The 144,179-nt window shown below is 46.7% G+C and overlaps 3 protein-coding genes across 3 annotated transcripts; all 3 read left to right on the forward strand.

Annotated features, from left to right (window-relative positions):
• The first annotated feature begins 14,701 nt into the window (after nucleotides 1-14,701).
• Nucleotides 14,702-99,877, forward strand: SLC13A3 (solute carrier family 13 member 3). Its single transcript, XM_049869198.1, is given in 14 exon segments — nucleotides 14,702-14,826; nucleotides 46,603-46,868; nucleotides 50,567-50,730; nucleotides 62,049-62,115; nucleotides 64,252-64,437; nucleotides 69,346-69,471; nucleotides 71,254-71,349; nucleotides 72,266-72,370; nucleotides 76,037-76,134; nucleotides 83,785-83,897; nucleotides 95,369-95,530; nucleotides 98,761-98,898; nucleotides 99,702-99,843; nucleotides 99,846-99,877. Coding segments are annotated over 14 exon segments (1,806 nt in total). The 5' UTR covers nucleotides 14,702-14,715.
• Nucleotides 99,878-107,959: 8,082 nt separating this feature from the next.
• Nucleotides 107,960-115,384, forward strand: OCSTAMP (osteoclast stimulatory transmembrane protein). The gene is given in 5 exon segments (XM_049869564.1): nucleotides 107,960-108,003; nucleotides 110,061-111,063; nucleotides 114,752-115,124; nucleotides 115,175-115,295; nucleotides 115,297-115,384. Coding segments are annotated over 5 exon segments (1,629 nt in total).
• Nucleotides 115,385-136,049: 20,665 nt separating this feature from the next.
• LOC126067830 (thyrotropin-releasing hormone receptor-like) lies at nucleotides 136,050-141,744 on the forward strand. The gene is given in 3 exon segments (XM_049870087.1): nucleotides 136,050-136,482; nucleotides 136,485-136,744; nucleotides 141,460-141,744. Coding segments are annotated over 3 exon segments (978 nt in total).
• Nucleotides 141,745-144,179: the final 2,435 nt, after the last annotated feature.

Genomic DNA, 144,179 nt, shown 5'->3' on the forward strand with positions numbered 1-144,179 from the left:
CTGAGAAACTTCATCCGTGTTCCCAGGAAGAGTATTGTCCACCTGTGTACTCAGCCCTTGGCCTGTCATTGGAAATACGGGATTAACAAATATCACTAGGCAAGTAGTGGACCACTTCCCCGCTTGAAGAGGGCTAATAAGCTTTTTCAGTTGGATAGCCATCCATGTCCCGGTGGGGAAGAGTAAGTGGTTTGCAGTGATAAGCCAACAGCGTAGGCAACTTCACGTGGATCTCCACCTCAGCGACCCCCCCAGACAGGGATTGATTGCGTATTCTACAGATGAGGAAATAGTCTCAGCAATGTGAAATATCATGTCCTAAGTGGAGAGCTGGGGCTCAAACCTAAGTTTCTAGCAACAACAGGTAACTTTATGGAGCAGTAACTAAGTACTTTGTATCCATTAACCCATTTTACAGAAGAGGCAGCTGAGGCAGAGGGATACTAAGTATCTTGTCCAAAGTCACACCGCAGAGCCAAGGCATTGTGATGTGACACTGAGATGTGTCCAACACTAAAAAGGACACAGGCCCACATTTCCTGGAACGCTTTAAGGTTCACTGATGACCAGTCCATGGAGCCAAGAGTCAGGTCATTCAGAATGCGGTTACGCATGAAGCCTGGCTTGAGGAGCTCGCCGGACGAGACGCTGTGCTTGTTAGGTAGGGTGAGCTGACTGTGCTCACCCACGTGCTGGCTGAGGGGGTTTGGGAGCAGCAGCACCTACATTCCTGAGCCAGTTTTTGTGGAGTCAGTTCTGACTCACGGCGACCACATTCATGTCCCGGTAGAACTGTGCTCCATAGGATATTCAATGCCTGGTTTTTCTGATGTAGATCTCCAGACCTTTCTTCTGAGGTACTTCTGTGTGGAATCAAACCTCCAACATTTCAGTTAGCGGGGGCTGCGCTAATTGTTTGCACTACTCGTGGCTGACTGGACAGTCAACATCAACATCAACATTTGCGAAGGCATTTATTTAGCCATGGTTTGCCAATTTGACTTTTTTCAAAATAGTGCATTAAAATCTTTGCCTTGGCTACTGAGTTTTTTTGGCGCCGCCTTAAATGTTGCGCTCCCCTCAGATGCCTCCCTTGCCTTACCTTAGCCCTACCCCTGCTGTTACCCGCTGCTAGAGCCCCTGTGGGAGGGGCCCATGTTCTTACAGGTACCTGCCCCCAACCCTCCTTTTGGGAACTGGGAGTCTCCTGTTGTGTCCTTAATTTACTTGTGGTACTGCAACGCTGAAGGACTGAATCCCCTTTCCAGAGCTTGGAGAAGGGGCTCTCTCTTGCCACCAGAGGTGGCAAGTTACCGCCATTGTCTGTGTCAAGAAATACTTAGCTTCCTCCCCCTTCCAATTGCTCTTTACTTCCTTCCCTTCTCCACGCCCCTCTGTTGTTTCCCTCTCTTCTCTCTAGTTCCTTTCCAACCTCCAGTCTCTTCCTCACCTCTTCCTCCTCTGCCTCCCCCATCTTCTTCCTCCCTCCTTTTCTCTTCAGCACCTAGCTGAGCGTTGGTATATGGAGGAGACCTCACTAACCACCCAAGAGGTATTGAGCAAGACAGACCTGGGACTATGGAGTTCCTTCCTGTCTTAACTTTTTCACCCCTTCTCCCGCTTCTTATACTCGTTCATTCACTGGGTATTTATTGAGCACCTTGGCTGTGTCAAGCTCTGTGCTGGATCGTGAAGAAGCTACAGGGCTGAGGAAGTCCAGCTGCCACACTGGAGGCCCCTCACCCCTCACCCCTCACGGTGCTAGAATGGCTCCCCTCTTTCACCCCACACCCCCCTCAACCTATCAACAAATCCTGTCAGCTTTACTTTCAAAATATCATCAGGAAGTTAGGACAGTGGCTACCCTTGAGGGATGGGTAGTGACTTGGGGGCTCTGACAGAGCTTCTGGGGTGATGGCCAAGTTCTGCTTTTGAGCTGGGTGCTGGTTACATGGGTGAATTTGGTTTGTAAAAATGCATCCAACTGCGTGTATGTTTACATGTACTTTTCTGTGTGTAAGACGTCAATAGAAAGTTTATGAACATATGATTGGAACTTCCCACCGCGCACCACCTCACAGCCACCTTCATGGCGAGGTCTGTGATCTTTTGCCTGAACCTGATCTTTTGCCTGAACCGTTGCACCAGCTTCCCCACTGGTCTCCCTGCTTCTGCCTCACCTCCTGGCAGCCTGTTTTCCACACACCACCCTGAGGCATCCATTTAAATTTCAATTCAGGTTAAGCCATTCCTCTGCCCAAAACACTTCAGCAGCTCCTACCTCACTCAGGGTGCCCCCACCCCAACACCCTTCTGTCTGATCCCCTCTTCTATTACCTCCTCCCCCCACTCTGGTCCAGCAACACCGGCTTCTCACTGTACTTCCAACATGCCTCCCCACCTCAGGGCCTCTGTATTTGCTGTTCCCTTTGCCTGGAACACTGTTCCCCACGGATCTTCCTTGGCAGCCACTTCCATGTCCTTTACATCTCACCCAAATACCACTTTATCTGAAAGGCCCTTCATGAACACCTTATTTAAAAGGGTAAGTGCCCCCCTTATTTGCCTTCCCAGCTTCATCCATCTCCCTGGCTTTCGCAGCCACAGGACCTCTTTGTATTCATTCACTCATGTCCTCACTGCCTGTCTCCCCCTCTGGACTGTAGGCTTACTGGGCCTAGTTTCTGTACTAAACAGTGCCTGGAATATATATATCTGGAATATAATAGGTGCTCATATAAACGTTTATTGAATTGGATTGAATTCCCTCTTAGAAGTCCGACCTGCTTATTGGGAAAAAAGTTGAGGATCCCCATGAGCTTCCTCCTACTACCCTACAGACACATACACACACGTACACACAAACAAAACAGTGAGATTGCTGGAGGGTTGGTGCTGATCAAAGGCCTCTTGGTGTTTGTAAACCTTCCCTTCTGCCCAGGATACAGGAAGGTAGGGGACAGCTCAGATCCCAGTTCAGCGGGGTCCAGGCCTGCCTCCTTCCCATAATGGGGAAAGGCCCCTCAAGGCTAAGCGGCTTGTCCCTCCCCCATAGGGGAAATGAAAGGGTGACTAATCCCAAACCCAGCCTGAGGGTTCCTGCTGGGACTTGCTTCAAATCCAGTATTGCTCTTGGGGCTGCAGAGGTTCTAACAAAATGCCATGCTGGAAGATGCTGACAAAGGTGCGGGGCTGGGACTTGGGAGTGTGTTGGAGGAGAGGGGACAGGAAGCCTTCAGTGGAAGGAAAGAGAAAAACTGATGCAAATACTCCCCTCGTCCTGTCTCCCGGCTTGATTTTCCTTTGTGGCACTAAGCACCACGTGACATGCTGCATTTTACAAATTTATACTCATTGCCGTCGAGTTGATTCTGACTCACAGAGACCCTATAGGATAGAATAGAACTGTCCCATAGGGTTTCCAAGGCTGTAATCCTTGTAGGAGCAGACTGCCACATCTTTCTCCTGCAGAGCAGCTGGTGGGTTCCAACCACTGACCTTTTGTTTTGCAGCTGAGCACTTAACCACTGCATCACCAGGGCTACCCTTACCATGTTATACCAAACCAAACTTGTAGACTCTACCTCTCAATGAGAGGGATGGCACAGAATTTGTGACCCTGTCTTATAAACACCGCAGGCATTTGAACTGTTTATTCCACTAGATTGTGACCTACATGAAGGTAGGGACACTGCCTGCCACAGTCCATGTTGGATCTTCAGTGCCCAGGACAGGGCCTGGTGCTGAGTGTTGAATTCAATGAATATTTGTTAAACGAAGGAAAAGATGATTCCAAAAATCCATGCTCCTTCTGTGGACATGGGCTCAGCAGAACTTGGCTATTAATGACCACTGCTTTTGGCTGAGCCACTGGAACCCTGGTAGCCTGCTCTCTGGTGTGAGGTGCTGAATGTTGGGATTTGCACATCAGTTCAATTTAACCTTCTACCCACTCTGGGCTAGGCAGTGGAGAACCAGCAGTGTATGAGCAGACGTGACCCCTGCCCATAGGGAGCTCAAAGCCATGCTTTCCTACTTCACCTGAGCCGGCTTGAGGCCTTATGGAATGATTCCTGGCCTGGGAACTGGCTGTAATTCGGACCCGGACTCTCTGAGTGGTATTGGGCCATACACTCTGTGAACCTCAGCGTGTTCATCTGTTCAGTGGGGGAGGTTATGAGATTAGGCAATTGTAAAAAGGCTCTTCCATTAACAGCAGACCTAGAGATATGCTGCTCTGATCCCCTTCTAGAAAGGATTCACTGCCCAGCTGTGGAGAGTGTGCTTAGCTGACAGCCTCCAGCGTTAGCTCCTTCAGAGACTGCCTTCATTTTTGAGTCAAGGTCTTGCTCTTCTTAGGGTTGCCCCAGCCCAGAGGCTGACTGAGCAAGTTGGTGGTTCAGTAGCCATCCTTCCAGCCCACACTCCTCTAGCAGGGATCTCTGCTGTGCTGGTACAGACGTTATTAGGTCTGCATCGCAGCCCAGTGGCCCTTTCTGCCCAGTCCTGCATCTCCCTGTTCCTTCCCACAGATGTTATTCCCCATAAGGAGCCCTGGTGGCGCGGTGTTAAGAGCTATGGCTGTTAACTAAAAAAGGTCAGCAGTTAAAATCCACCAACCACTCCTTGGAAACACTATGGGGCAGTTCTACTCTGCTATAGGTCGCTGTGAGTCAGAATCGATTCAACGGCAACGCGTTTAGTTTTTGGTTTTATTTCCCATATATTCTTGCACTCCTAACTCCCTCTATTTCCTGGAAAACCCACACTGTGAAACAGTTTTTTGCTTATGAACTCTGTTTTATTTACTTTTTTTTTTTTCAGATGGTACATAAAGTGCAAAATTCAAAAGATTAAAAAAGGCTATGTTGCATGTTGGGTTCCCTGGATTTTGGAGATTGTTTTAGTTATTCTTAGCTACTGTTAAGTTGGGCCCCAGCTCGTGGTGAACCCACGCACAACAGAACAAAATGCTGCCTGGTCCTGTGCCATCCTCATGATCGATCGAGGATTGGACTGTTGTGATCCATAAGGTTTTCATTGGCTGATTTTCCAAAGCAAATCACCAGGCCTTTCTTCCTAGTCTCTCTGAGTCTGGACGATCCACTGAAACCTGTCCAGCATCATAGAAACATGGAAGCCTCCACTGACAGATGGGTGGTGGTGGCTTGTGCGGGAAGTTTGTTAGAGAGTGCTCTTGGGACCCACACCTGTGGAAGGGAAGGAAGGAGACAAGATTGGGCAGAAGTTGGGCTGAGATGTAGTCTCAACAAAGGCCTTGTTTGATCACATGGGGCACTCTGGAGGAAGATGGCCCTTCAAAGTTGGTCCTAAGTTGGGACGAAGGGGGTAGGTACTTATATCCCTGTTTCAATCAGTTACTGGATGCAGGCCACAGGGGAAGAACATGGCCTTGGCTGAGATGGCTTTCTTAGATGAGGTAATCCCCAAAGGGGGCTGATGGCCTAGGGCTGACTGCTGGTAGCACTCCCAATGGTGGGGCCTTTTATTCCTGAAGGGGGCGCTGGGCATGTATCGCAACATCCATCCCCAGACATAATATGCAAGGAAGTCTCCAGCTTGCTCATGCCTCTAATATATCGACTTCAGTTGCAGATAATGGAAGCAGTAAACATATAAGGCTTTCACACATAAGGGCTTCTACTGTCCTGTAAAGGAATTACTGAGGTAGTTCTGTGCACTCATCCAAGACCTAACTCCCATCTTTCTGCTCTGCCATCTGTAGCGTGCACTTTTATTCTCAAGGTCACCTTGTATTTTGGTTGTCAATTATAAATCGTCACAAAACTTGAACCCACCTCAATTTTGTTATTTCTCATAACTCTGTGGTTGACTGGACTCAGTTGGGTGGTTCTTTCCTGCCACATGGTGTGGTTGAAGTCATGTAGGTGGCTGCATTCAGCTGGGAGCTTAACTGAGGTTGGAACATCCGAGATGGCTTCTTATCTTCCAGGGCGCTGTCTATGGGGCATTTCATCATTCAGTCGGGGTAGTCCAAGCTTCTTTACAGCATGATGCTGGCTGCGGGGCAGACGGAGCATTTGAAGAAGACAAGACCTAATGTGCAAGTGCTTATTGGCCTTTGCTTGTATCACATTTGGTGGTGTTTCTTTGGCCAAAGCAAGTCACTTTGTCAAGCCCAGAGTCACTGTCGGAGGGGTGATTCATTCATAATAGTTTGAGTACCAGGAGGCGTGGTTCATTGCAGGCCACCAATATAACAAGTTTTTCACACTCATGATCCAAGATGGCTGCTGGAGCTCAAGCCTTTATACCCGTATTCCAAGAGGCAGCAAGAAGGAAGGGTGAGGAAGAACAAAGGGTATGCTCTTTTAAAGAAACCGTCCTAAACATCCCACTCGACAACTTCTATTAACTTCTCATTGGCCAGATCTTAATCCCATAGACACACATACCTGCAAGGGAGGCTGAGAATTTTTTTTTTTCAAGTGGGTCATGTAGTCCCCGGGAATGTTATTAAGGACCAAGAGAAGCTTGGATATGGGTAGTTCCTGCTACACCCAGCCTCCCAATGCCTCTGCTAGGAGGAAAACAATGTAACCAGTTTCTTATTTATCCTTCCAAAGATATTTTCTGCATTTTAAAGTAAGTATGGATGCAATTTTTTTCTTCCTTTTTTATATACACTAGCCAGTATGAAGTGTATGAAGTTCTTAGCACAGTGCTTAGAACACTATTGTATTAATGGTAGACATCTCAGTGCCGTCGAGTCAATTCCGACTCATAGTCCCTCAATAAATGGTAGTTGTTATTCCTACTAATATTAATACAATAAACTATAAAACCAAACCAAACCCACTGCCATCGAGTTGATTCCCACTCACAGCAACCCCATAGGACAGAGTAGAACTGCCCCATCGAGTTTCCAAGGAGCGCCTGGTGGATTTGAACTGCCGACCTCTTGGTTAGCAACCGTAGCACTTAACCACTATGCCACCAGGGTTTCCCAGTAAACTATAAAAAAAAAAAAAATTTTTTTTTGCTGCCCCCAAATCATGGCCCCTAGTTTGCCTTGGGTGCCACTGTTCAGACTGGACCAGCTGATATGGCCTCTTGTCTCTCTACTTGCTGTCTCTGCCACACCTGACGCACAGTCAACTCCCGTCCACCGGGGGTTTTCTAACTTTGTCTGAAGGTGGGCATAGTGGCAGGTTTAGGAGATAGTCTAGTTGAGGATTAAGAGCATAGGTTTTGTAGTCAGAGAAGACACCTCTGAGCTTCAGTTTCCTCCTTTGTAATGGGGATAACCATGCCCACCTGAAAGGGCGGTTGTACAAATGAACAGAGACAACGTTGGGAACCCTGAGCATGGGATTGGAGCATAGTCAGTGTTCAGTTGATGGTCACCAGATGTCTTAGCTATCTAGTGCTGCTATAACAGAAAGACCACGAGTGGATGGCTTCAGCAATCAGAAGCTTATTCTCTCACATTCTAGTAGGTTTGAAGTCCAAATTCAGTGCATCAGGTCCAGGGGAAGGCTTTCTCCCTCTGTTGGCTCTGGAGCAAGGCCCTCGCCATCAGTCTTTCCCTGGACTAAGAGCTTCTCAGCACAGCATCCCCAGGTCCAAAGGACAGTCTCTGCTCCCAGTGCTACATTCTTGGTGGTATGAGGTCCCCATATGGCTCTGCTCACTTCTCTCTTTTATATCGCAAAAGAGATTGGCTTAAAACACAACCTAATCTTGTAGATTCAGTCCTGCCCCTAATTAACATAAAAAAAATAGCGACCTCTAATTCCACCTCATTAATATCGTAGAGGTAGGATTTACAACACATAGGATAATCATATCAGATGACAAAGTGGTGGACAATCGCACAACACTGGGAGTCATGGCCTAGCCAAGTTGACACATTTTTTTGAGGGACACAATTCAATCCATGACACCAGGGTTCTGGACACCTTGATGAAAGGGCTGTGGCCTGCCTCTCTGAGCATCTTTAAAAGGAAGATGAACACTTGTTTGATGGGATATTTTAAGGAATTTTCTACCTGGCAACAAAAGGAGGGAATGAAAGATTTCTTCTGTAGCCAAAGGACATCTCTGGATTTCAGGTCATATGTTGGATTCCATCATTCATCAAATATATAACAAGTCCTTGTTCTTCTGGTGAGTCCAACAAGGAAGGTAGCTCAGTATTCAGGCAGGAGTGGACGAAGGTATCACTGGAATCCCGTCTCTATCATGCATTGACTGTGTGACCTTGGACAAAAGTCTCAATCTCTGTGAGCCCCAGTTTCCTCCTCTGTCCGATGGACACACCTAGTAGGGAATGAGAATAAATTTAATCAAACCATCCACCAAATATGAAAGATCTTTAAAAATTCCCTCCCACAGCCTACTTCCTTTTCAGTGTTAAGGGGGAAGAAACCAAGAAAGGGATTTAGCAGGTCCAGCCTTGGAGCCACCTTTCCTTCTGCTGGCTTCTAAGGTCCAAGTCATCCAGTTAGAGACGTCATGTCTTACAGACTGTCCTTTCTATAAGAAGCTGTTCTCCAGATAATAAAAGTAATTATGCTAATAGTAATTGCAGTAGTAATAGTTATCTATTGCTGTATAACACATTACTCCAAACCTTCATGGAGGAAAACAATATTTTATTATGCTTACAGATTACGAGGGTCAGAGCACCACGGGAATGGCTTGTCTCTGTTTTACCATGTCTCAGGTTTCGGCTGGAGGACTCAAAGGCTAGGGGCTGGAATCATCTGAAGGTTCATTCACACATATGCCAGTTGGCTGTTGGCTGGCAGCCTCAGTTTCTCCACATGGGCCTCACCATGAGGTTTTTGTGTCAGGTCTAATTTGAACTTCAAATATGGCAACTGGGTTTCAAGTAGGAGAGTTCCAAGAATAAGAGAACCAGGCAGAAGCTGTGCCCTTTTTATGACTTAGTCTTGGAAGTCACATAGCATCACTTCTGCCATGTCCTATTGGTCAGAGCATCACAGGCCCCACCCACATTCAAGAGGCAGTAACATAGATCCCCACTTGTCAGTGGGAAGGGCGTCAGTCACCTAGCAAGAAGAGCCTGTGGGATGTATATTGGTGCCGTCATTGGAAAATACCAGTCTACCTCAAGCAGAAATAATTGTTGTTAGTTTCTGAGCACTTACTCTGTAACTGTGCTACACTGTGACCAGCTGACATCACAGGAACTTGGGTTCATTCTCTAAATACTGACTGGAGGCCACTGGGGACAAGGACGTACCACAGCCAGAGTCCCTGGGCTGGCTACTCTGCTCCAGAACCAGCTGAGAGGTACAATATTTGATATTAGAGCCAAGATTTCAATCTGGTGGCTCGAATGTAATAATATTATTAATAATAGCAAGTACATATATCATACTGATTATGTTCCAGGAAGGAGCCCTGGTGGCGCAGTGGTTAAGTGCTCAGCTGCTAATTGGAAGGTGTAGCAATTACTATGCTACACCTTTGTCTGTTCTCACAACATCCATGTGATTGACATACAATCATTTTTCCCATTTCAGATGAGGAAACTCAGGAGCACTGAAGTTAAACCTCTTGGCCAGCGTTGCACAATGAACAAATGGCTCAACCAGAATTCGAATATAGCTATGTCTAATGCAGGGGTGACAGATTCAAAAAGGCAATGCAGATGGGTTATTGTAACGATTACGTGAGTTAATACATCTAGGGTCCTTAAAACAGTGTGTGGTACATAGACCAAAAAAAAAAAAAAAGAGTCATTTGCAACTCATGGCAACCTCATGTATTACAGAGTCAAACCACTCCATAGGTTTTCTTGGCTGAAATCTTTACAAAGGCAGATCACCAGGCCTTTCTTCCGTGGTGCTACTGGGTGAGTCTGAACTGCCAACCTTTAGGTTAGTAGTTGAGCACAAACCACTTGCACCACCCAGGGACCTTCTGCCACATAGTAATTGTAATATAAAAGCAAACCTGTTGCCTTTGAGTCGATTCTAACTCACAGTGACCCTGTAGGACAGAGTAGAACTGCCCCATAGGGTTTCCAAGGAGTAGCTGGTGAATTCAAACTGCCAACCTTTTGGTTAGCAGCCAAGCTCTTAACCACTGCACATATATTAGTGTAATATATATACTTGCTCTTATTAACAATGATATTATTACATTTGAGCCACCAGATTGAAACCTCTGCTCTAATATCAAATATTGTACTCTTAACCTTTCAGCCGGTTCTGGAGCAGAGGGCCCAGCCCAGGGAGTCTGGGCGCGATATACCCCGGCTCCCACTGCATCATTTTGGGCCTTGGGAAATGGACCAGAGTTCCTGTGATGTTAGCTGGTAAGAATCCCCAGGAAAGCTTTTTTGGTCTGAGTACCTCATCCTCCCACACCCAAACCCCAAACGTCCCAGGTGCTTCCTGGCAAACTTGCTCCTCCATCCCAGGTTGTCAGACTCTAGCCTGGCTGAAGCCTTTGGTGAAGCCCGTCCATAATTTGGCAATGGAATCCTGGTGGTGCAGTGGGTAAGCCCTGAGCTGCTAACTGAAAGGTCGGCGGTTGGAACCCACCAGCTGCTCTGCGGGAAAAAGATGTGGCAGTCTGCTTCTGCAAAGACTGCAGCCTTGGAAACCCTACGGAGCACTTTTACTCTGTTCTGTACGGTCCCTGTGAGTTGGAATCAGCTCGACAGCAACGAGTTTTGTTACTGGGCAGGCTCAGTGTCTGGTCTCCAACCTGAAATGTCATGGGAGAAAGTTTCATCACAGCCTGGAATGGGTCCATTGAGGAATGACTTGCTCTTGGGTTTTGCAGGAATGATGGAAGCATGGCCCAGGTGAGAAGTGAGCCCTGACTGCACCCTTCCTGGTTACTCCTCTTTCCATCCCACTGCTTTGCAAATTTCAGATCTTTGCATCAAATTTTTGCATTTTTGCCGTAGACACGCATTCTCTGCACTATTTGCTACTTAATACATTTTTCTAAAAGCTGCTTCACTTCATATAGTTAAATGGATTTAATTGAAAAAGAGGGTTTTGAAGAAGTCACCAGCATTAATAAAAAGCAAAAATCCCTTGCCCTAAGTCAAAAGTAACTGTAAGAATAATTAAAAACAAAGCAATGCTGTCCAATTCCTGCAAGATTGTATTGCCTGCCAGAGGCTCTGACTCTAAAGCCTTCCCTGACTATTACCAAAGGAGATTGTCAGGTGATGAGACTTTCTCCCAAGTGTAATTAAGGGTTAAAATCGACGTAAGGAATAACTTTCACTCTATCTGATTAAATGTTATTATTTAAATGCCATGTAGTACAACATAAAATTATCTTGTGTTTCCTCGCTGGAATGGCTCTCACAGTTTAAGAAACATTCTACCATCCGATTTGATCCCAGCAACAACTGCTCTTTCTCAAACTCTCATCAGAATGTCATCAAGATCTGTCAGCTCAACTGTTGAAATATATCCGGAATCAAATCATTTCTCTCCACTGCCATCATTACTACTTTGGTCCAAGCCACCGTCATCTCAGCCACGGGGATCCTTTTAAGTGAAAAGCACACCCACTTAAATGGCTATCATAAAGAAGATAATATCAAGTCTTGGCGAAGATATGGAGAAACTGGAACCCTCATACACTCCTGGCAGAGTTGTAAAATGGTGCAACCACTTTGGAAAACAGCCTGACATTTCCTCAGAATGTTAAACATAGAGTTACCAGAAAAAAAAAAAAAAAAAAAAAAACAACCATATAACCCACCAATTCCACTTCTAGGTATGTACCCAATGAAATGAAAATGTGTTCATGCAAAAACTTGTATATGAATGTTCATAGCTGCATTGTTCATAATAGCCAAAAGATGGAAAAACTCAAATGTCCATCAACTGATGCGTGGATAAATAAAATTTGCTGTATCCATATAGTGGAATATTATTTGGCCATAAGAAGGAAGGAAGTATTGATATATGCTACAACATGGATGAATCTTGCCAAGGAAAAAAAGCCAGTCACAAAGTACCACATATTGTATGATTTTATTTATATGAAATGTCCAGAATAAACAAATTCATACAGACAGAAAGTAGAGTAGTGGTTGTCTAGGGCTGTGGGGTTTGGGGAGAAGTAGGGAGTGACTATTAATGGGGAAAGATTTTGGGGGAGTGTTATAGATTGAATTGTGTCCCCCAAAATATGTATTGTAAATCCTAACCCCATACCTGTGTTGATAACAAACGTGATTATAATCCTATCTGGGAATGGATTTTCTCTGTTATGTTAATGAGGCAGTATTAGTATAGGGTGTGTCTTAAATCAATCTCTTTTGAAATATAAAAGAGCAGACTGAGCAAGCAGCCAACCAAGCAGAGACGGGTGAAGATAGATGCCAAGCCACATGAAGATCACCAAGGAGCCAAGGATCAAAAGCTGAAAAGAGACATGGAGCTTCCCCCAGAGCCAACAGAGAGAGAAAGAATTTCCCTAGAGCTGGTGCCCTGAATTTAGACGTCTAGCCTCCTAAACTGTGAGAAAATAAGTTTCTGTTTGTTAAAGCCACCCACTTGTGGTGTTTCTGTTACAGCAGCGCTACAGAACTAAGTCAGAGTGTGATAAAAATGTTCTAAAATTGATTGTAGTGGTGGTTGCACAACTCTATGAATATACTAAGAAACACTGAACTGTGCACCTTAAATGGGTGAATTGTATTGTATGTGAATTATATCTCGATACAACTATTCAAAAAAAAAATTTAAAGTAGAATTGCCACTTTGCTTAAATCCCCACAGTCTCCCCTCCCCCCACCAACTCCGTGATACTCAACGTAAAGTCTAGAGTCCTTCTCTGGGCCTTCTCTGGTCCTGTGGTCTAGTCACTGGCTATGCTTCTCATCCTATATCTGCTCTCAGGTCCCTTGCTGATTCTAGAACATGCCAAGTTCACTCCTGCCTTGGAGCCATTGCATTTGGGTTTTCCTTCTATAGGGTCGCTATGAGTCAGAATCAACTCCACGGCACGGGGTTACTGGGTTTCTTCCTGGAATGCTCCCCTCACACACCTACAGGACTCATTAGCTCACTTCCCTTTGGTCTCCGCTTAACCTACTGTCTCTCAGTAAATTAAGCAGAGACCAAAGGGAAGTGAGCTAGTGAGTTAGTAAATTAAACACATAGATAAACCAAGAGAGAGTTGTTGGAACAGAACAAGGGAACACTGCGTGGTTTAAGGTCAGAAAATACGTGGTCAGATTTGTATCCTTCCACCATACTTATTCAATCTGTATGCTGAGCAAATAATCCAACAAGCTAGAGTACCTGAAGAAGAATGCAGGATCAGAATTGGAGGAAGACTCATTAAAAACCTGCCTTATGCAGATGACACTACCTAGGTTGCTGAAAGTAAAGAGAACCTGAAGCACTTACTTACTGAAGATTAAAGGCTACAGCCTTCAATATGGATTACACCTCAGCGTAAAGGAAAAAAAAATCCTCACAACTCAACCAATAAGCAACATCGTGATAAATGGAGAAAAGATTGACTGTCAAAGATTTCATTTTGCTTGGATCCACAATCCAGCATTCAAGAAGTCAAACGATATATTGCATTGGGCAAATCTGCCGCAAAAGACCTCCTTTAAGTGTTAAAAGCAAAGCTGTCACTTTGAGGACTAAGGTGCACCTGACGCAAGCCATGGCATTTTCAATCACCTCACATGCACGCGAAAGTTGGACAGTGAATAAGGAAGACCGAAGAAGAATTGATGCCTCTGGATTACAGCGCTGGCGGAGAATAGACCATGAACCGCCAGAAGAACAAACAAGTCTGCCTTGGAAGAAGTACAGCCAGAGTGCTCCTTGGAAGCGAGAATGGCAGAACTTCATCTCACAGACTTTGGACGCGTTATCCGGAGGGACCAGTCCCTGCAGAAGGACATCATGCTTGGTAAGGTAGAGAGTCAGCAAAAAGGAGGAAGACCCTCAGTGAGATGGGTTGATACATAGTGGCTGCAACAATGGGCTCAAACATAGGAATGATTGTGAGGATGACCCAGGACAGGCAGTGTTTTGTTCTCTCGTACATAGGCTTGCTATGAGTTGGAACAGACTCAACGGCACCTAACAACAATGATAATAATTACCTGTTAATGGGTTGCCAACAAGTCCATTCTAACTCATAGCGACCCTATAGGACAGAGCAGGACCCCATAAGGTTTCCAAGGCTGTAATCTTTAGGAAGCCAACTGTCACGTCTTTCTCCCCTTAGGGACTGGTGGGTTGGAACTTGCAACCTTTCAGGTAGCAGCTGAGGGCTTAACCATTTCGCCACCAGGGCGCCTTTATAATAATAATAAACCAAACCCCTTGCCAATGAGTCGACTCAGACCCTATAAATACTTTAATCCTCACATTGTCATTATCACCCATTTTACAGGCTACGAGAAAGGTTAAGCCAGTTGCCCGAGGCCGCACAGCTGGGCAGCCGCGATGCTTAAACCCCGGGTCACGCCGCCTTCGGGCGTGCAGTCCCGGTTCCTCAGTTCCTGTTCCTAACTTTTTCCCAACTTTGCCGGGAACTCGTCCACCTAGTCCCGGGGGCTCAGGCACCACCCTTTTCCCCCGGGAGGAGTAGAGAGAGGGCGGGTCCCCAAGCGCAGTTCCCTCCCCACACCCTCCCCTGGGCTTTAAGCCGGCGTCCGAGCCAGGCGCCGGGCAGTCCCGGGCGCTCAGGCTGATGGCGGTGCTGACGGCAGTGGCCAAGAAGGTATGGAGCGTGCGGCGGCTGCTGGTGCTGCTGCTCACGCCGCTCGTGCTGCTGCCGGTGGTCTTCGCCCTCCCGCCCAAGGTAATGCCTCCATTGCCTCCGCGCCCCCGTCCCACCCCTTCGGCGGCCCGCCACCTGCAGGACCCTGTCCTCCCCAGCCTCTGGAGCGAGAGACCACTGAGGCCCCAGTCTATCAGTTTTATCAGACCTCCTCTACCCTCTCCCCCTCATCTCAGCTGCGCCTTGGAGCCTGAGTCCCACTCGGCCTTCTGGATCTTCTCACTTCTACTGGAAATATTTCTCTTTATTGACTTCTGTGTGCTTGGCACTGTGCTGTGCATTTTGCTAGACAGTCACAGTGAAGGCTAAAGAGTGCCAAGCTGTGTGACCTGGGGCAGGTTACTTAACCTCTCTGAACTTAAGTTTACTCATATGTAAAAGTGGGAGAAATGACAGCGTCACACCCTAGAGTTGTGGGTACTTAAATGAGGCAATATATGTAAATCTCTTAGAACTGTGCCTGGTACACCTTAAGTACTTGATACACATTGGCTGGTTTTATTCTGCATCAGGCCCTTAATATGATGGGGACCTCAAGATTTAATGAGCGGTTTACTAGGGGAAGGTGCAGGGCTAAACTTTGTCTTACACACATCCATTTACTTAATCTGTTCAATGACCCTCAGGGAGAGGGCTATGTACCCCATTATCCTGAGAGAAAACTGAGGCTCAGAGAGGTACCATGACTTGCTCAGAGTCATATAGCAAGTGGCTTAGTGGAGGTTTGATCCCTGATCTGTCAGAATCCAGAACCCAAGCTGTTTCCAGACTCCCAAGGAAAGTAATCCCTCAAAGAATCCAACGTGGTAAGTCGAGGTCAGGAATGTCATTACAAAAATAACACAGATGGGGCTGGAAGCAGGTGGTGCTTCAGGTCCCTGTGGCACCCCTCTGCCCAGACCTTACTGGATACCAGGGTAGGGCGGTAGGCACCTGCAGGAAGAGACAGCCGAACCACTTTAACAAAAGGAAAGAAGATGTGATTTAGTGATACATTACCCAGCACCCCCCAGCTGAGACAGGGAAAATGCGAGAGGTGTTAAGAGAGGGCTGTCTGGAGGAAGAGACCCTCCTTGAGCACAGGGAATGGGGAGGATGTGGAGACACAGCGCCAATACACAAACAAGTTCTTTAGTGTGGAATTTATTTAAGCTATTCGCCTTCCTTGACATGGAAGAAAATAAACAATAAATGCTGGAATACGGATTGTTGTTAGCTGCCGTCAAGTCGGATCCAAACTCATGGTGACCCTATGCACAACGGAATGAAATGCTGCTTAGTTCTGTGCCATCGCCATGTTTGGGTTGTGAATTCAGTCACTCAAAAACCAGCCCATCCTAGAAACCCTGAGAGTATGGCCCCCAGACACCCTTTCAGCTCAGTAATGAAGTCACTCCTGAGGTTCACCCTTCAGCCAGACTGGACAGGCCCATAAAACAAAACGAGACTAAAGGGGCACAGCAGCCTAGGGTCAAGGATTAGAAGGCAGGAGGGAACAGGAAAACTGGTAATAGGGAACCCAAGGTTGAGAGAGAGAGAGAGAGTGTCGTCATGTCGTGGGATTGTTAACCAAGGTCATAAAATAATATGTGTACCAACTGTTTGAGATACTAGTTTTCTCTGTAAACCTTCATCTAAAGTACAATACAAAATAAAATAAAATGAAAAAAAATTACCCCCAATCAAAAAACAAACACAAAGAAAAACCAGCCCATCGTGGGCCATTAGCTGATCCCAGGGCCTTGGGCCAGTCTCCTTTGGGTTTCACTTTCTTTCCTTGTCTGTATAATGGGGCTGTCACCGGTGCTAGATTCTTGGGATTGATGTGAAGGGCTGAGGCAAGGAAGACCCTAGCTTCGTGAAGCGTCAGTGGTGGAAGAGTGGGTAGATGAGCCTTGACTGATGACTGATGTCTATAAGGCCCCGGATGGAGCTCTGGGGAAGAAGAGATGAAACACACAGGGGCTCTGTCCTCACAGGGAGGGACGTCTGACAGCTTCTCTCTGCTCTGCCTTGTAGGAAGTTCTGTGAACCCCAGGGCAGATCCAAGTATTATGGTGCCTGAAGTATACACTATTTAGGGGACTATCTTTAAGAAAAAGAATACAGATTTACAAATACAAAATTCAGTACAGGACTTGGGAGGGACTCGGGAGTTTAAGCGTCATTAGCTTCACAGTGAATTGTGTATGAACCCCAGGAGTGATGTCTGTAACCCCCTGTGATTGCAGTAAGCCCGATTTTAAAAAAGGAAGAAAGAAACCAGTTGCCCTGGGGTAGATTCTGACTCATAGCGACCCCATGTGTTTCAGAGTAGAACTGTGCTCCGTAAGGTTTTCTTGGCTGTGACCAGGCAATCACCAGGCCTTTCTTTCCAAGTGACTCTGAACCGCCAACCTTTCAGTTAGTATCTGAGTGCTCAACTGTTTGTACCATACAGGGACTCCAAGCCTGATAAGTATGGTGTTTTATTGAATGTTTCCTATGCGCCAGGCACCGTACTAAGACCTTCTTGGGCATTGTCTTATAACCTAAAACCTGTGAATGCCAGAACCTGTGGAAGGCAGAAACCTGTCAGAGAAGGAAAATGCAAATATTTTCCACTAAAACGAGTGACAGAAAAGTGGTAAGACTGCACCCTGTCAAAGGCGGAAAACTGAGAAGACCCAGAAAAACAAGGCAGTCTTGTCGAGTTCCGGCTCTCACAAGTTTCACTGTATCACCTCCACAAGAACTGAAGAGGCAGCTGCCACTAGCATCCCTCTTTGACAGGTGAGGAAATGGAAGCTCAGAGAAGTTAGGTGACTTGCCCAAGGTCACACAGCTGGTATGAACGCAGAATGCAGAGTCTACGCTTTTAACCACTGTGCTTACAATCCGTCCATAGTTATAATTCAGTAAGAGCCACTTCTTGTTCCCTCTTGTTCTCTGGTGGGGGCCCTTAGAGAGGCCCTAGATGTCACTGGCTCTTTAAGTGGTTGATAAACCAGGGCTTCTCAGGAGGTAGGCTCTGCTGCTTAAAAACCTGTTGCCATTGAGTCAGTTCTGACTCTTGGTGACCCCAAGTGTTTCAGAGTAGAACTGTGCTCCATAGAAGTTTTCAATGACTGATCGTTACAGAAGCAGGTTGTTAGTCCAGTCTTCCTTAGCAATGCTAAGTAGAAAATCTGGGGCCACCAGTACAGCTGGTTCTGTACATAGGGGTTCCCAAAAGCTTTTGCAAATTTTCCGGATATCAGCTCAGGAAGGATGTTTAAGATGCTTGGGCACTCGCCATTGGCCATGTGGCCTGGAGTGAGGGATTCCCCTTTTTGGGTCCCGGTTTCCTGGCTTGATGGTGTCTGAACAAGAGCGCTGTGGCTCTGCTGTTCCTGGAGTCTGTGTGGCTGAGAGGATTGGCTCTCGGTCACCTGTCCCCTGTGGCTGGTGAGCTGACCCCAGGGGCGGATGATCCAATACGCAGGGCAAGCACGGTGCTTACCAGATCATCTGAAGTGGACAATTTCACGTTTTTCACCTCATCAAAGATTCTGCTCTAGGTATGGCTGGCATAGGTCTCTCTCCCAAACCCACAGCACCTTCCTACAGAATCAAAGCTTCTTTTGAAACGTACAGCCCCTGATGGGGGCAGATGTCCCAGGAAGCAAGGTAAACACAGGTTTACACGTGCTTATTTACTAATCCGTAATGAACAATTTCACATGTGTTTCTAAGAGACATGGTGAAACCCATCTGAAATTGTTCACTACAGATTAGTAAGTAAACACAAGTAAGCTCGTGCTGTACTTTGCTTACTGGGTAATCTGGCCCCAGGGAGGCTGGGGGCAATCTGCGGGGGTGAGAGGGGAGGGAATTTTTACATTATGTCCTCCTGGCTCAGGAATGCTGCCAGCAGGGATGGTAAGGAATGGGATGTAGTTCTGGAATGCAGCAATTGCAATTTCCAGTGTCACTGGGGATCCCAGCTCTTTCTACAGAGTGCCAGAGGCTGGGGAAGTCAGGATGCTGCCAGAGGGACTGTCCCCAAGTTTTCCAAATAGCCATCCTGGGAGATGGAGGCTTGGGAGCGGCCTTGGGTAGCTAATGGGGACAGGACGGACCTGTTAAAGCAGGGCTGCAAACAAGCACCAGCCCCATGCATTTACAGAGAAGTCTGGCCCACTTTCCTGCCTTGGGCTCACTGAGAGCAGCTTCAGCTAAATTGGCCCTCTGGCCAAGACGACTTCTTAGAGCGGCACTCACAGGATGTGTTGACAAGGAGTTTGGAGGCGCCCTGAGCAGAGCTGCTGCAGAGTGTTGTGCAGGCTGTTGACTGCACAAGAGACCTTGAGGAGCCAGGCGAGACTGAAGCAACCTGCAGTTTACATGCCAATCTGTGCCCCCCTTCCCCTCCCCCAGCAGGGCTGGATCCACCAGAAGGAAGGGCCTCTCTTTCTAATTAGCACTGAGGTGTTACATAGGCTAGCCGCAGACCTAGTCCTGGTTTGGCAGATCTTCTGAGAGATGCTCAGAGTCCCACTTTCTTGCATGTGTCTAATCGTTGAGGTGAGAGGTTAGAGGGGACATTTAAATGGATGACCAGGAAAATGTCCATTCCATTCTCCGTGTTGAGGCTTTGGAATCAGAACCGGATTCTCATTCCACCAACTTGCTCTATGACCTTGGACAAGTCACTTCTCTGGACCTCAGTTTCTTTATTTAAAAAATGGCAACAATAATATCCTCCTCCCTGGGTGGTTCTTTGGGCTCAGTGAAATCATAGATCGTGCCTGCACCATAAATTCCTGCTTTTTCATTCAACGCTCAAGGGACATATTAGCTTTCCCATTTTGCAGATGAGGAAACTGAAGCTCAGAGAAGTTAAATGGTGGAAAGAACACGGGCCTTAGAGTTAGTCAGATCTGGGTTTGGGTCTTGGATCTGACATGGTGGGCAGAGCAGCCTGGGCTGGAGACTTAGCATCTCTGAGCCTCGGTTATGGATGGTTTATTCGAAGGTATGGGAATTGCCCAGGGTGGTGTCCCGCATATAATGGGGGTGTATGATAATAAAAGCACATTTACCATGTGCTGTTTTAAGTACCTTCCACATTTTAGCTTATTTACTCTTCACATCTTCAGCCTTATGAAGTAGGAACTATGGTTAGCTCCATTTTTACAGATGGAGGAAAGTAAGACACACAGAAGTTAAGTGAAGTTCCTAAAGTCACACAGCTACTAAATATTTCGTTCACTTCTTTTCCCTTCTTGATTCTGGATTTGAGGAGACAGGGTGGCCAGGATTCGGAGAGGCCCCTTGAGTCTTTCCCTAATATGGGCTTCCCAGAAGAAAAAAATATATGTGATTCCATCTATGTGGATCCAGCACCTTCTCTGGCCAGATACTGCCTAGTGCTTTTAATTTGCATTATCTCATTGAACCCCAGAGAGCTTGGACAGGGAATTTGTTCACCCAACCCATTGCTGTGGAGTTGATTCTGACTCATAGTGACCCTATAGGACAGGGTAGAACTGCCCCACAGGGTTTCTAAGGCTGTAATTTTTTACAGAAGCAGACTGCCATATCTTTCTCCCACAGAGCCGCTGCTGGATTTGAACCACTGACCTTTTGGTTAGCAGCTGAGTGCTTAATCACTGCACCATCAGGCCCCCCAGAATGGGGTAGGGTCTGATCTTGTTTTCATCATCCTAAAACCATTCATGTCATTTTTTGTCAGATCTCTGTGCCACTCAGTACTATTTACTTAATTACATACCTTTTCCTTACTCATTTTTTAAATATTAATGCTTTAACTCCCCCCCCCCCCCCGCCCCGCCTTTTTTAACTTAAACACGTTGACTTAAAAACGAAATTTTATGCTGGTGCCATGTATGGAAAATGAGGGTCACGAATGATTAATAGAGGAAAAGTATAGCGATCAACAAAATATCCAACGTTGCTTAATTCTGGCTATATACTGCTTACCGCCTGCTTGAAGCCGAGGGCCTGAAACTGCCCTCTGTTACGAAGGGAGGGAAATGGTCAAGGAAGGCGCTGAAGACAAGCTAGTACCAAACTGAGGCTTTCTTTTGGAAGCAATCAATAGGAGGGAAGACTCAGAAAGGGAGAAACCTCAGTGTTCTTTATTGTCCTTCTGTGTATGACCCAGAGTCTTCTGAAAGTGGCCTCTTCTACCTCAAGAAATGTTGGACTTGTAGCCTGGATATGCACCTTGGCTAGGGATGTACTAGGTTGGCTGCTAGTCCTGGCTCCTCCTTACAGGCTGAGATGTCGGGCAGGTCCTTCCCACGCAGAGCCTCGGTTTACCCATCTGTAAAGTGAGGGGACTACGTAGATGACCTTCCTCCAGCCATAACACTTGGGCTATTAAATAAAAGAAGTCTCCTGGTATTTGATAGGCTGATGTCCTAATGTCCCCCAAAGATGTTGACACTCCAATCCCTGGGACCTATGAGTGTTACCTTGTATGGCAAAGGGACATTGCAGATATGATTAAGTTAAGGACTTGAAATGAGGTGGTTATCCTGCATTGTCTCCGTGGGCCTGATGTAATCACAAGGATCCTTATAAAAGAGGGATGCGGGAGGAGGCAGAGTCAGAAGGCAATGTGATGACAGAAGCAGCTGGAAAGAAGCAATGTGATGTGGGGCCACGAGCCAAAGAATGCAGGTGGCCTGTAGAAGCTGCGAAAGGAGTGGAACAGCTTCTCCCTGAGAGCCTCCAGGAGTAGCCAGCCTTGACTTTAGCACAGTGAAAATGACTTTGTACTTGTGACCTCCAGAATGGTAAGACAACAAGTGTTTTTTTTTTAATAGTACTTTATTGTGTTGAAGGTGACGTTTACACAGTAAATGAGGTTCCCATTTAACAATTTCTACACAAATTAGTCAGTGATATTGTTTACATTTTTCACAATGTGTCATTCTCATTCATCCCATTCTGGTTGTACCATTTCTAGTACTCTAGTTTCCCTGCCCCCTTACCTTCTCTTCTTTGCTTTATTTTATTTAAAAAATCACATTCATGAGACCAGATGGTCAAAAATTACCATTTTTGACCATTTGGTCTCATATAGATGATTTTTAAAAGGAGCTCATTACTCATAGGTAATATTCTTTATTTTACGGGCCAAACTGTTATTTAGCTAAAATGTGGCCTCAAGGGATAATCTCAGTTTAAGGCTTAAGGGGTATCTCAGGGTGATAGTCTCAGGGCATCCTCTAATCTCAACTGCTCTAACAAGTCTGGACTTTTTAAGAATTTGAGTTCTGTTCCACATTTTTCTCCCATTCTCTCAGGATCCATCTATTGTGGCCCTGATCAGAACAGTCATCAGTGGTAGCCGGGTACCATCTAGTTCTTCTGGTCTCAGGATAGATGAAGCCATGGTTCATGTAGACTGTTAGTCCCGTAGACTGTTTTCTTCTTTGAGTCTTTGGTTTCCTTCTTTCACTTTTATTCCGGACTAGTACAGATCAATAGCTGTATCTTAGATGGCTGCTTGCAAGCCCAAGTGAAGAAATTTTGTTGTTTTAAGCCACTAAATTGGAGGTGGTTTGTTACAGCAGTGATAGGAAATGAATAGACAGCAGTACTGCCACACTGGGTCAGGTCTCCCAGGAAGGGCTTGGGAGGCTTAGCCGCATATCTGCCTCTGAATTCTGACACAGTAATTGTCCACGATTCACAGATGTGCCCTGTCACATGGGCCTCTAGTTCCTGAGATACAAAGCCTCCTGAGTGTGGCCCTGTCCTGGCTTGAAGATGTTGACCCAGTTCACTCTGGAAACCATCAGAGGCTAATTCAAAAGCTGAGGTGGGGCCTGTGGGGAAGGTCCAGGGACAGGGACAGGAGGAAATGGTAGGAGCAAAAGCCCAGAGGTAGGAATAGTCTTGAACAGAAGGAGGAAAGAGTCTGTCTTCTCAACTCTTTAGACGCAGACTTCTTGTGCACACTGACTCAGGAGGGCAGAAATCAGTGAAAGCAGCCACTGATGGGGCACCTGCTAAGTGCCGTCTGTGGTGCTGGGTGCTTTACATATATTTGTAGCCAATCCTTACAAAATCCCTAGATAGCAGCCCAAGAGGGAGCAACCAACGGTCAGAGCAGTGGAGTGACCTACGCAGTCAAGGTCACCCTGCTGGTAAGTGGAATGTAACATGAAATCCATACTCCTGGCTGTGGCCGGTCCACCAGTCCCACTTTATCTCTCACATAGTTCTCTCTCACTGTGCGCCAGCCTCATTGGCTTCTCTTGGTTCTTCAAACCTCCCAGGCTTGTTTCTGCCTCAGGGCCTTTGCACTTGCTATTCACATTTCCTGGAATGCTCTTGCCTCTGATCTTCCACAGCTGGATCCTTTTGGTCATTCAGGTCTTAATGTCAATGCCACCTCCTCTGAGAAGTCCTCCTTGATTATTCTTTCTTAAGTACACTTGTCCTTCTCACCCTGCAAGTTGCTCTCTAAAACAGCTTCCTGTTTTATTTCCTCCAAGACATTTATCCCAATCAGAAAGGATCATTTATTTGTTCAGTGTTGGTCTCCCTGGCTAGGCTGTGAGCTCTGTAAGGGCAGGGCCCATGTCTATCTTGCTCTCTGCAGCAACCCCAGTGCCTACAGCAATGGCTGGCACAGAGTAGGTACTCAGTAAACAAACGTGGAATGCCTGGATTTGAATTTGAACCCAGGTCTCTCTGACTTTAGGGCTTGTGCACTAAGACCCCAGACTGCTTTCCAATCGTGGAATGTTTGAGCTGGAATCAGGATGCCCACGCTTTTGCTTTTCAGGGAGAAAGACCTAGGCCCAGAGGGGGTATGGAGGGACTTCCCAGCCTCTCCCAGCTAGCTGGTCACAGAACCCTTATCTGTCCCATGTGAGTGCTCTCTCTGCACACCAGATTTGCCCATTGCCCCATCCAGCAGTGGGCACCCAGACCTCTGGGCCTCAAAGCCTTTCCTCTGAGGCCCAGCCAACTTTCCGCTTTCCCGGTGCTCCTGCCAGGTGTGTAAACAGGCCTTGTGATTCTTGGGGATGCGGCGGGGAGCAAGATCACATTTCCTGACCCAGCCGAACAGGACAGTGCCCTCTGGACTGAGAGCAGCTGGAGAGCTGCTTTTCTGGCATCCCCCATCCCCCCGACCTTGAAGACACAAAGTCGACACCTCTCTAGGGCCTGGAACAAGTCACAAGCATATGCCCGAATCATTCTCTCTTCAGCAGAGATACATCAGGGGACGTGGGAAGACACACGCATAAGGCCACACCATTTCCTAGCAAGTCATTTCCCTCCCCTGAGCCTCGAGTTCCTCACCTGCAAAATGGGCATAATGAGACCCGCCTGCTGGGAAGATGAGCCGATTAGAAAGAAGTAGGTGCTCAATGAAGGGCTGTTGCTATTGCCTGCAAGATAGGGATACCAGGCTCTCTGCTCTACTTGTCTCTGGAGATCACATGGAGAGGGGCAGCCAATGGGAATGAGCCTATAGGTGGGGGTCACCAATACACAGAGCATAAGAAGGAACCCCAGCTGGTAAAGACACTGGAAAAGGGGTAGGGAGGCCAGCACGCCAGCCCTGGTGTGTTTCCTTTCCTAGTTCCCTTTGCTCTGCTGTCCTGCGGGGACCTTGTCAGCAGTCTGAACTGAGAGAGGAATTTGATTTCAACAGTGTTAAGCTCCCCTACAGGAAAGTGCTGGCCTCTAGGAGGCTGCAGGGAGAGAATTCAAGTTTGTCGAGATCTTGGGCCACCTGCCTCTTTTCTGCCCTTTCCTTCAGTCTCCAAAAGTCTTTGTGAAAGCCATGGCCAACCTCTCTGTAGCACCTACTAAGTGCCAGGCAAAGTCTTAACGTACTTTACGTGTACAGCACTTGTTAGCTTATTTACTGCTCATCACGGCAGGTGCTGTTACTCTCCCCACTCACAGATGAGGAAACTGAAGCACAGAGTGGTTCAGTCATTTGACCAGGTCACACAGCTCTGAAGTGGTAGAGCGGTGATTCGAACCCTGGTACTCTGGCTCCAGGGCCTGTGCTTATATCCGTGCTGCGTGACGCAGGGGTGATGGACCCATTTTTTGGAGGAGGGGGCCGAGACTCAGAGGGTTGAAACCACTTGCCCAGCATCTCACAGCTAGTGAGTTAGTAGGGGTCCTGGGATTTGAGCCTTGGTCTGTTTGTTGAAAGCCTAGGTTCTTCACAGTTGGTGAAGGCAAAGGAGAGACAGAGAGGTTGTGCTGGATGGGATAGAAGGAAATCAAGGAAAGCTTCCTAGAGGGGATACATGTCACTCAGACACTTTAAATAGACATTTGGAAGTCTGGCGGAGCTCTCCGGAGGCTGAGCATGGTGGGTAGGAGCTGGGGCTTGGCAGCTTGGGTTCAAATCCTGGCTTTTTAACAAGCCGTGTGATTTTGGACTAGTTATTTAACTTCTCTGTGCCTCAGTGTTTTCTTCACCAGGAAAGGGGTATGATGATAATAGTGCCTCACACTGTTGGTAAGATGATGCTCATAAAGTACTCAAAACATGTTGGCTACCTTCATGGGCAAAGCACCTACTGTATTTCAGGTCCTGGAGGAAATGCTTCAGATCAGTGGTTCTCAAGCAAGCCTGTCCTCAGAGGACACTGGGCAATGTCTGGAGGCGTTTTGGGGTGTCATGACTGGGAGGGATGCTATTGGCACCTAGTGGTAAGGCCATGGATGCTGTTAAACACTCTACAACACACAGGGTAGCCTCCACAAGAGAATTTTCTGGAGCCACATGTCAGTAGTATCAAGGTTGAGAGCCTGCCCTAAATGCATTCATTCCTTTGATCTTCCCAGTAAGCCTGTGAGGCAGCACTATGAGGAATCCCATTTTGCCAGTAAGGACAGCAAAGCCCAGAGAGGTGAATGACTTGTCTGTGGGCACACAGCTTGGCCACAGAGGGCCTTGCAGGACTGAGAGGACTTGAAAATGGAGTGTTCCAGGCAACACAAAGGTGGTTACCTTTGGTCCCTCAGCCCTGCTCATAGCCCAACTCTAGGCTCTGCTGGACTGAGCTGACTGGGCCCCTCTGCCCTCTTGGCTCCCAGTGGGCTGAGAGTGGCTGCCTCCCTTTTGTTGGGAGAAATAACAAGAGAAGCCTTTGTTGGCCGCCACCCACAGCCCCACTTGTTCCCTGTGGCCTTTTGACATGCTGCGTGCACCAATTTCTCCTGATAAGCCGCTTTCCTGCAGGCTCTGGAGGCCTGGGGTGAGGGGCCCTCAAGGAAAATTCTGATGTCTCTAAGGTATGGCAGATATGGCAGGTGTCCGGGTACCACTTGAAGGAAGGGCGCCACCAAGCAGTTAAAACTAATACTTTCATATTTGCGTGCCCCCATGGGTCAAGGCAAACTGTGCGATCTTGCTCTGCTGAGAAGAAAAAGAAGAAACTGAAAAGAAAAAAAAAATGACTGAGCACATCACAGACCAATGTTCATCACTGAAAGCAAGGAAGGTGTACCTGTCATTTTCATGTAGTGCCATAATAGGTTAAGGAAAAGATTAATGAGCTTGACCTGGATTTTTGAGCGATATTATGGTACAGTTATCTAAAAGATGGTGTCAGATGTTTGGATAGGGGTGCAGAGGCATAGTGGCAGGCAGGCAGAAGGGGGCACTTGCCCCAGGGCACAAGTCCAAGGGAGCACCAGAAGAGGCGTGGAATGACATTTCGAGGCTCCACAAATGTAAGAGGCACCTGACTAAGGCAGCCGTCCAGGAGAGGGGAAGGCATTTCTGCTGAGTGTTGCCACTTTTAGCGTCTGTTCATCTTCAAATTAGAGGGAGGGGCGCAATTTAAAGATTGCCCCTGCATGCTATTTACCCTCTGTGGCTCCCCAGGGCACAATTTCAGTGCTTGCCAATAGACACTGTTTTCCATAGGTATGCCTCTGCCAGATTTCCCTGGAACGGGCTGGAATCCAGTCAGCAAAACCTCTGATAGCTCCCCAAACAGGGCCTTTTACAGGCACAGAGTCCAAGAACAGACGTGTAGATGATTTATCGAGATGTATGGCCTGAGGACGGTGGGGTGGGTTCTGCAGATGTCTGGGACTAGAACCCTGGAGTGTCCAGGACTGAGGGAGCCTGGCAGAGGCCTGATGTGGTACCTTGCCATGGCCCGGCTCTTGCCTCTGCCTGGGAGGGGTGCAGGAGACTAAGGCCCATTCTAAGAGGGCCTTCTCACCCCCACAAATGGGCGGTCAACCTGGGAGACCTGCTGGCTCTGTTTCCTGCACCTGCTGTTTTTCTTGTTCTGGGAACCCCTTCAGGCCTTGGCTTTCCTCCTCTCAAAAAAGGGCTGCCTCCCCTGGCCTGGTGCGTCCCCCAGAGTTACTTTCTCGGGGGCAGTATTGTGAGGGTATGGATTCTAGCACCAAATTCCGGGACTTCATTCTTGCTCTCCCACTTCTTGGCTGTGTGACTTCAGGCAAGTTACTTAGCCTCTCTGGGCCTCAGTTTCCTCCTCTGTAAAATGGGGATAATGATAGTACCTATCTCATGGCGGGGGGGGAGGGTCGTGAAGATTGATTCATATACCTGCTTTAGGTATATGAATCAATCTTCACGACCCTCCCCCCCCGCCATGAGATAGGTACTATCGTTATACCCATTTAAGGTACTCTTCCAGCTTCTACCCATTACTTAATTCCAAAACCACTTCCACATTGGCATCTGTTAGAGCAACACCCCAAACTCTCAGTACCAAACTATACCTTAGTTACCTAGTGCTGCGATAACAGAAATACCGCAAGTGGGTGGCTTTAACCAACCGAAGTTTATTCTCTCACAGTTCCAGCAGGTTCGAAGTCTGAATTCAGGGCGTCAGCTCCAGGGGAAGACATTCTCTCTCTGTGGGCTCTAGGGGAAGGTCCTCGTCGTTAATCTTCCCTTGGGCCTAGGAGTTTCTCAGTGCAGGGAGCCTGGATCCAAAGGATGAGCTCTTCTCCTGGCTGTTCTTGCTTGGTGGTACGAGGTCCCTCTCTCTCTGCTCGCTTCTCTCTCCTTTTATCTCTTGTAAGATAAAAGGTGATAAATGGAATAAACGTATGAAGGGAGCCCCGGTGGTGCAGTCATTAAGAGGTATATGAATATCTGACATGCAGTAGGTACAGTAAGTACAAGGTAAATGTTTGCTATCATTATTATTTGTATTTTCTGCATTCTGCTCAAGAAGTTCTTTGTAAGGGGTGGGGCTTGCTCCTGAATCCTCCTCACCTCCTCCGTTCCTCACTCTGGGGGTTCTCTGAGCCTCTTTTTCCTCACCTATAAAGTGGGATAGAGTTCATCTCCTAGAAGCTGCTGGAGATTAAATGAGATAGTGCTTGCTCAGAGAAAAGCCCAGTGAAATTTCCTTTGTTATTCTTATTCTTGGACCAGAGCCTAAAGCCCAGGGGCCTGAGAAATGAGGGATTGTGGGCAGTGGAGCTCTTGTCAAAAGGTGCCACAGTCAGGCCCCAGCTGCACGGGCCAGCTTACCCATCACTCACCGAGTTTCCCAACCATGCACCTCCAGGATGCCTGAGGCAGGGTCAGCTGGACCAAAGGAAGGATGAGATGATAGTAAACCATAGAGAACTGCAAATCTCAGTGCCCAAGAGGGGTTTGGCAAAGCAGTGGGAGCACAGGATGTGGGCTAGATGATCTGGGATGGGTCCCAGCTGACCAAGAACTTGCTCTGCAAGTTGCAACAAGGTACATCCCTCTCCAGCCTTGGTTTCTTCATCTGTCACATGGGTCTGCCTGCCACACAGGGCTGTGGACAGGAACCAGGGAAACCAAACACTTTGTAAACCAAAAAAAAAAAAAAACCAAGCATTATACAAACAATAAAGTGCAAATAGAGACCCTGCCCATCTTGGTTCCCAGTGTACCACCTATGCCTGGCACATAGTAGGTGCTTAAAAAGTCTGTCTTAAATGAGCATGGGATCAAAATGCATACTTCTTCGGTGTCCCCTGTGTGTCAGTCACTGCATACAGTGATTGACACATTCATTTAACAAATGTTGGACAGCTACTATGTGCTAGCTACTGTTCTAACCAAACTGTCATAAGCCCTTGCACTTGTGGAACTGGCACCACTGGGTAAGTTTGAAGCACCAACCTTTAGGTTAGTAGTTTAGAGCAAACCATTTGCACTACCCGGGGGCCTTTTTTGGGGGGGAGGGGCCTTTTCCAGATGGGGAGATATTCAAAAGCAAACACACAAGTACACCAGATGGCGATGCATGCTGGAGAGAAAAATAAAGCTGAGAAGGGGACGGGGAGTCAGGGACAGGGGGTAGTGGAATTGTAACGAGTCAGGATGGCTGCATTGAGAAGGGAATATTTGAACAAATAGCTGAAGGAGGTGAAGGAGTGAGCATTGAGCATAAAGGGAGGAAGAACATTCCAGCCAGAGGGAACAGCAAGTGCAAATGTCCTAGGGTGGGAGAGCATCATGGGTGTTCGAAAAACAGCAAGTGAGCTTCTTGGGTCCTCCTGACAGCCCTTCACAGGAGCCGTTATTATTCCCATTAGTCAGAGGAGGAAACTGAGGCCCAGAGCCAGGAGACTAAGCTGTGGTCCTTGGGTCACAAAATGACAGCTGAAGAGCCAACAGGGGATCCCTTCAGCCGGGATTGTACTTCAACCAGGGAAGGGCTCCCAATGATCCAGGAGGGGCTGCGGGGGGAGGGGGTGGATAAGCCTTGAGGGGGAGCTTTAGGTGTGCCATCCCTACCTCGATGTTGGGAGCTGAAGGACCCATTGGACACATGGCGAGACTGAGATCCAGAGAGGGGAAGGACATGCCAAGGTCACACAGTGAGTCAGCCCCTTTTCTGGGGCAATGTGTTCTGTTCTCCTAGAGTCAGGCCACTGGGGGCTCCTGGTTCAGCCACAGCCCCTGCCCCACCCCCACTGACCTGCTGGGTTCGTGAATGATTAGTGAGGCCAGGCAGCCTGGGGTGTGAGCGGACCCAGGAACACTTTTAATGAGTGCCTCCAAGGACTTCAAAAAGTCATAACACCTTCTAATGAGTCCAGGGGCTAATACCCCCCCGGAGGCTGAGGGGAGAGGTGAAGGCTGAGGGGGGAGGTAAAGGCTGAGGGGGGAGGTAAAGGCTGAGGGGGGAGGCGGCCTGACCTAGAGGTCTCCAGGAGCAAGCCACCCCCTCCACCCTCTCCTCTTTCCCCCACGTGTCTTGCAGATGGCCCCTAGCTGCTTCTCTGTGTATTTTGAGGGGGTGGGAGGAGGGAGCCCTGAGTTAAAAATCAGAGGCCAGACTCTGGGCTGCCTCAACTACTTCCCCCGGGCTCGTCCTGGGCTTGTCTCTAGCTTAACCCTCCACGCCTCAGTCTCCCCTTCTGGAAAGTGGGCACACTCAAATCAGCTGTGCTTATCCTCGGGGATGAACAGACCCCAAGATGCTGTAAAACTGCCTGCAAAAGCATTGATGAGGGTTTGTCCTTTCATTCCTCACCTGTCCTTTCATTTTCTCATCCAAGGTACTCCTATTATTATTATCCCAGACACGGACACACAGGTATGGGCCCCAAAAGGAAAGGAGTCCTCTTGTGGGCCCATCTTTCCAAGTGGAGACCTCATGTCATGCCAGGGTGACTCTTGGCTTTTGCATTGAGGATGTCTCTTGGGTTCTCTCTCGTCTTGCCAGGCTGGGTCCTTTCCCTAGACCTGCATGCGCCAAACCCCTTCCCTTTGGGGTTTTCTTCTGCGTGCCATTTAGAATCATCCCCAAACGGAACATCTGAAGTGTCTTACAGATCATGGGGGTGAAACTTCTGACTTAAAGATGGCAAGAAATGTACTCGAAGTAACAGCAAGTCAGTAGTAGATAACATTTTACACACACACACACACACACACACACACACACTGCCTGCTTTGTGCCATGCGTTTCTCCCAGCATTTTACCTGTATTAACTTATTTAATCCTTGCAACTCTAACTCTATGAGGTTGGAATTCTTGTCATCATTATTATCATCACTCCCATCTTACAGATGAGGAAACTGAGGTGGAAATTTAAGTCACTTGTTCTAGGAAGTGACAGAGGCAGGATTCAAACCCAGGCACTCTGGAGCTAGATGCCAAGCTTGTTGTAACCTGTAGGCTACTCTGCTTCTTACTCATGGGTCCGGATTGCAACCCTACCTCCTAGCTCCCTGTCCTTCGTCTCAGGAGCTAGCCATTTCCAGGCACCGTACCACTGTGGTAATTCTGGTGGGGCAGTCATTCCGTGTAGGCAGCGTGTTGCCCGAGATGCTGAGCCGTGATGCTTCAAACCTGCCTTGGTCTTGGCTGCTGCCTGGGCCTGCCTGGCCTCCTGTATGCCCAGCCCTGGCTGGGGGTGGGGTGGGTTGCCTAGGGTTTTAAGCATGACTTCTGCCTTGCTCGAATTCAATGTTCAGGGCTTCACACAGCCTTAGCTCTGGACATTCCTGGGGAGAGGGCACCACAGATGGCTGGCCCCAGACTTGCTCCCCGAAGGGTTGGCCAGCATCTCTCCTCCTGGCGTGGAGCCCCTAGTGCCCGCTGAGAGCCTGCTCACAGCTCAGTGCCCTGACAAAAATGCCTGCTGCGACACAGCAGGGAGACCAGCTTGGCGGGAAAGGATGGTGGTGGTGAATACAGTTTCCAGAAAGTTCCTCTCCCTAGGCTCGGGAGAACAGACCATTTCTCCTTCTTTCCTTTCCTGGGTGAAAAGGGGCAGGTTTGGGTGCAATGGGAAAAAAAAGTTTCCTTGTGTCTGCCTGGAAATCATTCCCCAGCTCAAAAATTAACCACCTGACAAGGCATTTTCTTTTTCTCTCTCTCACCACTGCATGGTTTGCCTGCAGACTTTAATCCCTGTGATAATTATTGGCTAAACCTTGAGAAAGTAGGATTTCTTCTGCTGGGGATTACAAGGCTTCCTGTGAGAAATCCAGCCCCTGCGCTGGATTTCAGTTGGGTTTGACTGGGTTGAGCTGGCACAAGTGAGACTGGGTTGGGGCTATGGCCAAGCATCTCCACCCCCTACCCTTGCTCTCAACCATGGCCACGGCTAGGGTGAGGCAAGTGAAACACCTAAGGAGCACAATTTAAGGAGGCGCTCATTGTCAGGGTCCTGCACTTGTTTGACTACTAGCCAGAAGGTTGGCAGTTAGAACCCACCCAGCAGTGCCTCGGAAGACAGGCCTGGTGATCTACTTCTGAAAGATCACAGCCTTGAAAATGTTATCGAGCAGTTCTACCCTGCAGACATGGAGTCTCCATGAGTCAAAATCAAATTGACTGCAACTGACAACAACAACAACAGACCCCGCCCTGCTCCCAACTCCTCTGTCTGATGAAACTCAGGGTGCTGCTGTCTTTCAGTGAAATATGACAAAACAGGACCTTAGCTTATACAGTCTACCCCTGGTTTGCTGTGTGACTTCAGGCAAGCCATTTTCCTTCTCTGTGCAACCATGTCCTCCATTGTACTAGGCGTTAGATCAGACCAGTGTTTCTTAACCTCAACGCTATTTACATTTGGGAACCCAGTCATGCTTTGTAGTAGGGGACTGTCCTGTGCAACTTAGGATGTTTGGCAGCATCCCTGGTCTCTGTCCACAAGAAGCCAGTAGCACCCTCCTCCCCCAGTCTTGACAACCAAAAATGTCTCCAACCAAATATCCCTGGGGGTGGGGTGGAGGAGGAGGGTGCAAAGTCACACCCTGTGGAGAACCATTGGATAAATGATCTCAGGTTTGTGAATACAACCAAACACTTCGAGGGACAGAGTAGAAGGGGCAGGGGTCTGGGGACCATGGTTTCAGGGGACATCTAGGTCATTTGGCATAACAAAGTTTATTAAGAAAATGTTCTGCATCCCACTTTGGTGAGTGGCATCTGGGGTCTTAAAAGCTAGCAAGTGGCCATCTAAGAAGCATCAATTGGTCCCAATCCACCTGGAGCAAAGGAGAATGAAGAACACCAAAGACACAAGGAAAATATTAGCCCAAGAGACAGAAAGGGCCACATAAACCAGAGACTCCATCAGCCTGAGACCAGAAGAACTAGCTGGTGCCCAGCTACCACCAATGACTGCCCTGACAGGGAACACATCAGAGAGTCCCTGATGGAAGAGGAGAAAAGTGGGGTGCAGAACTCAAATTCTAGTAAAAAGACCAGACTTAATGGTCTGACTGAGACTGGAGGGACCCTGGAAGACATGGCCCCTGGACTCTCTGTTAGCCCAAAACTAAAACCATTCCTGAAGCTAACTCTTCAGACAAAGATTAGACTGGACTATAAGACATAAAATGATACTCATGAAGAGTATGCTTCTTAGCTCAAATAGATACATTCGACTAAACAGGCAGCTCCTGTCTGGAGTTGAGATGAGAAGGGAGAAAGGGACAGGAGCTGGTTGAATGGACACAGGAAATCCAGGGTGGAAAGGAGGAGTATGCTGTCACAGTATAGGGAGAGCAGCTAGGGTCACGTAACAATGTGTGTATAAATTTTTGTATGAGAAACTAACTAGAATTGTAAACTTTCACTTAAAGCACAATTAAAAAAAAAGATCTCAGGTTTATTCTCACTGTCATATTTTAAGATTTTAGAACAGTATTTTTGAAGCCTGGCTTTAAGAAATTAAGCTTGTGTTATTAATAATAAAATAATATTAATACATGATTATTAACAATTAACACAACAGAACAGTAGCTCATATTTATTGAGTACTCAACATGCATCAATCACTGGGCCAATGGTTATCTTGTATTAAATAAATTATTCTCCAAGGTAGGTGCTATTATTATGCCTCCACAGTGGATAAGGAGCCCTGGTGGTACAGTGGTTAAGAGCTTGGCTGCTCACCAAAAGGTCGGCAGTTAGAATCCACTGGTCCCTCCTTGGGAACCCTATGGAGCAATTCTACTCTATCCTGTAAGGTCACTATGAGTCAGAATCGACTCAACCGTGATGGGTGTAGCAGATAAGGAAATTGAGGGTAAGGGAAGTTAAGTAACTGGCCTCAACTAGAATGTGGAAGAATTAGGTTTCAAACTCAGGCCTGCCTGATTCCAAAGTCCACACTGTTTCTACAGTGCATGTTTATTGTAGGAAAATATAGATAGGCAAAAGGGAATATAGCACTTTCTGATGATGAAATCACTAGGTAGAAGGCACTTCTAATTAAAGTTAGCAGAATAAAGACTTTTCCACTAAACTGAAACAGTCTGAAAACAACAACAGAAAGCAAAAAAGGGAGGGTAAAGTGCCATCACTGATGAAAGTAAAAAGTACCAGAATCCCTTCCTGCTTGTATGAAGAAGAGCTGACAATGATGGGAAATTTTGGACAAATTGCAGAAAAAAACCAAGAGTGGCCTATATTTCTGCAGCTCTTGGAAGTACACAGAGTTTTCCAGAAGTGTTTTGCAACCCAAAGAGCCCTTCCTACCACTGTCAAAATCTGGACCATGCATGTGAAGGAGGGAGGGAAGGCCCCTGAACCACGTGTGACAGTGCAAGAGTCCAGATGACCTGAACAAGGAGGCTCAAAGATACCATGTCTTGGCAAGAAGCAGGATGGTGGAGTGGCAAGTGGAAGATAAGTGATGGACAGTGATCAGGTATACCATATGTGGTTATAATGGAGTTAAAGACACATAAATGCTAAAAGAAACACAAAAGAACTATGACATTCTTGGAGCTTCACACTGAGTAAGCCTCTGGGCTGCTTAGAGTAGAGACGTATTTCAGGGCAATGTTAGTTAGATGATCAACAGTGCTGATGCTCAGAGATACCTGCTGCCCCAGCTTGCTCCCTAACCCCTCTCTCCACACTTTCTTTGAACAAAGAGCTGATCCTGAAAGAATGGCCTCAATTCTGTGATGAGTAGCCAACATGGAGCCTGCAAGAAGATACTGTGAGAAATAAGAAGAAAGGGAACATGAAATAAAAAGTAAACAAAGAATAGATATTGGAAGGGTTGTGTTATGAATTAGGAAACACTATGAACAGGTATTTCTCCATGAAATAAAAAAAAAGAAATGAGGACCTTCCTAAAACAAATCTCAAAAAAAGAAATAAGAGGGTCAAAGATGTAGAAGAAGATGAAAAAGCAACATTCAGGAAGGAAGTGAAAGAGGAAAATAAAGCCATTCTAAGAACAAAAGCCAGATTACAGCATCAAAACAGAGAAATACTAAAACCATAATCAGGGACATAATAGGCTCAAGAAGGTTGAACAAAATGAAGTGGAAAAGAAGGAGTGAGAAAACACGATAAATCTGGAAGTCAGAGGAAATCCAACATCTGTATAATTGATGTTGCTGAAGAAGAAAATAAAATGGAAAAAAAATTAGAATTTTTAATAGAAGAAAACGTCTTAGAAATTAAGTAAGGGCAGAACATGCAGATTGGAAGAGCATACTGTCTCCCAGCAAAAACCTACAGAGACTCATCAACACTGAGATATTCCCTGGTAACCTTAACAGGTTTGAAGTTTAAGAAAGAAGAAAGAAAGAAAAAAAACTATGGATTTTAGTGAGTTATAAAAAAAAAAAACAAAACCAAACCCAGTGCCATCGAGTCGATTCCGACTCATAGCGACCCTATAGGACAGCATAGAACTGCACCATAGAGTTTCCAAGGAGCGCCTGGCAGATTCGAACTGCCGACTCTTTGGTTAGCAGCCATAGCACTTAACCACTACGCTACCAGGGTTTCCCTATGGGAGTAGAAAGCACGCTGGCCTCAAATTTCTGCAATACAGGAATTAAATATCTACTAACTCTCTGAGTTGGCAAAGAATATTGACTATACCATGGACTGTCAGAAGAGTGAACAAATCAGTCTTAGAAGAAATGCAACCGGAATGCTCCTTAGAAGTGAGGATGGTGAGATTTCAGCTCCCTTGCTTTGGACATGTCATCAGAAAAGACCAATCACTTGAAGAGGACTACATGCTTGGTAGAGTAGAGGGTCCTCAAAAAATGGAGAAATCCTCAGTGAGATGGTTGACACAATAACCAAAACAATGGACTCAAACATACCAATGATCGTGAAGATGGTGCACTAATGGTTCATTTTTATACATAAGGTTGCCATGAGTCGGACCCAACTTGACAGCAACTAACAAAAACAATTCTCCAAGAAAGAAAATGTAATCCAAGACTTTTATACATACATTACTTTTGTATTCAGAGAATCTCTCTTTTAAAAAAAAATACATATTTGCTATTCAAATTTTGCAAAATAGAAGCATATAAAAATTTGTTCATAATCTTACCCCTAAAAGACTGCTCCCATCACATACACATTTCAAAATGCTTTCACATACATTTATCCTAATGGATTTCTCTGTGATGTAGACATCCCAGTATTATTATTCCTAATTTATAGGAACAAACTGAGGCTCAGGGTGTTCTGTGGCTTGTCACACGAATTCAGTAGCAAAATCACTACACTTGGGCTTCCTAGTCGCCAGACCTGAACTTTCTAGAGCAGCTCTGTCCAATAGAACTTTCTGTGATGATGGAAATGTTCTATATCTGCGTTGTCCGAAATAGTAGACGCTAACCACATGTGGCTACTGAATACTTGAAATGTGGCTTAAGTGACTGAGAAACTGAATTTTTAATCTTACTTAATTTAAACTTAAACAGTCACATGTGGTTGACTAAAAAAACGTGTTGCTGTTGAGTTGATTCTGACTCATAGCGACCCTGTAAGACAGAGTAGAACTGCCCCATAGAGTTTCCAAGGAGCACCTGGTGGACTCGAACTGCCAACATTTTGGTTAGCAGCTGTAGCTCTTAACCACTGTGCCACCAGGGTTACCTGTGGTTGGCTAGAGGGTGTCATACTGGACAGCTCCTCTAGAGATCTCCTTGGCATTCTTTCCCCTTTCTAATGCAGCTGACCACTTTCCATCCCAGCCATCCTCCAGCACCATCCACATCAAGTTCTTCCGGTCTCTCCCGGCCTCTGGGGTTGGCCTTGATAACCCTTCTCTGGCTCCTATCTTCTTGGGCTGGAGTCTCCTTTAGACCTTGTTCTCAGCTCATCCACCCTTGGAGGTTTTGTTTGAGTCATGCCAGTTTCTGATGGCAGAGGGATTAGCCTGTGGAATTGATAGACATTTTACCTGGGGTCACTACTCCATCTCAGCAAGATCCCCCTTCCTTGGCTGAGCCTCTGGTCAGAACAAAGTAGCAAAGAGGCAAACTGCTGACCCTGAGATTACCCAGAAAATGAGTCTGCAAAATCGGACTCTTCCTCCAACCTCTGAACTCCAGATATTAAAAACCAAAGTGCAGTGCCTTGGAATCACATGACTCTACTTTCTACCTTAATCCACCCTTGGAGACTTCTGCCCCTGAAGGATCAAGGAAAGCTGCCATTTTACAAACACACAGTTTCTTCTTCAGCGTAGCCGGGTTGCTGCTCCGAGTTCACCAGACAGGAGGCCCCGAAGCAGCTAGAGAACCCATCTGCTGTGGGGTGGTGTTTAACCGCGGCTTCCACCTGAAGTCTTGCTTCTGCTATTTAAACGGTAATCAGGACCGGGAGCGGAGAGATCTGTCTATGGTGCTCTGTGTGGTCTTGGAGAAATAACGCTTCTCTCTAGGGCTCAGTTTTCATGCCTGTGTTAGTGTCGTTCGTAGCTGTTGAATCGGCTCAGACTCATGCAACCGCTGTAGAATGGGGATTTTAAAACGGAGCAGGGATTTTTAACGCAGGGCTCTGCAATCCCTTACAACCTGTGACCAACTTGAAATGACATTCAGAAATGTGACCATGTGAGTACTTTTTCTCCGATTTTCATTAATTTCCAAAGGCGTCCGTGACTCCCCAGTTACAGCCATTTCGAAGCGAGGTCATATACTGTGACCATGGGTTTGACACAGCCTGCAGATGTGTTTTATTTCACCCACACTTTTAATCAGCAAAATTTTATTCAAAACGGCGAGATGTCACATAAAAGTGCTATTTCAAGCTTCCCTCCAAAAATCAGGAGAGATGGCACCCCGAGGCCATGTTCCCTCATGGCAACAATCAGAGGAGCTGAGCAGCATTGCTGTCTTCAGAGGGGCCTGTGCTCCCCAGTTCACCACAGTCCCCACCACTCCCTATTGACCCACAGCCCCTAAAGCCAGTGCCAGTTGTCATTTATCATCAAGCCTGAGCCTTTTTTTTTTCTTTGCTAGAATAATGGTCTTCTGTACCCTCAGTGCTCTCAAAAGTGAAATTGAACCTTGAGAAAACAATGAGATTTTTCTTACACCAGCCTAACCAAAAAAAAAAAAACCCTTGCCGTCGAGTCGATTTTGACTCATAGCAACCCTATAGGGCAGAGTAGAACTGCCCCATAGGGTTTCCAAGGAGCACCTGGTGGATTTGAACTGCCAGCCTTTTGGTTAGCAGCCATAGCTCTTAACCACTATGCCACCAGGGTTTCCTACACCAGCCTGCTTCGCTGCATTTGGGTTTACAATGGCTGAATTAGGTAACTTATTCATTCGTTTAACCAATATGTATTGAGATATTGAGGATAGAGTTGAACAAAGACAGATAGGATCCTTGTTTACATGGAGCTTATAGTCTGGTGGCAGGAGAGAAAAATAATAATAAGTAAACAAAGAGAAATAACTTCAGCTAGTGATAAGTGGATGACAAGGACAAATTTGGACAATGTGGGGCAGACCTCAATTGACAGTGTGATCAGAGAAGGACTCCCTGAAGAGGGAACAATTGGAGTGGAAGCTGAACAACCAACAGTCAGTCAGACACAGATCCAGGGGTAGAGAGGGCTAGGCAGAGGGAACACAGTGCAAGTGCCTGGAGGTGGGAATGGGCTTGGTCCGTTTGGTCTCCAAGAGCCTACCAGTTAGTATGTCTAGTCCCTGCCTCCAAGCCTCCTGGGAGATTTGTGCCCTCTGGAAGTCAGTTCTGTGTTCAATGCCTGGCAGGGTGTGGAGATGGTGAACACAGGACAGCAGCACTTCTGAATTCCCTACCACGTGCCTGACATCCATCCAGCAATTCTGAATCCATGTGCCCTCCAGGAAGCTCAGCCAGGGTGGGGAAGCTATTTGGGGTCACCTTGTCTCTGCTTCAATCCCTAACCAGCAAGGTAATGAAACACACTCTTGACCCACTTACTGCCAAAGCCCATGTGGACCAAGGATCAACTTCTCAACCACTGCCCTTGCCCTGAGTCACCACCCCAGCTGCCACGTGCTGGATCTGGAGTGGGTCCTCCAGGAAGGCCTGATGCTTAGCATCCTGGCCAGAGCATGCTGACAGAGAGGGAAGGGAGGGGGCAAAGGGGACAGAGATCTCAAGAGAGGAAGAGAGAGAGCAAGTGAGGGAGAGAGAAAACACAAAAAGGCCTGGGCTCAGACCCTTTGAAAGGCAACACTTGCAGCCAGAATTTAACAATACATCTTTGCCCACCTTCATATAATGTGTAAGGAGCCCTGATGATGCAATGGTTAAGTGCTCAGCTGCTAACTGAAAGGTAGTGAGTTTGAACCTACCATCGGCTCCTCGGGAGAAAGACCTGGCAATCTGCTGGCCTAGGAAATCTTATGGGACAGTTCTACTCTGTCCTATGGGGTCACTATGAGTAGGAATTGACTAGAAGGCAACAGGATTGGTTTGGGTTTTAGTCTGTGAGCTGCAACCCTACCCTAGGAATAAATGACCTGGCTCACAGCATTATAAGCATGACATATAGGGACGTCTTTTTATTATCCTTTCTGTAGAGGGGAGGGTAATAATAGTACCTCCCCTAAAATTGTTGGTGTGGGGATTAAATGTCTTAATCCATGTAAAATGCCTGGAACTTTTTTGATGGTTGTGGTTATCATTATTATTGCAATTACCCTTCTGCCTAGTGATATAAGCAACATCAGCAACATCATGAAAAATAAAGAAAATATTGAAGTTGTCAAGGATTTCATTTTACTTGGATCCACAATCAAAGCCTATGGAAGCAGCAGTCAAGAAATCAAACGACATATCACATTGGGCTGCAAAAGACCTCTTTAAAGTATTAAAAATCAAAGATGCCACTTTGAGAACTAAGGTGCACCTGACCCAAGTCATGGTATTTTCAATTACCTCATCCCCAACCCACCCCTCATATATCCATGCAAAAGCTGGACAGCGAATAAGGAAGACCAAAGAAGAATTGATACCTGTGAATTATGGTGTTGGCAAAGACTATTGAATATACCATGGCCGGCTAGAGGAACAAATAAGTCTGTCTTGGAAGAAGTACAGCAAGAGTGCTCCTTGGAAGCCAGGATGGTGAGATTTGGTCTCACATACTTTGGACATGTTATCAGGAGGGACCAGTCTCTGGAGAAGGATTTCATGCTTAGTAAGGTAGAGGGTCAATGAAAGAGAGGAAGACCCTTGATGAGACGGATTGACGTAGTGGTTGCAACAATGGGCTGAAACATAACAACGATTGGTGAATCCTGAATTCGGACTTCTAGCCTCCTAGACTTGTGAGAGAATAAATTTTTGTTTGTTAGAGCCATCCACTTGTGGTATTTCTGTTATAGCAGCACTAGATAACTAAAACAATAGGTAAATACCCAAATGCATGCTAGACAATGGTAGGGTCTGCCCTTAGGACTCCAGAAACCTTCATTCTCTAATATTTGCTTAATGGCTCCCCCCTGAGGGAAGTCTTCCCTGCTATCCTACCTCATCCCCTAAATTGAATCAATTACTTTCTCCTATGTGCCCCTGGAGCCCTGGTGGTGTAGCGGTTAAAGAGCTCGGCTGCTAAACAAAAGGTCAGCAGTTCAAATTTACCAGCCACTCCTTGGAAACCCTATGGGGCAGTTCTACCCTGTCTTATAGGGTCGCTGTGATTCGAAATGGGCGCAACGGGTGAGTTCAGCTGTTAACCAAAAGGTTGGCAGTTTGAATCCACCAACTGCTCCTTGGAAACCCTATGGGGCAGTTCTACTCTGTCCTATACGGTCACGATGAGTCGGAATCAACTCGACGTCAATAGGTTTTTTAAGTGCCCCTGGTTTACTTAGAACCAAATCTATTCTTGGACATGTTGCTCTGTTGCTGCAGTTATTTATTCTGCATCTGTTCACTCCGTCCCCCAACTTTGAGTTCCTAGAAGGCAGATGTTCACTTACTCATCTCTATATCCCAAACCTCCAACCAGAGGTCTAGCAGAGAATAAGGGCCACAATCTTGTCATTGATTCATTCTACACGTACCGATACCAACTCCTTCCTTCCTTCTTCATTTTTCCACTTGACATACCATAGCATCCTATGAAAGGCAGTGGGACATAATTGATAAGAGCACATTGTCTTGAGCCACACTGCCTAAATTTGAACCACAGATCCACCACTTACCAGCTGTGTGGCTTAACCTCCCCTAAATCCAGCTGGAGGACAGGACCCTTCTTTTGACTCAAACACCAAAGCTTCCAGCATAGGCAAGAAAGCAGCCCCTCTTCTTCTCTGTGCCTCTCAAGTTCTAGCTCAGAGAGATGTCACCATCTTTGAGAAGACTCTTAGGTTGGTTCTCCAGAAGGAGACCCTGAGACAAGGATTTGACTGTTAGGAATTTATTTGGAGAGTGGTGCATGGAGCTAATGCTGGACTGTTAATGAAGAGGTTACTGCTGGGGGAAACTGGAACTGATCTCACTGGGCACCTTTGAGAGATGATGTTCAACACAAACACATTCTTTTCAGAGAGACAGCTGTTAAAATTTACTAGCACTCTTCTGCTTAAGGGATGTGATATTTGATAGGTGGAGTTCAGTAAGATCACTTGAGTTTAAGAAACACTGGCATTAGAGAACCATTTTTTGATTGACATAGTCAGATTTGCTTGTTAAAATTCAAAGATTGCTCTTGGTCATTTTCCTAATCTCAGCCCAGGGCTTAGCTTGTGGTCAGGAATAATGTTTGCTGAGTGGCTAGATGAATGGATAAGAGTTGCAGTGTGATGGATCGCTTTTATATGGCCTTTCTTATCATGGTCTTGCAACTCCCGCCCAAGTGATGGTGTGGGACTATACAGATAAGATAATTGTGGCCACCAAGGGGATTGGATAGCTTGCTAACAATGCAAATAAAGATCATGGCACTGTGTGGGGGTGGGACCACACAAATAAGGTCTGTGGAAACTTAGGGAGGCTGGTCAGTTTTACCATCTTGCTAGGGTTAAAATGAGCCATCCTAGAGGTGGGAAGAGAGGATCTCACTATCATCAAGGAAGAAGAGCCAGGAGTGGAGTGCATCCTTTGGAGCTGGAACCATCCTAGATCCAGGAGACCGAGAGCTGTAACGCTGAAGATGGCAAGATGGTGAGCTGCAGTGGCAGAGAAATGGCAGCAATAGAGGCAGCAGAACCAGGAGACTGGCCGGAGACCAGCAGGAGATGGTGCGGTGGGCTTCCCAGTGCACAGAGCTAGAAAGCTGAGCGCTCTTGGGCAGGAGTCTTGCTGGCGCGGTAGGGTACCTCTGGGCAGTTGGTGGAGCTAAGTTTGCCAGCCCACGGAGCTAGAGCTGAGCGCATTGAGGCCGAGGCTTACTGGCAAAGTGGGTACCTATATAGATAAAAATATATATATATATATAGATAGATAGATAGGCAGAGCTAAAAGCTTTGTAACACTTGCTCAAACAGAGCAGAGGCTGAGGGGCCAGGGGAGGCATGCCTTTGGGCACAGCTGAGAAGAGGCTGTCCTGATGGAAAAACTGTTATCCTGAGCATTTCTGAACCTGAGTTGTAACCTGTTATTTCCCTAATAAACTCCATAATTGTCAGTATGATCTGTGAATTCTGTGTGGCCATTGCAACAAATTATCAAACCCAGTAGGGAAGTAGGGGGTGCCATGGGAGGGACTGTTGGTGTCAGAGCTGGTAAAGATGGCGAAGAGAGGAGGCATATCTGACCTCTGCCTCATAGGAATCAGCCTTGGGCTGTTGATCTTGACTCTCCTTCCCCCTTGGAGAATTAAAGGAGGTCAGATGCTGCCCCCACGCCATTTTTTACAATAGTTTTTAGCCCTTTCTGTGAGTTGTGTAAGCATATATTAGTCATTCAAGCATTCAACAAATATTTGTTGAGGGCCTACTATGTGCCAGGCACTGTTCTTGGCTCTGGGGAACCAATCCCTGCCCTCCCAGAGCTTGTATTCTGGTGGAGGAGAATATCAATAAAGATATAAAATCCATATTTAAGTGGTGATCAATGTTATGAAGGGTAAGGGGATGTAGGCAGGGGGTGTCACATTTGTGCTGCACTGGGAGCCAAGATTCTGACTTCTTTTGCTTAAAATCTGGTTCCATCAGTTGAGGGCTGTGTGTCTTCAGGCAAGTCACTTCACCTTTCTGAGCTGTGGAAATGGACTGTCTCAGCTGATATTCCAACCCCTCTGCAGACTCACAGTTTTCCAGTCCTGAGAAGGCAGAGTTGACCTTGGCCAAATTCACTTTTCCTGGCCCAAAGCATTGGATGCCCTGGCTCCCTGGGTGGTCCCCTGAGCTCTGCTGGCAGAATGTCAGGATCCCAGAAGCTTCTGCAAACAAGGTGCTGTCGAATGTGCCGCCTCTTTCCTACATCTTTGTTCTCTGTACTGGGAGTATTTGGGATGGGCCTGCCCTCTCTTTGCCTCTGTGGAACCCAGGGATGATGCCCTTGGCTCTAACCACCTGTTAAGGCTAAGAAGGCCTTTTCCACAAAGGCCCAGTGCTGCCTGAGGGGCCCGAGCTTGGGGTTCTAGAAATAGCTTGCTCTCAGTGTAGGCGGAAGGGAGGGAGAGAACAGAGGGGTCCTGTGTACAGCTCCTAGCCCACTTCCGCCAGAAAAGCTCCTTTCAACCTGATTTTTACATGCAGTTTCTGCCTGTTTGATACGTTGTGATTCAATATCCAATTTTGCGTGAATAAAGGGCCAGGAATTATAAATATTTATAGACTGTGAGTTCGTAATTATCTACATATCTCATGCCTGATATGAGGGGGATCTTCCTGTTTTAGGAAACTGGAAGGATGTTGAGAAATCAAAATTCAGGGAATTTTTAGCTGTGAGGTTTGATTACATATTGTAAATTTTGCTTCCCGTCTTTGAAGTGTTTGCCAAATCACCTGGGTTCTTGGATTGAATTTAAGGTGTATTCATTTGGCTGACAATTATTCTTCCCTGACTCAAGAAATAATTTTTAAATATTCTGAGGGATAATGGATTGTATTACCTCTGGGGCCTTTTTGTTTGTTTCCACCCAAAGAACCTATCTGAAGTTAATAGGAAAATAGGCTCTGTTCTACAGCGATTCCCTATGCAAGAGACTGTACATCGGTAATTTCCTGAGTGAATGCAAGCACTGATGCAAAAGCTGAGTGGGACTTCCATTGTTGTTAGGTGCTGTCGAGTCAATATAGCCACCCCATTGACAGAGTAGAACTGCCGCATAGGGTTTTCTAGGTTGTAATCTTTATGGGAGCAGATTGCCAGGTCTTTCTTCCACAGAGTCACTGAGTGGGTTTGAACCACCATCGTTTCGGTTGGTTAGCACCCGAGCACTTAATGATTGCATCACCAGGGCTCCTCAGTGGGACTTCGGTGTATGGAAATTTTCTGACAAAGAGTCTCAGGGTGTATTTTTTTAAGATATGGAAATGGATGTGGGTGTGTCTCCCAATCTTCCCCAACTCAGTAAATGGCCACTTGATTCTTCCATCTCTGAGCGAACAACTTTGGAATCACCCTTGACTCTCCTCTTTGCCTTCCATACCACAAGGGGATCCATCAGCAAAACTGTCAAGCTCTACCTTGGAAAGAGATTCAGAATCCAAACGCTTCTTGCTACCTCCACCACTCCCACCTGCACCCATGATGCCAGCATCTCTTGCTTGGATTATTGGCACAGTCTCGCTGGTCTGTCTGATCCTCCATTATATGTATTAACCAACCAGTCAGTATCTGCAGCATAACTTAAAGTCTGTCCCATTTAGCTAATATGTTCTATTAGGACAGTGCTTGTTAGGATGACATTGAACGGAGCAGGTCCCATGGGCAATGAATAATGTAACAAAACCTACCACTGGTAAGAATAAGAAGTATCAAATGGCACCAGCCAGCACCAAATCCAAACAAGAGTTTGTGTTCACTAGAACATGAGAGATCATTGCCTTTGAAGAACACGAGAAAGGGAAGTCAGGACGGCAACTAGTTCTATTCAAACAGGGACCACGTGAATAAAAAGATGCCATTTATTACGGACCCTGTGGGACACTGATGTATCAGAAGTAAGGCATTGCCATGATTGCTTTCTTGTTTGGTAAGCAGGTATATACTTGGATGAGCTTTGACAAATGTACACACCCAGTAATCATTCTCCAGTCTAGACCTAGAAGGTTTCCATCACCCCAAAAGTTTCTCTGGTGCTCCTTTGCATTCCCCACCCATACCCCACACACAGACCTCTCACCCTAACCCCAAGAAACCACCGGTCAGTTTTATTTTGAATCTTTTAAATTACTTTGTCTGCCTGTCATTGGTTCTAATATTCAGCTTATAACAGCTCAGGATAGTGTGGTTAAAAATACTGGCTCTGGAGGCAGACTGCCTTGGTCTGCTTGGCCACTGCCTTGCTAGTGACATCCTTGTACCTCTGTTTCCAATTCCATAAAATGGAAATAACAATAGTACCTATTTTGCTGGGATTTTGTGAGGAATACACAGTGGCTGACACTTGGTAACAGTTTAAATATTAGTTATTATTACTGTATAGAGAGTCTTGAGTATGTGTTGGGCATTATACTAAGTGTCATATATGGATATGGCAGTTGCTACCAATGCTCCCTCCACATCTCCATTGACCTTCATCATCCCCATACATGCCAATAGCTTCTTGAGATGCTGTGCTTGAGGACCTTCCCTAGCTGCAGGAGCACACTCAGATTGCATATAAGGCAGGCTGGAAGTGCTGGACAGTTAATGCTATCGGGAGCAGCCCTCACCAATGATGGACAGGATTTGGCAGATAAATACCTCAGCTTCTTTGCCACCCATGTGCAGCAACTCTGAGGCATGTTCTACACTGTATCCCAGAGTTCCCCAGTTGCCCACAGTGGTAACCTTCTCATTCATATGCAGGTAGTCCCTGACTTATAACATATTCAAGTTATGACAAATCACACTTAGGACTGTTCTTTTTTTTTTTTTGTACCTATTATAGTTAGTAATATGTACTACATACATTGTTGCAGCATGCAATTTGCTGATGTTATCATTCTCAGATATAAGGTTTCCAACCCTGAAAGACAAATAAAGATCAGATTTATAAAGCTACTGATAATAAAAGGCAATAATAATGAAAACTAAAAAAAAAATTGAGGTAGTCGACTTACTTCAGAACTGACTTACGACGCAGTAGTTGTCAGAATGGAACCCTGTCATAATTTGGGGACTACCTGTACTTCGTTTTGGCTTCCTTCTCTTCTCTGTCTCATTTCCCCACTCCCCTTCTAGTTCTAAGGCAATGGATTATTTCATTTAATCTTCAAACAATCCTACAAGGTGGGTAGTGATAGTTTCTCCATTTTGCAGTTTAGCAAAATGGAGCTCAGAAATGTGATGCTGCCTGCTCAAGATCAAAACCTTGGGCACTTACCCACTCTACTGCCTCCCTGAGGAACGTGCCTTGATGCCCCTTCCCCCAGGATCTCTTTCCCCTCTGCCACTCCAAGCTCCACTGACTATTCTGAGTTCCTCTCCCCCACTGCAGGAAGGCCGCTGCCTGTTTGTTATCTTGCTCATGGCGGTGTACTGGTGCATGGAGGCCCTGCCCCTCGCAGTGACAGCCCTGCTGCCTGTCATCTTCTTCCCCTTCATGGGCATCCTGCCGTCCAACAAGGTCTGCTCCCAGTACTTCCTGGAAACCAACTTCCTCTTCCTCAGCGGTCTGATCATGGCCAGCGCCATCGAGGAGTGGAATCTGCACCGGAGAATTGCTCTCAAGGTCCTGATGTTTGTTGGGATCCAGCCAGCCAGGTAAGGCCTGGTAACGGGCCCAGTCCTATAGTGGGGAGCCAGAGAGATCTCACCTCTCAGAGCCCAGATCCTTTCTTCTTGGCTAAGTCATCCAGGCCAACAAATGCATCATTTCCCACCATTCATTCACTTACTCGTTTAAGAGCTCAGCTGCTAACCCAAACGCTGGCAGTTTGAATCCCCCAGCCGCTCCCTGGAAACCATATCGGGAGTTCTACTCTGTCCTGTAGGGTTGCTATGAATCGACTCAATGGCAACAGGTTCTACACCTCAGATATTTATTGAGCACCCCCTATGTGCCAGACACAGAGCTAGGCCTTTGGGTAGTTGTTCTCAAAGGTGTATAAGAATCACCTGGAAGCCAGTTGAAAATGCTTGTTGCCAGGACCCACTTCCAAAGATTCGAGCTCAGTAGTTTTAGAGGGTCATAAACCCATTGCCGTCCAGTCGATTCTGACTTACGACAACCCCACATGTTCCAGAGTAGAACTGCTCCATAGGATTTTCTGGGCTGTAACATTTATGGAAGCAGATCACCAGGCCTTTCTTCCATGGCACTGCTGGGTTGGTTAAAACCACCAACCGTTAGGTTAGTAGTTGAGTACAAACCATTTGCAACACCTAGGGCAGAATCTGCAGTTTTTAAAAATGGTGTGGCTCAGATAGCTTGGAGCTGAATCTCAGCCTGCCTGCTCTGGAAAATCACTTCGCCCCTCTCCTTGTTTCCTTACCTGCAAAATGGCAATATAAGAGTGTCTGCTTCATAGAGTTGTGAGGATTAAATGAATGAATACAGGTAAACCCCTTAGAATCTGTTGGCCATTATCAGCCTTGGTTGCTCTTTAGTGGCCCAGGTGATGGGAGTGGGGAGAGAGTAGAAAGATGTCCTTGGAGAAAGAGGCAGCGTCCAATCCTACAGGAACTTGGGGCCCCTGGCTAAGATTTGGACTTGTAGTCTGAGAGGGTTGGGTGGCCTTTAAAGCAGGATTGTTGTTCCACGAGCCCCTTTGACAATTTGGTGAATCTTAAAGATCTTCTCAGAATAATGTTTTCAGATGCATGAAGTAAAACACAGAGGATTTAAAACAACAACATTGACAGTAAAATGCATTGTCCAATTTTTTTCCAGTAATTTATCTTATTTTTATTGTTGTTGTTGTTGTGAATATATGCAGTAGAATGTATACCAATTCAATCGTTTCTTCTTGTACAATTCAGTGACTTTGATTACCTTCTTCAAGTTGTGCAGCCATTCTCAGGCTCCTTTTCCAAATTGTTCTTCCCCCATCAACATAAACTTACTGTCCCCTAAGTTTCCTATCTAATCTTTCGAGTTACTGTTGTCAGTTTGGTCCCAAATAGAAAGTTCTTAAAAGAGCACAAAGCTCAAGGCAGACATTTTTTACTAGTTAAGATAAACCATTGTTTGATTTTTGTCTCAGAAGTACAGCCAGAATGCTCCTTAGAAGCAAAGATGGCAAGACTATGTCTCACATACTTTGGACATGTTGTTAGGAGGGATCAGTCCCTGGAGAAGGATATCATGCCTGATAAAGTAGAGGGTCATCAAAAAAGAGGAAGACCCTCAAGGAGATGGATTGACACAGTGGCTGCAACAATGGGTTCAAGTACAGCAACCATTGTGAGGATGGTGCAGGACCAGGCAGTGTTTCATTCTGTTGTGCTTAGGGTCACTATGAGTTGGAACTGACTCGATGGCACCTAACAACAACATTACTTGATTTAGAGAAGACTTCAGGGAATATTTTTGGTTTAAGGTTTAAAGATTATCTCAGAACAACAGTTTCAGGGGTTTATCCAACCTCAATGGCTTCAGAAAGTCTGAATTTCCTAAGAATTTGAAATTCTGTTCTGCCTTTTCCCCCTTTTGATAAGAATATCAAGATACTTTAAAATTCCCCTACAAATTTGTGGCATAGGACCATATGTGTTCCTTTATTAACACAGTAACAGTGTGACCTAGCAATGAACCTAATAACAATTGTCATTTTGAGGCCGTGATAAGTGTCAATGACATTTTAAGATGTCTACAACTACTATGATGTGATACGAGAATATCTATGATTTTTAATGGTAATGAAGTCTCTTGCAGACACTAATACTACTGAACTTTGTTGCCTATGTTTATCACTGAGAAATACTAAATTCCAGTTAGGTGTTGGTAAAATAGAGATGTAATTTTTTCCCCATTCCTGTCATGAATTCTATCCATGGACCCCTGGTCCAGAGTCTCTGTTATAAAGGGCATTAAGCTGGGGAGTGACATGAACAGATGTGCATTTTTAAAAGACTCCTCTTGGCCTGCCATGTGGAGAAGAGATGAGGGCGTGAAATGCTGGATGTGGCTGTGCTAATTGGGAGGCTGGACTGGGTGTCCAAACAAGTCATGGTGGGAGCCTGGACTAGGGTAGTGGCAGTGGAGGTGGCCAGAATGGATAAATTTGATGAAATCAATAGATTGGATGAGGGGTGGGATGTGGTGAGGGAGAAGTTGTTTCTGGACATCTCCTAGGGTTATAGCATCAACTCTGTGCCAAGCACTCTACTAGGCTCGGTAGAGGTGGTTCCTTGGGAGGCACACTCAGTCCCGTGAGGGAGACTCCTTCCAGAGGACTGATTCCAGTGCAAAGCAGAGTTTGATATCCAAGGGGCACAACACTGTGGGGGTCCACCTGAGAGATAGGGGAAGACTTCTTCAGGGAGGACATAACATTTGAGCTGGACCTAGAAGAATGGGTGGGGCTGTTTCAAACACATTATACAGTTACAACAATTAAAACAGTATGGAACTAGTACAGAAACAGATTTTTAAAAGAGTAAATCATCTAAAAGAACTGCCCCATAGGGCTTCCAAGGCTGTAATTTTTATGAAAGCAGACTGCCACATCTTTCTCTCGTGGAGCAGCTGGTGGGTTCAAACCGCTAACTTTTTGGTTAGCAGCCGAGCTCTTAACCACTGCACCAGCAGGGATCCTGAAGAAATCCAAATCAGTGGGGAAAGAAAGAGTGTGTATATATGCAGTGGGCATTGGGAAAATTAGTTTATTCTTCGGGAAAAAAAAAATCTATTTAGATCTCACTTCATACAATAGATCTAAATAAATGCCAGGTGGAGGAAAGAGTTCAATGTAAAGAAGAAATTGCAAAACTTAGATTCTTGTTGGAGGGAACAGATGAAGCAAGGAGACAGGAGAGTGCAGGACATGCTTGGGGCTAGTGAGAAGCTCAGCACTGTCTGCAGGGGTGCCTGGGTGGCAGTGGAAGGCAGAGATGGGAAAGGAAACTGGGAAGGCTATTTGGGGCAAGATGGTGAAGAGTCTTGGTACCAAGTTAAGGTAGCTTTATTCTGAAATGGGATCCATTAAGGATTGGGGGGCAAAAGAGGGGAAATGTCAGGCTTGGGGTGTCGTTGGAACTGTATTACCTTGGGTGCCTGTGGTCAGCTCATTCAAAAACACTGAGCCATGGTTCCCTTGCCTTTAAAATAAGCCTGGTAAGTGGATTTGGCCCCAGCTCTGCCATTGACTTCCCCTCTCTGGGCCTCAAAACAAAGATTATAAAACAGCAAAACATTATTTTGAAAAAAAAAATTATAAAACAAGTGGGCTGGATTCCTTAGGGAGGACAAAACGGATCCTGAGGTTCTGGATCTATCTCTAACTCGCTGTGCTGCCCAGGCTCATCCTAGGGATGATGGTGACCACATCCTTCCTGTCCATGTGGTTGAGCAACACCGCCTCTACCGCCATGATGCTGCCCATCGCCAATGCCATCCTCAAGAGTCTTTTTGGCCAGAAGGAGGCTCAGAAAGACCTCAACAGGGAGAGTGAAGAGAACGCAGGTGAGTCTGTGTAAAGGGACAGGGCCAACTCCACCAATGTGGAGGAGTGAGAGTGGAGATGTCCGGAGGCTACCAGGGAAGGGGAAGAAATGCACATGGACTGAGCACTACTACTATGTGCCAGGTGTTTTTATTTTTGGTGAAAATATACACATCAAAACATGCTTCCATTCAACAATTTCTACGCATATTTTGGGTCACTGTCTTAGTTACCTAGTGCTACTGTAACAGAAATACCACAAGTGGATGACTTTACAAAAAGAAATTTATTCTCTCACTGTCTAGTAGGCTGGAAGTCTAAATTCAGGGTGCCAGCTCCAGGGAAAGGCTTTCTGTCTGTATTAGCTCTGGGGGAAGGTCCTTGTCATCAATCTTCTCTGATAGAGGAGCTTCTCAGCCCAGGGATCCTGGGTCCAAAGAACACGCTATTCTCCTGACTGTTGTTTCTTGGTGGTATGAGGTCCCTGTGTCTCTCTGCTTGCTTCCCTCTTTTATATCTCTAAAGAGATTGGCTTAAGACACAACCTAATCTTGTAGATTGAGTCATGCCTCATTAACCTAACTGCCTCTAATCCTGCCTCATTAACATCATAGAGGTAGGATCCACAACACGTAGGAAAATCACATCAGATGACAAAATGGCAGATAATCACATAAAACTGGGAATCATGGCCTAGCCAAGTTGACACATATTTTTGGGGGGGACACAATCAATCCATGACAGTGACGTTGGTTACATTCTTCACATTGTGGTCAATATTCTCCTTATTTTTCTCTAGCTGTTTCACCCCCATTAATTTAGACTCACTGCCCCCTAAACTTCTCATCTATGCTTTAGACCTATTGTCCCTTTGGTCTCATCTAGATAATTTTTTTTTAAAGCCCAATACATAAAGATGACATTCTTTACTATTTTTCATTTGTTTGCTTGTTTAAAGATGACTTCAGGTGATAGTTTCATATTAAGGTTTGAAGAGTATCCTAGGGCAATAGCCTTGGAGGTTCCTCCAGCCCTAATGAGTGCAGTAAGTCTGGATTCTTTAGGAATCTGAAGTTCTGTTCTATGTTTCTTTCCTTTTTATCAGGATCCATCTATTGTGTTCCCAAGCAAAACGTTCCATCATGGTACCTGGGACCATCCAGTTCTTCTAGCCGCATATTAGTGGGAGCAGTGATTCATGGAGTCTGTTAGCCAGGTGTTTTAATAATAATAACTGAGAATCAGATAAGTCAAACATACATAATATCTTGCTTTTTTAAATTCATATTTATTGAGCACTTACTATGTACTAAGAGAGGAGTTAAGCACTTTAAATGTTATCTCCCTCAACTCTCAAAATAGCTCTGTGAAGTAGGTACTATAATTAAACTTCGTTTTAAAGCATTGAAGAGATGCTCAAAATCGCTAACACCCAGAGAAATGCAAATTGAGACAGCAATGATATTTATATCAATAAACAAAAAAACAAAACAAACCCAGTGCTGCCAAGTCTATTCCGACTCATAGCGACCCTATAGAACAGAGTAGAAATGCCTCATAGGGCTTCCAAGGAGCGCCTGGCGGATTCGAACTGCCAACTCTTTGGTTAGCAGCCATAGCATTTAACCACTATAAGACTGGCAAAAGTAAAAAAGCCAGATAATACCCCCTTTTGGTGGAAAAGGGGCCATGGGTCCTCATGTAGACTGCTAGAAGGAGTCTGGGCTGTGTCAGCCTTCATATAAAGAAGTATTTAATCGAATTAAATGTGCATACAGTCTGTAGCCCAGCAGTTTTGCTCCTGGACTCAAATCCCAAAAGCAGTCTGACTCAGGTTTATAAGGGGATGCCTGTGACGATGTTCGGTGCACATTGTCTGTGGTGGAATAAAGAGGTAGATAAAATGTGATCAGTACCCCCCATTGAGTGCGCTACTGCTGTTAGGAGGAAAGGATTAGAGGGACATATAGTTATATAGACTGATCTTGTAAAACATAGTTGTGATTGGAAGAAAAAAAAACAGAATGAGATAGAGAACACACACCATTGTGTAAATTAAAAAAAAATACACACAAATGACAAAACATTGTGCAAAAACACAAAGGGATGGAAAGCTACACATTAAGCATGTCAGAATGGTTGCTCTGGGAAAGACGGGTGTGGGAAATAGGGAGAAACAAGACTCCAATAATAAATCAGTAAAACAAAAGAGGGGCCTTTGTGCTACTAAAACCAAAACTAAAAATAAAAACCAAACCCATTGCTGCCAAGTCTATTCGGACTTATAGCGACCTGAGTCGAACAGAGCAGAACTGCCCCATAGAGTTTCCAAGGAGCGCCTGGTAGATTTGAACTGCCGACCCTTTGATTAGCAGTCATAGCACTTAACCACTACGCCACCAGGATTTTGGATCTGTTAAAAACTCAAATGCTGATCCACGTACCAGGTGAGTTCATTTCACTGACTGCCAGTGGTATGAGTATTTCTCCATCGTGCACTCACTGGCCCTGGTTGTTTTTTTTCCGCAGCCGCCCTGAAAGCTAGAAATGATTGTAAGCACTGTACAGACGCAGTTCAGAGAGGTGAAGGCGCATGTCCAGTAGCAGAGCCAGGAGCTATGCAGGGGCAAGGTCTTCCACGTGGAAGAGGAGAGGTGGTCTGTAGCAGGGGCTGGGAAACTTTTCGTGACCAGATAGTGAATATTTCAGGCTTTGTGGGCCAGGTGGTCTCTTTCACAAGGACCGTATTCTGCTCTGGTGGCGCAGTGGTTAAGCGCTCGGCTGCTAACCCAAAGTTCGGCAGTTGAAACCCACCCAGCGCCTCCACGGGAGAAAGATTTGGCAGTCTGCATCCATAAAGATTACAGCCTAGGAAACCCTATAGAGCATTCCACTCTGTCCTATAGGATGTCTATGAGTTGGAATTGACTCAACATAACAGGCTTGGTACTCTGCTCTTGCAGAGGGAAAGCAGCCCTAGACAACACATAAATGAGTAGGCGTGGCTATGTTCCAATAAAACTTTATTGTGAGCACGGAAATGAATATTTCATTTAATTTTTGTATCAAAACCCTTTGCTGTAGAGTCAATTCCAACTACAGCGACCCTATAGGACAGGGTAGAACTGCTCCATAGGGTTTCTAAGGCTATAATCTTTATGCGAGCAGACTACCACATCTTTCTCCTGTGGAGCAGCTGATCGGTTTGAACCACTGACTTTTCGGTTAGCAGCCAAGCACTTAGCCACTGCACCTCCAGGGCTCCTTAATATTCATATCACAAAATAGTATTCTTCCATTGAACTTTTTCAACTATTTAAAAGTGTAAAAAACATTCTTAGCTGGCAGGCGGTACAAAAGCAAGTTGGGGGTGGGGGCTGGATTGGACCTTCAGGCTGTAGTTTGCAAAACCCTGCTCTAAGCTCAGCCTCACTGGTTTTCAAACTGTTTCCCCAGCATAGGGTTCCAAGAAAATGCCTCACAGTCATCCCAGGGTGACATGGCAGCAAGCAGCTGGCTGGGACTCTACCCCACCCCTCCATTTCAACCCCAAGGGCTCCATTTTTATACACCTGACTTCTGAGTAATAATAATGGAAAATGCTAATTGAACACTTATTTCATGCAAAGACTCTTCTAAGAGCCTGCCCTCTGAATGTGTGGAGCTAGCACCGGCCTCATTTAGAGGAATGGAAACTGAAGAAGAAAAAGAAAAAAGAGCGTAGAGTAGCCCCAAGGTCATACAGTTTCAAAACAGGGCCTCTAGGAATTTTCTTTTTTTTGGTGGCAAAATATTCATAACAAAACGTTTGCCAGTCCAACACTTTTTACATGTATAATTCAGCGACATTGATTACGTACATCACGCTCTGGGGTTTTGAAATCCAGGCTGGCTGACTTCAGAGTCTAGTCTCTTAACCTACCTTATTCTGCCTCCCACACAAGATTTTTTCCAAACAGTAGCCTAGTAGCTAAAAAAAAAAAAAAAGTTTTCAAAAATGAAAAGCACTGAGGACCAGAAAGGGGGAGGGTCGTTCTTGCCTGAGGTCACGCACTGTCAGTTGGGATGCCAAATCCTGTCTTTCCCTCCAAGGCTGCAGGGAGTCAGGGGGGCCCCTGGGGGACGGGGCAGGCACCTACTTTTGCAGGCGGTGGGATCAGAGAGCAGGAATTGGTTAATGATCAGCCCCTCAGACCTAAGACAAGGCTAATTCCAGGCAAAGAGAGGTGTTCCCTTTCAGCCAGCTTGTGTGCTCCGTTCAGGTAATTGGAGGTGAGAGCGGGGTGTTAGTGGGACCAGGCCAGGGGCAAGGAGGCTCCCGGGGGCTTTAAGTCCCTGAGGGACACCTATAGCAGCAGCAACAACAATGAGAATACTAGCTGTCATTTTCTGGGACCCAACATATGCCAGGCACTGTGCTAAGTCTTTCATATGCATTAGTTTACTTAATCCTCATGATCCCCAGTTTACAGATGGGGAGGCTGAGGTTCAGAAAGGCAAAATGATTTGCCAAAAGTAATATGGTATATTAGTTGCTGAGCTTGGCCTGTATCCAGCCTCAGTGCTAAGAAGCACTATGCCATGGTGCCTGGTATGGAGAGGGGTAGACTGGGGCAGGGTGGAAGCCTCTGGACAGCTCCCAGGTGTCCTCAGCCTCAGAGGGTGGCCCTGCTCCCTCTCTCTAGTTCCTTTACCCAGTTCTGCTCCTTCCACTGCCTGAGGGACCTGGAGGTCACCTGCATGGTGGCTTCTCCAGACCTTTTACTTCCCTGGTTCCATTGGATCCTCCACTACAGCCCTGCAGGAGAGGTGCTATTATCATCCCCATTTTACAGAGGAGGAAACTGAGGCTCAAAGCAGTGAAGTAACTAGGCCAATGTCCCTCAATCAGTAAGTGGCCCAGCTGTCTTTTAAATCTAAACTCTCAGACTCTTTCCCTTCCTTTCCTCTGCCCAGAGAAGGCTTGCTCACCATGCATATCTTCCCTTTAGGAATGCCCAAGAGGCCATCATTAAAATGCAGTCTTTTAGGTTGAGTTAAGCATTGCCCTCCTCCTTCCCTCTTCATTTATGATGCTAATCCACCTTCTGAGATTCTTTTCCCATCTGTAAAATGAGGATAAAACCTCACATTTCATGTATATTATTGTGAAGTGTACATGAGAAATGAGCTCCTGGAACATAGTAGGTGGTTAATATGTGGCGTGTGGATAAGAGCTAGTGTTATAAGATTTAAGAAGCAGGGGGACAGGCAATGAGACCCTACACCCCGATATAGGCTTCAATTTCCTAGCTCTTCTAGTTGGGGGGATTTGTTTACTTATTATCCGTCGCCTCACACAAAACCCAAGCTCCAGTAGGGGTTATGTCTGTCTTTTTCACTTTGGTGACACTCTTCACTGGTGTAATCTTGTCCATCTGGGTCACTGGCACATAGAAGTGTTCAATAAATGTGTGCAATTAATGAATAAATGAATGAGTGGGCCAGTTTCTTACCTAGGCCTCAGTTTCCTCCTCCATAAAATAGGCATAGTAAGCTTTACCTTCTAGATTTTTATAAGTGTTAAATGAACTAGATGTAAACCGGCCTGGTTTGGGGGCTTGTGGTTTTCTCTGGGGCCTGCTGTGTGCTACACTGCAAGGACATTTCAGTCATAGGGGCAGTCTAAATAGAGTTAGGGAGCCCTGGTGGCGCAGTGGTTAAGAGCTCGGTTGCTAACCAAAAGGTCAGCAGTTCAAATCCACCAGCCACTTCTTGGACACCCTATGGGGCAGTTCTACTCTATCCTATAGGGCAGGTATTAGTCAGAATCAATTCGACGGCAACGGGTTTGGTTTGGGTTTAGATACCGTTAAGGAGCCCCCAGTGGTTAAGCATTCAGCTGCTAACTGAAAGGTTGGCAGTTCGAACCCACCGGCAGCTCCTTGGGAGAAAGACCTGGTGACCTGCTCCTGAAAGATTATAGCTAAGGCAACCCTATGGGGCAGTTCTACTCTGTCACAGAGTAGAATCGGCTAGATGGTGCCCAGCAACAACAGAGTTGTCAGTTTCCAGTTAGCCCTGTGGGTGCAGGTGGGTGCTGTACCTACCAGGTACCTCTGGGGATGGGGCAGGATTTAAGAGGTGGGGAATCCATAGTCCTGGGTACAAGCCTGACTTTCCCACTAACCCATTGGGTCATCCTGAACCTAGTTCTAACCCTCCTTTCTGGGTCTCCGTTTCCCCAGGTGTCACAAGGTTTCAAAACAGGGGCCCTGGGCACAATGGTTAAGGCACTGGTGGTTTGAACCCACTAGTGACTTCATGGGAGAAAAGGCCTGGCGATCTGCTCCTGTAAAGATTTCAGCCTAGAAAACCTTATGAGGCACTTCTACCCTGTCCTAAAGGGTTGCTATGAGTCGGAATTGACTCGATGGCATGAAACAACAACAGCTCTCCAGGGCTATTCCAAGCCTGCTGTAAATTTGCAAATGTGAAAGCTCTCAGTCTCTCTGCCTGATTCGAACTCAGGAATTGTTATGACTTGAATAAGCTCTTACGTAGCCCTGAGATCCTCACCAGCCAGTGATTTCTGGTCTCAGAGAAGTCAGAGCCTTTGGAGACTTTGCCCCGCTGGCCTGTATCCATGTGGTCTCTTGGGTCACTGTGGCCATAGGAGGCATGATGTGGACCTTGGGCAAATGGTTAAAAGCACTCAGCATCTTGGTTTTCCTGTTTTTTCCACTTTGTCTTCATTAGCTTTCTCATCATTATCATCCTTAGAAAAATAATGCTTGGTATAAAATATATACACTTTACTAATTTGCGTAAAGCCTGTGGGTGGTGCAAATGGGATAACATGCTTGACTACTAACTGAAAGGTTAGGGGTTTGAGTCCACCCAGAGGCACCTTGGAAGAAAGGACTGGCAAGCTGCTGCTGAAAAGTCAGCCATTGAAAACCCCATGGAGCACAGTTCTACTCTGACACACGTGGGGTCACCACGAGTTGGCAACTGGATTTTTAATCTGCATAAAGAAAAAAGGAAACTCCTCCCTCCCTCCCTAATCCCATACGTGAAGGGAAATTGCCATTTATAGTTCTCTGTGTTAATGCCTTCTGCGGGTCTCTTTATAGCATGCCAAGTATATACGGGGTTCTCAGGCTCAGAGGCTGGCAGTGTCCAGGCTCCATGAGTGAGTGAGAGGGGTGGGTGGGGACTGTGGCAAACTGGTGAGCACAGGCCCCCTCTGCAGGCATGGGCTGCCTCAGTTTCCTCATCTGTAACCTCAGACCCTGGCTGCATGTAAGAAATCACCTGCGGAGCTTTTCAAAAATACTGAGGCCCAGGCACCACTCCAGGGCCACTAAACTAGGATTTCTGGAGGTGGAGCTGGGCACCCCTGGCATCCTAACATGCAGCCAGGGCCGAGGTTGGCATGGGCTGTGCCTGAGGTGCTGCTGAGATCTGTGGATGCCTGGGGCTGTGTTACAGCCAGTCCCCCCTCCCCACAATGGGAAGGGTGCAGAGTGATGGGTGGGGCTGGGGTGTCACTGGGTCAGAGCTCTTCCTGTCTGGGCATCCCCTGGGGAGCGACTTTGTCCCCTTCCCCACCCATGTGCTGTTAACAGCCCTTCATTTCCTGCTTCAGTACCCTGGGCTCCAGTCTCATGCGTTGCCTGTGGACATGTGTCCCTAGCACGAGAGCCCTGAGGTTCTCCTCACCATGGCCCAGGGCCAGCTGACCTGACCCTTAGCCCTTAGACCCCTGCTGGCGATCAGCAGGGCCCGCCTCAGGCACAGTACAAATGACGCATTCGTGGAACCCTGTTCCCTCAGAGTACAGTAGGGAAAAGGCAGCCCAAAGTGGGGTCTTCCCCAAGACCACTAGCTGAGGCACAAAGAGCTGAGACTAGGATCCAGACCCTTCTTCCTAGTCCTAGTCCGGTGGCTGAGTTGTGGCCGTGGACTTGATTCTGACTCATAGGCCCCTATATGACAGAGTAGAACTGCCCTGTGGGCAGCCTGGTTTCCATGTGAAGGAAAATCCCATGTCAACAAATGATGTTTTTCCCTACTGGAGTTCCCTTCAGAGTATCACTACCCAGGATGTCAATTCCAACTCATAGTGACCCTGTAGGACAGGGTAGAACTGCCCCCTAGGGCTTCCAAGGAGCGCCTGGTGGATTCGAACTGCCGACCTTTTGGTTAGCTGCTGAACTCTTAACCACTGTACCACCAGGCCTCCAGAGTATCACTACCCTCCAGCAAAGGCTCCTAGGAACACACCTGTAGTTAAGTGAAGACAGTTGGGTTTATTACTAGTTGTGGCAAGGGAGAACCCATATCACAGGGAACCAAGGGGTGTTACATATGAGGGTGTTAGAAAGAACCTATTATAGACTGTGCCTGGGTGACTTAGGGAGCCCTGGTGGCACAGTGGCTAAAAGATTGGCTGTTAACCAAAAGGTTGGCAGTTTGAATCCACCAGCTGCTCCTCGGAAGCCCTAGGGGGCAGTTCTACTCTGTCCTATAGGGTTGCTATGAGCTGGAACTGACTCAACAGTAACGGGTTTTTTCGGTCTGGGTGATTTGGGGAAGGTCTGTGGAAGCGGTGGTTTGCTCTAGATGGGGTGTTGTCTGAAGGCAGAGGCAGTTCTGGGATTGGGAGAAGAAGTGGCAGTCACTCAGCTAGCAAGATGGGGGAGGCTTGGGATTCCCTGGGTAGCACAGTGACCTTGCTTTTGGCTGTGCTTAGACAAGATTATGAGTAGTCTTGCTTTGTCGTGTTTCATCATGGTCTCGGGGTGATTTTGTCTGAGGGTGGTATTCTGTAAGGTTGCTTAAATCCAACCCATATCCGTTGCTGCTGAGTCGATTCTGACTCATAGCGACCCTATAGGACAGAGAAGAACTGCCCCATAGAGTTTCCAAGGAGCACCTGGTGGATTCGAACTGCCGACCTCTTGGTTGGCAGCCGTAATACTTAACCACTACGCCACCAGGGTTTCCAACAGGAGAACAAAAATGGCCCAGCTATGGTGTCAGTCAGATTCTGAAGTCAGGGGCTGCTTCCCCTCCCCACTCCCCTCAAGAATAACCCACTTTTATTAAACCCCTGCTGGTATTCCCTGTTAAATGCTTTAAATCAAACTGTGGACCGTGAGCCAAATCACCTGGTGTTTGTGTCTGTGTCCCACGAACTAAGAATGGTTTTTATATTTTTAAATGGTTGAAAAAAGATGAGAAGAAGTCTATTTCACAACCTGCGACAATTATATGAAATAGAATTTCAGCATCCATAAAGTTGTACTGAACACAGCCGCGCCTGCTGCTCTCCACGTTGCCTGAGGCTGCTTCGGAGCTAGAGAGCAGAGCTGAGTAGATGCAACGGAGACTGTATGGCCTGCAAAGCTGAAAATATTTACTGTCTGGCACTTTACAGAACAAGTTTGTTGATCCCTGTTTTAAGTGGATTAATTCCTGAGTCCGCCTTAACCACCCTGGGAGAATTGTTATTTGCCTCTTAGAAATTAACGAATTGAGGTACAGAGAGATTAAAGAAGTTACCTAAACCAAAGTTTCTCAGCCTCAGCACTGTTGGGCTTTTGTACCAGATGATTTTTTGTTGGTGGGGAGGGGTGCTGTCCTGCACATTATAGGCTATTTGGCAGCACCCCTGGCTTCTACCCACTGGATGCCAGTAGTACCTCCTCCCCAGCTGGGACAACTAAAAATGTCTCCAGACATTGCCCAATGCCTCCTGGATGCAGAATCAGGGTGGGCTGGGAACCACTGATCTAAGGTCACATAGTAAGTGATGGAGCTATGATTGTAGCCCAGAACCCACGTGCTTAACTACCAGCCACATGTCCAGCCTTCAGGGGAGGGTTGCCATGCCTTCGGTGGTGATTCCACCTGCAGGAACTTTTCATTCCTTCCCTTGTTCTTGTCTCCAAAGCACTGTTGGACCTGCCTGGGGAGAATGTCAAGCGAAGGGGTAATTTTTAAACACAAGTCAAATCCTGTCCTATCCCTCCTCAGACACCCCGCTAGCTCCCATCTGACTCAGGAGGAACCAAAGTCCTCTCTGCTCACTGTTTTCTCGCACACTGCCCTTCTCTAGATTTCTCGAATGTGCTGAGCTTCTCCTTACCTCAGAGCCTTTGCACGTGCTGTTGCTGCTGCCTGGAACCGTCTTCCTGTGGCTACTCATGTAACTGGCTGCTTTTTGTTCTGAGGTCTTGGATCAGATGCCATTGGCTCATAGTGTCTTTACTGACGACCTGGTCACATGTAGCTCTCCCTGTTTTCCCTCCCCACTCTGCCAGTCACTCCCTATCATATTGCCCAGTTTTATTCCCCCGTAACATTCTTCGGTAACCCTGGTGACATAGTGGTTAAGCGCTATGGCTGCTAACCAAAAGGTTGGCAGTTTGAATCCACCAGGCGCTCCTTGGAAACTCTATGGGGCAGTTCTACTCTGTCCTATAGGGTCTCTATGAGTCGGAATCGACTTGACGGCCATGGGTTTTTATTTTTATAACTTTCTTCACTACCTGAACTTTCGTTTATTGTCTGTCTCTCCTTCTAGAATATAATCTCCTTGGGAACAGGGACCTCGTTCTTTATTGTTCACTGTGTACTCGGAGCTCATATCCGATAACACATTGTAGGTTCTCAATAAATACTTTTTGAATGACTGACTGAATGAACGATAGGCAATTGGTGTCACCATGCACATTGCTTTTCATGACCACTCATATAGTCCTTTACAAGCATCTCTCTGGCATCCCTTGGTAAAACTAGGCTTGAGTTGTAGGTTGTAAACCAGCCTTGCAGCTCACTTCTTGCCCACAGGCCTGGGGCCATCTCCGTGTATGAATGGGCCAGGAGGATAAGATTTTTTTTTTTTTTTGATTCAATGGCAAGGAGGGAGCCTGAAGAAGCTTCCCCCTGCCCCCCGACCCCCACAAATAATATTGTATTGTGTTTTTGGTAAAGGTTTATGCAGCAACTTAGGTTCCCATTCAACAACTTATACACAAGTTGTTCAGTGACATTGGTTACATTTTTCACAATGGGTGAGCACCCTCATTGCTTATTCCGTTTCCATTGATCTAGTTTCCCTGTCCCCTATGTTCGCATCTTTCTTTTAAAGTAATTGTTGACCATTTGGTCTCATATAGGTGATTTTTTAAGGAGTGCAGTACTTTCCGGTGAGATTCATTATCTTGTGAGCCAATCTGTTACTTAGCTACAAGGTGTGAAGAAGTTTTTTGATTGACCAGACAAGAACGGGAACACTCTCATCCCATTTGCTACGTCACACTAAAGACTGCATGCTCTTTCCTCCTAGCCACTGCGCAGAGCAACGGCCTCCCCACCATGCCCACGGAGATGCAATTTTTGGCCAGCACAGAAGAGTAAGTCCTTGATGACATTCATAGAGGAGCCAGTGCTTGATCCAAGAGATAGTGACCAAGAATTCAATGGCTGCAAGCAACGCCCCTCCCATCCCCCAGTTTTTCTCCAAATGACCCAATGCTCAAGGTCTACCATGCCTAGTCCTCTGCAGCTTCCTTAAAAAACATGAAGATGTGGAATGGGCTTATTAAGTCCCTAAAGGCCTGGTGGGGTGGAGAATCTCAGATGCTTTTCCCTTGAAGGAAGGGACCCAAGAAAGCAGAAAAGAACAAACTACATGGCCAAAGAGTCAAGGAGGAGAGGGCTGCAGATAGGGTCCAGTGCTCTAAAGATAAAAAACATTCCCATGAGACAACCATAATTCCTTATATCTGCACGACTTGGATGGAGTCCCTGGGTGGTGCAGTTAATGTGCTTGACTGCTAAACAAAAGGTTGGGGGTTTGAGTTCACCCATAGATGCCTCAGGAGAAAGGCCTGGCAATCTACATTCCAAAAAATCAGCCACTGAAAACCCTATGGAGCACAGTTCTACTCTGACACACATGGTGGCCGTCATGAGTTAGAACCAACTCGATGGCAACTTTTATTTTTCATATGACTTGGAACACCTCTTCACATTGATGTCACATGTCCTTTGCATTATTGCAGAGTTGTTAAGACCATGGGTTTGGAGTCATGCAGACCTGACTTTGCATCCTGGACAAGTCACTTAATCTCACTGAGCTTCATTAGTCTTCATCTCTCTACTGGGCATCATATTGGCACCCACCTTACAGGGTTGTTTTGAGACTTAATGAGATAATGTCGATAAAGCAGGTTGCCCGGGTCATACAAGTGGAGATGGCAACACTTGTCATTAATGGCACTGCCATCTCAATTTAACACTGACGAAATAGCAGAAAGTAATGTGAATTGCCCATGGCAGTGATGGGCATCGTTCAGGTCTGTTTCATTCATTCAAAAAATACTTATCCTGAGCTTACAACCAGCCAGGCACTGGTCTATGTGTGGGGGTACAGCGCTGAGCAGACAAGAATCCCGACCCTGGTGGAGCTTCCATTCCAGTGACAAGAAACAAGTAAATGTGTAAAATTCATAGTATATCAGACAGTTGGCAGGTTCCATGGAGGAGAATGAAGCAGGAAAGAGGGATAGGGAGCCAGGCTGTTGGGCAGGTAAAGGTAGTTTTAAAATAAAAATACTTGACGGCAGCTAACAACAACAACGAACAAAAAGAAAAATATATTTTCCTTTTTCACTCCCAGAGACAGCCGTTAAGACAGTTAAGTGGATACATTCTGACTGTCTTGCCCTCTCTCCATATACAAAAATGCATTTTTTAAATTAAAAATCGGTAAGGCTTTACTCGACAGCACTGGGTTTGGGTCTAATGTTATATACGCTGTTTTGTAGACCATTTTTTCACTTACTGGAGTGTAGTGGACATCTTTTCACCTCAATAAATATATGTTAACATCTTATCTTCATTCCATAATAAACACTTCTTAATTTCATTCATTTTTGGGATTCTTTAACTTTACAGAGAAAACACCCCAGAAAATGCAAATAAGAAAAAAAAAAAGCTACAATTCCACCCCCCAAAAGGGTGCCAGAACAGTTTTGTGCATACCATCTAGACTTTTCCTAAGTCACATATTCCCAAAATATGTGGATCATTTTTAAATAAAAAACTAAGTAGTAGTATCACCTGCTTTTCCCTTTATTTTATGTAGTAGACACCTATTATCTTAATAAACACCCATCTAATTTACATCATCATTTTTACACTGGCGTTCCCTGCTGAAAAAGGGCCACCTTAACTTAGCCAATCCCTTTTGGATGGATATTTGGGTTTTTGCTTCCATTTTAAATTGTATTTAATGGCATGGTGAACTCCCTGGCGCCATACCTAAAACACCTGTCTAAGTATTTCTTTAGGATAAATTCTTAGAGTAGAATAGATGAGCTGAAGGGGCTGTGTGTTTTTAAAGGTTTTAAATGCCTGGCCAAACTGTCTTCTAAGAAGGCCAGTTAGTCTGTTCCTCCAGCCCCCAGCAGTGTGTGACCTGTCTCCCCAGGAGGCCAGAAATTCCGAGTATGTTCTGAATGGCTGCTGTTTGGGTTTGTTTAAAGCAAAGACTGCCCTGATGAAGTGGAGGCTGCCCTGGATCTGCAGGCTGACCCCAAGGAGGAGGAGGAATATCGCAGGAACGTCTGGAAGGGCTTCCTCATCTCCATCCCCTACTCAGCCAGCATCGGGGGCACCGCCACGCTCACGGGCACTCCCCCCAACCTCATCCTGCTGGGCCAGCTCAACAGGTAAAAGCAAGTGCCCCCACCCAGCACTGGGGATTCTGCTCTTTCTCCTCCTCTTCTCTTGCACTCAACATTCTGGAATGTGTATTGAGTGCCTTCTATTTGCCAGGCTCTGGGGCACAGCAATGTGCAAAGCCCAGCAAAGCCTCTGCCCTTGGGGAGCTTCCGTTCTAGTGGGGACACAGGCAATAAACAAAAAAGCAAACAAATATATACTGTGTCAGGTGTAGTAAATTATGAACTAAAGCAGGAGAAGGGGGAAGAAGTGACAGGTGTGTGGTGCTATTTTGTATAGGTTGGTCAGGGATGTCTTCTCATGTGAGACAGTGTTTGAGCAAATACCTAGAAATGAGGGGGTGAGTCATGTGAATACAGGCAGGAAAACATTCCAGACAGAGGGAATAATCAGTACAAAGGCCAGGAGGTGGGAACCACCCTGGGAGGTTCAGGGACCGCAAGAAGACCAGGCTGGCTGAGCCCAGAGGGTAGAGGGGAGGGTGGAAGGAGATAAGGTCACAGGAGATCGCCAGGACTCCAGCTTTTTCTGCAAGTGAGATGGTAGTCATTGGAGATTTGAGAACAGAAGAAGGACACGGTGTGACCTACACTTTCAAAATGAACCTCCAACTGGCGGTGGTGATCTATGGCTGTAAGGTCCTGTGGGAAGCTATGACCATGAGCACCGCCCAGGGATGGAATGGGCTCTGCCAGTAGGTAAACTCTCCCCATCACTGAGAGCCTCAGGCAGTGACTGGCAGGGAGTGGGAGTAAGAGGAGAAGATTCCCAGACTGCATGGCTTGTCAATGCCTCTTGAGTGCTAAGACTTGAAATATGCCAGCATTTCAAGATTCTAAGATTTTAAGATTTTCCCAGCATTCCAAGGCTGTGTTTCTGAGATTCCTTTGTAGTGGAGATGTATCATATGTTCATTTATTTACATGAATGCAAATGGAGCATTTGGCTCACCGACTGTCAAATAAAAACCAAATTCAGACGGTTATAAGGGTGGGGAGGAAGGGAGAGGGGAATTCACTAACTAGATAGTAGATAAGAATCATCTTACGTGAACAAAAGGACAGCACACAATACAGGGGAAGTCAGCACAACTGGACTAAACCAAAAGCTAAGAAGTTTCCTGAATACAATAAAACACTTTGATGGACAGAGTATCTGGGGCTGGAGTCTGGGGACCATGGTTTCAGGGGACATCTAGGTCAACTGGCATAACAAAGTTTATGAAGAAAACGTTCTGCGTCCCACTTTGGTGAGTGGCGTCTGGGGTCATAAAAGCTTGCAGGTGGCCATCCAAGATGCATCAATTGGTCCCAACCTACTTGGAGCAAAGGAGAATGAAGAACACCAAAGACACAAGGAAAATATCAGCCCAAGAGACATGAGAGCCACATAAACCAGAGACTCCATCAGCCTGAGACCAGAAGAACTAGATGGTGCCCGGCTACTGTCAATGACCACCCTGACCGGGAACACAACAGAGTTCCTGATGGAGCGAGAGAAACGTGTGGAGCAGAACGCAAATTCACGTAAAAGACGAGACTTAATGGTTTGACTAAGACTGGGGGAACCCCCAAAGCCATGGCCCCCCCGGACGCTCTGTTAACCCAGAACTAAAACCATTCCCAAAGCCCACTCTTCAGACAAAGACGAACTAGACGGGAATAAAAAACATAAAATAATACTCCTGAAGAGTGTGCTTCTTAGCTCAAGCAGATACATGAGACCAAATAGTGGTTCCCGTCCAGAGGCAGGATAAGAAGGCAGGAAGGGACAGGAACTGGTTGAATGGACACAGACACCTGGGGTGAAAAGGGGGAGTGTACTGTCACATTATAGGGGTTGCAACTAATGTCACTTAACAACATATGTATAAATTTTTGTATGAGAAATTAACTTGAGCTATAAACTTTCACCTAAAGCACAATATAAGAAAAAGATGAGGGAAAAAAAAAATCCAGACTTTGGCAGGGAGAAGCTTTTTTCAGAAAGAAAAGGGGAACCTGACTCCTATAATAGTGGGGGAGGGAGACGACAATAGGAAGAACCCAGCACGTAAACTCTGTAATTGTGTCAAAAAAGTAGGGAAAAAGTGCATTTATGCAGACTGTGAGAAAACAGGCCTAGAAAAAACCCAGGTGTGGGGAAGGGAGGTAGGGCGAGCGGGTGACATCATTGGATAGCAAATTAGAGTGCTTTAAGCTGAAGGCCCTCAAAGAAGGGTAACGTGTTTGCTCAGGATGACGGTGGGCAAAATTCAAGGACGAAGAAGACGAGAAACTTAACAAGTTTGATCAGCGAGCAGTTTGTTTCTGATTGATCAATGGGGACAAGAAATTCGGTTACTTATTTGTGAATCAACAAATGGGAATTTGGACAGTCTGTGTTTGGCTTTGCCCTGGGTAAACGAGGGGACATCTGAGAGCCTTATCTAAGTTGTATCGAAAGGGTGTTATTTGTGGTAAGCTGTTTTCCGTTGGTTACGGCACTTCGAATCCACCAGGCACTCCTTGGAAACTCTGTGGGGCAGTTCTACTCTGTCCTATAAGGTTGCTATGAGTCAGAATTGACTAGATGGCACTGGGTTTGGGTTTTTTTGGTTGGTTTTCCTGAACACAAAGGGTAGGAGGATTACTGTAACCATCGCTATTTTCTGTTATCATAGGGTTCAGGCAAAATTCAACATTATGACAACAAAAAGTATTTGATATTCAACATGGCCCCAAATGTTGGTCAACTCCTTAACCTGATGCTCAACTAAAGAATCAAAAACCTATTAGGACAATGGAGGGAAAACTGGCTGTGTTGGGCTGCTGGGGGAAAGCTAGGAGCTTGATAAGAGGGCTTATTGGAGGACATCCCAGGGGCTGGCCAGGAAGGCATGGACTCTGGGGGCCTGGGTGGAAACCATGGGCAGGTCCTGAGTTAGGGATGGGTGAATGGGGATGGGGTGAATGAATGGGGGTAGGGGCTGCTGTCAAAGGGTTTTCAGGCTGCCTGGCACCCTGATGTGAGCAAGACTTTGTTCCAACCTGAAAAGGAACTAAGGAGAAAATGCTGGAGCTGGAAATAGAAATATCGAACATAGACTTTTGAGTAAATTAAATGCAAATTACATGCAAATCACATGCAACATTTAATGACTTAAACTTGGACTCTCTGGTCTGGAAAGAGAGGATTTAAAAGGGAACATCAAGTAATATAGAGTTTTGGCCCTCCAGCTGAGCAGCCTGCGGAGACAGGGAAATGGCTAGCTTTTGTTCCCAAAATGCACTTTATTACTTTATTCAGGTTATAAATGATATAGGCACATTATAGAACACTCCAAAAATATAGAGGAAAATTTTGAAATACTTTCAATCTCACTCTTATTATTTTAGCATATTTTCTTCTAGTCTTTTCTATGTACATATATTAAATATATGTATATAGTCAACATTATCGTCATCATACCATTTACACATTTCATCATTAAGTTTTTTAGAAAACATAATTGTTAATGGCTATAAATGATCCCATTTTGGGTGTCATGGTTTAATAATGGGTATTTTGATTGTTTTCATTTCTTCTTATTATTATTTTGCTATTGTGAAAAATGTGACTGGCACTTGCTAATATTTTTTTTTAATTTTTTATTTTTTGTCTTATTACAAAAGGCATACTTATTCATGGTAGAAAATGTAGAAAATACACAAAAGAAAGAAAAATCTCCCAGAGTCCCACTAGATAGAGTTTAACCATGAATATTTTTGTTTGTTCATTTGTTTATTTTGCAACACTTGTCAGTATTTTGGCTTGTTTACTGTGTGATGCCTGTGAGCAGGTTTGTGTCCCTATGTGTTTGATGAAAGAATACCTAACATATTGTTTTGTAACCTGATTTTCTGCCTTCTCAATCCAGCACATACATCCTTGATCCCATTTCTACTTTTTTAAATTTTTTGTTTTTTGAGATATTTTTAGTAGTAAACTATCTGGGTAAAAGGGCATACATAGGTTTAAGGCTCTTAGTGCATTTTGCCAAATTCCCCTCCAGAAAAAGATTGTTCCCTCGGACCAGCATTGGGGGTTCGCCTGTGCGCGTGCCTGTTTTTGCACACCTTCACCGACACTGAATGTTATTGCCCTCAACCGTTTCAGGCTTGACAATGTCTAAAACAAAGCTGAGGTTGGACTCTTTGGCAGAGAAAGAACCCATAGACGTTAACATTGTTTGGGCAGGACGTGCATGGCCAGTGAGGGCTTAAAAGAGTAGGGCAGAGGTCGCAGTCCCCAGAGGTTTGTCTTTAAAGAACACTTTAATGAATTGCCAACAATTAAACATCACGTGATTTCAAGTAAAAACCCAGAGCTGAGCTCATTGGGCCTGCACTTCCGCAGCACGACAGTAGGGGGAGCTGAGTGGCTCCAGCCCTTTTGAACAGAGTGTGTGCTCCTCAATACACTAGTGTCCAACCTGGCCTGTTTCACTCACTTGGGTCACCTGTCTGGCCCCCAAAAACCACTGAGTTTTTGACCACTGGGGTAGTGCATCTACAGCTCCACTAGATCAGAAATTCAGCATCCCCTCTCCAAAGAAGAGAAAAAGGTGTCTTAAGTGAGGCCTGGTGGCACAGTGGTTAAGAACTCGGCTGCTAACCAAAAGGCCAGAAGTCTGAATCTACCTGCTGCTCCTTGGAAACCCTATGGGGCCTTTCTACTCTGTCCTGGAGGGTCGCCATGAGTCAGAATCAACGCCACGGCAACGTTGTTGGTTTTTTGTTTTTTTTCCTATTAGAAGGGATGGAAGACTGTCCCCGTGACTCCCAGGCTACCCCGTCATTCCTCTCTTGACCCATCACTGCAAGTACTCCCCACCCCCTCTCGCAGATGGGTTCTCATCCACCCCTGTTCTCCAGTTTCTTCCCACAGTGTGACTTGGTGAATTTCGGCTCCTGGTTCATTTTCGCCTTTCCGCTCATGGTGGTGTTCCTGTTGCTGGGCTGGCTCTGGATCTGCTTCCTCTACGGGGGAATAACCCTGAGGTATCACTGATTTTTCTCTTGGGAGGTAGTGTGGGGAAGGAGGAAAAAAAGGAGCTTTGGAGCCAGACTGAACTGTCATTTAGAGGAGAGGTCTGCTTAAGCCTGTGTCTAAAAAGTTATCATTAGAGTTATATTCTCATGGGGCCATTAGAGCAGTCCCAACCTCCCAGGGGTACCAGGAGGGTAGGTAGTGTATGTGACCCAGGCCTTGGGTTAATGTTGTTGTTGTTGCTAGTTGCAGTGAAGTGGACTCCACACGTGGCTGCCTTACATATAACAATACAAAAGGTTGCCCAGTCATGTGCCATCTTCATGATCGTTGGCATGTTTGAGTCTATCATTGTGGCTATTGTAGTAATCCAATTCACTGAGAGTTTCCCTCATTCACTGATGCTTTGCTTTACCAGACATGATTCCTGCCATCATTAATAATTATTAAATAGCATTGTTCTTTAAGGTAAACACTCATGACCAGAAGAGAGACGGAGTGCAGTGCTTTATTCAAAAATACAATAGGCAGTACATACACTTGGTTCAGAAATCAAGACAATACAACAAAGTACGTGTGAGTCTTGTTCCCAGCTGTGCCCACATGTATCCCTTCACCCAACACATCACCTAAACAAGTATCCATTGGTATTGGGTTCTTGGGTATCCTTCCAGAGTTTTTTTCTTAAATAAAAAAAAGCCAATACAGATATATTTTTTTGGTACAGCTGTCATTTTATATACTTGTAAGCTTTTTTGTGTGTGTGTGTGAAACAGATTTCCAGAAATGAGATTTCTGGGTCAGTGCATCAACACATTTTTAAGTAGATATTGTCAAACTGTTCTCCATCAGAATTGTACTAGTTCTCTGTGTAGTTAACGACTTAGGAGAATGCTTGTTTCCGGGCAGGAAAGTAGGGTTTTTGCCCATCTGAAAAGAGAAAAATCATTTGCATTTATGTTGTTAAGTGTGATTTCGAGCAACTTTTCATGTTTGGGGGCCACTGGTATTTTCTTTCCTGTGAATTGTTGGACTGTGTGTTCACATTCTTCATACATTTCCAACTGGGTGATGGGTCTTGATCTTACTGATTTCCAGTGTTCTTTATATATTAGAAAGATAAGTCCTTACCCTGCAATATGAGCTGCAAATTTTTTCCCTCCTGGTTTGTTTTCTGACTTTGAAAATGGTGTTTTTTTCAATGTAGAGTAAAAACAATTTTTAGGTGAATTTATCAATCTTTTCTCACATGGCTTCTGAATTTTCAATTCTTGTTAGAAAGGTCTTCCCATTATAGGATTATAAAAGAATAATCCCATTTTTTTTCTAGTACTTTTGTTTTTTACATGTAAGTCTTCAATCTATTTGGTATAGTATACAGCACGAGGTTTGGATCCAACTTCCTTTTGTTCCAGACGGCCACCCATCTGTCCCAACTTAATAGTCCACTTACCAAATAGCCCAACTTTTCCGTACCAGCTTTATCATAGACTAAGTGCCCCTATCTGTTTGGGTCTATTTCTGGACAGTCTACTTTGTCCCATTGATTTCTCTGTTTATTCAGGTGCCCGTTTGACCTACTAACTGACTTTAAGCCCGGGAGCCATATGATCAGATTTGCATTTTAAAAGCATTACCCAGACTTTTGTGCGTAGTTGCACTGAAGGTAGTGGAGGTGTTCAGGCCGTCTCAGTGTCCAAGGGGACAGTGACAATGTGGCTCGGCCAGGTGATGGGGGAAAGGGAAGTCAGGCCTGCAGTGGCCACTCCTAACCTCCCCACTCTCTGTTCCAGGGGCTGGAGGAAGAAGAAATCTGAGCTCAGGGCTAGCGCCGAAGACAGGGCTCGAGCTGTGATTCGGGAAGAATTCCAGAACCTGGGGCCTATCAGGTGCGTGGGGTCCTTGGGGAAAGCTACCTCCTGACCTGGTCCCTGGGCCTGTGGGAGCTGAGAACCTGGGAGCCTGGAGCTTGAGGGTTAGGAGGTGACCTTCACAGTGTCTTAACCTGGGGCTGGACTAGATACCCTGTGACCTTCAGGGTGGGGTATCTGAGGACAGTAGAGTCGCTCAGGTTACACTTGGGGTGGGGACCTGCCAGCCTCCCATCTAATGCACTGTCTCCCTTCTGGTGTATAGGACACCCTGACACTGTCTCGGGTGACTTCAGCCTTGTTTAATGCATGCTTTCCAGGTGGTGAAAATCACAAGAGCAGATGGCCTGCATTCAAGGGTTGGCTCTGCCATTAATTTCCTGTGTGACCTTGGGCAAGGCTCTGCTCCCTAATCTGTGAAGTGGGCATACTGGGTAGATACGCCATAATATTTGGAGAGTCTCTCTCTCGGTGTCTGCCTCTTGCAGTGTGTCTGTCTCTACCCCGCTGTGTGTGTGTTTGTCTGTCTCCCTCCATCTGTATGACCGCTCTTCTCTTTGCCTGCCTGCCTTTCTGTCTCTGTCTGGGGGCTCTTGCCATTTCTCTCTTCTTCTCTGTCTCTCTCTGTTTCGTTTTCTCTCTTGTCTCCCCTTAGGGCTTTGGGACATTCCTGGTGGGAATGATATAGTTTGGGGAAGGGGGTGCTTGATGCTCCAGAAGGAACCTGGGGGAGTGTGGAAGCTCAGGGACAAGATCCACTGACACTGTCCCCCACCCCCACCCCACCCTGACACACCGGGGATGTCCTGGGAGGGAGAGAATTATTTTCTCAGCTTTCTCAGAGTTGGGGCCTGGGCCCAGTTAGGCCCAGGCAGGTGGGCACCAGGCGGCGTCAGTCCAAAGCCTACGGTCACCATCCATGTATCTGCCACAGGTTTGCAGAACAAGCTGTTTTCGTCCTTTTCTGCATGTTCGCCATCCTCCTCTTCTCCCGGGACCCCAAGTTCATCCCTGGCTGGGCCAGCTTCTTCACTCCTGGGTGAGGTTCTGGGGCCCCACAGAATGGAGTCCCGCAGGGAGGGGGCCAAGAGAAGTGGCTTTGACTATTGTAGCCATTCTTGTATTTTTCCAAAATGTAGCTACCATTGTTATTTTTTCAGATGAAAAAGGGATGTTGTAAACATTTTAATAATACAGAGAAAGTGAAAATCACCTAGAACCTCAGACTCCAGTTCCCACATACATCTCTTCTGACTTAAGAAACTGCCTGTCTGGAACTGTTCTGCATCCTGATCCCATTCGTGGCCACAGGAGTGTACACATTTGTCAGAATGCATTGACCTGCTGCCTTCAGATGTGCGCACCTCGCTGCGTGTAAATTATACCCCAATAAAACTGTCTCTAAAAACTCATGCAGACTAGCTAAAAACAAACCTACCAAAACACAAGATTTTTTTAACAAAAATGTGATCACATCATATGTCTTATTTATGACATGTTTTTTCTTTTACTTTTTAATTACAAAAATTATGCATGTTCTATATCTAAAATTCAAACAATACTGAATTATAAAAATAAAAGCTAGTTGCTGTTCAAGTGAGGAACCTGTGAAACATTTCATAACATGGAGGAATCTGGAAGGCATTATGCTGAGTGAAATTAGTCAGTTGCAAAAGGACAAATATTGTATAAGACCACTATTATAAGAACTCGACAAATAGTTTAAACAGAGAAGAAAATATTCTTTGATGGCTACGAGATGGGGGAGGGAGGGAGGGAGGGAGGGGGCATTCACTAATTAGATAGTAGACAAGAACTATTTTAGGTGAAGGGAAAGACAACACACAATACAGGAGAGGTCAGTACAACCGGACTAAACCAAAAGCAGAGAAGTTTCCTGAATAAACTGAATGCTTCAAAGGCCAGCATAGCAGGGGTGGGGATTTGGGGACCATGGTTTCAGGGGACATCTAAGTCAATTGGCATAATAAAATCTATTAAGAAAACATTCTGCATCCCACTTTGGAGAGTGGTGTCTGGGGTCTTAAATGCTAGCAAGCGGCCATCTAAGATGCATCAATTGGCCTCAACCCACCTGGAGCAAAGGAGAATGAAAAGCACCAAAGACACAAGGTAATTATGAGCCCAAGAGACAGAAAAGGCCATATAAACCAGAGACTACATCAGCCTGAGATCAGAAGAACTAGATGGTGCCCGGCTACAACCGATGACTGCTCTGATAGGGAACACAACAGAGAACCCCTGAGGGAGCAGGAGAGCAGTGGGATGCAGAGCCCAGATTCTCATAAAAAGACCAGACTGAATGGTCTGAGTGAGACTAGAAGGTCTCTGGTGGTCATGGCCCCCAGACCTTCTGTTAGTTAGCCCAAGACAGGAACCATTCCCAAAGCCAACTCTTCAGATAGGAACTGGACTGGACAATGGGATAGAAAAAGATGCTGGTGAAGAATGAGCTTCTTAGATGAAGTAGACACTTGAGACTATGTTGGCATCTCCTATCTGGAGGGGAGATAAGAGGGCAGAGGGAGTCAGAAGCTGGAAGAACGGATATGAAAAGAGAGAGAGGAGGGAAGGAGTGTGCTGTCTCATTGGGGGAGAGCAATTAGGAGTATATAGCAAGGTGTATATAAATTTTTGTATGAGAGACTGAAATTTGTAAACTTTACTTAAAGCACAATAAAAAAAAAAAAAAAGTTAGTTGCTGTTCACCTGCCTTCTATCCCACTCCCAGAGATGATCGCTATTGACATTTTGGTATGTAGCTTTCGTAACTATCGATCTATCCATCTATCTGTCAGTCTGTCTATCTGTCCATACACACACACAACAGCAAATACACACACATACTCACACTCATATATTCGTACATACATACTATGTATATGTGTATATATATATATGTAAAATTTGGAAAATATAATAATATGATCATAGACGGCTTGCTATTTGCCAACTCCTCCACTCTCTTTAAACACTGCATAGTATTGTGTAGAATGGAAGCATCTTAATTTATGTAACCAATTCATTTTTGGATTGTGTCTAGTACTGCAAATAAAAGCTTGCCTTTTTTTTTTTCTTTTTTCCATTTACAAGGTATCTTGGTTGTATTTCTATGTCAGTGTATAAAGATTGACATTATCTTTTATCTCTTTTAGGAAAACAGATGCTGAGTATTTCATTATATGGCTAGGACACATTTAAGCATGTCCCTATTTAAAATTTCTGTTTTTTTTTTTTTCTCATATAAATAATGAACATCCCTACACAAAATCTGTGATAAAGAGTCTGATTATTTCCTGAAGGTAAATTCCTAGAAGTAGAATAACTGGATCAAGAGATATTCACATTTAAAATTTCAAAACATGTTGCCAACTGCCTGCCAGAGGGTCAAACCATTTTATTCTCCCATGTCTTAGTCATCTAGTGCTGCTATAACAGAAATACCACAAGTAGATGGCTTTAACAAAGAGAAATTTGCTGTCTCACAGTCTAGGAGGCTAGAAGTCTGAACTCAGGTACCAGCTCCAGGGGAAGGTTTCCTGTCTCTGTCTGTTCTGGTGGAAGGTCCTTGTCATCAATCTTCCCCTGGTCTAGGAGCTTCTCAGTGCAGGGACCCTGGGTCCAAAGGACATGCTCACCTCCTATTCTTCATTCTTGGTGGCAGGAGGTCCCTCTCCTCTCTGTTTGATTCTCTCTTTTATTTCTCAAAAGAGATTGAATCAAGATACAACCTAATCCTGTAGATTGAGTCCTGCCTTCTTAACATCATAGAGGTTAGGATTTATAACACATAGGATAGTCACATCAGATCTTGAGATGGTGGACAACCACACAATACTGGAATCATGGCCTAGCCAAGTTGACACACATTTTGGGGGGACATAATACAATCCATAACACCCCACTACCAGTATATTTGTCCCAACACTCTCACTGGGCATTATCACCCTTTTCAAGTTTTGTCTGTTAGCACATGAATAATATTCCGTTAGTGTTTCAATTTCTCTCTCTCTCACTATAGTGATAATGACCATCTTTTCAAACTTCTTGGCTATCTGAATATTCTTCCTCCCAAATGTTCGGGTTGAAGAGCTTTTGTTAGCAATTGGCTCTGCGGTTCATTGAAGCGAGAAAATTCTGGGTTCAAGGCTCGTGTCCTCCGTGGACCATCGTCTGGCCTTGAGCAAGTTGCGGCTGCTCTTGAGCTTCAGATTTCTCTTCTGAAATGGAAGCTGCCTGCCTCGGACAGTTGTTTTTGAGGCTTCTGTGAGCCTAATGTCTACGAAGGACACGTCGTAGATGCTTGGAAGGTGGCAGTTAGGTTGTGAGGGGCGATGAGGTTGAGTCAGTCTGGGCTCTACGAATGGGGATGGGCAGGAGGAATTCATGCAGGAACTGCACAAGTACAGATAAGGCTCTCACAAGAGTCTAGGTTGGGGCGATTTGTGGGGGTTCCGTGAACTCCAATATTCTATGGGTCTCAGAGTCTTCCTTCTTTGATCAAGTCCTTGCATTGGGAGGGTAAGCATTTGCTTGGCTTTAGCAGCATCAAACCATGTCCCAAGAAGCTGTCCAATAAAAGAGTTTTGCATCCATGGACAGCTGCACTCATGCAGAGTTCCGTGCAGGACCGGATCCAAGGATGCCCTTCACAGTCATGTGCTTTGGGGCCTTGTCATTGTAGGTTTCTTTCCGATGCTGTCACTGGCGTGACCATTGTCACCATCTTGTTCTTCTTCCCATCCCAAAGGCCATCTCTCAAGTGGTGGTTTGACTTCAAAGGTAAGGGGGTCCAGGCTGGGGTCTTGGTGGGCTTGGTGAGGACTGTAGCAAGGCGCATGTAATCGGAAGCCTGAAGGTGGGGGCCATCCCTGGGAAGTGCTCCTTGATGGCTCCATCGTATAACCAAGTGGTCCCCGATGCTCCCCTTTAGCTGCCTAAGTGCTGACCTTACCTGGGGACTCAGGCCACCCAAGCTGATGGTCTAGGGCAGGGGTTGGCAACCACATTCCATGGGCCAAATGGTGTTTACATTTTCAAATGGTTGGAAAAATCAAAAGAAAAATATTTCATGACACATGAACATTACGTGAACCTCAAATTTCAGTATCCATATAAGAAACTGTGAATTCCTCAGTACAACATTTATGGAAATATATTTCTCCCCGTTACTAAGTACCTGCACAAAGGCCTTAATTTTACCTCTTGGCCCGCAAAGCCAAAAATATTTACTTTCTGGCTCTCTTCAGGAAAACTTCGGAGACCCCTGGTCTAAGGGAGACATTTGTTCATGCCTGCCTAAGGGACCAGGTATGAAAAATTCAAGCTGGGTTTAAAACTTACAGGCAGTGGCAGGGCCTGAGGCAAACCCGCCTGAAGGCACTCAGTGCAGTGTAAAAAACAGAAAAAAAAAAAAAAAAAAAAATCAAACCAAGTGTCTGTGGGATGACTTCCAGATTGCCAATTCAGTTTCTAGCAGATGTCTGCCAGAAGAAGGTGTGGCCACCACCATCTGTCCACAGAGGCTGAGACTGGCCAGTTGTCTACCTGGGGCAGAGGAATGAGCTCTCCACCAGGAGTCAGGACTGAGGGGTTTTCTATTATTGAGAAGAACCGAGTATGAGGAAGCATAGCTCCAGTCATGGAGGGCGGGGTTTGGTTGAGTGGAAGAGGGTGATTGAGCGTAAGGGTCAGAGAGGAGACAGGGATTTCTCAAGGATCCAGAAACAGTCATTGTAGCACAGCTGGGCCTTGAGGGGGCTAGAACTGGATCCAGGGAAGCCTGAGGTGGTTGGCTTCTGGACTGTGCAATTAAATGGATTCAGTTATTTTCATGTTCTCTGCTTCTCCGCCTTACTTCCAACTGGCTTTCCTCATCATCCACTCAGTAAGTCATTTCTTGACTTCTTCACACTTTCTACTGCTTCTTAGTTTTGCATCTTTATAGCTTCTGCTTCAGTATAGTTTCTGCTTTTTAGAAAAAAAATGGTTATAAAAAAAATAAATAACACTTATAGTACCTTCTCCTTCATGTGCCTACCTCCTCAGAGAGTCTACTTCCCAGAGCTTCTGCCACTTCTACTTCCTCATGGTTTCTGCTTCCTATAGTGTCTGCCCTGGGGAGCTTGGTTGTTTGCTGGTAGGATTCTTGCCTTCCATGTGGAGAACGAGGTTCAATTCCAGCCAAGGTACCTCAAGCGCAGTCACCACCCGTCTGTCAGTGGAGACTTGCGTGTTGCTACGATGCTGAACAGGTTTCAGCGGAGCTTCCAGACTAAGATGAACTAGGAAGAAAGGCCTGAAGATCTGCTTTTGAAAAATCACCAACGGAAACCCTATGGAGCGCAATGGTCTGATCATGTTGTGCGTGGGGTCACCATGAGTCAGGGACCGACTCGAAGGCAGCTAACAACAACATAGTGTCTGTCCTACCATAGTTTCTGTTCCCTCAAGGCATCTCCTCCCTCACACTTTCTGCTTCTTCACAGCTTCCGTTCTCTTACAGTGCTTATTCCTTCACAGTGTTTCTTTACTGGTAGCCTCTGTTTCCTCAGAGCATCCACCTCCTCACAGCTTCCACTTCTTCAAAGCTACAGCTTCCTCATAGCTCTTGCTTCCTCACAGAATTCATCCCCTTCATGCCCCTCCTATATCACATGACATCTCTCTCTGTTTACTCTTTCACCTTTAGCTGTCACTTCTCTTTGCCCAATTATCTATTTCCCATTCATACTTCTGAGGGTAAGAATCTAATTGACCTGGCTTGTTTTCTTTGGGCAGATCTTCTCCCACCAGGCCACCCCATAGGCTCCTGACAGCCTATGGATTGGCCACCTTTGGTCAGGTGCCCATCGATGGTCATTCCCCTGTGGGTGGGCTCATAAGGCCCAGAGCTGCCTCTCAGCTGGGACTGTGGGGCAGGCACTGGGACAGAAAGGCTTGGTGTCCCAGCTGTGTTACTAACTTACTGGGGGACCTCGAGTAAGTCCTTCTGCTGTCTGGGCCATGCTGTTTCATTTATAAAATGAAGGCGTCCCTTAGGTGCCTCCTCGCTCTGGCATTTAGTGGTTCTGTAGATCAGGGGTTGCAAACTTACATGCCTCCAAGGAGGTAGCGGTTGCGTATGCAGCAGGAAGTTATGTACGTGCTGGGAAATGTTTTTCATGAAACACATGGCCCTCCCTGTCCACCTTTCCTTCCACTCTTTTGAGACAGAGAACAGTTTCTATATTGAAAGGAAGACAGCAGCAGAGGGTGAGGAGAAATGGAAGAGCACTGGGGCACAGCGGGATCTGTGGAAAACCAAGGGGCCAATGGCCAAATAAAGGGGGCAGCCGCCACTCAGTTTCCACCAACTGTCGCCATGCAGGAAAACAGGACTAGTTTTGCCAGATTTGCAGAAAGAAGTAGAATCTGAATTTTTATATGAAAACTCCCTAATTTTTAAATGTTGGCAACTAATTAAAACTGAAATACGAATACCGTGTGGGCCAACAGCATCAGGTTAGAACACATTGGTGTGTTGTCTCTGTCCCATGGAGTGTCAATGCCCATGTGGCTGTGGGTTCTTTGAGTTGGGGTTCCCAGCATTGCCTGATGGTTGGACAGGGAGAGGTCAAAGAGCACCACTCATCATTGAGCCATCCATGGGCCCATGTGGACTTGGCTGAAATGGAACTTTCTAGCATTCAGCACTCAGGGATTATGTGGAGACTTAGAGAGTGGTCAAGCTGTCAGTTTCCAGATGAGGAAATAGAAGCATGTGGAAATAGAAGTGACTTGGTGAAGATCATACAGCCAGTTAAGAAGAGACAGAATTTAGAGCCCCGGTGTCTGGGCCAATCTTGATTTTCTCATTCTACCCACCGGCCTCCATTGTTCTAAGGGTCCGAGCCGCTCTTGCATTTCTCTGCCTTTATGGTGATTCAGTAAGTATTGACTGAGTACCTACACTGTGCCAGGCACTATGCTTATGGTTCAACATGATGAAGATGATGAAGATGGTAATGATGATGACGATAGCTTCCATTTCCTCTCCGCCCAGTAAGCTCTTCCTCCAGTTATGTGCGTGGCTCACCCCATCACTTCATTCGGGGCCCTGTCCAAATGTCACCTCCCCTTACCACACCATCTAAAAAAGCACCCCTCCTTTCTCTCTCTCTATCCTCTTACCTTATTTCATTTTTCTACATAACACCCACAGTTTCCTGGAATTATATTTACTTGTTTATCATTTGCCTCCCCTAAAAATCATTTGCCTCCCCTACTGGAATGTAAATTCTCCATGGCGAGGGATTTTCTCTAATCTGGCTACTTCTGGGTCCTCAGTGCCTAGGCCACTGCTTGGCACATAGTAGGCGCTCAATGTACATTTGTTAAATAAATGACCCAAGGCCTTCCTCCAAGCCTAGTCCTGTGCTGCACATTCTGCACACACAGGCCCATGGCATCTGCCTGGTAAGTCTCTGAGGGAGGTACCATTACTCTGCTTTGCAGATGAGATGATTGAGACTCAGAGAGGTAGAGCCACTGGCCCATGTCACACAGCAGATCCAGGATTCAAATCTAGTTCAACCTCAAAGCCTGTACTTTTAGTCACTGCTCTAGACAGCCAACAGACATTAAGTTGAACTAGAAATGGGAAATTCACATAGTTAGAAGTCTTGTAAGAAATAGTGGCAAGAGCATGGCTAGATGGGAAAATAGTATCAATAATAATAATAACAACCCAATTGCCGTCACATTCACTCTGACTCACAGAGACGCCGTGTGTGTCAGAATAGAACTGTGCTCCACTGGGTTTTCCATGGCTGGTTTTCCATGGAAGTAGAATTCTAGGCCTGTCTTCTGAGGTGCCTCTGGGTGGACTTGAACCTCCAACCTTTCGGTTAGCAGCTGAGGGCCTTAACCATTTGCGCCACTCAATAACTAACATTAATTGAGGGCTTCCCGTATGGCAGGCAGTCTATGAGCACTTGTCATTTGTTAGCTCATTTAATCTGCATTATATGAAACTCATGTTCAGGGCCTCCTCCATTCCTCCTTCTTACCTTTACTTGTCACATGGGCCAAGTCACTTTACTCTTCCAGACCTTAGCTGCCTCGTTAATGAAATAATATTCACCACCTGAAGACGGAGGGCAAGGTCACCTGACATCTCCATTACCTCTTTCAATTCTGGGCTTAATGGTATGTCACACTTGGCTCAAAAATTGCCTGGCAGTGCACAACTCCTGAACTCTCTGTACACACCTTAGGCTGCATGCATAGGTAATGCAGGGATTTTATTAAATAGCTTCTTTTTGTCTTTATTTCCTGATTATAAGATTTTGTTTTCGGCAACCACTGTGTAATATTTGGGAAAAGCCAACGAGGAGGAACAAAATGTCAATGATTGCACGACCAGACCTCTCTAGGCATCTAACTACCAGGTGCCCTGATGGTGCAATGTTTACGTGCTTGGCTGCTAACTGAAAAGTTGGTGGTTCAAACCCACACAGTGGTCCCACGGGAGAAAGACCTGGCAATCTGCTTCTGTAAAGATCACAGTCAAGAAAGCTAATAACACCAGATGCCAGGGAACCACCACGAATGAGCCAGACCTGTCCTCCCTGCCTCTCTGGTCCCAGCCTGCAATGCAAAGTTCCATTTGAGGAGTGTTCACTCTGCAACAGGCATTGGGCTAAGTGTCTTATATTTACATTATTAGACAAGTATTTATGGAGTCGGAATCGACTCAATGGCATCGGGTTTGGTTTTTAACTGGTTATGTATGAAGGGGAGCCCTGGTGGCACAGTGGTTAAGAGCTACAGCTACTAACCAAAAAGTCAGCAGTTCAAATCCACCAGCCACTCCTTGGAAACCCTAAGGGGCAGTTCTTTTCTGTCCTATAGGGTCACTATGAGTCGGAATTGACTTGATGGCAACAGGTTTGTTTTTGTGTGTGTGTGTGTGTGTGTGTGTGTGAAGCAACTACCAGGTGCCCAGTGGTGCAACAGTTAAGTGCCTGGCTTCTAACTGAAAGGCTAGTGGTTGAACCCACCTAGCAGCTCCGCAGGAGAAAGACCTGGCCATCTGCTCCTGTAAAGATCGCAGCCTAGGAAGCCCTATGGGGCAGTTCTAATCTATCACATAGTGTAGCCATGCGTCAGAACTGACTCAACGGCACCCAACAACACCAGGTGCCAGGCCCGGTTCTAGACATGGGGGAACCAGTTGTGAACTAGACAGGAATGTCCCTTTCCACATACAGCTCCATCGTTGCCTCGGTCAGTGCTCCCAGAGCCCTCCAAGTCCTGTTACTGTGCCTTGTGTCAGCTGAGGAGATGGGGGCTCAGGAAAGGGAGGTCCCTTGTTTAAGTCCACCCATTGAACATGTGCCAAGACCCAGGACTCTAAGACTATACCCTACCCAGGCATGGCAAACTGCAGCTCACAGCCCACCACATCAAACAGCTTTGTTTCCCTGTTGTTTATAGCTGCTTTCATGCTACAATGACAGAGCAGTTGCAAAAAAGAGACCTTTGGCCTGCAAAGCCTGCATGGTTCAGTCCCTAACCCTTCACAGAAAAAGGATGCTGACTCTTGTCCTAACCATTGCACTACACAGACACTTTTGAGAAAATAAAAACTATCCCATAAACGCATGGGCCAGAGATGGCCTTAGTTTCCATTTTCCTAAATTGCCTTCTTCTTTTTTATTTATTTTTTCCTCTCTGCATACGTTCATTTAAAAAGAAAGCCTTTTGCAAGGTCATGGAAGCTCCAGAGACACATCTGAACCCCCTGAGGGACTGATTTACTAGGCCGAGAGCTGTGGGGACCATGGTCTCTGGGAACATGTAGCTCAATTGGCATAACATAGTTTATAAAGAAAATGTTCTACATTCTACTGTGGTGAGTAGCATCTGGGGTCTTTAAAAGCCTGTGAGCGGCAATCTAAGATACCCCACTGGTCTCACCCCTTCAGGAGCAAGGGAGAATGAAGAAAACTAAAGACACAAAGGAAAGATTAGTCCAAAGGACTAATAGACCACAGCTACCATGGCCTCCACCAGACTGAGTCCAGTACAACTAGATGGTGCCCGGCTACCACCACTGACTGCTCTGACAGGGATCACAGTAGAGATTTCTGGACAGAGCTGGAGAAACATGTAGAACAAAATTTTAACTCCAAAAGAAAGACCAGACTTGCTGGCCTGACAGAGACTGAGGAAACCCTGAGAGTATGGCCCCCGGACACCCTTTTAGCTCACTAATGAAGTCACTCCCAAGGTTCATCCTTCAGCCAAAGATTAGACAGACCTGTAAAACAGAACGAGACTAAAGGGGCACACCACCCCAGGGGCAAGGACTAGAAGGCAGGAGGGGACAGGAAAGCTGGTAATAGGGAACCCAGGGTCAAGAAGGGAGAATGTTGACGTGTCGTGGGGTTGTTAACCAACGTCATAAAATAATATGTGTACTAATTTTTAATAAGAAGCTAGTTCTGTGAACTTCATCTAATGTACAATAAAAGATAAGGAAAGAAAATAAAAAGAAGCCTTTTCTCTTGTAATTGGGGATAAAAATAGCAGTACCCTGTGAGATGTAAATGACGCCTGCCTGTGCAACGCCAGGTCCCAGGAAACGCCCACCACCACGCACAGCCAGACACTGTTCTCATTCTGAGTACAGCAGCTGTCCCATCACAATGCTTGTGGGGTTTCCTAAAGCTCCAGAATCAGACTCTGGAGACAGACTGTGGCTTCCTGGAGACCCTGAGTGTCCCCACAAAGATGGGGCTGCCAGGCTTGGGGGGCCCTTTCTTCAGGCTCAGTGTTCCTCCCCGAGAGTGTGTTGGATCCTTCTCCGCCAGCAGGGTTTGGGGCCGCTGAATCAGGGAAGGGTTACCCAATAAGCGAGGTGCACACGGGTTTATTCGTGCTTACTTACCAATCTGTAGTGCACAATTGCACCTGTTTTTCATATCTTTGATGTGGTGAAACCCATGTGAAATTGTGCACTTTAGTAAGTAAACATAATTTAGCGTGCTTCTACCTTGCTTTCTGGAAGCCCAGTGCGAGCCTTGCTTACTGGTTAATCCTCCCCTTGGCCCCTTCCTCAGGCTGAGTGTCCCCAAGATTGTGTTGAGGTCCCCCTCCTGCCCAGTGAGGGTGGGAGCCCCTTCCTCAGGCTGAGTGTCCCTGAGATTGTGTTGGGGTACCCCTCTTGCCCAGTGGGAGTCAGGGGCCCCTTCCTCAGGCTGAGTGTCCTCTCTGAGACTGTGTTGGGGTACCCCTCTTGCCCAGTGGGGGTGGCGGCCCCTTCCTCAGGCTGAGTGTCCTCTCTGAGATTGTGTTGGGGTACCACTCTTGCCCAGCGGCGGCCGGGAGCCCCTTCCTCGGGCTGAGTGTCTCCCTGAGAGTGTGTTGGGTCCCTCTCTTTACCAGCTCCCAACACGGAAACAGAGCCCTTGCTGACGTGGAAGAAGGCCCAGAAGACGGTGCCCTGGGACATCATCCTTCTTCTGGGCGGGGGCTTCGCGATGGCCAAAGGCTGTGAGGTAAGACCTGGGCAGGGGCCACAAGTGCACTGCAGGTCTGGGTGGGGGGCACGTGGGCAAGGACAGGCCGCAGCTGCAGGTTCTGGAACCAGGGCCAGTGGACCACATGGCCCTGCAGGCCCTGCCTAACGGGATAATAATAGTACCTGCCTCCCAGCCCATACTCAGTGCCTGGTGCTTCAGGGAACAAGAGATTAGGATATGACCTGGACCTTCATGGAGTTCAGGATGAGAATAATGATAGTAATATCATGGCTAGAGGGCTCTGTGAACACAGAGAAATAACAACACAGTGTGCTTGCCACATGCCAAGCACTGTTCAGCGTGCTTTCCTTATGTTAACTCATGTGAGCCTCATGACAAGCCTAGGATGTAGATGCCACTATTATCCCCATCTTACAGATACGGAAAGTGAGGCACAGGGGGGTAGAGTAACTTCCCTAAGGTCACTCAGCTATGGACTCAGGAATAGAACCCAGGCAGTTTGGCTCTAGTCTATGCTCTTAAGCCCGGTGATATAAACGTTAGGTATTACGAATATCAATTAATGTTATCGTTAATGCTAGCCCTGGTGGTGCAGTGGTTAAGAGCTCGGCCATGCTCACCATCTCATGCCGTCTCTGGTCTTACAGAGCTCTCTCTGTCCCCTGGGTCTAGGAGGTTCTCAGCGCAGAACCATGAGTCCCAAGGATGTGCTCTGCTCCTGGCTCTTCTTCTTGATGGTAGTGAGGTCCATCTCAGCCTCTGGGATTGTCTCATTTTAAGCCTCCAGGGATGGGAAAACTGACCAATCCCCTTGTTAGGTTCTATACACCTTATTTGCACAGTCCAAGTCCTGCAAGCGTTCCATGTACGTTATTTGCATTATTAGCAGGCTATCTAACCCTATTGGTGGGCCACAAACACCATATTTGCATAGTCCTACCCAGTCATTTTGTAGGATTCAAAAGATCATGGCTAGAAGGGCCATATGAAGTAAGTCACTGCACTGCCCTGGAGAAAACACATGCTATCCTCATCCTGAAGAGGTGGTGCACTGCAAGGTCAGCAGCATGGGCTACGGAGCCAGACCGGCGTCACAGATCCTCCCCTTCTTAGCTGTGTGATCTTTGGCAAGTTACTAAACCTCTCTGTGCCTCAGTTTCCTCATCTGTAAAATAGCAATAATGATGATACTCAGCTTACAGAGTTGTCATGATCATTAAATGAGTCAATACCTGTGCAGCACTTAGAACAAAGCTGGGCCTGGTTGAGTGTTATTGATTGGATGTTGGGGGAGAAAAGGCAGAATCAAGGATGGCTTGGAAGTTGTTGGTCCAAGCAACTCAGTGGAAATGGTGCCATTTATGGAGATGATCTGAACCCAGCCTGGCCCAGAGGTGGGGGCTGGCTGAGATGGCCCTGCACCCCAGAGGCTTCTCTGAGCCCCAGGAGTAGTAGAAGCCCCGTCTCGCAGCGGGGGCTGGGCTGCTGCACTGCTCAGCCTGGGAGGCCAGGCTGGCCCCTGGCCCAGTCCTGGGCAACCAGCCAGGGTTTCTGTTCAACAGGGTCTTTGTGTGGCAGCCACCCCTCCCCCTAGCTCCTGCTGGTACCATCCCCTCCCCAGACTGCCCCAGGCCACCACAGGTCACTGCAGCCTGGTGCAGGAGGGACCGGAATGTTTATGGTACATCCAGCCTCCTGGCCCGGCCCAGCGCATTCCTCAGGCCTAGGCTGGGTCCAGTGTGAGCCTGGGTGTGTGGGTCATAAGTGGTGGTTCCGAAGGGCTGGAAGCAGGTCCCAGCGCTCACCTGGAGCTTGGGAAACTTGCTTAAACCACTTACTGTCAGGTGAAAATGCAAAGCAGACTTTTAAATTCTTGTGGACTGTAGACTTTCCGGAGCCATGGAGGGTAGACGAACCCCTGAAACTATTGCCCTGAGATAACCTTTAACCAAAAATATCCATCCCCTGAAGTCATCTTAAAACCCAAACGATAGTTTAGCTTACCTAGTAAAAGAGGTCTGCCTTGAGCATTATGTTCTTTTAAGAACTATCTATAGGGGATCAGGAAACCCTGGTGGCATAGTGGTTAAGAGCTACAGCTGCAAACCAGACGGTTGGCAGTTCAAATCCACCAGGTGCTCCTTGGAAACTCTATGGGGCAGTTCTACTCTGTCCTATAGGGTCACTATGAGTTGGAATCGGCTCAACGGCAACTGGTTTTATAGAGGATCAAAGAAAGATGTAGCAGTCTGCTTCCGTAGAGATTTACAGCCTCGGAAACCCTCTGGGGTCGCTATGAGTTGGAATCAACTGGATGGCAGTGGGTTTGGTTCTTGACTTTTATATAGGATCAGATGGACAACAGCAACTCAAAAGATTAGTTAGGAACCTTAGGGGGCCGTGAGTTTATGTGAATGAGGGAGGAACAACTCAGAAAAAGGAGGGTGAGAATGGTTGCACAACTTGAAGAATGTAAGCAGTGTCACTAGATTGCACATGTAGAAACTGTTGAATTGGTGTGTGTTTTGCTGTGTATGTTCTCAACAACAAAATAAATAAAATTTAGGGAGAAAAAAAAACAACTTAGCGTCCTCAGTGCAGTCTCCTCCTGCTGCAGAACAGCTCAGGACCCCACATAGGCTGAGATTCAAGTGAAGGTTTCCCTCGGTCCACCCACAAGGCCCTGCGTAGCTGGCCCCTGCCCACCTCCCCAGTGTCAGCTCCTACCTCTCTCTCTCCCTTGTTTATGCCCCTTTAGTCCCACTGGCTCCTTACAGTTCCTCAGCTGCACCAGGCTCGTTTGCACCCCAGGGCCTTTGCATGTGCTTTTGCCTCTATCGAATGTTCTTCCTTGACATCTGAGTCCTCACCCTTCAGGTCTCAGCTCTAAGGCCACCTCCTCAGAGAGACCCTCCCTGGCCACTGCAGCTAAAGTAGCCTCCCACCCCCACTCATTCTCTCTCATTTATACCATATCTACCTCCTAAATTAAGGAGCCCTTGAGTGGTTATCACTCGGCTGCTAACCAAAAGGTTGGAGTTCGAGACTACCCAGAGATGTCTCAGAAGAAAGGCCTGGCAATCTACTTCTGAGAAATCAGCCACTAAAAACCCTATGGAGCACAGTTCTGCTCTGACACACATGGGGTCGCCACATGTGTGTCAGAGCAGAACTGTGCTCCATAGGCAACTGGTTTTACCTTCTAAATTATCTTATTCATTTGTTGGTTATTGTTTGTCTCTGCTATTAGAATGGAAGCTCCATGCGGGCAGGGACCTTATCCCTCTTACTCTCCCCACTGTTTCAAGCATCTAGAAGAGTCCTGGTGCATAATGGTGTGTACATAGTGGATATGACCTACAAGATGGGCTGTTTCAAGGACTGATGATATAATGTATGGAAAGTGCCTGGCAGAGAACTGGTACATACCAGGTGCCGAAACCAGGAGCCCCTCTCGTCTTCACTACTATTATTGTTATTATTTTTTTTACTAACTCATGGATGAGAGATTGGTCTTATTCCGATAAACCCATTACCGTCAAGTTGATTCCGACTCATACAGACCCCATAGAGTTTCCAAGGAGCGCCTGGTGGATTCGAACTGCCAACCATCAGGTTAGCAGCTGTAGCGCTTAGCCATTACACCACCAGGGTTTCCCTTATTCTGATAGCTTCGTATGGATCTCACTTAATCTCTACCACAACAAAACACTGAGGTTATAGATGCTTAACAGTAAATCAGAGTGGAGCATACTCTGTAGGCAGGTAGGAAATTGTGTGTTCTTCCCTGCCCCTCATTGTCTACCAGAGGGCTGAGGGTCATCTTTATGATTATCATTTGATTGGAGAGGCAGCCTAGGCAGATGATTAAAAGCTGGGCTCTGGGTTTCCATCCCAAACCTAGGGCAAGTCGCTTCGCTTATTTCAACAAACCACTTAACCTCTTTGAGCCTCAGTGTCTTCACCTCTAAAATGGGGACAATTGTAGTACCTACCTCATGGGGTTGTGAGAAGCTTAAATAAAATAATATGAGCAAAGTACTTAGAAGAGTGGCCAGTACTATATTAAATGTTTGTTAAATAAATAATAGTAAATCACATGCAGTACTTAATATGTACGGGGACTGTTTTATTAAATTACTTAATCCTTACCATAACCCCTTGAAGAAATGAAGACACAGAGACACTCACTCATTTACCCAAAGCCACGCAGCTTATAAGTGGCAGGAGAGTTGAAAAGTCCACACACGTGCAGAAAGCCTTCTCGTTTTTCCTTCTTTTAATCAGGTTCTCTGGCTCTCTCTAGCTAAGAATTATTATACAGAATTGTATACACACAGTCAAGCCCACTGTGACTTTGAGCCTTTTAGGAGCTTTTCTAGGGTGTTCTTCACTGTAGATTTCTTCTGTAAGCCTGGAACTTAACACCCTCCTTACAAGATGTGACACTACTGGTTAAAATACCAAACCCATTGCCACCAAGCCAATTCCAACTCATAGCAACTCTATAGGACAGAGTAGAACTGTCCCACAGGGTTTCCAAGGTTGTAAATCTTTACAGAAGAGACCATATGGCTCTCCCTCGAAGCAGCTGATAGGTTTGAACCACTGAACTTTTGGTCAGCAGCTGAGCACTTAACCACTGTGCCACCAGAGCTCCTCAGATGTGACCCTGCTATATATAAAAGAAATCAAGAAGGGAGGATCAGGCTGATGTGGGAAGGAAAGACGAGGGGAACACCATCCTGCCCACTCACACTTCCCCCACCCCAACTCCCCAAGGTGGCCTCAGGCACTTCTTGGCATCTTTGGGAGCCCTAAGGAACACAGTTTGATAGCCGCTGCACTGGGTGGTTTCTGAGTGTTCTGCCATCTCTAGCATCTGGTGACTTGCTGCTACTAGTCACAGCTGACATGCAGGGGTGGATTATCCAATAGGCAAGGTGAGCACACTGCTTACCTTGCTTACCAGATCATCTGTAGTAAACAATTTCACAATTTTTCACCACATCGAAGATTCTGCTTCTAGGTATGGCTGTCATCTGTCTCTCTCCCAACCCCACAGCACCTTCCTACAGAATCAAAGCCCCTTTTCAAATTTACAGTCCCTGACAGGGGAAGATGACTCAGTAAGCAAGGTAAGCACAGGTTTCCTTACGGGTTACTAATCTGTAGCAACCAATTCCACATGGGTTTTACTACATCTGTAGTGAAATTGGTCACTACTGATTAGTAAATAAACACAAATAAACCCAGGCTTACTTGCTTACGGGGTCATCCAACGCTGTTGACATGTACTAGGCCCATACCATGAGCCCAGACCCTTTTCTAAGTGCTTTGGAGACTAGCTTCTTTCCTCCTGACAGCATCTCTCTGAGACAGGTACTGTTATTATCCCTGGCTCACAGTAAGGAAACTAAGGCATGGGGAGAGGTTAAGTTACTTGCCCGAGATGACACAACTAGAAAGTGATGAAGCTGAAGCCAGCACCTTTTCTCCTCACCTTCAGGCCACCTCTGACCTTGCCTGCTGTTGGTCCCTGGAGCCCCTGGGAATTCTTTGGGGCAGTGTGTTTCCAAGGAAATGGAGCTTCTAATTCCTAAGGGAATGGGAAAGGGTGGTGCAGCTCCTTTGGAGTTCCCAAGAGAACCCCAGGCAACTGGAGTTCTCCTCTCTCAGGAAGCTGCCAGACCTCCCTCCAGCTGCGGAAGCCGAGCCAAGGACCTGAGGGGCGTCTGGGACATTGGCTGGAAGCCTGTGACTCCGAGGCCCAGCTATGGGGAAGCCCTTGGCTTCTCACTTGCCAAGGTCATTAATATTCCCCCTCACCAGCCTCTCTCCCTTTAATTGCTCATACTGCTGTCGGTCTCTGCCAGAGTGGTAGTCTACAGGGAGAACCAGGGGCCCCATTTTGTCCTTGCAGCGCTCCCTAGGCCAGGGGAGGGGCTGGGGCCTCAGCTCTGGTAGATACCCTGTTTGTCAGCCTATCAGACAAAGAGCGCAGGTATAAAAGAAGCACCTTTATTCTACAAGGGCTATTTTGGGGAGGGGGGGGACTGTGTTTAAGCGTGTACTACTTGTGTATTGAAGGTGACTTCTAATTCAAATTGTAGGGGAAAATGTATTATTTTGTTTATATAAAAACATAACCTGTGTTCTAGAATCCATTAGGAAATTTTAAATCCTGGATAAGCAGTAATTTTTCTGTTAAAACTTAAAAAAAAAAAAAAAGTGTAAAGTTCCTTTGGTAAAACAAAGTGTATTGGTACCAGAAGATATTGCGTTAAAAAAAACAGCTACGGTAGAAATATATTTGATTCCAAATGTTAGAGATTGGGGAACTAACCCAACTCTACCCTTGATCAGCTTCTAAACCCATGGCTTGTTATCTTTGTTTAGAAAACCACCTATAGGATGTGCCAGTCGATTTGTTGCGTTATTACTGCATAACACCACTAGGCGGTAGCATAGAGCACTATTTTACATCTTACAGGTTTGCGGCTTGGGATCGCAAGAAAAGTGTGTTGGACTCAGGGTTATTTAAAGTAACGTTGACGACGGGGCGGCATAGGTGAGGGAATATATACTATAAGCTTACAAATAGAATAACTCCTGGAGAAGTCAGTGGAGAGAGTAGCATTGATGGAAGAGTGGAGTCTGGAGTCAGGGTCAACCTGGCTGGCACCTTTGTCCTGGAGGATTGTGGTCAGCTCTAGGCACTTGCTCTTCAGTGAAGAGGGCAGTAACAGATTAGCGCGTCCAGAGGAAGGTGCCTGGGTGGCAGGGAGCTTTGGAAGAGCATGTTAGCTTATGCAGGTAGGTGGTCCTACGTGTGAAACATGGTTCAATCGCTACTTTTGGGGACCTTGGGCAAGTCACAAAAACCTTCCTAGCCTAGGTTCCCCCTCTGTAAAATAAAACCAGTTGCCGTTGAGTTGACTCCAACTCATAGCGACCCCATGTGTGTCAGAGTGGAACTGTGACCCACAGGGTTTTCAATGGCTGATTTCTCAGGCCTTTCATCTGAGGCACTTCTGGGTGGATCTGAACCTCCAACCTTTCAGTTAGTGTAACCATTTGCACTACCCAGGGATTCCCCTCTATAAAATAACAAAACAAAACAAACCCAGTGCCGTTGAGTCAATTCCGACTCATAGCAGCCCTATAGGACAGAGTAGAACTGCCCCATAGAGTTACCAAGGAGCGCCTGGCGGATTTGCACTGCTGACCCTTTGGTTAGCAGCCATAGCGCTTAACCACTACGCCACCAGGGTTTCACTCTATAAAATAGGAAGGATAATATCTACCTCATGGGATCGATGGAAGAAGTCAGGAGTAAGACCATGCATCACTGGGGCTTTATAGGGCACCTGACACCCTAAAAAGCCTCAATGATGGTGGATAATAATACAATATTAATGATGTCAGTACTTGTATCATTATTCATTTTAATCATTATCCTTATTAATCATAAATATCTTTATTGTTGACAATCCTATTGTATTATATTTGATATATAGCTGATACATGTGTTTATATTATATACGTATTTTATATTGTATATGATACTTAAAAAAATATATATTATATGTTGTTGTTGTTAGGTGCTGTTGAGTCGGTTCCAACTCATAGAGACCCTATGCACAACAGACCGAAACACTGCCTGGTCCTGTGCCATCCTTACAATTGTTATGCTTGAGCTCATTATTGCAGCCACTGTGTCAATCCACCTCGTTGAGGGTCTTCCTCTTTTCTGCTGACCTTGTACTCTGCCAAGCATGATGTCCTTCTCCAGGGACTGATCCCTCCTGACAACATGTCCAAAGTATGTAAGATGCAGTCTCGCCGTCCTTGCTTCTAAGGAGCATTCTGGTTGTACTTCTTCTAAGACAGATTTGTTCGTTCTTTGTATATTCAATATTCTTCCCCAGCACCACAATTCAAAGGCGTCAACTCTTCTTTGGTCTTCCTTATTCATTGTCCAGCTTTCAGACGCATATGATGCGATTGAAAATACCCTGGCTTGGGTCAGGCGCACCTTAGTCTTCAGGGTGACATCTTTGCTCTTCAACACTTTGAAGAGGTCCTTTGCTGCACACTTGCCCAATGCAATGCGTCTTTTGATTTCTTGACTGCTGCTTCCATGGCTGTTGATTGTGGATCCAAGTAAAATGAAATCCTTGACAACTTCAATCTTTTCTCCGTTTATCATGATGTTGCTTACTGGTCCAGTTGGGAGGATTTTTGTTTTCTTTATGTTGAGGTGTAATCCGTACTGAAGGCTGTGGTCTTTGATCTTCATTAGTAAGTGCTTCACGTCATCTTCACTTTCAGCAAGCAAGGTTGTGTCATCTGCATAACACAGGTTGTTAATGAGTTTCCCTCCAATCCTGATGCCCCATTCTTCTTCATATAGTCCAGCTTCTCGTATTTGTTCAGCATACAGATTAAATAGGTATGGTGAAAGGATACAACCCTGTCGCACACCTTTCCTGACTTTAAACCAATCAGTATCCCCTTGTTCTATCCAAACAACTGCCTCTTGATCTATGTAAGGGTTCCTCATGAGCACAGTGAAGTGTTCTGGAATTCCCATTCTTCGCAACGTTTCCATAGTTTGTTATCATCCACACAGTCAAATGCCTTTGCATAATCAATAAAACACAGGTAAACATCCTTCTGGTATCCTCTGCTTTCAGCCAGGATCCATCTGACATCTGCAATGATATCCCTGGTTCCACGTCCTGTTCTGAAAAAAAAAAAAAAGAAACCAGCCTGAATTTCTGGCAGTTCCCTGTTGATATACTGCTGTAGCCATTTTTGAATGATCTTCAGCAGAATTTTGCTTGCGTGTGATATTAATGATATGGTTCTATAATTTCCATATTCGGTTGGATCACCTTTCTTGGGAATAGCCATAAATATGGATCTCTTCCCATCAGTTGGCCAGGAAGCTGTCTTCCATATTTCTTGGCATAGATGAGTGGGCACCTCCAGCGCTGCATCTGTTTGTTGAAACATCTCAATTGATATTCCATCAATTCCTGGAGCCTCATTTTTCGCCAGTGCCTTCAGAGCAGCTTGGACTTCTTCCTTCAGTACCATGGGTTCCTGATCATATGCCACCTCTTGAAATAGTTGAATATGGACTAATTCTTTTTGGTATAATGCCTCTGTGTATCCCTTCCATCTTCTTTTGATGCTTCCTGCATCATTTAATATTTTCCCCATGGAATCCTTCACTATTGCAACTCAAGGCTTGAATTTTTTCTTCAGTTCTTTCAGCTTGAGAAACGCCGAGCGTGTTCTTCCTTTTTGGTTTTCCATCTCCAGCTCTTTGTACATGTCATTATAATACTTTACTTTGTCTTCTCGAGAGGCCCTTTGAAATCTTCTGTTCAGTTCTTTTACTTCATCAGTTCTTCCTTTTCCTTTAGCTGCTTGATGCTCAAGAGCAAGTTTCAGAGTCTCCTCTGACATCCACCTTGGTCTTTTCTTTCTTTCCTGTCTTTTCAGTGACGTCTTGCTTTCTTCATGGATGATGTCCTTGATGTCATTCCACAACTCGTCTGGTCTTTGGTCACTAGTGTTCAGTGCATCAAATCTATTCTTGAGATGGTCTCTAAATTCAGGTGGGATATACTCAAGGTCATATTTTGGCTTGTGGACTTTGATTTTCTTCAGTTTCAGCTTGAACTTGCATATGAGCAATTGATGGTGTGTTCCACAGTCGGCCCCTGGCCTTTTTCTGATTGATGATATTGAGCTTTTCCATCGTCTCTTTCCACAAGTGTAGCCCATTTGATTTCTGTGTGTTCCATCTGGCGAGGTCCATGTGTATAGTCACCGTTTATGTTGGTGAAAGAAGGTATTTGCAATGAAGAAGTCATTGGTCTTGCAAAATTCTATCATTCGATCTCTGGCATTGTTTCTATCACCAAGGCTCTATTTTCCAACTACTGATCCTTGTTCTTTGTTTCCAACTTTCGCATTCCAATCACCGGTAGTTATCAATGCATTTTGATTGTATGTTCGATCAATTTCAGACTGCAGCAGCTGATAAAAATCTTCTATTTCTTCATCTTTGGCCCTAGTGGTTGGTGCGTAAATTTGAATAATAGTCGTATTAACTGGTCTTCCTTGTAGGCGTATGGATATTATCCTATCACTGACAGCGTTGTACTTCAGAGTAGATCTTGAAAAGTTCGTTTTGATGATGAATGCAACACCATTCCTCTTCAAGTTGTCATTCCCAGCATAGTAGACTGTATGATTGTCCAATTCAAAATGGCCAATACCAGTCCATTTCAGCTCACTAATGCCTAGGATATCGATGTTTATGTGTTCCATTTCATTTTTGATGATTTCCAATTTTCCTAGATTCATAGTTCCTACATTCCAGGTTCCAATTATGAATGGATGTTTGCAGCTGTTTCTTCTCACTTTGAGTTGTGTCATATCAGCAAATGAAGGTCCCGAAAGCTTTACTCCATCCATGTCCTTAAGGTCGACTCTACTTTATATATCTTATACATATTAATATATTATTATATATAAAGTCATAGCATTAATAGTGAATATTATACATAAATACCAAGCCATGGTATTTTCAATCACCTCATATACAATTAAAAGCTGGACAATAAAGAAGGAAGACTGAAGAAGAACTGATGCCTTTGAATTATGGTGTCAGCGAAGAATCTTGAATATACCAGGGACTGCCAGAAGAATGAACAAATCTGTCTTGGAAGAAATACAGCCAGAATGCTCCTTAGAAGCAAGGATGGCAAGACTTCATCTCCTGTACTTTGGACATGTTATCAGGAGGGACGAATCCCTGGAGAAGGACATCATGCTTGGTAAAGTAGAGGGTCAATGAAAAAGAGAAGACCCTCAACAAGATGCATTGATGCAGTGGCTGCAGCAGTGGGCTCAAACATGGCAATGATTGGGAGGATGGTGCAGGACCAGGCAGTGTTTGGTTCTGTTGTGCATGAGTTCGCTCTAAGTCATAACTGACTCGATGGCACATAACAACAATAACAACATATATAAATAATGGTGTTAATATTTTTATAATCAAGCATAGTTAGAGGGATGAGAAGATTCACCTGGAGGATCTGATTTCCCCTCTCCCACTCAATTTAGAGTTTATGGGTCATGGAGCCAAACTGGGACTATTTGGGGATCCAGGGGTATATAAGTGTCTCTGTGCCTTGATTTCTTCAAGGGGTTGTGGTTAAGATTAAGCCTTATACAGTATGGCAACCCAAGAAGCAGGGAAGCTGAATTCAAGCCTGGCTTTTCTGATGTTTGACTTTGGGCAGGTCACTCACCCTCTCTGAACCTCCATCTCCATCTGTGAAGGGGTATAGTTGTCATCCTCACAATGGCTCCAAGCCATCTCTCCTGGGCCCGCCCAGGGGTCCCAGTGCAGGGCTGGTGGGGTGAGTGAGGAAACCTCCCCTGTCCCTCCCCTCCCGCAGGAGTCGGGGCTGTCTTCGTGGATTGGAGGGCAGCTGCACCTCCTGGAGAAAGTGCCGCCCATGCTGGCTGTGCTGCTCATCACTGTGGTCATCGCCTTCTTCACCGAGTTTGCCAGCAACACGGCCGCTACCATCATCTTCCTGCCTGTCCTGGCAGAGCTGGTGAGGGTCCCTGGGAGATGGGGGGAGGGGACTGGCAGGCCAGCAAGAGGAGGAACAATCCTGCCCCAACACACATTCAGAAATCTCTCCCCTCCCACCAGGAAGTACACCAGGGGCCACAATTTTCATTTCTCCCTTCCAAAATGCATGGAAGGTCAGAACGACTGTGGGATTTTTAAGAAATACTGTTTAGTTCTTCAAGAAATGCTTACATAGTAAGACAGTACACAATACTGGGGAAGCCAGCACAACCTGTACAAGGCAAGGTCATGGATGCTCGTAGACACATACAAACTCCCTGAGGGACCAAATTGCTGGGTGTAGGGCTGTGGGGACCATGGTCTCAGGGGACACCTAGCTCAATTGGCATAACACAGTTTATAAAGAAAATGTTCTACATTCTACTTTGGTGAGTAGCATCTGGGGTCTTAAAAACCCGTGAGTGGCCATCTAAGATACTCCACTGGTCTCACCCCTTTGGGAGCAAGGGAGAATGAAGAAAACTAAAGATACAAGGGAAAGATTAGTCCAAAGGACTAATGGACCTCAACTACCATGGCCTCCACAAGGTTGAGTCCAGTACAACTAGGTGGTACCTGGCTACCACCAGTGACTGCTTTCACAGGGATCACAATAAAGGGTCCCAGACAGAGCTGGAGAAAAATGTAGAACAAATCGTAACTCACAAAAAAAGACCAGACTTACTGGCCCGGCAGAGACTGGAGAAACCCTGAGAGTATGGCCCCCAGACACCCTTTTAGCTCAGTAATGAAGTCACTCCCGAGGTTCACCCTGCAGCCAAAGATTAGACAGGCCCATAAAACATAACAAGACTAAAGGGGCATATCAGCCCAGGGGCAAGGACTAGAAGGCAGCAGGGAGCAGGAAAGCTGGTAATAGGGAACCCAAGGTTGAGAAGGGAGAGTGCTGACATGTCGTGGGGTTGTTAGCCAATGTCATAAAACAATATGTATACTGTTTAATGAGAAGCTAGTTTGTTCTGTAAACTTTCATCTAAAGTACAATAAAAAAAAAAGTCTAAAAAAATATATGCTTAAATAGAGTAAATACTTTCTAAGTGCATGAAATCAATTTGCTGTGAAAAGAGACCCATGGTGACAGGGAGGGCTTTCTAGGAAAATCTACATGACCAATTTGGATTAAGAGGAAGGAGAAAATCTAAACATACAACCACAGAAAAAATTCTAGCAGTAGGCAAAGCTCTGAAACTAAAAACCAAACCTGTTGCCCTTGAGCTGATTCCAACTCATGGTGGCCCTATAGGACAGAGTAGAACTGCCCCCTAGGGTTTCCAAGGAGCAGCTGGTGGATTCGAACTGCTGACCTTTTGGTTAGCAGCCAAGCTCTTAACCACTGTACCACCAGGGCCCCAAGAATGTCTCCAGATATTACCGTCTGGGGCAGGGTGGGGGCGTGGGGAAGAATTGCCCCAGGGTGAGAACCACTGCTGTAAGACATCAGCCCTAGAGGGTTTTGTGCAAAATCTAGCAAACCGTCAAAGGACAGATAGTTCCCAATTTGCCAAAACTTTTCCAGAGCACAGAAGGTTAGAGACAGTCATTCAGTCCACCTGATAAAGTTAGCAAAACCCTGACACCAAGCCCAGATAAGGAGAGCAAAGGAAAAGAAAGCAACCATACAGTTCTATATTTAAACAGATTAAAGACCAAACCATAGCTTGTCTTAACAGAATCCCAAATGGCTAAAATCGAATCAAGGGTATAAGTGTGTGCTTTTTATGCAAATGGTCCACCAAGCAGACTCATCTGCACTTTGGTGTTTTTATTTGTTTGCTTATTTGTGCATTAATTTATAATGGGGATGGCACCGTATGAGCACATAGAGATACACTTGATTCCTTTGCAGTGACAGAATAGTCCGCTATGGAAAGGATAGCTGCCCAGTTTATCTAAGCAGTCTCGGCTGATGGACATATAGGTTGTTTCCAGCCTTTGCTATCATCCAACAGTGCTACCCGAATCTTCCTTGTCTGAGCATTTTTTATCACACCCAGATAAGTTCCTGGAACTGAGATCGCTGAATTAAAGAACACGTACACTTGAGTTTTTGTTAGATATGGCCACTTAGCCCTCCAGAGCGGGGGTGCCATTTTACACTCCCACCAGCAATATGGGGCAGGGAGACTGTTCCCCCACACCCTGGCTAAATGTGATGGGATTTAATCAAACCATTGCCCAGGATCGGAGGGACCTGGTGATACAAGGCCAAAATTCTCTAGAGGGGCCCAAAATGTTGTACCTTAAATAAAATGCTGGAGAAGTGACCAACATGAATTGCAGGTGAATATAGGGTCGCAATTTTTTTTTATGAGTTGGAATCGACTTGATGGCAATGGGTTTGGTTTTTGGGTTTTTGGTTCTCATCCAAAAGCTGGTGGCAGCAGCGATTAAGCGTTCAGCTGCTAACTGAAAGGTTAGTGGTTCGAACCCACAAGCCACTCCATAGGAGAAAGATGTGGCTGTCTGCTTCCATAAAGATTAAGCCTCGGAAACCCTATCGGGTAGTTCTATTCTGCCCTGTAGGGTCATTATGGGTCAGAATCAACTCAACGGCAATAGGTTTGGGTTTTTTTTTGGCCAGTTCTAATCCTGTGGTCCCTGACCCAGCAACATCCCCTGCGACCTGTTAGAATGCAGATACTCTGGTCCCAGCCCCAAACTCGGAAATGCTGGGTGGGGCCCTGAAATTAGCACACTAACAAGCCTCCTAGGTGATTCTAATGCAAAAGAGCTTGAAAACTCACCCCAGACTACTGAATCGGAAACTGTGGGTGGCTGGGACCCAGCAGGGAGTATTTTAACAAGCCCTCCAGGTGACTCTGGTTCTTCGCAAGTTTTAGAAGAGTATCCTAGATAAATATCACCCCAGTCTACCCTCCCCGATGAACCCACAGCATGGTCCCAGAATGTCACTAACCTTGGGACTGTTCTCTCCACCTTTCCCTTGGTCTGGTGCTCTTCTGGTCTATTTCTGGCTGCATTTCTCTGTCTAAATTGGTCTTTCTCATTTGTCTCTATTGCTCTCTATCACTCTTCCAATCTCTATACATCATCTCTCTTTCCTGTCTCTACCCACCTCTTTCTATCTCTTTGACTCTGTGTCACTTTCTTTCCAACTCTGTCTCTCTCTTGTGGTTTCTCTATATTTTATGTGTATATCTCCATCCCTCTGGCTCCCTCCTGGCCCAGGCCATCCGCCTGCGAGTGAACCCCCTGTATATGATGATTCCTGGCACGGTTGGCTCCTCCTATGCCTTCATGCTCCCAGTCTCAACGGCCCCCAACTCAATTGCCTTCTCCTCTGGACACTTACTGGTCAAAGACATGGTGAGTCTGGGTGTTTTCTGACTGAGGCCTGGAGAGGTGGGTGGCTCCTGGTGGTGACGGTGGACACTTACTGAGAGATGTTGAGGAGCAGAAAGATGTAGAAGGGGACAGAGAGACAGAAGTTCCAGAGCCACCTACATAGCTGGTCCAGAGCAGGGCATGGTTACCTGCATATTTTACTCCCTGGGGGTAACAAGGTAGGTGCTAATTAGAGTGACTAATTAATTTGGAGCCCCGGAAACCCTGGTGGCATAGTTAGAGCTACAGCTGCTAACCAAAAAGTTGGCGGTTTGAATTCACCAAGTGTTCCTTGGAAACCCTATGGGGCAGTCCTACTCTGTCCCTGTAGGGTTGCTGTGAGTTGGAATTGACCCCAGAGCAACGGGTTGAACTCCGTGGAAGCAGACTGCCACATCTTTCTTGCAGGGAGCGAATAATGGTTTTGAACCACTGACCTTTCAGTAAGCAATCAATCACTGTAATCACTGTGCCATCAGGGCTCCAACTGGCAGCCCACAATATATGCAGTATTCTTTGCCAACACCACAATTTGAATGCATCAGTTCTTCTATCTTCCTTTTTCATTGTCCAGCTTTCACATGCATGTGAGGTGATTGAAAAGACCGTGGCAGTGTAAAGATTGAAGTGTCTTGAGCATCAGCTGACCTGGGTTTGTGTCCTGGCTCTATCACTTTCCAGCTGTGAGATCTTGGGTGAATGACTTCCTGTCTCTGAGCCTGGGTTTTCTCCATCTGCACAGTGGGCATAATGTGTCTACTCTCTCAGTCTGGGCTCCCTTTCAGGTGCGGACGGGACTCCTGATGAACTTGATGGGCGTCTTACTGCTCAACTTGGCCATAAATACCTGGGCACAGACCATCTTCCAGCTGGGCACCTTCCCAGCCTGGGCTGACATCCACTTAGCCAACATTACGGCACTGCCACCACCTTGACCAACGACATACTCCGGACCCTCTGAGTCACCACAGGGGATTCCCTTTGGGTTGGGCCCTCCCAGAGGGCTGTCACTAATACCCGCTGCTAAGGACCCCATCGGACCATCAAGCAATTCTTTTCTGTGATCCAGTACACAGCAAGCGAGGGTAACCTCCAATGGTCCACTTAGGCCCACAGGCTCATTTTGTAAGACACTTTCTCCTTCTCCCTCATACATTTCAGGGCCACAGGTGGACTTTACCTCCCCACCCCCACCCCAAACGATTAGCACGTTCAGTTAGCAAAGACCACATTTTTCAGGGGCAAGAGGAAAGTCAAAGGTAAATCAAGGCCGTATCAAAGGTCTCAGGCAGGCAAAATGTTACAGTCCTCTTCTACAGTTGAGAAAACTGAGTGCTGGAGGATTCGGACCCTCGTTTTAAGCACAGGCATCTTGCCATCCCCAAGGAATAGCACAGTATTAGGCCCAGAAGAAGGAGCCCTGGTGGCAGTGGTTAAGCGCCCAACTGCTAAACGAAAGGTCTGTGGTTCGAAACCACCAGCCGCTCCATGGGAGAAAAGACCTAGCAGTCTGCTCTCGTGAAAAATACAGCCTAGGAAACCCTGTGGGGCAGTTCTGCCCTGTCCTATAAGGTTGCTATGAGTCAGAATCGACTCGAAGGCACACGACAACGACAGGTCCAGTAGACGCTTGGCAAGTGTCTACTGAATGAACAGGTCAGTATTAGCTCAGCCTCAAAAAAGGCAACAGCCAAGGCACCCCGACCCCTCACACCCTCTTCCTATGCCCCCGAGGTATGGGGTTCCTCCAGCAGCACCTGTGGGAAGGCAGTACCCGGGGACTAAAGTCATTCTGGGCAAAGCGCAGGGGATCCTGGATGTTTCTTGAGAGCAGGAAGAGGAGAGAAGAGAGGCCCCTGAGCCAGGGTGAGCTAGGCCTCCTTCCCAGTTGATCACTTCCATATTTAATCACAGTTACAGCCTGTGGAGGCAGGGTGGGGGTGGACTCTGTGGGACAGCAGAGGGGAAGTTCCTTCCCAGAGAAAACCCCGGGGCCTGTAACCAGATGAATGGTGATTTCAAATACTTCTGATTGAAAAAGCTATAAAATAAAGAATGTGAATCACACGGGGCCTGGAGATTATTTGCCTTCTAGACATAAGAGAAGGAGCCCTGGTGGCGCAGTGGTTAAGTGCTCAGCTGCTAACTGAAAGATCATCAGTTTGAGCTCACCAGCAGCTCTGAAGGAGAAAAGACCTGGAGGTCTGGTCCCATAAACTTCAAGCCTTGACTGGGGAGGAGAAAGGGAGAATGTTGACACATTGCTCGGTTGGCAACCGATGTCACAAAACAATATGTGTGTTAATTGTTTAATCAGAAATTAATTTGCTCTGTAAACTTTCACCTAAAACACAATTTAAAAAAAAAGTGATTGAAGAGAACAAACCTGTGATATTGAGAGGAAATAAAAAGTTTGAGGCTGATGCGCTCCACACACACACACACACACACAAAATAGATTAAGCCTAGAAAACCCTATGGGGCAGTTCTACCCTGTCATATAGGGTTGCTTTGAGTAGGAATTGGCTCAACCACACAACAGTTGCAAGAGAGCTCCAAAGTCCAAAATTCCTGGGCTGGGGGTTTACAGAATTGACCCCTGACCTCATCTCTTCCCACCCTACCCCATACCACTCCAGCCCCACACCCAAGCTCTCTGTCTCCTCTGCCTAGAACACTCTGCCCCTCTGCGTGGCTCCCTCCCTCACTGCATTTAGATCTCTGCCGAAATGTCACCTCCCCAGAGAGGGTTCCTGTCTAAAAGACCTCACTCATTATTCTTCATTCCCTAACTCGGCTGTATTTTTCTTCTCAGTGCTTAGCCCTTCCTAGTACTTAGCACTGTCTTGTTTTTCTTTTCTTGTTCATTGTCTTTCTCTTGCTCCAGAACATAAGCTGATGAGAATATAAACTTTATTATATTCACTGACGTAACTCCAATACCTAGAGCAGTTTCTCGCACATAATAGGTGCTTAGTAAATGTTCTATAAATGAATCTACACCAGAATTTATGAGAAAGCAATCTCACCCTTTGACTTGGGGCCTGTTTGATTTCTTTCTTCCTTCACTCATTCTTTCATTTATTCATTCAAAAAACATTTATTTAGAACCTGTTATGTGCCGGTTCAGAAACCCTGGTGGCGTAGTGGTTAAGTGCTACTGCTGCGAACCAAAGGGTCAGTCTGAATCCGCCAGACGCTCCTTGGAAACTCTATGGGGCAGTTCTACTCTGTCCTATAGGGTCGCTATGAGTCGGAATGGGCTCAATGGCACTGGGTTTGGTTTTTTGGTTTATGTGCTGGTTCAGAGTCCTTGGGTGGCGCAAATGGCTAAGAACTTGGCTACTAACCAGAGGTGCCTTGGAAGAAAAGCCTGGCCATCTACTTCCAGCAGATCACAGCCACTGAAAACACTGTGGAACACAGTTCTCTGATACACATGGGGTTGCCATGAGTTGGAATTGACTTGATGGCAGCTGTCTATTATTATTATTTTTTGATATGCTGGTTTACTGTCCCTGCCCTCGTGGAGCTTACATTCTAGCAAAGGAAACAGACAGCAGGAAGGTAAACAAATACATAAAATGACCACAGGCTATGAAGAAACGGAGACTGGCCAATGTGATAAGCTGACTCAGGGGCCACTTTAGCCAGGGTGTTCAGGGAGGGCCTCTCTGAGGAGGAGGAATTGGATTAGGACCTGAAGGAGCTGGCAGCATGGGGTCTATGGGAAGAATGTTCCAGGCCAGGGGGCTGCAAGTGCAGAGGTCTGGAGGCCCAAAGGGGAGAGGGGACCTCTGTTGGCAGAGGGCTGGGCCTGGTGACCAGGACTTTGTGGGGGTTTGAAAGTCTGCCACCTCTGGCTGGTTACAAGCCCCCTCTGCCTTGCACATCTCCCTCCACAGGAAGTATCGCACCCCTACCCATCCTCCAAGGGACTCCCTGCCTGGATGTTACTCAGCCCCGATGCCCAAAGGCTTTGCCTTTCTTGGAGAGAGAGGAGACTGTGGGCAGAGCCAGGGGTACCTTTACAGATGTGCTCATGGCCGCGTGGGAGGAAGGGAGATGGCTAAGGTGGTGGAGAGTCTTTGGAAATATATGAGGGACTCATGTAGGATGAACAAGGAGCACCAAGTAATGAGAAAGGACTAACAAAAAAAAAACTTGTTTTTGTTATTTGTGGCTGCACAGTCAACCACCCCTAAAGCCACGACAATTCGTTTGCTCACACTTCTGAATTTGGGCAGAGCTCTGTAGGGCTGGCTTTGTCTGTGCCCTATGTGGGGTGGCCAGGTCACTCAGCTGGGAGTTTAGCTGGGGCTGGAGAGCCCATGGTGGCTCTGACCCTCCAGAGGCTCCCTTCACATGGCCTCTGCAGGAGCCTAGACTGGTTGTCTTACAGGGCAGTCCACTTCTAAGAAGGTGAAAACAGAAGCAACAAGGCTCCTTCCTTAAGGCCTGGACTTGGAAGTCCAAGAAATGTCAATTCTGTCACATTACATTGGTCAAAGCAAGTCACAGGTTAGCCTGATCCCCCCAAATCCATTGTCGTGGGGTCAATTCCAACTCATAGCAACCCTGTAGCACAGAGTAGAACTGTCCCACAGGGCTTCCAAGGGCTGGTGGATTTGAACTGCCCACCTTTCGGTTAGCAGCCGAACGCTTAACCACTGGTTCCACCAGGGCGCCCTGATTCAAGGGGAGGTTCAGCATACGTGTACAGGAAGGGGAGTAATGGTCAGCCACCATCCTTGGAAGGCATCTACCATAAACCCCAACAGGAAAATGACAAAAGAGATGAATATGCCACTCTGAAAAGGGACATCTAAATGGCCAACAGACTTATAAAGAAATGCTCAAACCCACACGTAATCAGGAAAATACAAATTGAAGCAATATTCAACAATACCCCGATCAGACTGGTAAACACTAGGGAAGTGGGTTATAAGTGATGGTGCGAGGTGAGGAAACAGAAACCCTCCGTTCTGCTGCTGAGACTGTGAACTGTGATAGGCAGCCTGGAGCACAGTTTGGCATAATTAGGGGAATTCATTATCTGTTTTCCATATGACCCAGTTATCCTACTCCTGGGTCTAGATCCCAGCACTGTTATCCCACAGGTCCCTATGGACTCACTGTAGAAAGATATTCGTGCCACTGTAGCTTGAGGTGCTAAGGAGTTGGAGGCCACCTGAGTGAGCATCATTGGGGGAATATAAAATAACATATGGTGCCAAGTACACTAGAGGGAATACAGTGACATGTCAAGGTGATGGACCACAGGTACACAGAGTGGTGGGACAGACACACATATTCCAGTACGTACATCACACAGATTAGAGCCAAGCGGGATAGGGACGGGCGCAGTAATGATAGATGGAATGACAACGACAACAAAAAAGATGAAATAAAAGTAATTGAAAGAGTTCAGTAAGCCACACTGGACTCCTGACTCCGTGCCAACGCACGTGTATGACCTTGAGCAGGTCTCTATACTGTTTTGGACTTTGATTTCCCCATCTGAGAGATTAGAGTACATAGTAGGGGTCTCAACAGGAAACAGGAAGCACACAAACTAGGTAATTGGAGACAGGAGGAGAGTTGAATAAAGGGACTAGCTGCAAAGGTATGGCCAGAGGGCAAGGAAATCATGGGGTGAAAGCTCAGAACTCTGGCAGATTTAAGATGAGTTGCGAATCTTAAAATTCAGAAGATTTCACACACACAAAATCTGAATTTCTGGATTCTCTTGAAAAAGAAAATATCGGAAGACCCGGAAATATGGGGCCCTCATTCTCACCTGGCAACAACTGTTTGGAGCTGAGTAATGGTGGGGGTAGGGACTTAAGTTGGAGCCTTACATTTCTTGTTTGCCCAAGTCCCCACCACTCCTTAGTGTCTTACACTGGCTCTCTTCATTTGATTCTGTCACATTTCTGGGCTCTGAAAGCATTTGAATCTATGACTCCAAGAGCGGCATGATCTGAAAGGTCCATTTCAGCATGAGTGGTCACTAGTTCTAATGGCCTAGAACAGTGCTGCCCAATAGAACCTTCTGTGATGATGAACATGGTCTGTATCTGCACTGTCCAGTATAGTAGCCGCTTGCTTGCTATGTGTGACTATTGAACACCTGAAATGTGGCTGGCCTGAATTGAGATGTGCTGTAAGCTATAGGGTCACTACGAGTCTGAACTGACTCGACGGCAATGAGTTTTTTTGGTTTGGTAAGCGTAAAATGTACACCAGATTTTAAAGACTTAGTACACAAAATTGAATGCAAAATATCCCATTAATAATTTTTATATTGATTGCATGTTCAAAGAATGATATTTGCACATATTGGGTTGAATAAAATGTATTGTTAAAACTGATTTCACTTTTTTATGTGACTGCTAGGAACTTTTAAATTACATCTGTAGCCGGCATTGGTGGCTTACATTCCATTTCTATTGCATAGCACTGGTCTAGATGGTAAGATTTTAGCTGCCTCTCTGCATTCTCAAACCAAGTGGCCAATGGCAACATTATACACCCATACAAAACCAAACCCATTGCCATCAAGTCAGTTCCAACTCATAGTGGCCCTATAGGGCACAGTGGAACTGCCCCATAGGGTTTCCAAGGAGTTTCCGGTGGATTTGAACTGCCGACCTTTTGGTTAGCAGTGAAGCTCTTAACCACTGCGCCACCAGGGCTCCTTATACGCCCATAGGCTGTAAAATTCAATGGCTCTAATGTCCATGGAAACCCTGGTGGTGTAGTGGTTAAGTGCTATGTCTGCTAACCAAAAGGTCAGCAGTTCAAATCCACCAGGCACCCTCCTTGGAAACTCTATGGGGCAGTTCTACTCTGTCCTATAGGGTCGTTATGAGTTGGAATTGACTGGATGGTGATGGGTTTTGTTTTTTGTAATATCCATGGACCTCTGACTCGGATTCCAGATCAGCCTCCTTGGGCAGCTCTGATGGTTTACCACTTCCTCTTCCTGTCTGTCTTATGGCTCTGAATGTGTCACCCAGAAATCCCCCTCAGCAAAACCGATTCTGTTTTTGATGATTCAGAAGCCCCTGCTAGATGCTGTGGGCCTTGGGATTAGGCCAGCCTTATACGGGCAGAGGCGACCGCCTACAAGTGCTGAAAAAAGTCAGAAATAGCTTCTGCCCTTTGCTCCAGAGTCCCATGTTCCCATGCTCCCAAATCTCACACACCCCCCAGAGGCTCTCTGGAAATAACTAACATGGCCCTTAACCAGTCAGTTCCCCGGATCAGAGCAGAAACTGGGCAGACTCTGGGGCATCTTCTAGGACTGCTGCCCTCTAACCAGCACAGTGCCCTAAGGTTTCCTGTGTGATGGGACCCAGACAAGAGTCATGGCCCAGTGGGCATCGCAGAGGCCTGGACAGTCAGGGCTGAGCAGCCAGGTGGAGGGAGGGCCATGAGCATTCATCTATTGCTTCTGGGCACTCAACACACATTGGAGTCCCTCGATGGTACAAATGGTCAAAGCACTTGGCTGCTAACCAAAAGGTTGGCGGTTCGAGTCCACCTAGCGGTGCCTTGAAAGAAAGTCCTGGCAATCTACCTCCAAAAGATCACTCCTTCTCACTTATGAACAATTATTTGGAGCTGAGTACTGGGGGTGTTAGGGACTTAAGTTGGAGCCTGACATCTCCTGTTTGCCACTGAAAACCCTACGAAGCACAATTCTACTCTGACAACACACATGAAGGCCTGGTGATCCGCTTCCAGAAAAAAATCAGCCATTGAAAACTCTGTGGAGCCCAATTCTATTCTGATACACGTGGGTCATCCTGAGTTGAATCAACTCAACGGCAACTGGCTTATTTGCAGTGCCAGATGGTTTACAAGGTCATCAACAACGCTGTGAGATGTGGGAACTATTCCCTCCAGACCAGTGGAGCCCAGAGGCTAATCGTGTAGACGCTGGAGCAGGACCACTGGGTGCAAATCATGGCTCCCCCTTACTAGCCAAGCGGCTTGGCTAAGTGCTTTAACTCTCTCAGTCTCAGTTTTCCAAGCTGAAGAGTGGGGATAATAACAGTCTTTCCCACAGAAGATTGTTGAAAGTAAGGATTCAGTGTGTTCAAGTGCAAAGTGTTGAGAAGCATGCCCAGTACGTAGTAAGCACTCAATAAATGTTAACTGTTATTATCATTCTCCTCGTTTAAATGGTGGAAGCTAAGACTCAGAGAAGTAAGGTCACCTGCCCGAGGTCATACAGCTAGGGAGGGACAGAGCTGGGATTTGAAGCCAGGTCTGCTTCCCCCAAAGACAAGAAAGGAGCTGGAGAGGGAGACCAGAGCTGCTGTTGGCTGGATAAGCACCTTAGCAGGGGCCCAGTTGTCTCGCCTGGGTCCTCAACCCTAAAAGCCAGGGATCAGACTCCTCTTGGGGCACATAACCATGGAGGGGGAGGGAAACGGAAGCAAAATAGAATTCTAGTCCTGGCACTGCCACTAAAGAGCTGTATGGCTTCTCTGGGCCTCAGTTTTCCTCCTCTGTAAAATGGGGCTAATTCTACCTCCCTGTTAAACCAAAACCACCAGACTCATTGCAGTGGAGTCGATTCCAACTTACAGCGACCTGGCAGGACAGAGTAGAACTGCTCCATAGGGTTTCCAAGGCTGCAAATCTTTATGGAAGCAGACTGCCACAACCTTTTCCTGTGGAGTGGCAGGTGGGTTCGAACTGCTGCCCTTTTAGTTAGCAGCCAAGCATTTTAACCACTGCACCACCAGGGCTCCTTTCAGTATCAGATTAGAGAAGCTACTGGGAAAGGGTTTCCCTCACTCCTCCCACACCTTCCGCTGTGGGGAGAGGGTGAGGCCACTTGCCCAACCCCCTGGGATGTGGGCCCAGGCAGGGCGGGACAAGGCGGCCAGGAGGGCTTCATTAAAAGGTAGAAAAGCAGAAGCAACAGGCTTTCCCAAGTCCCAGTGGACACGGCTTCCCCCACTTTCTTGCCACCTACCACTGCTGCCAGAGACGGCTGCCTGGACCACTGCTGTTTTCAGGGAACATGAGGACCCTCCGGGGGACAGCAGAACACCTTGTCAGGACCGGGTAGGTCTGGGGACTTTGGACATTGGGGGCCACAGGCGAGAAAACAGTCAGCAATCAGGGGTGAGAGGTATGCACCCCAGGGCTCAAGCTCTGCATTCCCTGGCCGTGGGACCTTGGGTAAATCCTCATTTCTCGGAGCTTCAATTTGTCCATCTGTGAAATGGGTGTGATAATACCGTCTGCAAAGCTATTATAAGAATGGCATGAGAAAATGCATGCATAGGGCTTGGCTCAGTGCTTGGCTCAGAGTAAACACTTAATAACCCGCACAGCTAGTCTCCTGGTTATTTACAACACTCAGAAAGTGTCGACTGGCAACTAGCCTTCATTTCTTAAAACCATTTATGTTATTAGCTATTTTCTCAGCAGCTGCCGTGTTCCAAGTACTAATTGTCCAGGTCTGGGGGGAGTTTAGTCTCAAATTCAAATGCCTTTAGGGCCAAGGCAGCTGAGTGAGGCCACCTGGGGGTACTGTGTGCTCTTTACATCTATTAAGATAAAAGACTCTATGAGGCACATACTTTTTTTGTATGCGTACCCCTTGCCCTCAATGTCAAGTCGATTCTGACTCATAGCGACCCTACAGGACAGAGTAGAACCACCCACAGGGTCTCCAAAGGGCGGCCGGAAAGGGCTTCCACAAGTCCATTCCGACTCAGGGTTTCCAAGGAGTGGCTAAATAGGCATCTCAAATCTTGGAGTTCCAAGCTGAATTCCTCTTCCCTCCACCCCATTTAAACCAGCTCCATCCACGGATTTCCCATCTCAGGTAATGGCCTCCGGAGACTTCCAGTTGCTCAGGCACAAAACCTCATTGGCTTCCTCCCTTTCTGACATCCCACAGCCAATCTGTCTGCAAATCTTGTTGACTTTACCTACAGAATGTACCCAGAATCCAACCTGTTCTTACGATCTCCTCTACTATTACTCTTTAGTGTAAGCTCTCTGAGGGCAGGGATTTTTGTCTGTTTTATTCACTCCTGTTTCCCCAGTGCCTATCACATAGCAGTTGTGTTACCGAAAAACACGGATTTGAGCTGCCTACCGCAAAGCCAATACTGAGACAGCGGTGAGGTAAGCAGCAAGAGGGGCTTATTGTATACCAGTATACAAGAGACAGAGGGGAATGGGCTCCTCCATAGTCTGTCTGTCTGCTGGAGACCGACCGGAGGGTTTTATAGGATTAGGGTTTAGGCTTAAAGAATCTGGAGAATGGTAGTTCCCCTTTGGGGGCGGGGGCATGTTGACCTTCTGTGGGTATTCTTTAGAGGTCCTCTGATGCCATCCTGGTTTCAGTCACAAGATGGGCCCCCCTTGTCTGGTTGTATCATTCAAATCTTATTGATCTTTGTTCTGCTTGTTCAAGAGGAACATAGGTTAATTTTAAACTTTACACAATCGTGGAGAATGGGAGAGGGAAGGGAGGAAACAAACCACAAATCGTGAAATCACCAGGGTATTCAAAAGCTAACTGTGCAAGCCACGCAGAAGCAAAGCTACAATACCCAGGACGTTAGGCCCCTACAATCTTCCTCATGCTGCCCCTTTCAATTGCTTAATGATATTTGTTGAATGAATAAATATAAGGAGTGTAGCTAGGACCCTCTGTTAGTCAGAGTAGGAGAGGCTCCCAGGAGCCAACTGGTCTACTCCCCACCCCATTGCCAATTACAGAGGAAAAACAGGCCCACCAGTAAGGGACCGTCCAGGGTCACACAGCAAGCCAAGCAAGAGATGCATTCAAGTGTAATAGTCGCTTGCTTGCTCTCTCTGTCTTGCTCTCTCTCCCTCTCTCTCTCGCATCTGTGCTTTTCCCAGTGCTTCCATTCTCTTGTTCCCTGACAGCTCCAATGAGAATAATCCTGAAAAGCTCTGATTGGTTCAGTTTGTGCCATGTAGCCTATGGGGTGGGTTACTCTGATTGGCACGCCTGGAAGCTGCCTGCCTCTGAGGCTAAAGAGATGGAGCTTGTTAGCTGGCCAATGTTTTGTGGGGCAAGGGCAGTGGGCACACTCCCATCCTCCTGACAGAGGTTCCCCCAATTTCCTTGTGTGCAGGTGGAGGTTCTGGCACTTGGCACTCTACAAGGCCCTTGCTCTGCTGCAGGGCGCCTGGAATGACTTCTCCCGGCCTGTTCCAGCCAGCTGTGGCCAACTGCTGACGCTACTCCTCCTGTGTGGTTCCCTGGCCACTGCTGCCGCAGGTCTGACCCACCACTGGCTGGTGTCCTCACTGCATTATCCTCCGGGACCCTCTGCCGCAATGGCTGCTGTCTGTGGCCTCCTGGTCTGCCTGGGCCTGGGCCTGGTGCCCCCGGCCCGCTGCCTGTTTGCACTCAGCGTGCCCACCTTGGGCACAAAGCAGGGTCGCCACTTGCTCCTGTCCTGCAGTGCTGCCACACTGGCCAGCATCGTGGTGCCCAATGTCTTGTCCAACGTAAGAGCAGTTGGGCGCGTGCTGAGGTGTGTCACCGAGGGCTCCCTGGAGAGTTTGCTCAACACCACCCACCAGCTGCACATGGCGTCCAGGGCTCTGGGCCCTGCAGTCCAGGCAGGTAGCAGGGGCCTGACGTTTGGCGCCGAAGGCAACGGCTCTGCCTTCCGGCTACACATGCTCAGGGTCACTGAGCAGGTCCTGGAAGACTTCTCTGACCTGGAGACCCTGGCTGGGGCAGCAGCACTGGGGGCCCAGAGGGTGGTCACCGGGGTCTTTGTACTGGGCCTTCTGTTGGAGTCTGCCTGGTACCTCCATCGCTATCTGACTGACCTACAGTTTGACAATATCTACGCCACACGGCAGCTGGTCGGGCAGCTGGCAGAGGCCCAGGCCACACACCTGGTAGCCTCCCCACCAGCCTGGCTGCTCCAGGCGGCCCAGCCGAGGCTGACCCAGGAGGAGCTGCTGAGTTGCCTCCTAAGGCTGGGAATGCTGACCCTACTTCTGGTGGCCACAGCTGTGACAGCAGCCACAGACCATGTGGCCTTCCTCCTGGCCCAGGCAGTTGTGGACTGGGCTCAGAAGCTGCCCAGTGTGCCCGTCACACTCCTCCTCAAGTACGATGTAAGTGCTGTGATGGAAAGCTGGTGGAGTCCTTTCACCCTTGACTCACAATCGAGCTTTACTCCCCTTCCGGTCATGGTCCTGGATCAGCTGGGGACCCTTGGGCATCCAATGGTGAACTCATTTAATCCTCACAACAGCCTGTGAGGGGGGTTCTGCTTTCACCTCACATTGCCGGTGTGCATACTGCTGCCCAAGTATCAGTTAAAATAACTTGACCTCCACAGCACTCTTTTCACAAGTGGCAGAATGTCCTAGCCTCCTTGTCCTCTTTTGTACAAATTGGACGAATCCTTCTTATCCTACAAGACCATTGTGAGTCTTCAATGTGATAATAATGTCTCCAAAGGTACCTGGTAAGCTTCATGACACATAGGAGGGGTTTACTAATGGTTGTTGCTGCTGTGGGTGCCAAGTCGATTCTGACTCATAGCAACCCCATGTGACAGAGTAGAACTGCCCCATAGGCTTTCCTACATTGCAGTCTGTACGGGAGCAGAGTTCCAGGTCTTTCCCTCAAGAAGCTGTTGGGTGGGTTCAAACTGCTGACCTTTAGATTAGCAACTGAGCACATTGCACCATCAACCAAAACCAAACCAAACCAAATCCATTGCCATCAAGTCGATTCTGACTCATAGCGACCCTATAGGACAGAGCAGAACTGTCCCCATAGGGTTTCCAAGGCCATATCTTTACAGAAGCAGACTGCCACACCTTTCTCCCTCAGATCAGTTGGTGGATTTGAACTGCCTACTTTTTGGTTAGCAGATGAATACTTAACCACTGCACCACCAGGGCTCCTTTAATGAATGGTAACAATTGTTAACTCACATCTCTGCATATTAGACCAGAGGGAGCTTAGGAATGGCCTAGATCAGGAGTCAGCAAACCATGGCCCGTGGGCCAAATATAGCTGGCTGCCCAGTTTTATAGATAAGGCTTCACTGGAGTACAACCATGCCCATTCATTTAGGTATTGTCTATGCTGCTCTACAAAGGCAAAGTTGAGGTCATGTCATGTCAGGGATCATGTCAGATGGATCTTGGTTGAAAGCAGAGAACACCAGAAAGATGTGTTTTATTGACTATGCAAGGCATTCAGCTGCATGGGTCATAACACATTATGGATAATACTACGAAGAATGGAAATTTCAGAATGCTCAATTGTGCTCATGTGGAACCTGTATGCAGACCAAGAGGTCTAAGTACAGACCTAAAATAGAACACAGGGGTACTGCATGGCTTAAAATCAGGAAAGGTGTGTATCAAGGTTGTATCCTTTCACCGTACTTATTCAATGTGTATGCTGAGCAAATAATCTGAGAAGCTGGACTATATTAAGAAGAATGCAGCATCAAGACTGGAGGAAGACTTATTAACAACCTGTGCTATGCAGATGACACAGCCTTGCTTGCTGAAAGGGAAGAGGACTTGAAGTACTCACTGATGAAGATCAAAGACTACAGCCTTCAGTATGGATCATGCCTCAACATAAAGAAAACAAAAATCCTCACAACTGTATCAATAAGCAACGTTCTGGTAAACAGAGAAAAGACTGAAGTTGTCAGTGATTTCATTTTACTTGGATCCACGATCAACACCCATGGAAGCAGCAGTCAAGACAGCAAATGAGGTACTGAATTGGGCAAACCCACTGCAAAAGACCTCTTTAAAACGTCGAAAAGCAAAGATGTCACTTTGAGGGCTAAAGTGTTCCTGTCCCAAACCAGGTTACTTTCAATCGCCTCACACCCATGCGAAAGCTGGACAATGAGTAAGGAAGACTGAAGAAGAATTGACACCTTTGAATTACGGGGTTGACAAAGAATATTGAACATACCATGGACTGCCAGAAGAACAAGTAAGTCTGTCCTGGAAAGAGTACAGCCAGAATGCTCCTTAGAAATGAAGATGGAGAGACTTCGTCTTATGTACTTCGGACATGTTATCAGGAGGGACCAGTCCCTGGAGAAGGACATCATGCTTGGTAAAGCAGAGGGTCAGTGGCCTGCAGCAATGGGCTCAAACATAGCAACGATTGTGAGGACAGCGCAGGACTGGGCAGTGTTTCGTTCTGTTGTACATAGTGTCTCTATGAATTGGAACCAACTCAACGGCACCTAACAACAACAACAGGGATCATATGGTCCACAAAGCCTAAAATATTTACTATCTGACCCTTTACAGAAAAATTTGCTGACTGCTTGTCAAGATTCGTAGTTTTCAATATTTTCTTTAGACACAAATCTTTTTGCTTTCCATTTTTAATGGTGAAATCTCACCCAAACATTCATTCCATAAAACATACCAAAGTGCCAGACCCTGAGTTAATTATATTACTAGCTAATATTTATTGAGTACTTAGAATATGCTAACGAAGTGTTTTTAAACTGCATGAAATCAATTTAGGAGGTCATGGCCAGCTTTTTTTTTTTTTTTTACTGAAAGAGAATAGAAAATTGTCAGAGTGTATTGTAGGAGATAAAATTATATTGTTTGGTTAAATTATTCTTCATTTACAACGTAACTTGTGCCTGGAAGGTGCTGTAAAATTTGTTTTGTATTTAGGTCACAGTAAAGACAGGTACCAGGCAATGGCCTAAGTGTATTACCTGATTTATGGTATTTCACCAAATCTAGGATACCATTGATTGCAAGTCACACCATCATTTTATGTAGATGTGAAAATTTTATGTAGGAAAGAAAATGCTGCCCATTAAACCAAGACAAAATGCTTTTTTATCACTCAGGAGTTTACTTTTATTTGTTTAAAATCATTCACTTAGCCTTAGTTCACATAGATTTGTTTGGGTTAATATGCTTGGTTGGTTCTAAAAGAAAGATTAACAGTTTGAGTCCATCCAGAGATACGCTGGAAGAAAAGACCTGGCTATCTAAAAAAAAAAAAAAAAAAAATTTTTTTTTTTTTTTTAAATCAGCTATTGAGGGCCCTGTGGAGCGCAGTTCTACGCTGGCACACATGGGGTCAGCATGAGTCAGAATTGGCCCCACCTGTATCAGAATACAACTGCACTCCATAGGGCTTTCAAGGACCTTTGGAAGCAGATCACCAGGCTTTTCTTCCGAGGCACCTCTGGGTAGGTTCAGAACTACCAACCTTGCAGATAGCACTTGAGCACTTAACCATTTGTGCCACACCCATGTGTGTGTGGACTCCTTACTCTGACATACCTGTGGAGATCGTAGCACATAAACGCTCATGAGCGGGATGTTGGGACCCACGTGGCTGATACTGACCCCTAGGTCTGCCACTTGTGACCCACTATGTGATCTTGGGTATGCCTGGGAAGATCATGTTGGGCTCAGTCTCAGAACTGTGTTTATTTGATGGAATAGAACATCTGAAGTCTTCACGAAGGACTCAGCAAAGAGTATGCCCGTAAGCGTTAAATTTCTTTTCTCTAAAATATTCTGCTCAGAGATAGTAATAATAAAAATCTAAGCATTGCACGCTACTCTTTATTTGGCAAAAAGCCTGTTTCAGACTTCAATCCTACTGGATCCTCCTCAAACCCCGGCAGGCAGGGGTTATTTCTGTGCCCATTTTGCTGATGAGGGCAGGAAACTTGGGCCTCATCCAGTCCTGTAAGTGTCCAGGAGCGGTGGGAGGATAGGGTGACAGGAGTGTCTGTCCCATTGACCCTGTCTTTTTTATTCCTTTTCGAAGTCAACCTACACCATCCTGGACTTCATCCCCTTCCTCTTCGACCATATGCCCCCAGAGAGCCCTTTCCTCTCTGCCCACAGCTCCTACCAGTGGGAGCTGCGCCTCACCTCTCCTGACTGTAGGCTCTTGCCCGCCCAGCATCCCCGCACGCCCGCCTCCCTGGCCGCGGGGGCGCTGCAGCTCACAGCTTGGGCCACGGTCTTCCTGGAAACCTACGCACTCCGCCTGCGGCACGCCATCGCAGCATCTTTCTTCACAGCCCAGGAGGCCAGGAGGATCCTCCACCTTCGCGCCCGACTCCAGCGAAGGTATGACAGGCACCATGGCCTTCAGACACCCCTGGGGGCACCTTCCTGCTCCGAAACCAGCGTAGGTAGCCAGAACTACTGCCTGCTGGACACTTTGAAGAACAGAGAGCAGGAGGCAGAGGGAAAGAGCTGCGGAGTCCCACAACCCTGAGTTTTTTTTCATCCTGGCCCCTCTGCTGTGTGACTTTGTGTAGGTCACTTCACAACTCTGAGCCTCTGTTTCCACATGTGCATAATAGCTACGGAAACAATTGATGTGACCTGCTTTCTACTTGGGAATGTGATAAGGGTGGAATGAGATATCGGGCATGAATGTCCTGGGTAAACAGTAAAGGACTCTGCAGACGGAAAGTGAAGGAAGAGCGCAGGTGGCTCATGGCTCCTCCAGGCCAGTTGGAAAGCGATCAAAGCTCTCATCTCCATCAACTGCTTTAACGATTAGGTGCAGACGTTGCACTGTGAATTTGTCTAAAGGTTCCTGGGCCTTATTTATATGCCTCTGAATCCTCCTTGAACTTATTTATAGTAATTTAAATTTTCTTGACTTTATAAATAAATGTATTTATTAAATCCTAAACCAGGTCTCATTACTCCTTTTCAATTCCTTTGGGGGCTCCCCATCTAGGGTTGCCAGGTTTACCAAATAAAAATACAGGATGCACAGTTAAATTTGAATTGTAGATAAATAATGATAATAAACAAATCTGTCTTGGAGGAAGTACAGCCAGAATGCTCCTTAGAAGTGGGGTCACTGAGACTTCCTCTTGCTTACTTTGGACACGTTATCAGGAGAGACGAACCACAGGAAAAGGTCATCATGCTTGGTAGAGAGAGGGTCAGCGGAAAAGAGGGAGACCCTCAATGAGATGGACTGACTCAGTGGCTGCAACAATGGACTCAAACATACAGATGATCATGAAGATGGCACAGGACCCGGCAATGTTTTGTTCTGGTTGGTACGAGTCAGCTGACTCAATGGCACCTAACAACAACAACAACAATGATAATAAATAACAAAACAACACATAAAGAATGAAAATAATTATTTAGTATAAGTATGTCCCATGCAGTAGTTTTGGGGGCGGGGGTGGCATGATCCTGCCTACCATGCTCTCCTTGAGACATCCTTTCCTTCACCACAGGTCTCATGTCTCCTGAGAAGATGGGATTGTAGAGTCTCCTGGGCAAAACACTCCTCCCTCCTCTGCTGCCCCTGGGCCCCTTCAAATTCTGGCTAAAGTAGATCTGGGGGACCACAAATTCTACACGATAGTGGTGAAACCCCTAAGCTCTCCTTCTGTTGTTCTTTATTTATTTGCAGCAGGGATAAGAAAAAGTGTAAGATGGGAGTTTGCAGCTTTTCCATCAACACCCCTACACTCCAAGAGTGAAGTTCTCTTGCTTGCTGGGTCAGCTTCTAGGCTTTTTGTTTGTGTGGAACGTGGGCGGTAGGTAAAAGAGAAAACAAGAAAAAAATTAAGCTGCTAACTTGATCTCTTTTAAAAAGAGCTATTGTGGGTTGAATTGGATGCCCTATTAGTCAGGGTCTAATTACAGATTGGCACCCTCGTGGCACAGTGGTTAAGAACTCTGGGGCTGACCAAAAGGTCAGCAGTTTATATCCACCAGTTGCTCCTTGGAAACTCTATGGGGCAGTTCTACTCTGTCCTATAATGTCACTATGAGTTGAAACCAACTCGATGGCACCTAACAACAATTAAAGATAAGAAATTGCTCTAGATATTCTGTTGGGGGGAAAAAAAAAACCACCAAACGAAACCCGTTGCTGTCAGGAAGGGGGATTTAATACAGGTAACTAGGTGCTTAGAAAATTGTTGGAAGAACTGAAGGTGGGGGCTCGCTGTGTCTCCAGGAATGAGGCCCCAGAACTGGCTCAACCAGGGAGCTCACCTCTGCCATCACCAGGAGGGTAAGAAATCAGGAAGCCACCACTCAAACAGTTGGCTCTAAGAATGCACCATCTTAGCTGTGTCCAGGGGTAAGGAAGCCGCTGTTACAACAACTGCTGCAAATGCAAGATCTGCCCCCAGTAAAAGCCAAAGCAAAGTTTGGCTGCTTATCTCCCACAGAGTCAGCGCTCGGACACTGAGGTGTCTGAACACAGTCCACTGGCACCTCCAGCAGAGCTGCCACCTCACTCAACTCTAGGGAACGCAGTTCCCATCACAATACCATGAATGACCTCCCCTCAGCTGATGGTCAGGGTGCCCCCTGTGGTCTGTATGACTGTATATAGTGGCCTGGCCTTCATGACAGAAGTAGGAGCAGCAGAAATCAAGCCTCTACTTCCTTCCACCTACCAAATCTCACAGGCGCATCTGACTGACAGAACCTAACTCCCACCAGGAACACTAGCTGCAAGGGAGTCTGCCGAATGTACTTTTTAGCCCTCCAACTTCTGTAGTTCAGGAAGACACACCAAAATAATGGCTTTGAAACTTTTTGACCTCCAAACACAGGAAAAATTACTTTTACATTGCACCCCCATATACACACGTGTTATACAACTGAAATAAAAGTTTAATGAAAAATAGCCAAACCAAACAAAACCATTGCTGTTGAGTCAATTCTGACACATAGCGACCCTATATGAGAGAGTAGCACTGCCCCATGGAGTTTCCAAGGCTGGAATCTTTACGGAAGCAGCCTGCCACATCTTGCTCCTACGGAGCAGCTGGTGGGTTTGAACTGCCAACGTTTTTGTTAGCAGCCAAGCACTTAAAAATTGTGCCACCAGGGCTCTCGAATTTGTGCAGTGTACCCTGATATTTTCTATTCTATTCTAGCCTGTCTCATCTCATTAATCATATCTGATTTCTATTCCGTTCCATTCCATCCCATCCCATCCCATTCTATTCTATTCTATTACGTTAAAAATTACCGGCAAAAACCTACCAAACTGAAACCCTACTGAGAAGGGTGGATCAGATATTAAGGCCCGATGCATCACGCTTGCCCTAGAGATGAACATTTGTGAGAGATAACGAGAGGGAATGTCAGTAGGGCTGCTGCCCAGAGCATGAGATACTATACAGTATACTGACAGGGACTGAGAAAGAGAATTTTAACCAATTTGTGGCTCACTACTCCCCATTTTTTTTTTTTTTTTTTTACTCCCCATAAGTGCTACGGCTGCTAACCAAAAGGTCGGCAGTTCGAATCCGCCAGGTGTTCCTTGGAAACTCTATGGGGCAGTTCTACTCTGTCCTACAGGGTCACTATGAGTGGGAATCGACTCGACCGCACTGGGTACTGGGTTTTACTCCCCATTTAGAATTTTCTTGAGAAATGCCAATAAAAACAACCTTTTCTTGTTGCCAAGATGTTAGTTTGAATGCCAAGATCTAACAGGGGCCCAGTGGACCAGGCTGCCTGCAGGTCACATGTGATTATAGTTTTACAAGTTGGACTTTAGAGAATGTTGCAACCGTCTGACAACCTGAGGGACAGAGGCCCAGGCAGGGGGAGGGACCTGCCTGTGGTCACCCAAGATGAGGCTTGATCCCAGGATTCTGATCCAGCCCTTTTTACTGGACCTGACGTCCAAAGACACATCTAGGTGGTTGGGTTTTCAAAAGGATGGAAAACAGAATTGCTACAATCAGCTCTCTCTCGCTCCACGCTCCCTCCCCAGCTCTGAGGTATTTTTAGGCTGTGAGTCAAGGATGAGCTGAGCAACACTCCAGCCACTTGTCCTCCCATTCCCCAAAGGTGTTTGTGCTCATCCCTGAGGGCGCCCCACCACACCCAGGCCCCTAGCTCTGCTCCCCTTCCCCACAAGCTGCCCTCTCATTTGTTCAGGCAGTGACTCATTCACAGGGAAGACATGAATCCTTCTCCTTATAAAAATTAGAGCATTACAGATAATAACAGCTAATGTTTGCAGGGTGCTTATGATATTTTATTTTTTATGATATGTCTGGTGATACACTGGTAAATGCTTAACAACTAATGCTTTAAAAAAGGAAAGAAAGAAGGGGAGGAGGAACAGAAGAAGAAGAAAAAAAACCTTATTTATAGCATTTGCTGATTTCCTTGAGTTTTGGGTAGCCAAAGTGATATCACTGAAGATGGGGTCACACACAATTGACTCTGGTGAACTGGTTTTGGGCCAGCTTCAACGCGCCACTTGATGTACCTGAAACTCTGCTAAAAGATGTATGCGCATTGCCTTATTGAAATTTCACAGTATGTGAGCAATATGACGTAGGTAGTATTATTATCATCCTTCCCATAGAGGCAAAGAAATGGAGGTTCACAGATGTTAGTATTTTGTCCAAAGTCACACAGCTAGTAAGCTTCAGAGCCAGAAATTAAATCCAGGCAGTCTGGCTCCCAGAGTCCATGATCTTACTGGTCTCTCAAATAAGGGTAAGCCTGAGCCCAAGCCCACTGCTGTCGAGTCAATTCCGACTCATAACGACCCTATAGGACAGAGTAGAACTGCCCCATAGAGTTTCCAAGGATCGCTTGATGGATTCGAACTGCGGAACTTTGGTTAGCAGCTGTAGCTCTTAACCACTACACCACCAGGGTTTCCAAATAAGGGTAAAGTTCCCTTTAATCACTAAAATTTGATAGTCGTCTTACCCCCTTCAGACATAACCACTGTCTTCATACCACTAATACTGTTCAGATATTTTTCTATACATGTATATATATGGAAATATACATATAAAATAGGGATATATACATGTGTAATAAAGTATAGAAAGTAAAGTAGACATCTGTAGTAAAAGTATAAAGAAGTGCTTGGAAATAATAAACACTAAACTCAGGTTAGTGATTATATTTTAGCAATAGGGTAGGAGTAGGTTCAGCTTCACGGGTACCTTTTTTTAATATAATTTATTTTATTTTTGGGACTATACAGCAGAACATACACCAATTCAACAATTTCTACAGGTGTAATTCAGTGAAGTGGATTACATTCTTCGAGTTGTGCAACGATTCTCACTCTCCTTTTCTGAGTTGTTCCTCCCCCATGAACATAAACTTACTACCTTCCTAGTCTTCCTATCTAATCTTTCCAGCTGTTGTTGTCACTTTGATCCCATATAGACAGATCTTAAAAGAGCCCAGTGCTCAAGGCAGACATTCTTTACTAATTAAGCTGAACTATCATTTGGTTTTAAGAAGACTTCAGGGGATATTTTGGTTCATGGGTACCATTTTATTTAAGAAGCTAAGTGGTAGGTATGTGGGTGTTCTTTTATTGTTCATTAAATATTTTTGTTTATCTTATTTATTGCATGAGTTTTTAAAGTAACACATAATGAAATAAATAGATAAACCAATGATCATTTATTTCACTTGTTCTCAACTTTGGCAACTCATTGGTGTCACCTGGTGAGTTTATGAAAAACACTAAGGCTCAGTCACACCCCCAGGGATTTGGATGTCACTGGCATGGGGTAGAAGGAGCACTAGAGGTGTAGTGATTAAATGCTCGGCTGCTAACCAAAAGGTCGGTGGTTCAAACCCACCAGCCGCTCTGCAAGATGAAGATGTAGCAGGCTACTTCCATAAAGAGTACAGCCTTGGAAACTCCATGGGGCAGTTCTACTCTCTCCTACAGGGTCACTGTGAGTCAGAATCGACTCAGTGGCAATGGGTTTGGTTTTGGTTTGGGCAGGGGGTGTAGTCTGCCACACCAGAATTTTAAAAAGCTCCCCAGGTGGTTCTAATGTGCAGCCAAGATTGAGAACCACCGCTACAGAATGGCTAAAATGATATAACCTGGGTTATATATGTCAACACAGATAAATCTTCATTATACATAATGTTGAAAAACAAAAGCAAGTTGCTAAAGGATATATATAGTATGATGACTCTTATACATAATTTAAACCACGAAATACAATATTATGCATATATAGTAAACACATTGCCGTTGAGTCAATTCCGACTCATAGCAACCCCATAGGACAGAGAAGAACTGCCCCATGGGGTTTCCAAGAAGCACCTGATGGATTTGAACTGCTGACCTTTTTGTTAGCAGCTATAGCTCTTAACCACTACACCACCAGGGTTCCCTATCCATAGTAAAAGTGTACCAAAAATGCACAAGAATTAAAAAACACCAAGTTCAGGGTAAGGGTTAGCTTTGGAGAAGGAGGAAGAGAGCCAGAATTGGGGACTGGGTTGAGGACATTTAGTTTCTTTCCAGGCTTTTGATCCTACAAATAGTGTAACAACAGTTGCCACTGTATCTTCATCTCTGCCGCAAGCACAAATGGAAAAGTAGAACAAGTTCCTACCAGGACCTTTGCCCTGACAGCAGCAGCAGTCCTCTCCCCACCCTGGTGCCATAGGTTCCCTCTGGCCCTGTGTCAGGCTAAAATGCTGACTGTGCTTCCCTGGAGAGATGGATATCTCTCTCCCTCCTGAGAGGGAACTGGCTTGGAGCCCAAGGCAGGGGCTAGGTTGGGGACAAGCCCTTCTGAATCAGCTCCTCGGAAAGGCCAAATGATTCTTTCTGCATTTGGCCCTCCTTCCACTGCATAGAAAAAGCTTCCCAAACGGAAAGACGCCTGCTTAGTGTTAAGGAAACCTGCTGTTACCTGGCTGTGTCTCTTCTCCCTGAGTCTCAGTTTCCCCATCTATACCACAAGGCGGTTGGGCTGTGGAGCAGCTAATATTCATCACTTACTTAAAGACTATTTTTTCTCTCCCTTCTTGCTAACTGAACTCTAATTTTGATCAGGCAGTAATGTATTTAGGAAATGTAGCTCCTTCTCCTAGTTCCAGGAGCTAAATCAAATTGGTTTAAAACAGTTCTTCTCAACCCTAGTACTTTTACAATAATCTGAGATGCTTTCAAAAAATATTCATGACTGGGCCCTACCCTTGGTGAATCCGATTTAGTTGGTCTGGGGAAGGGCCCAGGCATCCGTATCTTTTAAGAGTTCCTCAGGTGACTCTAATGCACAGCCAGGAGTGAGAACCACTAGTCTAGGACAGTTGTCTTAGTCATCTAGCACTGCTACAACAGAAATACCACAAGTGGATGGCTTTAATAAAGAGAAATTTATTCTCTCACAGTTCAGGAGACTGGAAGTCTGAATTTAGGGTTCCAGCTCCAGGGAAAGACTTTCTGTCTCTGTCAGCTCTGGAAGAAGGTCTTTGTCATCAATCTTCCCCAGTCAAGGAGTTTCTCAGTGCAGGGACCCTGGGTCCAAAGAACGCTCTATTCTCCTGGCTCTTGTTTCTTGTTGGTATGAGGTCCCCATGTCTCTGTACTTGCTTCTGTCTTTTATATCTCAAAAGAGATTAGCTTACAACACAACTTAATCTTGTAGATTGAGCCCTGCCCATTAACCTAACTGCATCTAGTCCTGCCTCGTTAACATCGTAGAAGTAGGATTTAAAACACATAGGAAAATCACATCAGATAACAAAATTGTAGACAACCACACAATACTGGGAATCATGGCCTAGCCAAGTTGACAGATATTTTGGGGGGACACAACTCAATCCACAACAGACAGTCAGGGCACCCCAATGCCATTTTGCCAGACACGCCTTTTCCCAGCCTCCTTTGCACCTAGGGGTAGTCATGTGACACAGTCCTGACCAATGAGATATAAGGATAGTCTTCCGGGGGGCTTCTGAGAAATATTTTGCTGGCCGATTGTAAAACGGTAGTAGTAGCATCAGAACCTGTCTAACTTCGGGGGTGATAATGTGAATCAAGGTCAGCCCAAAGCTGATTCTTATGAGGCAGCAGTCAGACACACCTCCACTCCCCAATCTTTTTACCAACTCTGACATTCGCCATCCTTTCCAGGGCACTCTCTGCTGGGTTGGATAATTTGTTGCAATGGCCACACAGAACTCAACAGACTATATTTACAGTTAAGTGGTTTTTTAAGGAAGTAGCAAGTCGGGATCAGGATTACAACTCAGGATCAAGATCAGGAAGCATTAGGCAAAGTCTAGAAGGCTCCCCTGAAGTGGGGAGTACACCCCTCCCTTCTTCAGTGCAGGACAGCTCTCTCAGCTCCTCTTGGCCATGCAAGCAAGAAGGCCCTTCTCTCTGCCATGCATGCCCCTCTCAGCCATGCAGGCCTCCTCTCTGCCCCCTGAGGACAGGCCTCCTCTCGGGCCCCTCAGGACAAGCCTCTTCTAGGGACCCTCAGAATAGGCCTCTTCTTGGCCCCCAGATGATAAGCTTCCTCCCAGCCCCCTCAGGACAGACCTCTCTGCCTTCGGCTTCCCTCCATTGGCCTCTCCACTGCTAACTGACACAGCTCACAGCCAGTGTAGCATTTTTGTTCTGCTCCCTTAGCTGCGTTCCTAGCAGCAGTTTCCTGCTGTCACCACCAACCCTGTTGCGAGACCCCTTCTGGGCCTCTCAGTGTCTTCAGTGTTACAGCCCTCAACTCGTGTTACAGCTCTTTTAGAAGGTTCCTTGCCTCTTCCATCTCCTTCTTTTCATTTCTCTCTTCCTTCTGCTCTGTCTGCCGAGCTCTGTGGGGTTGGCTGTATATATGAGCAAACTCCTGGTCAATTTCAAGGCATGGCCCTCCCACCAGGGCCACTAACTGACCAATCCCCTCTCAGTAGGCCACAGATACTTCATTTGCATAAGTACATTGACCAATCCCCTGCAAGGTGCATAAAATAGACTAATCACAGGGCAGGCTGCATGCAGCCCAGGGCCAGACAAAAAATATCAAATCTCAAGTTGTCTGCAGCTTACCCAGGAAATATCAATCAACCTGGATAAAAGTAACAAATCCTCTGGGTAGAAAACTAGGGCAAAAGTAAGTCCTCAGGATTTAGGGGGAAAAGCTCTCGAGCTGTTTTTCCAAAGAACCAAGGCAAAAGGCCACATAGAAGAACTCATTTCACCACACTGATAAAAGAGACAGATGTAGAAGGTGCCCTCTTTGGTATCAACCCTTTGCCCCCTCATCCTGCCTTGAACAATATGATCTTTGGACCTGAGGGGCCCATCTTGTGACAAGAATAAAAAGCCAACACACTGAACATGACAGACTGGAAAGATATAGAAAGCCTGGGACCCTTGATGAAGATGCTGGTTGCTGCTTCACTCTCGGATTCACCAACCTCCTGGTTTCTTGCTGTGAGATAGTTCTTTATTCCAAAGCAACTTTTGGTCAGTTATTTTACTTGCCCATCTTGACTTATAAAGACAAGTCCCTGCTCCCCCGGAGCTCACATTCTAGAACTACATTAGAATGCAGGGAACCTATTGAGCTTCCATACTCTTTCTGAAATTTTCTGCCAGAAGTACCCTACCAGGGCCTCAAAGAGCAATCCTGCCCCATAGATCCCCATCAGGTCTTCTTAGCCCTGTTGCTGCTTTCTTCTCTCCCCACCTGACTTGTTCCAGACTCTATTCAGGGGAAAGAGGGACATCCCTGACCTCAAACAAAGCAAAACTATCCCTAAGTTGGGAGGCAGGATCCCTGAGTTCTAATCCTTTTTCTATTACAGACTCACTTTATTGCAGGGTGAGTGTTCTCCATTATCGTTGTATGACAAACTGCCCCCAAACTTAGAGACTTAGAACAGTATTTTATCATCATGTATAGTTCTGTAAGCTGGCTGGACTCAGTTGGACTCTTCTCACTTGGGGTTTCTCATATGGGTGCAGGCAAATGGTGACAGGGGCTGGAGTTTTTGGAAGGGCTTGGCTGCACTGTCTATCAAAGATGGCTTCCAAATTCATTGTGCCTGGTGCCTTCACGTGGCCTCAGCAGAGTAGCCTGAATGCCTTACATGGCAACTCAGGGCTCCAAGAGGTAGGAAAAAGAAGGTTCCAGGGTAGGTAAGGGCTACACCTGAACTGGCACAGCACCGCTTCCACCAAAAGAGCCTCACAGCCCAAGGTAGTAGAGATATAGGCCTCCATAGGCCTCCAACTTGTGGCGGGGAAGGTAGCAGAGATTCAAGGCAGTAGAGAAATAGGCCCCCACCTTGTGGTGGGGAAGGGCAAAAGAGCAGGTGGGATGTCATCTTTGGAAAGTAAACTCTGCTACAGTGCAAGAGGAATGAGCCAAATGAAATCTTTGACTTTCGAGGAGCGGGGACTTTTCTAAATTCAGCTGGAAGGACTGGGTAGAGAAGGCTGTCTATCTGTTTGCATTCTCCAGAGGCCACTCCAGGAAGGAGACTGGGAAAGAGGAGGAGAAATAATGTTGCATAACATGGCAATGTTATTTTGAGTCGGCCAGAGGTGGGTTCAAATCCCAACCTTCCTGTTGAGGAATATGTGGCTTTGAGGCATGACATCACCTCTCAAGGACTCTCTTCATTGTTTGTCTGAAGGAGATCAAGGGGATGGAAGCTGCTTGTGAGACCCACAAGGCTGCCAACTCATGCTCACTTCTCTGATGAGTTCCCCGTGCGGCAGTAAACAGGAGGGAGACGAAAGGTTCCCTTTGGTAAAAATGACCCCGCCATATGGCTACAGAGAGCTCCCCTGTGCACCTACAACAGCTCTTCTTGCAGGGTGTCCAAGGAGAACAGCCAGTTACTTAATCTTGTGTCAACCCAAATGAAATGTTTGAAAGCAGATCCCAACCGGGGACCCTTTCCCTGAGGTTGGGGTGGTGGATTCAGTGTTTGGGTGCTCAAAATCTCTTCCACCCAAGGTCAGGACAAAGATGAGGGAGTAAGGCACCTAGAGTGCAGAACTTAAGGATGCACTCACTCTCGGGGTCTTGTAAGTTCAGGGTCCCTCTCTGACTCTGTCTCTCCCTGTAGAGCTGGGGAATTAGAGCTGATTATATCAGAATATAATCTTCCCCAGAAGCCCATCCTCCCTCCAACAACATCCCTCATGACTAGTTAACCAGAATTAGTCTCTTGCTTATTCCAAGCCCAATCACAGGGAAAGGAAATGGGATCAAGACTGGCTGACATGTTTTTGAAAAGGTGGGTCATTATCATGGATTGGGAGTAAATTTAGCCGATTGTAATCAATTGTACTTCAAAAAATGAAATGGAATAGAAAATGCCAGCATACATTGCTACATTGCTTATAGTGAAAAAAAAAAAATTGAGCACAAGCATAATATTGAAAAATTCGCTTCAGCTCTGAGTGTGTACATGTTTGTGCGTGTGCCTGTGTACACATGTGCACTGTGTAGTAATGAAAATTTTTTTTGTGGGTATTGAGAAAAAAGATTGAAAACTGCTAGCTCTCATTAATTGTTTGTGATGGAATCGATAATGGCAAGTCAAACAGAATGATCATTCTAGGGACTTCTGCTAAAATGTCACTTTCTAGTGGATGCATTCCCTGAATTCCATACTCCACTCCCACCCCAGACAAGGTATGGTTCTCCATTACCCACTGCCATCGTGCCTTTAAAACTCTTATTGCAAGCACAGTTATCTATTTGTTTATGGCCTCCCTCCCTTACCAGAGCATAAGTGCTGGGAGTCCATGGACCAAATATTTCATGTTCACGGCTGTCTCCAAATTGAAATGCCCTTAAAAGGTCAGGGACTGGTGGAGGGTTTACAGCCAGACATATCTGGTTCCAACCCTGACTTTGCCACTTGTTATCCATGTGACAACAAGTAGATCACCTCACCTTTCTAAGCCTCAGTTTCTTCATCTGTAAAATGGGAGCAATCATGTCCACATTACTTAACTCACAGAGTTGAGTATTCACTAGAATGACCCAGATCACTGCCTAACACAATAAAAGGCCACCTGTGAACCTGTGTTCGATTATTGAATGGGTTTCCCTTTTCATTTTGATAATCTTTGCTTCTTGATAACTGAGGACGGGGCCCACACCTGATGCATGTGTGTTCCGGTTATCTATTGCTATGGAACAACCATCCTGAACTCCAAACCAAAACCAAACCCAATGCCATTGAGTCGATTCTGACTCACAGCAACCCTAGAGAACAGAACTGCCCCATAGAGTTTCCAAGGAGCGCCTGGCAGATTCGAACTGCCAACCCTTTGGTTAGCAGCCGTAGCACTTAACCACTATGCCACCCTGAACTCAGTGGCATAAAAAACAAGCAATTTTATAATGCTCATGGGTTCTGTGCATCAGGAATTTGAACAGGCCAGAGTGGAGCTGGCTTGTCTCTGCTCCTTGATGTCTTGGCCTCAGCTGGGAGTGACTCAAATGGCTGGGGGCTAGAATTCAATTTTTTTCAGTCACATGTCTGATGTCTGGACTGGGCTGTCACATGTAGGCTAGGCTCAGCTAGGACCGTTGATTGAAGAGCCTACATGTGGCTTGGTCCTCTCACAGCATGACATGCCAAGAACATCCCAGAAGCAAGCATCCCAGGGTGAGTGCTCCAAGAGGCCAGGTGGAAGCTGTGCGGCCTTTTATAACCTATCATCAGAAGTCATACAGCATCACTTCTGTCACGCTTTACTTGTCAAAGCAGTCACAAATCTGCCCAGCTTCAAGGGGAGGGGACATAGACCCCACGTCTCATGGGAGAAATATCAAACCATTTAGACCATTTTTTCAAGTCTTTACAATGTGTCTAGGCCCAAATCAAATATTTGTTGAATGAATGAATAAATGAATGCTCATGGAAGTGAACAAGTCAATGACTGTCTCGTTCATTTCTGCATCCCCCACATCCAGCATGGAGCACGTGCTCAGTAAATGTTTGTTGAATGACTGACTGAGTGGAGATCCTTCGAAGACAGCACAGCCTCTGCTTACCCACCAGCAGGAAGCAAGTGCCCAGGACATCTGGGCTGGGATCTGAGCTGAGGAAATGGTGATATTAGTGGTAGTTGACCTGTGGTGTCAAACACCAGCCTACTGACAGTTCCCTTCCCTGGAAGGGATCCAGTGGCTGGCGTTGGTGATTTGTTGGCCACTGTCATCAGGGAGCATTTCTCTCGGTGACTAACTCCATGCCCAGCTGGGAGAAGAGCATATCTGTTCTGCTTGGAAACCACAATGGGAGGAACTTCAGGCTCCTCACACCATTTCCAGGGTCACTTCAGGTGACAATTGCTAATTCCAGGAGTGGGGAGGGAGGCAGAGGCAGAAATCAGGAGGAGAGGGCATTTGAGGTTGGGAGGCCTAGTTAGGTGGCTATTATTCACATGGAAATTTCAATGAACAATTCCTAAGCTTGAGTCATTAGGGTATTATTTATTACCTTTGAGATTTTTTTCTTTTATTCTACCCATGTACCAGTTAAGCTGTTATAAATGTAGTATATATTTTTTAAGAAATATACTTTGTATTCTTAAATACAGTTACCTTCGGCTAAGTGCAGGAGCTGCCCCAATGTGGGCTGAGATGGATTTCCATCTGCCACAAGCACTTCATGATCCACCTTTCAGGAATGGTGAGGCAGGGGGCAGCAAACCTCAACCATGGTCATGGGCAAATGAGCTGAAGCACAAGGATTCCCTCCCTTCCTCAGCCCTTGCCCCATCTATCCCCCACCAACTGCAAGCTGGGAAAAAGGGGAAGGGCCCTGTCATCTAGCACAAGGCACTGCCCATGCTCAATTGCCAGACATGCTTGAGGCTGCCTCCTTTCTGCATGTCTTAGGCTGGGCTCTCTAGAGAAGCAAAACCAATGACGTGTATATTTATCTCAAGGAAATGGCTCATGTGATTGTGGAGGCTGGCAAGTCCCAAATCTGTGGGTCAGGCGTTGGGAAGAAGGCTTCTCCTAACTCCCATGGTTACAGTGGCTGATGAATTCCAAATCGGCAGGTCAAAAGACAGGCTGCTGGCCCACGGGGCTGCAGAAGCTGGCAAATCTCAGGATCTGGCTCACAGGGCTGCAGAAGCTGGTGAATCCCAGAACAGGCAGGTCGTACGGCAAGCTGCTGGCTCAAGTCCCAAGAATTGGAGGTCAGATGATGACAAAACAGACGCAGGATTCCAAGAGTGAGATATTTGCCAAAGCGTCCATATATATTGGATACAGGTCACACCCTCAAAGGAAACTCCCCCTACATCAGATACTTGAGTAAGGCTATGACTTGAGGAAGGGTATGACTTGAATAAGGCAGTGGCTTGAGTAAGGTGGTGACTTGAATAAGGCTGTGACTTGAGTCACACCCTTTAATAAGGGTGTGACTCAAGATACACCCTACCCTGATCTTGCCTCATTAACATATAGAGATTTAGGATTTACAATACATAAAATGGAGAATAATTACTTTTTTTTAACCACAAAATGGAGAACAATTACATTAGACCATAAAATGAAGGACAATTGCACAATACTAGGAATCATGGCCTAGCCAAGTTGACACACAACATTAAATATCACACTGAACCTCCCAGCTGGTTTGTCCAACAGCTAATCACGTTCACAGTGCACCTCTTCAAGGAAGTCCTCCCTGACCACACACACAGTACTTAAAACTGCATGAGTTTTGGAATCAGTTGCATCAAGAACCAAGTCCCAGCTCCCCAGCTTGGCCACTTGTTAGCTTTATGATTCTGGACAATTCATATCTCCATCTGAGTCCCAATTTTCTCATTGGGGGCTGAAATTCAGAGTCTTTTTCATTCATGTCTGATGCCTGGGCTGGGCTGTCACATCTGGGCTCAGCTAGTACTGCTGCCTGCAGTGCCTACACGTGGCTTTGTTACCCAAGGCAGGTCCTGCTCCATGCGGCTTTTCGTCAATAAAGACACACGGAGGTGAGGAGGGAGGAAGAGCGCAGCGCAGGCAAGGAGCAAGATGGTGCCTACCTCAAATCAAGCTCCCTGAACAAAGGGAGGAGGAACATTTTATACCGTCTCTCACAAGAAAGTACATATAAACTGTATGGACTACATAGGTTATCCTGGCACGCAGATGCAGTAAGACAAATTGCATTTTTTCTTTGGCATGTAGGCTAGTAAACTGGGTTTGACTGGCTTGAGTCACACCCAGCACTCTGAAGACAAAGGACAGTTTGCTAATGGACAGAAGGAGCAGGTAAGTAGCTCCTGGCTGCGTTGGCTATCAGCTTGGGCTTCTCACAGCATGGCATCGCAAAAGCAAGCAACCCAGGGTGAGTGTTCCGAGAGCCAGGTGGAAGCTGAGGGATCAGAAGGCACTTCTGTAGTGGGCATCTGCTACTTCGTCTGCTCGGCACACTTTCCTCACTTCTTCATTCAACAGTTTTGGAGAAGCCGCTGTTCCACCACTATGGGTGTTGTCATGCCATGTCACTCTGGTGCCCGATCCTAGTACCTCGGCACTTCCTGCCCACAGCTCTGGCCAATCTCACTTCCCTACAGGACTGGGACTAGAGTGAGGCAAGTGAGGCACCTCAGGCACAGGGTTTAAGGAGGTGTTTACTCTTGCACAAACCTGAGCCTCTGGGTGACCTCTCTCTTAAGGGAGCATTCACTCTCAGTGAGATGCAGAGCCAGCATCCAAGAACAATGCCGCCTTAAATTTTGTACCTAGGTGCCTCGCCTCACCCTAACTCTCGCCCTGGTTCCCCATTTTCCTGGTTACAGTGATTGGTCTAAGGGAAGGGCATCTAACCCAAAGCAGACCAATCAGAGACCTTTCCTGGAATTTAGTATATAGATTCTTAAGAGAGAATTCATTTCTTTCCCCCTAGATTGCAAGTTAAAAATGTTGCAACCCCAGAACTGCTGGTACCTCCATGCCTCCCCCAAAACGTATATTGAGGTCGCAGCCCCTCCACCTGTTAATGTGACCCTGTTTGGAAACTTTTTTTTTTAATGTTAATGAGTCATACTGGAGTAGGGTAGGTCCTAAACCTAACCACTCTTAAGTGGTGTCTTACAAAAAAGAGCAGAGCAGACACAGAGACATACAGAGGGGGAAGACGCTCAGTGAAGAGACACCTGACGGATGACTCTACAAGGCCAGAATCACCAAGGAAACACCTTTCAATACATAATACCCCTTTAAGGAGATGGAGAGTAACTCCCCCCTCCTTAAGTGTGGACTGTGCCTAGTTACTTCCTTCCAAACAGTATAGTATGGAAAGGGAAAAAAGTAATTTTACAGCGGAGAAACCTGATAAACACTACCTCAACCAACACTAGATGCAGAAAGAGACAAAGAAGGACCTTCCCCTGGAGTCAAAGCCCTGAATTCAAACTTTTAGCCTGCAAAATCGAGAAAATAAATCTCTGTTCTTTAAAGCCACTGTCTTACTCATCTAGTGCTGCTATAACAGAAATACCACAAGGGGATGGCTTTAAGAAAGAGAAATTTATTTCTTCACAGTAAAGTAGGCTAAAGCCCTAATTCAGGAAGGCTTTCTCTCTCTGTCAGCCTTCTCATCAATCTTCCCCCAGACTAGGAGCTTCTCCACGCAGCAACCCTGGGTCCAAAGGACACGCTCTGCTCCAGGCACTGCTTTCTCAGTGGTATGAGGTTCCCAACTCTCTGCTTGCTTCCCTTTCCTTTTATCTCTTGAGAGATGATAGGTGGTGCAGGCCACACCCCAGGGAAACTCCCTTTATATTGGATCAGGGATGTGACCTGGGTAAGGGTGTTACAATCCCACCCTAATCCTCTTTAACATAAAATTACAATCACAAAATGGAGGACAACCACACACTACTGGGAATCATGGCCTAACCAAGTTGACATGTATTTTGGGGTGACACAATTCAATCCATGACAAGTATGTACACAAATTACTTGGAATTCTTCTGTATGGGAGATTTGTCCATCCTCTACCACTTATTTGTTTATGCAGTCATTTATTTATATCAGTACAGACTCAGATATTTATTTTCTACTTTGGGTTTAATTAAATACTACTTTATTTTGCTGCTCAAATTGATCCAGCTTTGGCCATTGGGAGCTCTCTCACTGGGCTCCTATGCCCCTTTAACATGCCCTCATCATTGTAGGGTGGGTTTTGTTTGTTTGGGGGTTGTTTGTTTGAGCACTTCCTTATTTTCTGGCAGTACAAGATCCTCAGGCTCATCTTGTATATTTCCTGGCCCAGTTCTTGAATGAGGCATTTCTTCAAGGCAATGGTATTAGAAACCAAGATCTGGGTGTTGTGTGTGCTTGTTGCTACTGGGGGAGGTCGCTGATTTTTAAGCCACCTGAAATCAGGCATTCTGTTACTTGTGGACAAAAGCTTATTATTAACTGATTAGCCACAAATGTCTGGGTGCATGCTGTGCCTAATCTGGCTCGGAAGCAGAACAAAAAGAACACGAGTAGATGTCTTTGTAGAGTTGTCCAGGTTAACAACATCAAGTGACCCTTAGCTCCCAAATGGTATATTATGGGATCCCGAAGCGGATATCAGTGGCGAGAGAGAGACAAAAATGACTCCTGAATATTTGGCTTTAGCAACTGGATATACGGTATTGCCTTTACTAAGATGGAGAAGACTAGAGAAGGATCAGGCAGGGGCTGGGGAAATAATGACCTCTGTTTTAGACATACTTAGCTCATTGCCAAGTTCTGCCCTTTGCTGCTGGCAACTAGACAATTCAATCAAGGAGGAGAGAGAGCTGGCAGCCTTAGAGAGAGAGAAACTCAAGGAGCCACTTATATTTACTATGGCTAAAAGGGTTGTGTTGGGCCATACTCAGGAAGGACTGCCATGCCCTGGGGTGGGGAGGGGGCACCCTGGGCTTCACTGGCATCTGCCATCTTGTAAAAAGCTAAGTAAGGGATAGCTGAGTTTGGGGTAGGGACGGGTGTTACAGGGCAAGGCTTCCCAACTCAGGACTAAGCCCTGCTTAGGTTCTTACCTTCTTCTGACCAAGAACAACCAGGAGAGGCTCAGAGGTTCCATACAAACAAAGGTTTATCAGGGACAGAAACAAAGTAAAAGGCTCACTAGGGAGAGAGGGAGAGGGGTTTCCACCTACGATAGCCTCCAGTCTCTCACGGAACAAAGGATTCTCTAGGGCTTATAAAAGTTTTTAAGCGGGAAAAGGCATTATCTTTATTCATTAGATGAGTGGAGATTTCCAGGAGAAGGGGAGAGATTATGAAAATCAAATGCGTGCACAGTTAGAATTCAAGATGGACTTCCTCTCAGAGGTTGCTGGAACCAAGGTGGAGTCTGTCACAAAAGCTGCCGGGATGTCGAACAGGACTTATTCTGGGACGTCGTTTATGCGTGATGTCTCTAGATCTTGGTTCGAGCCCCGGCGAGGGGTCTCTGTTCATGTTTGTCTCATGTGGAAGGTCATTCATAGGCCATGTCCATCTTTACTGCTCATGCTCTATACCTGGTGAAGCCTTGAAAAACAGTTTGGGAGGATTATCAGTAATTTATAGCTGGTCAAGCCCACAGGGCCTTGAAATTTAGCCCCTTATTTTGTCTAAGCATCTAATTTGTTAATTACAAGTAGTTCTTGGGTGCCAGCTGTAAAAGTTATATGGTGGCCTGCACTTAGGTTTAGATTTAATTATAGCTGGTCGAACACACAGGGCCTTGAAATGTAGCCCTTATTAAATTCAGCCACTCCGATCTCTTCCCTGTCTCACAGGGAGTGTAGTTGGGAGTTTGGCGTTCACTTTCCGCTTGGCCCCTGACTCGCTTTGTGACATTGGAAATCACTTGTCTCTGGACCTCAGTTTTCTCATCTATAAAATGGGAATACTAACACCTGCCAGTCAGGGTTATGGGGATTAGCGAGAGAAAACCAATGTGAAGCACCTGGCAGAGTCCGGAGTGGGATGCTTTGCTATAGTTATTGCTGAAGGTTCCAGGGAAGAGTATAGTGCAGAGAGGTAGCATAGTGTGGTGAGTAAGAACAGGGACTCCACAGGCAGGCTATGGGTTCAATCCTAGTCCATCCCCCACCCCCACCCCCATCACCTTATTAACCTTATGTATGCTTGAGCAAGTTACTTAACTACTCTGGGCCTCATTTTCTTTGTTTGTGAAACGGGCATATTGTTAACACCTTCCCCATAGGGTGTTGCAAGTATAAAATGAATTAATACATGTAAAGAATGTAGGGCTATACCAGCCAATAGTAGGGGCTTCATACACACACATTAGCCACTATTCTTATAAAGACTGACAACAGAGGACGTCCTGGACCCTGGCTGCAGTTGTTGTTAGTTGCCATCGAGTCGATCCTGACTCCTGGCAACCCCACGTGGGCAGAGTAGGACTGCTCCACAGGGTTTTCAAGGCTGTGACCTTTTGGAAGCAAATCACCAGACCTATCTTCCAAGGCACCTGTGGGTGGGTTTGAACTGTCAACCACTCGACTAGTCGTTGAGCACTTAACCATTTATACCACCCAAGGACTCTGGACCCTGGCTGGTGCCCCTGAAATACCTCCCATTCATTTCTTGTCCATTTACTGGATATATAGACTAAGACTTTGAAATCCAAACTGTGCTTGGACATTAAGGAGTCAGGGGACTCTTTTATATAGCATAATAACTGTCATCACTAATACAGTCATTGGTTGTCAGGTGTCAGAGCCCTGGGGGGCGCAGTGGTTAAGCACTTAGCTGCCAACCAAAAGGTCGGCAGTTCAGCTGCGCTCTGCAGGAGAACAATGCAGCAGTCTGCTTCCACAAAGGTTATAGCCTTGGAAACCTCACGGGGTAGTTCTGTTCTGTCCTATAAGGTCACTGTGACTTACAATCGACTCCACAGCAATCTTTGTTTTTTGGTTTTGTCATGTGTCAGGCACTTTACATGGATTTTACCCATGTCATCTCATGTAAGTCCCCCAAAGATGCTCCGGGGCAAGTTCTCTTACTATCACTCCCATTTCCCAGATGAAAACACAGATTTTTAGAGGACGTAATTGATGGCTCAGCAGCAGCAAACACAGGCATGGAGCTGGCTCGTGGGGGCAGTTTGCATCCCTTCAGGAATATCGACCTTCAGGAAGCTTCCTCCAGTGAAGAAACACGTTCCCGTTTCTTCGTTCACTCACTCAACTGTCTTTAAAGCCCGTTTTCCTGCAGCAGACACCCAGATAAAGATCCTGAACTGCTTGCTCCTGGAGATGGGGGAGATCCCTGTGGGAAGGTGGACACGCCCTTCAGGAACCTACAAATCCCTCTTCAGAACGAAAAAAAGAAGCCTGGGATAGGTAAGCAGGAGCAAGTGAAAATGCCACAAGGAGAAGAGGAGTTTAGGGGAGACAGGACCGATCCAAGCCTAGAGGGGCAATTCCTTTCCGGGGAGCTCTGGACCTCATCTCCCATTTGTTGTTGTGAGGCTGACGCTTCTGCCAGTGTGAACACTACAGGATTCAAGGACTGTGTGGAGAAGCCAGCCGGGTGGTGGACTCCTCCCCGTCTGCCCCATGGAGATGCCCCTGGAGAAGAGAGAGATAGGGAAGGAGCAAAAGCCCAGGGCAAGCTTCCTTTAGCCTCACTTCCTCAGGACACCCTGCACCCCCACCTGACCCGAGGTGTCCAGGGGGCGATGTCAGCAGCTGGTGAGGAAGACCAGGGCCTGGGGCAGCCAGCCGAGCCGAGCCGCAGAGAAGCCGGCCTGAGAGGGTCGCGGAAAGCAGAGTGGAGAGAAAGGCTACCCAGGCAGCAGTTAGATACAGGCCCTTGCCCGGCCACCCGACTTCCCGAGTCTCCGGAGCCCCGCTAACCCGGGGAGCAGAGGTAAGCCCCAAGAGGGCTGAGGTAGTCTGTCCTGTAGCAGGCGGCTTGGGGCGCCCAGGTCACTAGCTAGAGCGCAGCGCCATAGTCCGGAATGCGCGCCCGCAGTAAACCCCAGGAGAGATCGCGCCAACTAATGTCAAAGAGTGGTGTCTTGGAAACTGAGCAGCGTGCGCCTATCAGTTCCACCTCCTGGTTCCTCTGAGCCCGTAGCGTCTGCACCGAGCTGTAGAAACCAGTTCGGCCTGAGGTCCCTGCCGGACGTCCAGCTACCTGCAAGCAGAACATTCCCAGAGCCCAGTCCAGAGCTCACCTTGGCAGCCAGGAGTCATTTTCCAACTCTGTGTGTTAAGGGTGCAGAGCGGGCAGGGGAGCTTGGAGAACACCGCCGGGTCCCCTGAGCGCGCGAACAAATCTGGCCTGGGCACCATGCCGCGGCCCCCGCTGGCGGTGCAGGAGGTGATTCTAGCCCTGGTGCCCCTAGTGTGCGCTGTGGGTGTGGCGGGCAACGACAAGGTGGCCCTGGTGGTGGTCTGGAGCCGCCTTATGATCACACCCACCAACTGTTACCTGGTAAGTCTGGCCGCTGCGGAGCTGCTGGTGCTCCTGGCAGCGGGAGTGCCCACTGTGGCCAAGGTAATGTCTGCCTGGGATTGGGTCTTCAGCCGCATGGGCTGCCTGGGCATCACCTACCTGCAGTACGTGGGCATCAACTCTTCCAGCAGCTCCATTACGGCGTTCACGGTGGAGCGCTACCTCTGCAGTCCACTGCGCGCCCGGGCGCCGTGCACAGGGGCGTGGGCCAAGCGCATCGCGGCGCTCGTGTGGTTCGGCGCCGGTGCCTACTGCGTAATCTGGTTCTTCCTGGCGTGCGGGTGCAGTGTGACTACCGCGTGTCGCGCTCTCTCTACCTGCCCCTCTACTTTCTCGACTTTGCGCTCTTCTACGCGCTGCCCCTGGGCCTGGCCACCGCGCTCTCCGCGCTCGTCGCACGCAACCTCTTCGTCTGCCGGTTGCCCACTGGCGGCCCCGGGCGCTCGGGCTCTGCTCATCAGGGCGGCCCAGCCGGCCAAGCGCGCTTCCGCTCCAGGGCCAGGAAGGGCGCCCTCAACTCCCGGAAGCAGGTAGACACCTCGGTCCTGGCCCCCACCCCTGTATGAGCCTGCAGAATGGTGGATGGAAGACTTGGGTTCTTTCGGAGTCAGACTTCTCAATTTCAAATCCCTGCTGTCCACATCCTGAGCCTGTTCTTTTCGAGGCATACCCAGAAACCCAGTGTCGCCGAGATAGCTTTGCCTTTCGAAGCCTCAGTTTCCTCTTCTGCTATAGGGGAACAATGGCAGTGCCTACCACATTGGACAGTCCAGAGAAATGAGATAATCCACCTAACGTCTTTCGCCCACTGTATGTCACAAAGTAAATGCTCAATAAATGCTGTTTATTAGTACTAAAGAAGTCCCTGGTGGTGCTAACTAAACGATTAATGAGTCTGGCAGCTAAAGAAAGGCTAGAGGTTAAAGTCCACCCAGAGGAACTTTGGAAGAAAGGCCTGGCAACCTACTTCCGAAAAAATCAGCCTTTGAAAACCCTGTGGAGCACAGTTCTACTCTGACACACATGGGATTGCCATGAGTCAAATGACCCCAAGGCAATTGGTATTAGTATTAAACTTTCACAGTGGGTAGCTTGCATGGCGGCTGCTATTCTCCTTCCACTGATGAGAAGGTTCGGAGAGGAGAAGTGACTTTCCAGGCCGGTACTACTAGAAAGCTGCCTCCAGGGACCTGAAGAGCCCAAGCCCTGAAGTGGGTCAAGGCTGCGGTGAGGCCAGGAGAATTCCAGCATTTATTGAGCACTTACTGTATGCCTGATTCTGTGACTGTTCTTGATATTAGCCCTGTTTGGGAATTTTAATCCTTATTTTGTGGACAAGGAAACAGGCTCAGTGGGGACTAGGGATGTAAGGAAGTTGACGCAGCGAGGAAACTGGCTTGAGAAGCCACATGTGGGACTCTCTGTGTTGCCCACCAACTGGGACTTCCGCAGCTAGAAGCTCAAGGATTTTTACACAATGCAGGTAGGAGGAGTGCTCCCTGGGCCCAACTGCTCCTCATCCTTTGTCTCCCGCCCCCGCCCTCAGCTTGTGGGGGAGAGGGGAGGGTACCCACCCAGGCTGAGTCACTCAGCTCTCCAGGGCCATCTGTTGCTATCTCCCTGCCTCCCTGCGCAGGTCGCTGTAGGGGGCTCCTTTCAGCCACCTCAAACAGCTCCTGCGGTCTGGCCAGCTTGGCAGGCACCTTAGCTCAAGGGGGTTATTAAAGGGAGGGGGCGGGACTGGGGCTGAGCAGGTTTGAAGCCTTAGCCTCAGTGTTGGCCGTCCTGCCTCAGGCTCTGGACAAAAGCTCTTTCTCCCCTCCCACAGGCCTGTTAACCACTCTTGTTTACCACCTGGGCCTCAGCCTGGGAGCGCCTGGACCAAACTCCTGTTTGCGCTTTAGAGGAGAAAGTTCTGGAGGAGAAGAGAGTAGTCAGAGTGGATCTAGCTTGAGCTTTGCCGCGGCCGTGCTGTGTGACCTAGGGTAAGTCACTTCACCTCTCTGCGCCTTAATTTCCTTTGTAAAGTGAGAATAATTACAGTACACACCTACCTCGATGGTAGTGAAAATCACATGAATCTGGCATATGGTAGGTGCTCAGTCTACGGTATCCATCATCATTACTATTATTGCTGTTGTTGTTGGATCATGAATGTCTCTACTGATAGTGGAGTTGTCTGTGGACTGAGCATTCTTCGATGCCTAAGAGTTGTTGTTAGCTGCCCGGATTCATAGTGACCCCAGGCATAATGGGATCAGACCATTGTGATCCATAGGGTTGTTGTTGTTAGGTGCCATTGAGTCGGTTCAGACTCAGCAACCCTATGTAGAATAAAATGAAACACTGCCCAGTCCTGCGCCATCCTCACAGTCATTGCAATGTTTCAGCCCATTGTTGCAGCCACTGTGTCAATCCATCTCGTTGAGGGTCTTCCTCTTTTTCCCTGAGAGCCCTTTCAAAATGTAAAGTACAATTGCAACAGGGAAGAGGCATTAAATGAAAGCAGAACATTGAGTGTAAGGTAGAAAGTAATAATAATAGCAGCTAACATTTGTTGAGCGTTTGCTATGTGCCAGACCCTTACAGGAGCTAGCGTATTTAATTTTTACAACAACTCTATGAAGTCTGTACTATTACCATCCCTATTTGACAGATAAGGAAACTGAGTCACAGAGAATGCCCGAGGTTACAGAGCTGGTAAGTGCCAGAGCAGGGATTTGAACCTAGACAATTTGTCTTCAGACTCCAGGCTGTCCTATCCAGTAGTTATCACCCAGTTAAGCCTAGAGGGGAATGGAATTGAATCTGAATTTGGCAGGATCAGGAGTCAAGACTAACCAGAGAATTCGTGAGATGTCATGGTTCCTGCGGACTATTATGGAGCTCTGGTGGCACGATGGTTTACAGATGGGCTGCTAACCAAAAGGTCGGCAGTTCGAATCCATCAGCACTCCTTGAAAAACCTATTGGGCAGTTCTCCTCTGTCCTATGGGGTTGCTATGAGTCAGAATCGACTCAACGGCAGTGGGTTTGGTGTTTTTGGTTTGGGGACTATTATAGCACCAAAGTATGTTGTCTTAGTTGGGCCAGACCTCTTTGGAGAGATTGCTTGCTCATAGACACTAAACTTACAGACTGTGAGAGGTAACCGTGTGCTGGAACATTCCAGGCTAACTTCTCTCCCATGAGGAAGTTGACTCTCCCATATTCCTTAGAGCTGACTGAACATACCCAGGGTTCACTGTGCACACCAGTGCCCAGGCAGCTGGAGCAATTTAAGCTCATCAGTGAACTTTTGTCACCCGAGCTCTGGTCTCAGGAGGGGTATTGGAGACTCCATGGGGAGGGAGGGCGCCCTTGCTGTCCTCCCCAGTATTAGGGCTATCTTGTCTCCCCTTGGCGGAGGGAGGGTGCCCTTACTGTCCTCCCCAGTATCAGGGCTATCCTGTCTCCCCTTGGCGGAGGGAGGGCGCCCTTGCTGTCCTCCCCAGTATCAGGGCTATCCTGTCTCCCCTTGGCGGAGGGAGGGTGCCCTTACTGCCCTCCCCAGTGTCAGGGCTATCCTGTCTCCCCTTGGCGGAGGGAGGGCGCCCTTACTGTCCTCCCCAGTATCAGGGCTATCCTGTCTCCCCTTGGCGGAGGGAGGGCGCCCTTACTGCCCTCCCCAGTGTCAGGGCTATCCTGTCTCCCCTTGGCGGAGGGAGGGCGCCCTTACTGTCCTCCCCAGTGTCAGGGCTATCCTGTCTCCCCTTGGCGGAGGGAGGGCACCCTTACTGCCCTCCCCAGTGTCAGGGCTATCCTGTCTCCCCTTGGCGGAGGGAGGGCGCTCTTACTGTCCTCCCCAGTATCAGGGCCATCCTGTCTCCCCTTGGCGGATGTTCCCTGTGGTATTTTCATCCCTGAACTTAGAAGCCATGTATCTTTTGAAACACCTTCCAGCTTGTACCACCTCTAACAAGTCGCTGTGGAGTAGACTCAGACACGTGGTGACCCCATGTGTGTCAGGGTAGAGCCGTGCTCCACAGGGTTTTCAGTGGCTGATTTTTTGGAAGTAGATCTCTGAGCCTTTCTTCCAAGGGGCCTCTGGGTGAACTGGAACCTCCAGCCCTTTGGTTAACAGCCTAAAGTGTTAATTGTTCGCACCACGCAGGGACTGTACCACCCCTATACCCATTGCCATCAAGTCGATTCTATAGTGTAAGGCTCCCAAGGCTGTAGTGTTATGGAAGCAGGCTGCCACATCTTTCTCCTGGGTTCGAACTGCCGACATTATGGTTAGCAGCCAAGCACTTAACCACTGTGCTGCCAGGGCTCTTATACCACCCCTAGGAGGCTTTATTTAATCTAGGGTTGTCAGGGAAGCGATAACGGAGAGCTGAAGAGTTAGGAAGGTGAAAAGGTGGGGGAGGGGGAGGTATTACAGACCATCAGGGCAAAGGCTCTCGGGGGGACGGAGCAGGATGAGGGAAAGCGCTAAAAGTGAGCCTGGAGGCTGAGAATGTCGGATGGTGGGGGCTTGTGGCTGGAGAAGGAAGCGCCTCCAAGACTAAACAGCTGGCTAAAGGAGGAGCCAAGATTCTAACTCAGCTCAGCCCAACTTCGAACCCCATGCAATTGTGAGTAGTAAGTAGCAATAGCAGCAGCAGCAGCAGTGGTCGTAGTAGCCATAGCAATAGTAGTATAGCAATAGTAATAGTAGTAGTAGCAGTAGTAATAGTAGCATTAGTAGCAGCAGCATCAATAATATCAGTAGCTGTAGCAGTAACAGCACCAGGAGCGGCAGCGGTAGCATCGGTAGTCGTAGTAGGAACCATAGCAATAGTAGCAGCAGCAGTCGCAGTCGCAGTAGTCGCAGCAGACACCCACATCGCATTTATTCAGCACCTGGTGCTGCTCTACGTGCTCTTTGAGCATTTACTCCTTTAATCCTCACGTCCACCTTCGACAAAGGCAGTACTGTGTCTCCACCTTATAGAGGCAGAGGCTGAGGCCCACTGAACTAATGAATGTGCTTCTAGTACTGGGAACCCATCCATGTCCTTTGGGGGTGGCTTGGCCAGGGGAGGTAAGTGTCCCAGTAGAAAGGCCCGGAGCAGGACATGGGAGGATGCAGACAAGTTTCCTAGGTGGGGCTGGCGCTGAGGGAGGGCATGCACAAGGGCATAGCCCAGGCAAAGGTCCCCGAACTCAGCATTCACCCTTGCCACCCACATGCTCCTTTTCTCTCTTGTCTTACTGGCAGGTCACCAAGATGCTGGCTGTGGTGGTCCTCTTTGCTCTGCTGTGGCTGCCATATCGCACCCTGGTGGTGGTGAATTCCTTCCTGAGCCTGTCCTACCGCAACCTCAGCTTCCTGCTCTTCTGCTGCCTTTGCAATCATCTACACCCTCATGTCCCAGCACTTCCAGGAGGACTTCCACGGGCTATTCCAGTGCCAGCTGACTCACCCAAGCTCCCGCCCCAGAAGGTCACCCCTGTGTACTACAGTGTCATCAAAGACTGTTCCCAGCAGGGCTTGGGCTCTTAGAAGGAAGCAGAGAGCCTGCTGTCCAGACAGGAGCAGTCCCAGCACCTCAGGGTGAAGCCCACCACCTTACCCCTACTGGTGAAGGGCCTCTGCACACCTGGAGAGAGCACAGCTGTTGGAGGAGGAGCGTCCAGGGCTGCTGGGTAGAGTTGCACAGGTTGTGCACTGCACAGCCCTAGGGGTCACCACTCACATCCTAGATTTGGATAGTAAGGCAATTTCCTAGTTTAATAAATATACGGAAACCCTGGTGGCGTAGTGGTTAAGTGCTACGGCTGCTAACTAAAGGGTCAGCAGTTCGAATCTGCCAGGCACTCCTTGGAAACTCTATGGGGCAGTTCTACTCTGTCCTATGGGGTCGCTATGAGTTGGAATCGACTCGACGGCACTGGGTTTGGTTTTTGTTTTTTAATAAACATACACATTTAGGAGAGAGGCACCTTTTTATAATTTACACAAAAATACTGTATGTACTAATGGCGGCCTGGGTGGGTAAGTATTTGTGGAGATCAGGTAGCGTGGGAGGACTTGCCAGGGATCTTCTGGCAGTGGCGTCACCAGCGTTGGTGTCACCCAGTGTGGTAACTCATAATGTCACCTCTCTCCCCTCCCCCACCTGGACCCCCTCCCCCACCAGGCCCTACAGAATCCTTAGTGATGTTTTTTGTACTGGTGCCACTCATAAATCATGATTCCTGTGTATCTCTTCTTCTTTTCCTTTAATCACCACTTCATTCTCAAAAAAGTTATTGGTGTAGGTTCACAAATACTAATTACCACAATACTGTAGCTAAAACACCAGAAAATCTGACAAAATCAGCGATTATAAAAACACAGGCAGCAACAAAAACAACAGGTCAAAACCAGTGACATGGCTGTCTAATTGTAAGGGACCCCCCCCCCAAAAAAAAAGCCAAATCCATTGCCATTGAGTCCATTCCGACTCATAGCAACCCTACAGGACAGAGTAGAACTGCCCCATAGGGTTTCCAAGGAGCAGCTGCTGGATTCGAACTACTGACCTTTTGGTTAGCAGCCAAGCTCTTAACCACTGCACCACCAGGTAAGGGGACAGGGGAGCGTAATTTTCCTATAATCCCAAAAGCTAAGGAGAACTAGAAGTGGGTGAGCACTAGAATTCTCTACCACACAGGGTGGCTGCAAGACCAGAGAACATACCTTCCACAGAGAAGGTAGACAGGGGGTGCTACCTCTTCATCTGCTTGCCCCCTTCCAACCAGTGGTGCAGCAAGTCCTGCCCCGAGCTCATTTCCTTGATATCAGGGTCTGGCTATATATTCCTGGGTAAACACCTAAAAGTGGGGATTTATCCCTTTATTGGAGCTTCTAGACACCTCAGAAACCACCCGCATTTCAAAGGGGGCAAATAACTTTATTGGGCATGGGGAGGAGGGAGAAGAGGTATGAAGAACTTCCAGTGGGTTCCCAGGGCCTTCCTGGTGAGGATCACCCCCAGAGGATGAGGCGAGCCGGTTATTCACGTACTCACCAAAAGGCAGATAGATGGAGACTAGGGCTGAGCTGCCGTCTGGAAGCCTCCCTGACCACCTCAGCTCTCAGTGATTATTTCTGCCCTCTCAACATCGGCATTATGGACAACGTGGCTCCCGAGCTTGTGGCTCAGATGTGCATGCCCTCCCATGAAAGACTGGGAGCTCCCAAGAGCAGGCACCCTCTTGGCATCATCTCTGTAGCACCCATTTGCCCAGAAGGCGTCTCTATATGTAGCAGGGGCTCAATGAAGGCATGATGATGGCAGCCAGTTTGTCTTCTGGGAACATGGCAAATAGGCATCGTGCTGGATATCTACAACCAGTGGAGTGGCAGACAGGAGGCTCTGGAAGCAGCAGGCAAGCTAAATACACTACAAAGATTCTCTAAGATTCTTCTCCAACTGCCTGCTGGCATTTTGACCTGGATGACACCTCAAACCCAGATGACCAATCCGAAGTCTTCCTCCCCCTAGATCACTTCCCTTCCACCCCTCAGCCTAAATCCTGGAGTCATCCCAAATCTTCTGCCCCTTCACCCTTCACAACCAATTGGTTATCAGTGGGTGAAATTCATCCCTTCATTTCCGATCCCATCTCTTGCCTGGGCCATTGCTTCAGCCTCCTCACTCACCTCCTGCCCTCAGCCTCTCCTGCTCTCCTCCATTTCTCTGTGGACTGTCCACACCATCCAAGGAGGCCTCCAGGTTAGTCATTGGGTGCATTTGGGGTCAAACCATATCTGGATTCAGTACTCACCCTACCACTAACAGTATGACAACCTTAGCCAAGTTATGTATTAGGGTGACCAACTTGTCCCAGTTCACCCAAGACTGTCTCTGTTTTAGTACTGAAAGTCCTGTGTCCTAGGAAAACCCTCTGTTCTGGGCAAACTGAGATGCTTGGACTCCCTATAGTTAATGG

Source organism: Elephas maximus, chromosome 25 (assembly GCF_024166365.1).
Source record: "Elephas maximus indicus isolate mEleMax1 chromosome 25, mEleMax1 primary haplotype, whole genome shotgun sequence".
Classification (NCBI taxonomy): domain Eukaryota; kingdom Metazoa; phylum Chordata; class Mammalia; order Proboscidea; family Elephantidae; genus Elephas; species Elephas maximus.